Genomic DNA, 118,981 nt, shown 5'->3' on the forward strand with positions numbered 1-118,981 from the left:
ACAGATTGCAAGAACTGAAAGCTTTTAACCAGATCAGATTAAAGAAAACCCAGCAGTGCAAACCTGAGCAAGGCTTCAGGAGAGTTTATGTAAGAGCACCCAGGGCCAAGAACCAGGCAGGGCTTTGCCAAAAAGAGGAACAGACAAAAGTGCTGAAAATAAACACAGAGCATAAATCAAATCTACCCCTACAAAGGGTTGGATGCAATCTGCTAATTTCTGCAGGAAGAGTCTATTTTTGGAGCAAATGAGATACAAGAAGTGGGTAAAAATGAGAATAAAAATGGTGTGTAATTGTCATGTGAATGGCACGGTCCTGGCAGCCTCAGGAGTAAGAGCAGATCCTGCACACAGCCCAACTTCTGGATTTGCCCTGACACCGTATTTTAACTCAAAATCAGGTCAACTTTTTTCAGAAATGCTTATGCTCCTTGACAAGCTTTAGATATGCTCTGAACTTGTACACATGACTTAACAAAAAATGTCATTTTTTTTCCCCCAATAATAGCTTGCCATTTTAGTCAAAGTGTCAGAAAAAATAGAAAAGCCTTGTGAATACAACATTGGAGCTTGCAGTGGCACATTCCTCACATTTCTCATGCAAGGGACTGCTTCAAGACACCTTAAAAATATCAGTACAGCTTGGTTTTTAAGAAGTTCTAAGAAGTCTAAACTCAGTGTCACCCTTGCAGTACCAGTTATACACAGATTTTTGTTAATAATATCACATTAAAACATGAGAACTCCCCATGCAGTCACTATAATGGGGTAAAAGCTGTCCCAAACCAAGAAAAACCCAACATTTTCCCATTTTCTCTGTTAAGGATGTGCTAACAAGAAATCCTCCCAAACACAGATGTTCCAGGGAGCAACGTGGGCCTGACAGAGCTGAGATCTGGTGACAGTGCTGGCAGCTGCACTTGCCACTCCTGCCTTCGCTTGGGCAGATCTGGATGAATCATGTCCCCAGCATGTGACTGGAGATGACTTTTCCTGCAGCAGCATGCAGGACTGAAACCACACTGAGCTTTGGAAGGAGGCTCTGAACTGTGCCAGCTCCTCCGTGGGTGAAAAGCAGCATTTCAAGAGGTTCTATTAATAAAAGCCTTGCCCTCCCTGAGCCTCCAGGACTGTGCCAAAGCAGCATTAAAAGATTTAAATCTATTACTGAGAGATGTCCCATTTCCTCCTGCCACCAAATAGCAAGTGACAACGAGCTCTGTAATCCCCCAAGGTTTTACACAGCAGCAGAGCCAGAGGGAGGGAAGGATTCTTCCCAGGAATATTCATTTGGTTTTAATTTAACAATCTGCAACATTTAATTGTAAAGTTAAAAAAGGACAAATTTAATCGCTGGGCTTTATCTGGGGATTCCAGGTTGGATATTAATGGCTGTGGGAAGGATCAGGGAATCACAGAATTGGAATGGTTTGGGTTGGAAGGGACTCTAAAGATCATTTATTTCCAATAAATGACACCTTCCCCTATCCCAGATTGCTCCAAGCTCAGGCCTTGGACACCTCCAGGGATCCAGGGGCAGCCACAGCTGCTCTGGGCACCCTGTGCCAGGGCCTCCCTCCCTCACAGGGGGGAATTTCTTCCCAAAATCCCATCCAGCCCTGCCCTCTGCCAGTGGGAGCCATTCCCTGTGTCCTGTCACCCCAGGCCCTTGTCTGTCTCTCTCCATCTCTCTTGTTGCCCCTTCAGGCACTGGGACCCCAAAAGTTCCCTTTTCCAGGCTGCAGGACCCCAGTTCTCTCAGCCTTTCCTCACAGGATGCTCCATCCCTCAGCTCATCCTGCTGCCCCCTCTGGCCTCGCTGCTGGCACAGCCTATGTCAGGTGAGACAAAAGATGACTTTCTCAGCTGGGTTACCTAATCCTGGATTTAATACAACCAAAGTCAGCTCTCACTGCTGGGTTTCAGGCGTGAGAGCTGATTTAAATATCCTTTAAAAGTGGATTCTAAATGTTCTCTCTGCCCCACGCATTGTCAGCAGAGCTCACACTCTGGCTCCAGAGCGTTGCACAGAACATCAGAACCAGATGTTTGTCATTTCCTCTTGCACAGCCCAGCCTTTATCTCATCCCCTCCCCTCTCCACCCTGCCCTGCCACGCCACCAGCTCCGTGTTTCCGCCCAGGCCACCGGGCTTTACTTTCAGGAAATGTCAGCACATTGACCTTTAAAAGATAATAGCTGCTGTCACTGCAGGGATGTGCGCTCAGACACAGCTCAATGGGTTCATTGAGGGCGAGGAAACGATCATTAATTATGCCAGCAGCAGCAAGCTACAATGTTAAGTTTCTTAAATGCAAATGTATCCTAGGAAATTACCCCCGCTTGATTTGCCTCCTCCTCCTCCTCCTCTCACCACCCCCAGGCATGAATCAGGAGCAGAGCGATGGAAACCCCCAGGGACATGCAGATGTATAATAATATTGAGTTTTGTTTTGCTCTCACTTACAAAAATGAGAACTATTATAATAATTGGAGTATTTTCTTTGGGAATATGATGCCTTAATGAAGTACTCTAACAAGTTATTGAGAAAATAAAAACTTACATGTGGAAACATCTTTATGGCATCACAATTAACGCGCAGGAAATCCAGAGGGGAGTGAATTCACTCTGTGGTGTTCTCTGTAACATGGAAATGCTTGTGTCAGAGACAGAGAAAATGTATTGGATAGGTGGGTTCATCTAAATTTTACTATATAAAAGATGAAACTTTTTACCCCTTGGGCTCTTGACTTGTGGAAACCTCCACCTTGCAGCCTGTGCAGAATTAAACACCATCTCCTTTTAAAACAGACTCTGTCTGTTTAGAGAGCTCCCAAAATCAGTAACCCCACCAAGCCACTGCCCGTGGTCCAGAGTACCTCACCTGGTACAGCTGTGTTAGTCACAGGATAATTAAAGTTAGAAAAGACTTCCAAGACCATCAAGTCCATCCTGTGGCCAATCACCAAACCCCATTGCGAAGAGCTGTGCCTACTTGGTTGTTGGACACTTCCAGCCATGATGACTCCACCACTTCCCTGGTCAGCCCCTTCCAATGCTTCACCACTCTTTCAGTGAAGAGATTTTTCCTGGTGTCAGCCCTGCCCCTGCCCTGGCCCAGCCTGGGGCCGTTCTCTCTGCTCCTGTCCCTGTTCCTGGAGCACAGCCCGATCCCCAGGCTGTTCCCTCCTGGCAGGAGCTGTGCAGAGCCCCCTGAGCCTCCTTTTCTCCAGGCTGAGCCCCCTCACAGCTCCCTCAGCCCCTCCAGGGGCTCCAGGCCCTTCCCAGCTCCATTCCCTGCCCTGGACCCGCTCCAGCCCCTCAGGGTCTGGCTCGGCGTGAGGGGCCCAGAACTGACCCCAGTGTTTGTGGTGCCTCAGCAGCGCCAGCACACAGAGAAAATGTCTGTTCCCTTATCCAACAGATAACTTCTGAGGGCCGCAGCGGCCCAAGCGCAGCCCATGCCCTCGCTGTCCCCAGCCGCGGCCTGGCTGCCATGCAGGGGAGCGGCCCCACAGCGCGGACCCTTCTCTCCCCGGAACGTCTCTCTCGCGCCCGACCCGTCGCGGCGGCCCCGCTATGGAGGCGCACATCCCCTCCTCCGATTGGCTGCGGCGTTGCGGCGCGGGCGGCGATTGGCCGGCGGGGCGGGGGCGCGCGCGGTTCCCCGGGCGACGGGCGGGCCCCGGCGCCGCCATGGCGAGCGTGCACGACAGCCTGTACTTCAACCCGATGCTGACGAACGGCGTCGTGCACGCCAACGTGTTCGGCGTCCGCGACTGGGTCACCCCGCACAAGATGGCCCTGCTGGTGCTGCTCAGCGAGCTGGGCCGCGCCGGCCCGCAGCTCGGCCTGCTGGAGCGCCGCCGCCTCAACCGCCTGCTGCTGCCGCTGCTGCAGGTCGGGCCCGGGCCGGGGCTGGGGCTGGGCCGGGGGGAGGGCGGCCCCGCTGTGTCGCGGCCTGTCGCGACATGTCGCTGTCCTCCGCAGGGTCCCGATATGGCGCTGTCGCGGCTGCGCAAGGCCATCGAGGAGTGCTGCCCGCACCTGGCCGGCTCCGTCCACATCAGGTGCGGGCCCGGGCGGGCGGGGCGTGGCGGGGCCGCCGGGATCCCCCGCGCTGTTCGTGTCCCTCCGAGCGTAGGAGGTGCCCCGGAACCTGCAAATGTCCGGCTCTGAAAGCACCGGCTGGGCCAAAACTCTGCTTGGACAGCTTTCGTGCTTGTCATAGCCAAGTTCTGAAAGGCACCGACATCGAAGTGATCACATTTAAAGTTTCTGTGGGACAGAAGATCTGTTGTCACATCAAATAACTCACTAAACAGCAAACTCACAATTCCAAAAATGCAAGCAGTACAAAAATTTAAAATTTTTGAAAGCATTTCAAATTTCAATTTTAAATTAAAAAAAAAAAGTTCCTATTTGTTTTAAGAATAACCATCTCATCTAATTATTCTCATAACAAAGGGCTATTTAAAAAGGAAAAAAAGCCCAAATATTATTATTATTAGGCTTACCACTATTTAATATTATATTATTATTAGGCTTACCACTATTATTATTATTATTATTATTATTATTATTATTATTATTATTACTACCACTATTTAATATGATCTTATCTCAGTATAAAACCTCCTGGGGTCCAAAAAATTAGTTATCACTTGTTTGTGTTTACTCATTTATGCAGGAAGCAGGGGAATATTTTTGATGTCTATGTTAATACCCTAGAACATGTAATTTTTCCCCTGTTGTCTGCATTAATACCCTAAAAAATGACACTTTCTTCCCCTGTGTAGGTTAAAACTTATGGCAGAAGGAGAACTGAAAGACATGGAACAATTTTTTGATGATCTTTCAGATTCATTCTCAGGGACAGAGCCAGAAGTTCATAAAACAAGTGTAGTAGGTAAATAATCGTTATCCATAATATTTAAATAATAAATAATCGTTATCCATATTTTTGCTGTGATATCTGTCATTGATGTCACTCCCTCAGGGCACAGCTTTGTTTTTCTGGGGAGGTTTTAAACTGCAGAATGTCATTTTTCTCTTGCTCAGATGTTGCCTATTAACTGATAGTTTTGCACATTGTGAGCTTGTTACTGATTTTAACAATTTATCACTTATCTTTAGTGAGATTTGATGATACACTGAGTTGTATCATCGAGATGAGACTCAGTAATTTCTGCTTACTTTCTCATTGATTTCTGTTTGATGAGGAACTGAGGATGTTGTTGAAGCTGCTGGCCATGAATTTGTGTCCTGGCTGCTCACAGCAGGATTTCCCTCTCCAGGTCTGTTCCTGCGCCACATGATCCTGGCATACAACAAACTTTCCTTCAGCCAGGTCTACAAACTCTACACAGCACTGCAGCAGTACTTCCAGAAGGATGAGAAAAAGGATGGAGCTGATGAGAATGACATGGAGCTGACAAATCCAGAGGAGCTGGATGGGAAAATGGAGAAAGAAGAACTTGATGGGCCTTTAAGGTGATCAATTCGTGTTAAAGCCTTTTCAACCTTTTAAGAAAATGAATCTTTGATTTGTTTAAAGTCTCCTGCAGCCGGGCTGAGCTTTGTGGCCGCTCGTTTCCTTGGTGCCACCGTGTGGTGACATTTGTCAGTGGCTCGGGGAGGTGGCGCTGCCCCATCCTCATCCTGCCCTGGGGAACACAGCCCAAAGGCAGCTGCTGCCCACAATTTCCCTCTGCTGGGTGACTCCTCTGTTGGAGAGGTCACTTCTGCTGCCAGCAAGGAAAGATTGCTCAATAAGAAGTTAGGTTGAATGGTTTTGTGTTGCTTTTCACCATTCTCCAAATAAAAGAACTCGTCTCTATTTACCTGAGAAAGGAGAAGCAAACACTGAGAGTTTTCACCTGCTGAAAAGATGCTCCATTGTAAGAATAATTTGATGTGTCCATGTATTTAAAATGTACTTTGCAAAGTGTATTTGTATAAACTTGTGCAGGAGTTGGTGAGTCAGACAGCAGCTTTGGGGTCTGGCTGTGTGCTGGGCTTGCTGCCTTTCCACACAGTAAATTACAGAACAGCTGTTTCCAGCTGTTCCAGCTGTGATGGATGTGGCCAAAATGCCAGTTAATCTCCTTGGGACTCTCTTCAGAAGACAGAAAACAAAGCAGAGCCATTTGAATATGTCAGCCCCAAATCTTCTCTGCTGTATTTCTTTAGGGTTTTTAGGGTATATTTAGGGTAATGTTGCTGTAAACCACAGTCTGTGCAGGTTGAAGCTAAACTGTGTGAAATCATTTGGATTGCTGACTTTGATGGAGTAGATTTTATTCTTTATTAAGTTTTCTCAGTGTTCTTTCATGCTTTGAGCTGTAATATCTCAGAAATCTTTCTAAAGCAGAAGTGTGGGGTGTGTGATGAAATGTGTTCCTGTGCTGTCTTTCCTTGCCCTGTTTCTAACCAGAGTGTTTCTTACCAGGGAAGAAGAGATAGCCTGCAGTGGGCCTCTTTCCCAGAAACAAGCAGAGTATTTTCTTTCTCAGCAGGTATGTTAATTCTCATTAAAGTGGAGGAAATGTTCCATAACACCAATTTCACCTTGAATTTTACCCACAGTGTCAGCTAAGATGTTTTCTGTGCTCTGATAGAGCTTTGTTGATATCCTGCTTGTTGTTGCTCAGTGTGAGCACTTGGGGCTATGAGTGTTTCATGCAGACATGTCACCATATGCTGATATTTGGTTCTCACAAGGTCCTTCTGCTCTGCTTGCCTCACATTTCTGTGAAATGTGCAGATTTGTTGGTTATTCCAGCTGGTAAATAAAAAAGGGAACAGAAATACACATGGACACAAATGTCAGTAATTCAATAGTCAGTAATGCTGATTTTAGTAGCTACATTTTTGTGATTTTTAAAATTAATTGAACTGCTTGCCAAAGCAAACTGGATTTATCAATTTCTTTTCCTGAGGGTTTTTATTTCTATGAGAAGATACATGCAATTCCAGTGAGCAATGTGTGGCAATAGTTCTTCAGAGGGAAACTTAACCAGAATTCTTTAAATGCCTTTAAACAGTCCTTTGAATAAGGTTTTATTTGACTTGGTCTCTGTGATCTCTGGAAATTGAACACTATAATGTAATATAGAACTGCCACTGTCATAATAGACAGAGCTGCTACAAAATCTTCTTTAATGTCCTCTCCAACCTGACAATCCTGCACCATAATATATTTTCATAACCCTCCTTGTAGAGTTACATTTCTTACTTGTGCTGTTCAAATTTTATCCCAGGCTTCTTTGCTAAAGAATGATGAGACAAAGGCTCTTGCTCCAGCATCTTTACAGAAGGAATTGAACAACTTGTTAAAATTTAATCCAGACTTTGCTGAAGCAGTAAGTATCTTTTTCTTCATCCAGAATGGTTGTAAAAGGATTTCTTATCTCAAGGATAGGATTATTTGGAAGTAATTTATTCTCTATTGAAATATAAGTAGATGATAAAACTGGGAGCAAGTTGCATGTAAATGTTTAGTAATTCAGACTAAAACTCCTGAAGGTACAGGAACCTTAATTAAGCAAAGTACTTCTCCTTCATGCACAGATATAAACCTCTTAATTTTGGTGGCACTGAGTGCATTCTTGTTCAACTAAATCTAAAACTTACATAATTTGCCCACATTTTCCTAAGTAAGTTCAGGCTTCATTTTCCTGTAGTTTAAAAATCATTACTAAGTGCAATATCTGTTAATTTGGCTGGTAGTTGTTCACTTTGCTTCTGGTCCTTAATAGCAATTTATACTGAAAGCCACAGAGAGCTCATGCTGAGGGGCCAGACCCGTGGTGTGAGCTCTTGCTTTGTCCCTCAACAGCTTCTTCTTGAGCAACTTCCAAAGTTCAGCTCCTTCCTGCCTTGCTTTCTGGCTCTGCCTCCCAGCAGCCCTGGGCTGAGCAGAAAGATTTTCCTTGCTGCTGTTGGGAAGGGTATCCTTGAGAGGGCTGCCATAGTCCCTGCCTGGACTTCACAGCATAAAGGATTACCCTGCCCAATGCCAAAGAGGAAATACAGAATTTTAGCATCTCCTTTCTATCTGCACAGCATTTGGAAGCAGTGCTGATGTTGTATCTTCCTGAGTGCAGGCACTGTGGGAGTGCTGCCTCCATTCCCACTGTCACATAAATACAGAAATTCCATCTCTTCAGAGATCTCAGACTCTCTGGGATCTTTCTGACAGATCTTGTAATCTTCACCATTTGGCAGATCCTGTTAGGGCAAACAGCCAATATTGTCCAAGAAATTATCCAGTTTAATCCAGAAATTCTGCCCAGGTAGTATCAGCATTGCAACTTCTGATCAGTATTTCACAATTACATGTTTTGGACAGAAACACCCAGTAATCACAAACAAATCCTCTGGTTTGGTATCTGTACATTTAAAACTGATTTTGTTTCCCTTTTCCAGCATTATTTAAGCTACTTAAACAGCATCAGGGTGCAGGATGTCTTCAGTTCCACACACAGCCTGCTGCACTACTTTGACCGGCTGATCCTCACGGGGGCCGAGAGCAAAAGCAACGGGGACGAGGGCTACGGGCGCAGCCTGCGCTACGCCGCGCTCAACCTGGCGGCGCTGCACTGCCGCTTCGGCCACTAGTACGGAATCACTGACCCACCCCGGGCATGGCAGGGGCTGAGAGACCTCCCCTCCTTCTAAAAACCCTGCAGGGGATCTCTCTCACTTGGCAGCAGCTGTGGTTGGGTTGGGATCCTCTTGCGATCTTGGTTTGTTTGGGTTTGTTTTTGTTTTGGTGTTTGTTTGGTTTCCATAATAACTGAGCCGTCTAAGAGTTGATATTTGTCTGTGTCCTGGGTATTTTAAGTGTTCAATTACATTTCCATGACCTCAGAAGGGTCAGTGGACATAATTGCCTATTTTCATCCATATTTTCAAGAAAGTGTGGTTGGTTTTCTGCAAGTCAACACAAAGCTGATGATCTGGCAAAAGAATAATTAAAACAAAAAAGCCATCCGAGCTTTTAAAATTTTAAATGCCACATGGGTTGGGGTTTATTTTGTTGATAAAGCTAGCCTACCCATCTTCATTTATGGTTTGCATTTATTGATTGCTGCCTGGAGGCATGATGTGAAAGGACTGGAGAGGGGAAGGACACTGCAAAGTTGAGAGTAACAATTTCCACACAGGCAGATTCTAAATGTTGCCCCTGTTCAAACAATAACTTGCCACCGTGGCCTGTACAGGGTTTGAAAGGCCATGTAGGGGTTACAGCTGCATTTTGGTTTGCAGATGCTGTCAGACTTTCTGTCCTGAAAACCAGAATGCACTGCTGAGTGCTGGGAGGAAAACACAGGCTGTGAAATCAGAGATCTGAGTGCATGATGCATAATTCAGATCAATATTCCTCTGGATCAGGACGCTGTATCTTAAGCACTGCAGGAACAGTAATTGTTCTCCCTCTGTCTGTCTGTCTGTCTGTCATAGCCAGCAGGCTGAACTGGCCCTTCAGGAAGCCATCAGGATTGCCCAGGAGTCCAATGACCACGTGTGCCTGCAGCACTGCCTGGTAAGAGCTCTGTGCCAATGGGCCTGGAGCTGTCGTGCTCAGGGAGCTGCTGCAGAGCTCCTCTCACAGCAGCACCTCCCCAGAGCATCTGACTGCCCAGCAGTGGGCTGGCATCACTCCTGGCACACAGGGCAAGGATCATGGCATGGTTTGTTGCAGCTCAGGGTTAATTCCTTAAGCAGGAATTGTTATCCCAGTGGAGATCTCAGTAATGAGCTCAAAGTTGAGCCTTAGATGATGTAAAAAGAAGAAGTATTTCAGAAGCTGCCTCCTTTCTGTCTGTTGAATTCTCAGAGCCACCTTTAGAGCAAGCAAAGTGGGAGGGAAGGACTTAGATTTCTCTATTTTTTTTTCCCTGTAATTAACATTATAATGAGTTGACATCAATGGTATCAAACTCCTGAGGTGCTGCATTCCACAGTTCCCTGTATTTTTGTGCATCACTGAACCTCCAGGTTGGCTGGTGCCACACCAGCATCCCAGCCTGGATGCACTTCTGATATGTTTTGCTGTGCAGCATTTAGCAGAAGTTTCCTTAGAATCAATCCTCAAGTATTTTGCATTTCCAGTGACTTTTTGTGCATTCTCTAACAGCAAGCCAAGTTCAAAGTGGTGCAGCCATCAGTTATTTGCAATGAGAATTTGATCTTTTTCTTTGCTAGAGTTGGTTGTACATCCTGGAGCAGAAGATATTTGACAGCTGTGTTCTGCTGGAGCACTCTGTGAACAAATCCTTACATTTTGGATTGCCAGTGAGTCCATTTCATCAATCCTTAACTTTATTCTGGGACAAAACCGTGTGGCAATGGGCGTGTGTGTAATCAGAGTTTGGGGTTTTGTGGCTTGTCTGTTCAAAATATGGGATTGGATTTAAACAAACATGTTTTAACACTCCAAAATCTACCTGTTTCTATGACTTTTATGCTTCCTATTAACAAGCCAGAGTTCAGTTGCTTTAATGCCAGAGCATTATTGCAAGGTTCACTGGTTTTCCTTCTAACTTGCTTGATTTTCAGGCAGAAAATCTCTCTGTGGCTACTGGCCCAGACACATTTAGTTACAATCTGGTGCTCAGGGGAGGTTCTTAGGGCTCCACCTTCCCTGAAGCTCAGTGCTGATGCCTCTGGCAGGGCTTTGAGCACATGTTTATTTGTACAGCTCTGAAATCTTGCAGGACAGCCCTCCTCTTTGATAGATCTGTTGTCTGTTAATGTTTAGTTCTGTCTTCCCCAAATCCACAATTCCTTTGTTAAGAGAATTGTTCTAAAATGGACTAAAACTGCTGGGAGATAGGAGCAGCCATGGCCTCTGTGGGGAAGGGAAGGAAAGCAAAGGCTCTGTTTTCACAGCAGTTCTGGAGAAATCCAGGTACTGCTCCTGTCCTCCTCCATAAGATTTCTGTGTGGGGGAGTGGAAATTACCTTTCACATCCAACAAAATGACATTCACATATGTGTGGGTGTGCATAAGTGAGTATTTAAAGAAATGCCTGGAGCAGTGTTCCTTTGTCTGTGCTGTCTTTTTGGAATTCTTTTTTAGTAGTTTAGAACTCAGCTCCAGTGTAATTTGCCAGCCTGGGGTACTCTGTTTTCTTCCATCACTGTAGGTATGTTGTTTTTTTTCCTTCTTCCCAGTATCTTGCTTCCTTGGGAATCCAGTCCTTGGTTCAGCAAAGAGCTTTTGCAGGAAAGGCTGCCAACAAACTAATGGATGCCTTAAAAGATTCTGATGTGTTGCATTGGAAGCACAGCCTGTCAGAGCTCATAGACATCAGCATAGCACAGAAAACAGCCATTTGGAGACTGTATGGCCGCAGGTATTGGCTCTCTTTGGAACTCCTGGATTAGCTGCTGCACTTGTTGGCACATAATGCATTTCTATAGGTGTAACAAGTGCCTGTGTCTCTCCAGTGCACTAAAATAAAGCAATCAGACTCAATAAAGCAATCAGATTCAGTACAGGCTGAGTGCAATTATTTCCATTCTGTTGTGTTCCTTTAAAACTCATACTGAAGAAGAGATGGAGTTTCCATTTAGTAGTGGCAAATAGATCATAAATTGTTCCTGTGCCCCCACTTTCAGCATCTCTGTGCTTTGGCTGTGTGCAGCTTTCAGTCTGTAGTACTTGCTGTGCCTGCACAGTGCAGAGTCTCTGGACAGAAGTTATTTTACAAGTTTTCCTTTTCCCCAGGCCCCTGGCTTAACCAGACAATGTAGACTATTGTCATAATAAACCCATAGATTAAAAATGGCTGTTGTTTGCTGCTTGAAAACTAACAGATATTTCTCTTGCACAAGCACCATGGCACTTCAGCAAGCCCAGACCTTGCTGAGCATGAACAGTCTGGAGGCTGTGAACGTGGGCGTTCAGCAGAACAACACCGAGTCCTTTGCCGTGGTGTTGTGTCACCTGGCAGAGCTGCACGCCGAGCAGGTGAGCTCCAGGCCTGCTTGCACCAGGTGCCATTTGCTGAGAGCGCCTGTGGGTGGTGCTGACAGAGGGTGCAAGACTCGACTTGTGGTTTTTGCTGCCTTTAACGCCCTTTAACTCTGCGGGCAGAGACAATGCAGGGTGTTTGCTTGGCAAATCCCTTCCCCGAGGGTTGTGCTGAAAGGGAGGGGAGCAGGGTGCATTAATCAGTGTCCTTGTGTGTTCCAGGGGTACTTTGCAGCTGCTTCTGAAATACTGAAACACCTGAAGGAGAGATTCCCTCCCAACAGTCAGCATGCACAGGTAGAATACTTGCATTCAGCCTGTAAGTTGTGTCACCATTGTACAGTAGGATGTGAATCCCACTGCTCCTGACTTTTCCTCTGGATGCCTTGGGCTGTACATTTTCCCATTTCCCTGGGTTCATCCTCATGGGAAGCTGTGCAGCAGCAGCTTTTTTACAAAAGCAAGGAAAAGCTGCCTGTGTTGTTTTCAGACTGGTGAGACATTTCTCTCACCACAACCTCCTAAGATGAAGCTGTTCAAGTACAAATTTCATTAACAGAGGAATATACATCTGCTTCATGAGCACATAGAGCAATTAAAGGCTCTGCATTGATTTGAAGCTTCAAAGTTCTGTTTAATTAGTGCTGCTTATTTTGATATATTACAATCCAGAAATAACTGAGATAATAGACCAATAACCTGATTTAGTGTGACTCTGGGAAACATTGCCACAGGAGTCTATAAGATAGTATTTACATTGAAGTGCTTGAGATCTCATTAGATGTAGTGTGAGCCTTCTCTTTTCACTACAAAACAAGTCTACTTGCCTACAAGTCTCAAATCATTAGTAATGATTTAAAAGAGCCTTTTCACATAAAATGCAGTCAAGTAGGTGAGCTTCAATATTGAAACATTAATCCAGACCTGAGCATTTCTGTTGAGGACAGTAATTCAGTAAATCCAATAATTGGACAGTGGAGTTAGTGTCTGGAGATAAATACCCCTGGGGGGAAATAAAAAGTAAATTCTAATTTAGGATTGGAAAATGAGCAGGCACAACTTCTAAAGCTTGTTTCTGGATGTTCTTTGTTTAGCTTTGGATGCTGTTTGATCAGAAAATACAGTTTGAGCGAGCCATGAACGATGGCAGATACCATGTAGCAGATTCTCTTGTAGCAGGAATTACAGCACTAAATAGCATTGAAGGTGTATACAGGTAAGAAATCGTGGGTCTTTCTGTACTTGCAGGTTTCTTCCATGCAGATCATGAAAAATTAGCACAATGATCACTGACAGTCACATGTGCTTACATTTTTTCCCTTTCCAGAACTAGTTAAGGTTATGTGGTCTAACCTATAGGGCTGTTCCCTTAGAGCATGTCCTGCAATAATAATTTGTAGTTTTTTTCTCTGGGCATTTTAAGAACTGGAATAGCTGAAGTTGGTTTTATTCTAGGGCTGTGAATCTGTCATGGTAAGGTCTTCAAAATCTGCTTTAGTCAAACCTGAGCACAAGGCAGATTTTTATGTCAAATAGCTGAGGAGGGAGCTCAGGCCTTGAGTGAATTCCTCTGTGGCCTGGTTTCTACATCTCCAAAATGGAACAATGTGATTTTTTTTTCCACTCACCTTAACGTGGTCTTGTTCCTAAATGAGAATGACATGTTAAAAATAGTTACAGTTAAAACTTGGTATTTGGTGAATATGAAAACCAACGTAGTGTTCAAAGAATTTCTTGTCGATTTTCAAAGGCAAAACACCTAAAAGCAGCCAGTGCCAATCAGCCAGAAGAGCAGTATTCAAGCTGTGGGACCTGATGCTTGTCCTTCTGGAATTGGACTGATCATGAATTCCCTGATCTTTAAATACTCTGCTCAGTCTCTGGTTCAGGGCATTTGTACCCATCCCCTGCTGCTGTGCATTTGGTCCTGACTTCCCTGCTCTCCACTTTCCTGGTGCTCCATATCCTTGTTAGCTCAGGCCAATTTTAGCTGCTTTACCTCATACCTGTTTTTCTCACAGATAATCACTTATGCTCTCTAGCTTGCATGTCCTCCCACTTCTGCTGCCTGTTTGGCCTTTGGTTTTGGCAATCCCTGGTTTCTATCTAAAGCTGTTTTATGAGTTTGATCCTTTCTGCCTGGGAGTTGTCCAGTTGGCACCAGGGAGATCTGTTTTTCCTCCTGTCTGTGTGTGCAGCATGTGTACACTTTGTCAGGCTGCCAGTCTGCAGTTACAAGAAACACAGGTCACAAAATAGAGACCTGTTTCACTGTGTTCTGAAGAGCAGAATTCTATACAAAGTACAAAAATACAGTGATGTTTTCTTTCTACCATGACAGAAAAGCCATTGTATTGAAAGCCCAAAATCAAATGTCAGAGGCACACAAACTTCTGCAGAAATTGTTGATCCACTGCCAGAAAATCAAGAACACCGAGATGGTGATTAGGTAAGAATGTTTCATTTGCAGAGTATTAAAGCCACTTTGCAGTGATTAGAATCACCCATTTCAATTTGTCTGTGTTCAGACTTCACTAGTCTTCAGATTACCTGCTGTGATTCTGAGATTACAGAGTCATTTCAATTATTAATCACAATATGGAGGAATCCTCAAAATATTGTGTCATTTAAACCTAGTTATTTTTAATATGTAAACTAAAAGGTGGTAAAGTTAAAGTTCCATGAAGGTTCCTGGAAGAAGGAAACACTGCATCTAAAATAAATAGGAAATGTGTGTATGTGTGTTTGTGTAGTTTTACCTTGGTGTAAATCTTGAGAGAGCTGTTTATCTTTATTTAAAGATATTTAAATAAAGATATTGTATATTACATATTACATATTACGTATTATATATTATATATTATATATTATATATTATATATTATATATTATATATTATATGTTATATGTTATATATGATATATTATATATTGTATATTATATATTATATACTATATATTATATATGTTATTTAATCTTTTATATGCCTGTGGCATCTCCTCTTAAGGGTGTAATTCAAATGTATTGTATATGTAGCAGTGTAATTTGTAATAAAACCAATACCCTTGTGGATGGAATAATTCCCTGGGAACAAGGGGACATTTTCACCCAGAGTGAAGTCTGTAAGTGCTGCTCCCTGTTTGCCAGGGTGCTGCTGTGCATGGCAGAGCTGTACTGGAGGTCCTCGTGCCACACCATCGCGCTGCCCGTGCTGCTGCAGGCTCTGGCCCTGGCTCGCGAGTACAGCCTGCAGTACTTGGCCTCTGAAACCGTGCTCAACTTGGCTTTCTCCCAGGTAGGGCTGATTTGTGTTTTCACAGGGCTGCAGGGCAGCATTTATTCTGGGGATCTGGATGCTGTTTTTACTCCTGTGAGATTTAAGAACACAGCCTTGTTGGAATTAAATTATTGATTGTGAAGAAGCAAACTCTGGATGTAAAAGCTTTCGAGGAAGTTAATAAACTTGAGTTTCATGTGTATCACTAAAATTTATACTTATTGGGTATAATTAAGCAGTATACATTTCCCCTGTCTTAATGTCTTCAGTTATCTTTTCATGCTGGTATCTTGGCTTTCTAGCAGCACAGGTTGGCTTGTATATTAAAATTAATGCTGGTAATGAGTTCAGTTATATTGCCTATTCTGAGAGGCATGGCTGTCAGCACTGAGTGGAGAAGGCTTTCCCAATCATTTCTACTCACAAGTTTTGATTTAAAAGAAGATTGTCGGGAAAAAGTTGGAAAAAAAAGATGCATGTTACATCATGTTACTAGAAACAGACATGGCTTGTGTTGGTGTTCCCTGAAGAAGCTGCTCTTATCAGTGGATTCCAGTGTGAGACCAACAAGGATTTCTCTTTCAGCTGATCCTTGGCATTCCTGAACAAGCCCTGAATATCCTGCACATGGCAATAGAACCTGTCTTGGCCCACGGAGCTGTCCTGGACAAAGGCTGTGCCATGTTCCTGGTGGCCAAATGTCAGGTGGCTTCTGCAGCTTCCTACACTCCACAAAAGAAGATTGAAGGTAGTGTGAAGAGTAATTCTCTCTGAAACTGCTCACAAGTGCAAACCAGTGTCTGTACTGGAATCCCGCTACACCAGAGTGTGTTACCTGGTTATTGTATACAAAATTCATTTGGAATTAGTTGTTGCACAGATGTTTATAATGGAACATTGTTTATCTGCATACTTTCACACACATATTTTGCAGCAAAGGCTGAATAATGGAAAGTAGCTGAGAGACCACGTTGCTAAGACACAAATGGTTTTGCAAAGCTGAGGAATTTGTAATTGGCCTCCTTAGACTTGAGCTGCCTTGGAGATATTACTGTGATATTTGCTTAAATATGAATGTCCCCCTTTTTCCCACAGCTTTGGAATCTGCTATCTTGAATCTAAATGAAGCCAAGAGTTACTTTGCCAAAGTGGACTGCAAAGAGCAGCTCAGAGACGTTCTCTACTTCCAAGCGCGGCTGTTGCACACCCTGGGCAGGAACCAGGAAAGGAACAAATGTGCCATGTTGTTCCGTCAGCTGCACCAGGAGCTGCCAGCACACGGTGTCCCCTTGATCAATGCCTTCAAGTGATGCATTTAAAGATGAGATTTGTTTGTTTTCCTGTTCTGGTTTTGTTTGTTTGTTTTCTTTTTTTATGAACACCTTTTTATTGTATTCAGTCATCCGGGTTTCTGAATAACTGCCAATAAATCATGGTCTGGTCTTGAACAAATTTGTGTTTTGTAACACAAATGTCATTTTCCACCCGTTTCACTTTTATTCTCTACTTGAAACTAAGAAATTAGCAGGGAAAAAAGAGCAAAGACCCTCTTGACTGTGTTGTAAGCACACTGCGGGGAGCAGTGCAGTCACGAAGTAGTGTTCTGTTCTTAGGAGTGACATTTCCCAAATCAATGCAGGCTTTATGAACACAGGAGTACAAAAAATAGTGGAAAATGTAGGCAAAGCTCCTTTGTGCTCTTTTTAAGTGGTATGGAAGGGGGAGTCTAATTTAAAAAGTGTCCTTGCTTTTAACCTGTCTGCAGTTGCTGTTTACGCTGCAGAAACAGATGGTGCTGCCAGAAAGGGAAAAAACAGGGTTCAGTCAGAAAGGTGTAACAGTGCAAAGTCCTGGCACTGTTGTTCATATGTCCTTGTGCAGAGGGGGGATGAGGAGGGTGAGGAGTGGGAAACAACAGCCCCAGCTCAACTGAAATGTTTTATTGTGTGTGTTCTCCCCTCAGCACTGTGTGTCATTCACCTGCTCTACTTTTATGGGTGAATAGATGAAGATCACAACTGAAGTATCTGGAGGGGCCAAGAAATCTGGAGAGGGACTTTGGGCAAGGGCCTGGAGTGGATTGGATTCCCAGGGTTGGATGGGGAATACCACCCTGTGAGGGTGGGGAGGGAGGCCCTGGCACAGGGTGCCCAGAGCAGCTGTGGCTGTCTCATCCTTGAAGTGTCTAAGGCCAGATTGGACAGGGCTTGGGATAGTAGCAGGTGTCCCTGCCCATTGGTGGACTTTGAGATCCCTTCTATCCCAAACCATTCTGTAACTGAGTATGTGATGCTCATTTTGGAAGAAAATTTCATTTTGACTGTCGTGTGCAATTTGAGGGCAGACAAGATTGCACTCCTGTGAGTGTAAACCTTTGGTGGGTGCCACTCACCTGGTGACTACAGAAAAGCTGAGCATCATTAAAGCCCCGGAGCTACCCTGCTTGGAAGCAGCAGATTTAACTGTGGCATTGCCACCCCAGACCCAAACCTGGTTCTGCTGGAGCTGGACAAGGTAAGGAGGAAGAGAGAAGCACTAGGGTGTGGTTGAGACAAGCATAGCCCGGTGTTAGTTTACACATTCCATTAATTAGTGCTGCATCGGGGCTGTTGGCAGATCATCAGGGCCTTGATTTTAAAACGAGGTTTCCAACAGCAAAGGGAAATTTAGCTTTGTGGAACCCTGGTGATGCCTCATTCCCGCTCTGCTGTGTTTTAACCAACATCGAGGAGTTTAATCCTTAAAATGTTCGGAGCACCTACTGCGTTCCGGTAAGTAACCTGATTTTTAGAGCGGCTTTCAAGATTCTGGTCAGAAATACAATGTTTATCGACAAAGCTGGCATGGAGGCCTGGCTCTGCTCTGGGGAGCTCTACAGTGTCAAAGTGGTGCCCACAAACGAGCCTTGAAGCAAAATGAGGAAGAGGGTTTGGCCAGCTGTGGCATTTGCATCTGCTCAAGGCTGAAGCTGTTGCTTCATGTAAAGAAAACCGGGGGTGAGCTTGGTGCAGAAATGGTGCTGGATGGAAATAAAAACAAACCCCAAATACCGGACAAAGCAAGGGGTATGTTTGCTGAGGGCCGGTGTCAGCCGGGTGTTAAAGGCCGTGCAGATAGCAGATTCCAAAGCCTTGCCCGTGAGCTCTGTCTCAGCGCTACAGAGCGGTAACTTGTGTGGGAACTCTTTGGTGGTGGCCTCTGTGACATTTCCAAACAACTGCTTTCCAAACCGCCCCTTTGGGTGATGCTTCGGGCAATCGCTGGGTGCGGGGGAACTGGCGCGGGTAACCCGTTTGTCCCCAGCCGACCTGCCGCTGGCAGCGCAGGGTTTGCAGGGGGCCGGGGCAGGCAGCGGCGCCGGGGCACGCCGGGGTTCGGGTCCCTCCGAGGCGGCCGCGGGGAGCCCGCAGCGGGGTCGGCGGCAGCGGGACCGGCCGGGGTTCCGCGCTGCATCCCGCGGGGAGGTGACGCGCCGCCCGGGGGGGAATAAAACACTGGGGGAAAATTTGTAAATAAACAAAGGAACAAAACACACCGCAACAGCGGCTTACGGGGGCGGGCGGGCAGGATGCGGCTGCCCGGGGGGAAACCTGCCCTTCCCCGGGGCGGAGCGGGGCCTCCCTCTCTCCCTCCCTCCTTCCATCACTCCCTCCCTCCTTCCCTCCCTCCTTCCCGCTGCCGCCGCCGGAGCGGAACCGAAAGCGAAGGCGGCGCCGGGCAGCGGCGCTCCGGCCCAGCGCGGCGGGGGCTGCGGGGGCTGCGGGGTCCCGGGGTCGCTCCCCGCCAGGTCGGTGCTGCGGGAACGGGCGGGGAGGCCGGGCGGGCCCGGCAGGGGATGCGCCCGCGGTGGCGGAGACAAAGCCGCGCCCGGAGGGAGCGGGCGGGCGGGCGGGGGCGACCGAGGCGGGGATGGAGCGGGGCTGGGGCTGCGCTGCGGGCGGCGAACGGCATCGCCCCCGGACGGGGCTCTCTGGCGGCCTGTGCGGACACCCCCGCGCTGCGGGCTCGCTGCTGTCATTTCCCCATCCCGCCCCTGGCCGCCGGGCCCCGCGCACATCCCGGCCCCACACGTGCCGCGGGACCGGCGGGCGGCGGCGCCCCGGGGATCGGCCATGGGACCGGGTGGCCACACCGCGTGTCCCTCAGACCCCACGGGGCTCCTGTCCGAGGGTTGAGGGCCGGGATCGGGGGTGCCGCACAAAGATAGGCCATGGGGCTGGGAAAGGAGGGGTTTTTAAGGTCAAGGGACGAGTGAGAGGGGATGGAGCTGGCGGAGCGACTGTGCACAGGGCACGGGGCTCATCAGAAGCCACAGGTTGGGTTGCTGCGAGTGGCAGAGCGTGGTTCGGAGGTGGATGCAGCCCTGCAGCCACGTGCACGGCACAGAGCATCAGGAGCATGAAGGGAACAGTCGAGACCAAGAGCAAAGTGAGATGACCACGGGAAGCTGGTGTGATGGAGCTGTGGGCTGACTGCAATGCTGCGGGGGCAGAAACCACCCCGGGGGACAGGAGCAGGTTGTCCTCAGGGCCAGGGGGACCGTGCTGGGGAGAGGATGTGTGGCAGCTGTGGGCGCCAGAGCTGCCTTCAATAGCTCACACCCACAGACACAGCCCCTCCCCTGAGGCAGAGACAAACCCCAAAAGCCCGTAAGCCCATACCTGAGTGTGCTGTGAGGGCGGGCTGTTCCAGGGAGGTAATTTGGAGGAGCCTTTGCTTTTCAACTCTGCCTTAATGTCTTTTAAGTGGTGTTCACAAAGTGGAGAGCTGCTCCTGTTTCTTCTTCCATGGTGGGCTGGAGCTGATGTTTCCAGGAAAGCTGGGAGTTGCTTGGCAGTGCTGGACAAGGTGATGGAGGTGCCCTGAGCTTATCCTGCTCCATGCTCAACACCATCTCTGGAGCTTAGGCTCTTTTGGGATGCTCATTATATATTGTTTCAGCAGTATTAGGCAGTATCCTCAAAATTATAAAAAAAGATGTTTTTGTTATTCCTATTGAAACCTGCTGCTGGGTGTTGTGACACCACAATGTTACCAGCCTGGCTTTGCATTTTTTTCCCCCAATTCTTTCCACTCTGTGTTGGCTGAGCCAGGCAGTGCAGGAGGCTCTTCCATTCATCCTGGGGATGATGAAAAGCTTTGCTGCTTGGGCACAGGGACCTGTCCTAGATGGGGCATGGGCACCTGTTTCCAGTATCTCATAAATTTGGGTGTCCTCTGACTTCTAGAAAAGCTGCTGAGAGATTTTTTTTCCATTAAAAGTCAGGTAGGGCATGCATATGGTCTTTGTATACTACAGTGACTAATATATTTCTGGCAAGGTCTGTGCTCACCCGTAGGAAGGGAAACTGTGATCGATGCCCCTGTTGCTGCAGATGACACCACTCTTGGCACGGGCACTTCCACCGCTGACCGTGACCGGGGAAAGCAAAATAGCCACTGGACTGTGCCCAGGGAGACCAATAACTGCCCCAGGCTGGCCCTGCTTGGCTTTTAACCAACCTCCAGCAGTAGCAGGGGAGGATCTCTGCGAGTAAAATCAGCCTTGGTTTCGGTGTTTTGAGTTCACTTTTGTTCTAAACAGCTGAAGTTGGGATTTGTGAGGTGACCCCCATGGAAGGATGGATGGAGGAGTCACTGCTGAGCTGCCATCAAGTCTTATTTCCCTGGAAGGGCCTGATCCTCACACTGTGTCTGGCCTTGCCACAGTGACAGGTGTGGCGAAGGCAAGTGTGCAGCCCCTGCAGCTGGGCAGAGAAACAGCTCCGGGGAGGGAAGGGCAGGCAGATGCATCCCTCTGCTCTGACTGAAATCCCTGCAGGCAGTGCTGGCTGCCAGGTGTCACCCTCTGCACTCGCCTGGAATGGGTCAGCGTGTTCCCCTCCCGAGGTGGCTGCATCCAGCCCAGGCAGGGCCCAGGAGCTCTCAGCAGAGCTGGGGCTGCCCAGGGGCTGTGAAAATCCCTCACCGTCGTGGGGGCTGAGGGCCGTGAAAATCCCTCACCCTTGCGGGGGCCGGTTCCACTCCCATTCGCTTCCGCTCAAGCCACGTGGACGCTGAGCGAGAGGGAGAGCTGCTGCCAGGGTTTCACAGATCTCTTTTCATTTTAATATCCCTCTCCTTGCTGAATTAGATGCGAGACTGATTGCTTCGATAATCCTGCTGCAGCCGCTATGGGTTATATATGGATTGCAGCCAAAAGCTGTGCCGATAAATCATTCCTATACACCAGGCTGTTATATTTCCTGAGGATTTTGTGGGCATGTGCTGCTCCCTTTTACATAAGGATCTGCTGGAGTTCAGACCAGAATCTGCTGATTTTCCCCAGGCAAGGGCTCGGATGGGTTGGTGAAGCCAAAGCCCCCAGGCTGTATTTTCTCTCTTTTGGGATTACTGCCCTCCTTTCAGCTATTTTACTTTTCTCTCTGACTGGGAATACAGCTCTTCTCCACCTCCTCCTCCTCCTCCTCATGTGCATATTAAGGATAACAGAGCTGTGTTCAATAGTATGACCCCACTTCTGGGTTTCTCTCAGGCGAGGCATCATCTCGGCAATTTCTTAAAACCCCCATCCTCTGACCCTTTGCACACATGCACAGGGAAAAGCCCTCTGATTTCCCACTTCAGACAATGTTACAATGGGGCTTGGATGACTTTTAGTTTATAGAGCCTGGGGAAGCCTGCTTGAATTAATCAGACTTGATATGTTTATCCTGGTCAAGCCAATTAACTCCCGCCAGCCAGGACAGCTCAGCTCTCAAGTGTGACTGAGGCTTCATAACTCAATTTTGCTCAAGCCTGGCAAAGTTTATCAGGAACCCTTGGAAATCGGGATGCAGGCGATGCTCTGGGGGCAGGATGGGATGCCCAGCCGTGCTGTGGCACCGCTGAGGACTGGTGTTGCTACCAGTGATGTTCTGGGGTGGTTTCATCCCAAGGCTGCCCTGATGAGCTGCCTTTTTTGGTGCGGCCGCAGAGCACGGTGAGGGTAGAGGGCACAGCATTCCGGATCAGCGCCGGCTTCAGGGCAGCTATTTATATGTGCCCACTGGAGGGGTGCCCAAAGCAGGCCAGGCAAATGGCCTCGAGATGCATCCCTGTGAATTCAGGATGAATGGGGGGGCTGCCTGTTTGTTTTAATCCATTTGGGAGTGCAGTAAAACACGCTGCCGAGGGCTGCCAGCAGCACTGCAGGGGGAATTTGACTTGGCTGGTGGCTCCTGGCTCTCTCATCCAGCAAAGCCCTGTCCAGGAGTGGATTCAGCCCCACGAAACTCAGTGTTTCTGGAATAGTTTGTCCTTGTTGCTGTTCGTTGGCTTATTTATAGCCTCCCCATCCCTGTGCTTCTCCGTGCCTCGGAGCAGCGAGCGGTGCCGCGTTGGCTTCAGCTCCAGGCCGATCCCACTTGGGCACAAAAGCTCTGGTTTATAGATCAGTGTTGAAAACAGCAATTAGGCCATTGTGAAGCCTCGAGGACGGGGGAGACGATTTGATTTCTGTACTTGACCCATAATTTCTGCTGGGCTGATTCAGAGTGGTTGTGCTGCGGGTGCAGCACGGAAACTTCAATGGAGATGAGTGGAGCTAATTTTAACCGGCCGCCTCGTCGAGGTGTGGGAACCAGGCAGAAAAACGCCTCAAACCCTGTTCCTGCTCCTGGGCTGGTTGGTTCAGGATATTTTTTTTCACTTCCTTCTGTGGCAACTTGTTAACCTAGAAATTAAAAACAGCACCAGTGTTGGGGCAGGGAAAAGCAATGGTTTACAGCCAACCAACCACTGAACAGCCCCAGGTGCTGTGGAGTGCCTGGCATGTGTGAATTAACATAATTTTTTCCTCTTTTTAAATTTTTTTAATTATCACTTAATTATTTGATGATTTAATTTTTTTTTTTTTTGTTGCTAACAGTTTTCTCATTTATCTCAAGGTTTGGGTACCTGAGTTCTGCACAAAAAGCCACAGGGCAAGGAGCAGAAATCACCAGCAATGATGGACTGTGGGAGGAAGCAGTGAGCCAGGGGGCTGGTCCTGCACCCCATGCTTGGTAAGTGGGTCCTTTTGTCCCTGAACTGCTTTGTCTGGGGGGACTTGGCAGAGATGTGAACAGTAAAGTAGAGAACTCGGTGGTATTTATGCCGATATAGCGCAGTTCTTTATCCTGCCCCTTTAAAATAACCCCTTTGGAGTATTTCCATAATGGAGATGATGGAGTTTTTACTCCCTGGAGGTGTTTAGTTAAAAAGGGTGGAAGGACCAGAGGTGGCAGCCTTGGGGTTGAGGCTGGCTCTAGCCTGGGGTCTGTCCCATGGCAGGGTGACTGTGCATCCTTGTACCATCCTGCACTGCTGCCCTTGGCTTCACCATTCCCTATGGAAAGAATAAATCAATCTGTAGCACAATGACCAGCAGGAAATCTTGCTTTCCAGAGAGTCTGGCTGACTCTATCCTGTGTTTGCAGGCACATCTCCCCAGCACAGCATGGCCAGGATGAGGCCATCGGTCCCTCCACGCCGCCACGTGTCCCCAGCAGCTCGCCCGCCCCACAGCCCCTGTGCAGCGCCGGAGGCTGCGGCCGCCGAGCCCCCGCGGCCCTGCGGGACCCCCCGGCGCTGAGCCCCGGCAGGAGCAGCATGGCCTCGCTCATCGTGGTCACTGAGCACGAGGCCGCGGGCAGCGCGAGCGAGGAGGAGATGGACGTGCCCGGCACCGAGGCCTTTGGGGACGGCCGCAAGCTGCACCTCTCCGGCCGCAAGCTGTCCCTGCAGGAGCGGCCGCAGCCCGTCCGCTCGCCCGGGCACGGCGACGGCGCCAAGGAACGCTTCATCTACCCCTCCCTCCCCTACTCCCCCGTGACCTCCCCGCACTCCTCCCCACGGCTGCCGCGGCGGCCAACCGTGGAGTCCAACCGTGTGTCCATCACAGGATTGCAGGTGAGGGGGATGAACGTTACAGGTGAGGGGATGAACGTTACAGGTGAGGAGAATGAGTGTTAGAATGAGGGGGATGAATGTTGCAGATGAGGGGGATGAATGCTGCTCCTGCAGTTCTCCTGCCCCGTCTGCCTGGATTTTCCCACAGTGGCATTTCTTCTCGCTTGTTTTTTTTGGGTATATACCCCCACAGGCCATCTGCAGGTGTGGGCAGGGGGGCCAGGGATATCCTGGGCCATGGGGATAGCCCTCAGGGAGGTGACAGCCCAACTCACCGGTTTTTGTGCCTTTGGCTGATGCTGCAGCTCTCACAGCTGTGTTTGATGGAAGCCAGGAGTGTAGCACAAGTTTCTTTACTCCTTAAAAATAAAAAAACAGAGAAGTTCACTGAGATCTAAAGAGCAAACAGGCCTGCCTCCCCCTAGCCTGACAGAAAACAGGCAGCAAGTGGCTGCTTTGCCCAGAAAAAATAAAATTACTGGCGCCAGGTCGCCAGCATTAAACCCCTCAGGGCTCTCCCTGTCCCTCCTCTGGTTCCACATGAGTGGACAGGACAGGATCCCTGCCCAGCCATTAATGTTTGCAATTAGCCCTCTATAAACACACCAAAGTGTGCCTTGGTGGGTGGTTTTGTGGCTCATGAATCAAAACTGCCCTACGGGAGTGCTTGAGCAGAGCAGGACAGGGTGTGATTTTGCAGAGAAAGTTTTGCAGGAGATTTAAAAGGACAAGAGCAAATGTGAGCAGTTTTGTGGCTCATGCCAAACTTCCCTGCTCTCTCCCCACAGGACTGTGTGCAGCTCAACCAGTACAAGCTGAAGGATGAGATTGGGAAGGTGAATATTGGGTTTGGGGTGGGATGAAGGGTTTTGGGTTGGGAGGGTGTCAGGCTTGCTTTCACTTTCCAGTCATGGGAGTGCTCCAGAATAGGAGCAAGTCCAGCCACTCACCACGGCAGCTCTTTGTTGCTCGCTGTTCTGAGTGTGCCAATTGAATTGTATATTTTTAAAATAATTACTAATTTTCCCCCTTCCCCCTCCCTCCCACACAATGGGGCATATAAAGCTTTTCTTTGCTGTCAGTGTGATGTCAGACTGTACACCCCCTGCTCATCCCAGATCTCCCACCAGCTCTGTAATCCCTGTGGGGTGGGTTTGTGGAGGAGCCTGGGTTGGTGATGTGGGTTTTCTGGATTGTCCCTAATTGTGCCCCATGGCTGTGCCCTTCTCCAGGGCTCTTATGGTGTGGTGAAGCTGGCCTACAACGAGGATGATAACACCTACTATGTGAGTAGCACACAACCCCAGAGCCTGCAGCAGGGCAGGTGGGAGGGGGATGGATCCCCTCTGCTGACCCCCTGCCCCATCCCACCAGCCACACTTTATCCTTGGCTTGCCCAAATTCCACATTTGTTCCCCTTTTCCAGGCAATGAAGGTTCTCTCAAAAAAGAAGCTGATGAGACAGGCGGGTTTTCCCCGTAAGTGGCAGGAAGCCTTTTGGCTGGGGCTGTTTTGGGGATCCTGGGGATTGTTCCCATCTGGACCCATCTTTGCCTTTCCTCAGGCCGGCCGCCGCCCCGCGGGGCCAAGGCTGCTCCCGAGGGCTGCCTGCAGCCCAGAGGGCCCATCGAGCAGGTCTACCAGGAGATTGCCATCCTCAAGAAGCTGGACCACCCCAACGTGGTGAAGCTGGTGGAGGTGAGTGCTGGCCCCTCTCCAAAACTCATCCTTGAGCGTGAGGGAGCCTGAATGCTGCAGGGATGGGCTGGGTGAAGGGGAGTGACCCCAGAAGGGAGCAAGGGCAGGTCCTGCCTTTGGAAGAATTTTGTGTTTTCCTTGATTTAGAAGGTTTTTTATTCTCACCTCCCAAAAGATTTTTTCTTCCCTTCTCAGAAAGGGAAATTATTTCTTCTGTGGAGGAAACAAGTGCTGAGACAGGTTTTGGGGAAGAACTGGTGTTTTTGTGAGTTCAACAGTGCAGCTGCCTTGCCCTACACCCACTGCCTGTATGAAACAGTCCAAAAATCAAGAATTAAGGATGTGCAGGCTGGAGTTTATTTGGCTCATGAGTCAGATGATGCTTCCTGTGTGTTTTAAATATTTGCTTCCTTGAAGTACAGCTACATCTCTGTCCTCTTTTTTTCCCTACTCTTGTGGGTAGAAGCTCAGAGATGAGCAGACCGTGCTGATGGTGCAGATGGTGCAGAACTGAGATGGCTGCTAAATAAAATATCACAATGCTTAATTTGCAAGGCTTTCTTGGCACTGTTTAATTGCTTTTTTGCTTCTTTTGGCAGGTCCTGGATGACCCCAGTGAGGATCACCTGTACATGGGTAACTGCCCACTGCTCTGGGGTGTCAGAGGGATGGGGCAGAAGGTTCCCATTGTGTTTTGGAGCAGCTCTGTGTGCAGGGCTGGGTCTCTCCTCCACTGTGGGTATAGCCTGATGTGCTGGAGGAGGAAATGAGAGGCAGTCTGGGTTGTGAACAGAGATAAGAGGGCTTTATAGCACTTTATTGGCATTAATTCGACACCAGGGCATGCTTTGCCATGAGAGGCACCAGCATTGATGTTCTCAGCTTTGAAGCTGGAATGACAGAAAGCAGTTCTATTTCTCTGGCTTTGGGAAAAGGCACGAGTTAATTATCCAAGGTACCAATGAGCCACATCCCAACCTACCTGGCAGACTGCAGTTGTTGCTTCAGGTAATTCACAACTTTTGAAGAAGGCTTGTTTTTCTATCATTTATGTTCAGCCTGTACTAGTGGAGGAGCATGTGATGCCTTCATGGCCAAGCACTGAGGTTTGCCCAGGGTGTGGGCACAGCCTTTTTGGTGGCAAACGGAGGGGTTTTGTGTGCCATGGAGGGCACTTCATGATGCTGAAGCTGCAGCACTGAGAAGACAGTTGGCAGCATCCCCTTAACTGAAAACGGGAGCAACCCAAATGCCACGTGCCTTGCATAAGACAGCATCTCCTTTTTAAAAATAACATATTATTTTTAGAATTTTTGTCATTAAAATAATTGCTTTTGTCCTGAGGCTGTGCTCAGAAGAGCCATACCCTGTAAGCAATCTGTAATCACCTTCTCTTTTGTGTTGCAGTGTTTGAGCTGGTGAAGCAGGGGTGAGTACTGAATTCCAGATTTAATCCTACTAACACTTGAACATCCAGTGGGTCTGTGGGTGGCAGAGCTTGGCCACCCAAGGTGGGAATGGGGTGCAGAGGTGATGAGGAGGTTCATGGCTGGGGCTTGAGGCTTGAGTAGCATTTCCCTGGCCTGGTTACAGCTGAGTACACCCTGTGTACTGTGTGCCTGTGTCTGGAGTTGTGTGCTGTCACCAGCCAGTGACAAAGCCTCCAAGCCCTGTTTCAGCACATCCAGGTGGGGAATGAACTCCGTTCTCTGTTGCCTTCACAGCCCTGTGATGGAAATCCCAACCTTGAAACCTCTCAGTGAGGACCAGGCTCGGTTCTACTTCCAGGATCTGATCAAGGGCATTGAATACTGTAAGTGTCTCTGCAGAAAGGATGGGATTTCTTATTTTGGGTTTTTTTCTGAACACCTGGAGCTGGCCTTTCTGCTGCTGTACGGTGCCATTTCTGGTGGCTCATGCTCTAAAGGAGTTTTTAAAGCTGGGCTGGTTGTGGTGTTAGCTGAAAGAGCCACATGGAGCCTCCGTGGCTCCTTTGCTGCAAACCAGGGCTGCTGCTGCACAGTCATTGTCCCTCTGCTGCAGTGCACTATCAGAAGATAATCCATCGGGATATTAAACCTTCCAACCTCCTCGTGGGGGAAGATGGGCACGTCAAGATCGCCGACTTCGGAGTGAGCAACGAGTTCAAGGGAGCTGATGCCCTCTTAACCAACACAGTGGGCACTCCTGCCTTCATGGCTCCAGAAACCCTCTCAGAAACCAGGAAAATCTTCTCTGGAAAGGTATTTAATAGCAATTTGAATGGTCTTGGGCTGGCCTTGCACAAACACATCTTGTTGTAGATCTAACTGTCCTTTCTTCACTCTGCAGGCTTTGGATGTGTGGGCCATGGGGATCACGCTGTACTGCTTCGTGTTTGGGCAGGTAATGAGATGGATTTTCTGGTGCTGTTGGTGTTTGGGGGGTTGGTTTGTGCCTCCTCCCATGTTCCAGGTAAGCAGTGGGACTGGCACCTTGTGTCCCTGAGCTGAGTGGAGATGAGGATGTGTGGATGGAAATGGAAAACCTTTACCTGTCCCTGGGATGGGTGCAGCCAAAAGGGTTGGGTTTCTTTTCTTCCCCAGTGGAAAAAATTCTAGTTTTGGGCAATTTTTTTAGGAAAGGAGTTCTTTTGGTAATTGGTAATTTTTGGTTAAATGTTTTTTTCATCGAGTTTAAAAGTAGACATTGATATAATTGGAAATCTTCTGGAATTTCCCTGTAACTGGATCTTTGCCCTCCTTCATACCCTTTGAGATCCTGATGCTCCTCTGGCTGCCCCACTGCTGCCACTTAAGAGAAGTTGTTGCTTTCCTCATTGCTCTTTTTCTTTGTGGTAGTGCCCTTTTATGGATGAAAGGATCTTGAGTTTACACAATAAAATCAAGACCCAAACGTTGGAGTTCCCAGACCAGTAAGTACTCAAAAACAAAAACAACCCATCCATCCTTTTTTTACAGCTCATTTGAGTTGTTTCTCAAGCACTGCCTGGGTAGGGCTGGCCCTGCTCTTCTGTGGTTTTGCAAAATTCAGGCTTTGAGTTGGTGTCTCCCTGAACTGTAAATGTGGGATCACACTTCACATTGCCTCAAAAGGGAATATTTTGCTTTCTCTGGGGGTTTGGAGAGGAGAGGGTGTACAAGAACCCAGAGCTGCCTCCTTATTGGGGCTGGAGTCCAGCCCCTCTGCCCAGAAGGTCCATAGCTGGCACTGGGGTGAAGAACAGAGGCAGCACCCATCCCCTTCACCACCTCATCTCTCCCTTCCTCCTTCCACAGGCCAGAAATTACGGACTTCTTGAAGGATTTGATTACACGGATGTTGGATAAAAATCCTGAATCTAGGATCTCGGTCCCAGAAATCAAGGTACTGACCCAGCTTCCTGGTGCTGGCTGTGCCTTCACTTCTGTTGGGTTCTCCTTGCTCGGCTTTTTTTGGGAGTCAGTTTGATTGCGCCAGGCTAGGTCCTCCCCCTGTGCCCAGGGCCCCTGGGCAGGTAAGTCCCAGCTCCTTCCCCTGCTCCGGGACCTGCTCAGCTTTGGGACCTTTGGTGCCTATAGGAGTGGCAGGCAAAAGGAAATCCCCTGAGCACAGTATTTCCTCTGCTACCAGGAAAGTACTGTGCAACAGCCTTTCGCAGGAGATTTCTGGTCCTTCGCCCCTGCGGGAGCCTGGAAGGGGCGAGAAGCTGAGAGAATGGAGAGCAAGGTAGGGGGAAAGGATTGCGGGGGAATTCTGGAACCTTTTGTGCTCCTCCTGCAGCTGACCAAGGCACCAGGTGTGTCGGCCAGGAAAACAGGGGTTCTGCCTGCAGGCATGGATTAATCAGCTCCAGGACGAGGGCTCGGTGGGTCTCCCATCACTGCTGCTCATATGTGTGGACTGGAATAAACCTCTCCTGCCTCCTGGTGCTGTCTCATCCATAAGATGAGAGTGAAGATAGGTCTCCTTCCCTAAAGCCCAGAGATGCCCAGTGTTGTAGGTCACCCAGGTTATGGCTTGGTTGTGTAGCTGGCTCTGGATGAGCCACACCACGGCAGTTTCTGCTCCAGGTTGTGCAGTTCCTGCTGGCACCCAGGTGAGCTGGCTCACCAGTGACATGGCACAGCCCTGCCCTGCTCCCTGGCATTTCAGGAGCACATAGGGGCCATAGCTTGGACAAGGAGATGCGTTTGCCAGGCTTGTGTTGTTGTTTGAGTTATGAAAAAAGGGAAATCGTTCCTGACAGGCTGTGTTATTAATTGAAGTTGCACCCTTGGGTCACCAAGAACGGAGCGGAGCTGCTGCCCACGGAGGATGAGAACTGCACCCTCGTTGAGGTGACAGAGGAAGAAGTGGAGAATTCAGTAAAGCACATCCCCAGCCTGGCCACCGTGGTGAGTACAAAGGAGCTGATGGCCTGTGGATGCACAGTGGGGTGGCCCTGGGCAGCTGGAGCTCACTGCTGAAGGGCAAAAGCATAGGGCAGGATTAGAGCAAAGACCTTCCCTCTCTTGGAAACAAGTGCTGCAAGACACTTGGGTGTCTCAGGGTCTCAGCAGCTCACTGGACATGGCCATACCCCACAGTGCAGGGAAATATTTTAGAGCAGTTTCAAAGATAACTGTCAGTGGGTTGATGGTCTCCATGCTTGAGCCGGCTGCCTAAATATCACTGTATTTGCTCAGGCCAAAACAGCATCTGGTCCAGAACCTGCCTGTGGCCAGGAGCAGATGTTTTGGCCAGGCACAAGGAGCTCCTGCCCTGTTCTGCCTGTCCAGCCAGAGGGGCTGTGGGAGGTTCCTGGGATGGAGATTTTATCTGGGCCACGATGTGCATCAGCCCCCGCCTGGAGCTATTCTTGGTGACTTCATCTCATCTCTTTTCAAGCTCATATTTTTATTCTCTGCAACCCACTGTGGTGGTGAGAACCACATTGTAACCCTGTCCTGTGTAGAAAGTGAAATCCTTTGTGGTTTTGGATCTAATGATTTCTTTGGGTGCCGCCAGCCCTTGTGTTAGGAGAGAGCGAGCGACCATTCACAGTTCCTGGCCTGGTGTTATCTGCCTGTAGGAACCCAGACTGGGATTTTTTGAAGAACAGGTTTCCCTTTGAAGCCCCTTTTCCATCTCATGGCTGTGCCCACATCTGGCCTCATTTCTGGAGCTCTCTCCCTTTTGGATGCCCTGCAGAAATCTCACTGACCACAGCTGTGTGAACATGCAAATGCACCTTGTGCTGCTCAGGCTGAAAAAGCAGATGTTGTCTAAAGAGATCACCACTGATGAGGGGTTTGCCCCCTTTTTTCTGTTCAGAGGGGACTTGATCAGTGGGCTCAGTGCTCCCAGCCCTGTTGAAATCCAGGTGTGTTCAGCACAGCTCAAGGCAAATCAGATTTTACTGCACTTCTTTGACTCTTAGATAACACACTGCCTCCAGGCAAATGTGGTATTTTCAAATTTGCATTTGATCTTCAGAATTACCCTCTGGTGCTGATCTTTGTGCAACCAAGTGCAGCCGTTGACGCTCCAGTATGAGATGCACTCACGTGGCTTTGACACTTAGAACACCCTCGCCTTCAGACACAGAACAGCTCCCTGTGCGCCCTGGTGAGCAGATAAACGAGGCACAGAGCGATGAGAAGCAACATCAAATGAAGTCAGGGCTCTCAGGGATGTCCCTGCTGAGGCAGGGTTCAGTGCTGCTCACCTTGATGTCTGCTCCCACCAGCACAACAAGCTGGGGGATGCCAGGGAAGAATCCTGACACATCTCTGTTCCCACCGGTCTCTGATTGGTAACTTTGTGTTTTGCAGCCAAAGCTGGACAAATGGCCAGCTTTCAGTTTGGTTTCAGGTGAACATTAAGGTAAAGTTGTACCAGTTCCTTCCCTTCTCCCTTTCCAGTGAATTATTTTGCCAGGTAATAATGGAGGACTGGGAATTTACAGGTACTGGATGCAGCAATCAGTAAAATCTACTTCTGGAGAGGAAAGAAACCTCCCAGACTTGGCTTTGCTCTCCTTTCCAGCCTCTTACACCTGGTGTGGCTCTCACCTGCAAGGGTTTCAGATGAGGATACAGCCCCCGTATTAAGCAGCTGGAGACTTGCAAAGATGCTTCCTTCTGATTTCTGTTGATAGAGAACTTTGACTTGTTTTCACTAGTTTTTTTAATTACTTGGGCATGCAAGTTGGATGTTCCTGTTGCTCTTGAATGAAGGGAAAGCACCCCAATGAACTGCATTCTGGTTTTGCAGATCCTGGTTAAAACCATGATCCGGAAGCGATCCTTTGGGAACCCGTTTGAGGGGAGCAAGAGGGAGGAGAGGCCATTGTCTTCCTCTGGGAACCTGCTGCCGTAAGTGTCACCCCCTCACCTCGGCCCCAAAAGACCCCAAAAGCAGCTTTTTTCTGATCCTCTGAGGGAGAAATTAAATAGTTGGGTTTTGAAACATAAGGGCCATGACGGCAACATTCACACCCCACCTGTCTGATCTGTAACTGCTTTATGGGATTTTTGTGACATGGAATGCTGTTCTGATGGGATGAGAAATATCTTTTTATGGCACTTCCAGTCTGTTACATGGGGAGAGATGACACATGCTCAGTGTCCCAAAGATCCCATGGCAGGGAAGGGGCAGAACTGGTGTCTCATGGCCTCCTTTCCCTTCTTCTGAGTCACTCAGCAACTGTTTTATTTCCTTTGAAAACAGGAAACAAGGCAGTGAAGATAACCTGAAATGCAACGACTTGCCCAACGTGGGAGAGGAGGAACTTCTTTCTTGAACGTGGACTTTACGGTTCTGCTGAGCAGCTCAATCCAGGGCACGGCACCAAGCGTGCGCTGGGGACGAGGTGACCAGAGCCCAGAGCAAACACAGCATGACATGGCGCTATCTCAGTACAATGCTGGATGTAGAGCTCACATAGCAGCATGTTATCACACCTTATCAGACATCTGATTATTTGCCATAAACGTGGAGCATCTCCGAGCACTTGGACTGCTGACTTCTGGTGGGAGAGGCGCTGGCGGACAGCGGAGAGGTGAGCGGTGGTGGTGAGCAGCAACAGGGCTTTGCAAAACAAAACCCACAGCAGCCAAAGGAAAGTGCATTTGGAACTGCTTTGAGCTGGTTTTAATGCCAAATAATTTGCAGGGACTGATGCCAGCGTCCCAGGGGCACGACGCCCATGGCGTGGCTGTGGGCACGTGCAGAAGGGTGAAACTTTTGCCAAGTGGCATACACAGCAGTAAAACCAAGCACACGTGTGCACTTTGAGAGTTCACGACCTACCAGGAATGTTGTTGCATCTATTTCTTGTAGTTCTGGTTTGTTTTTAATTGACACCTTTTTAACTGCATGGGAACAAAGCAAAAACCCACCTGTTCAGCTTTTCAAAGAATGCCTACCTTTGTGAGCCAAGTTGTATGAAACAGCATCTTCAGGACGTTCAAAAAGTGAGGTTAATTACCTCCTCAGGTAATTAACACCTTTCCAGAGGCCTTGGTGTGACCAGGACTTGGTAAGTTAGGTATTCAGTGTATGAAAGGAAAAGGTATTTAAGGGCTTAAGTTCAGTTTGAACTATTTTTGCTGCAGACATATGAGTGAAAGGTGGTGGTTAGAATGTTTTAAACAACAGAAGAAGCACTAACAGTTTGTTTCTAAATATTTTACTTGATCTAGGTAGATATACTATAAAATATAAAATTCAGGGTAAAATCCTTCACTTCCATGTACATTACATGGTTTACTACAATTAAAAATAATACAACTTATGCTGGTTTTTAAGTATAGACTTAGGGCTTGCTTAGAATTTAAGATCTTAATGATTAGCTAGTAATTTTCAAAGAAACATTTGTTTTCCAAACTCTTAATCTGGATTCTGGGGCCAATGCTATGTATTTTTTGCAAGTTTGTTACCAGTAATTTGTGAATGCCTGTGGATCAGAGGCTTGTTAGTAAATTAAGTGTATATCTAGTTAATGGATTGTTTCTTACCAAGAGCTCTTTCACCTTCAGTCAGATTACTCTGATTATTTGTGGTGCTTGTACAAAATAATAATCTGCCATGTGGTGGGAGAGACTCTGGCATCCAGACTCACTTTCCCAAGTTCTCTGTGCTTGGACAAAGCTGGAGAATGAGGAGCCAGGGTTTGCCTGAGCAAAGGGGTCACGGTAAGTACAGTTGCTTTGTGGCTGGAGCATGGGGCTAGGGGGAAAAAGGTCTGATTTTTTTCCTTTCTCAGTCTGATGTGGTTGTGTGACCTTGAAAGAGGCATTTGATGTACCTGACAGAGAAGGAGGATTTGAGTCTCCCAAGCTTGTGAGGGACTGTTAAGGTGTAATTCTTTGCCCTCAGGAAGAAGGCACTAGGACACTGCCAAGTGTCTTGATTAATGGTAAAGTCTCTGCCTGTTAACCCTGGCCTTGGATGCCCTGCCTTTAGAAAGTGACCATTCCCTTGTCTTCCTTTATTTTATCCTGGACAGCACAAGTAGCAGCGTGCCAGGGTCCTTGGCCCCGCTGCAGTCAGACTTGGCCTAGTAATTCCTGGTTAAGACTGGTTTTTGTTAGAGCCAGGACAGCATTAGCAAGGGTGCAGATGCCTACCCAAACTGTCCCTTACACCTTTTGATCACCTGAAGCGATGTTCCCCCTAAACTGCAATTTATTATGGAAGCATTGTGCTGCTGGCCTCTTTCCAAAGCCAGTGAGGACAGTTGGTGGTTTAGGAGCAATACTATGGAGTTTGGAGCCATAAGACATGCACTGTTTTCCTCCCATTTCAGTCCGAGGCTATGCCAAAGCCCTGCAGCTTCAGCTATGGGAAAACCAAACAGGTAACTTGGGGGCCAGCACTATTGCAGCTGCCTGCTCCCCCTACACAGGACTTTTCATTGTGGAAATGTGTGTGAGTGGGCAGCCTGGTTCTCTAACCCTGCAAATGGACTTGATCTGCCAAAAAATTGTAAAAAGCTAGGGGATCCAATTCTTTTTAGGTAGTGCATAGTTCTGTGTGTGGTGTGTTTGCTAGAGGTGTGTTGTAGAGATCTCTGTGCTGCCCATTCCTGGTTGTGATTTGTCAGGTGAGACAGTTTACATTGACCCAACAGGTCTGCCAGGTTTAACACAGCTTCTCAACAGCTGTACCAGCTCCCCAGAGCCCAGCCAGTCTCTGGGCCTCAGATACTAACACTGCTCAGTGTCTGCCTGCCTGCATGGCCTTGGTTCTAAAGGATGCTAAACTCAGCACTTCCCCAAGGTGCTCTCCAAACTGAGTGTCCCTCAGTGCAGGCTCTGCAGGGGCTGCAGCCAAATGCACATTTGGAAAGAAATGCAATATGGATTTTTCTGGTTGGTCAGCTCTGTTGAAAGCTTAAAGCGTGGCCGTGTGAGGGAGATCTCTCTAAATGCATGACCTGTTAGAGAAGCTGTACTGTGTATATAAACCTGCTCAGTTCCCCAGCTGCTGTTCCTTAGTAGTAATGCTGGCTTTCTCCTTATAGTGAAGTGAACATTTTGCTTGTGCCTTGGAACTGGGCGATAGCTTGATTTCCCCAACTCCCTTCCTTCCAAGCAAGCCCGGTGCTGACTGTGGGCTTATTGCTGGGTACTAAGCCTTTCTGGCTCTGAAAGCACACAGGAAAGTGCTGAGGGGAAACCAGGCCTCTTATCTGAGTAGTTTTCCATGGTGGTCCCCTCTTACCTATCAGGCAATTGATCTGTTTCTTTTCTAAGGTCCTGAACTATTCCTGATTTTTATACTGTTTGTTTAATGACCAAGGCTTGTGTTTCACTCCTACCCCTTTATTATGCATTTAACTTTATCAGGTGTATCAAGTTTAAATACTGTGTATTTACCACTTTTAAATTATATTACCTAAGAAGAAAGAATAAACCAACAACTAAGTGTTTTTCCACACAGGTGTTCAAGCTTCACTGTACAAGTTGAAATAAATGACATGCAACCAAACCTAGAGTTAATTGATCAAGTGGAACCATTATTCTGTTTGAGTGGTCTTTATCAAGCTGTGAGAGTGTGGTTGTTGGAAGGGAAATCTGAAAGCACTCTCCTATGTTAGTGAAGTCTGGTGCTCTACCATTACTGGGGACCTCTGGCTATGATGGGACCACAGCAGCTCAAGCACTGTATAATCCAAACTGAGCGTTCACATGCACAGACTGGGGTGCCCTTGGAAGGGCACTCTGAGCTGGGACACAACTTAGTGCTCAGCAGCAGCAGGCACATAAAGAATAAAACAAAATGGTAATGCTGTGGTTTACCCACTGTGCTGCTGGAGAAAGGCAGCCAGGATGCTGGGGGTATGGAATAGATCCTAGGGCTCAGTAACACCAGAAAAGGTTCAGAGAAAGGGAGGACCTGGACTTAGTGAGTCAGTGTGATCACTAGAGGTGCTCAAAGCCAGGTGAATATAAAAGCCAACAAATCCCCTTCAATCAAATTGTGTAAACTGTGTTAAATGCAGCAGCCCAGACACACAGTTGGTGTGGCAAGCAGTTGGTACCAGCACTCAGATAAAGACCCTAAGATCTTGGGCTCTGACTTACAAGTCTTTTCCCTTGGAGAGGGTTTAAGGCACCAGACAATGGACAAGGTGTCAGGAGAATCAGGCAGAGCAGCTGTAGTTGCAGCAACACTTCTGCTGAGAGAATGAAGAGGCAAAACCCACAGAGCTCTGGCTTTGATAGCCCTCCACTAACACTTGGTATGTGGGGAGAAATGAACAATCAAAACCCAGCCTGCAGAACTTCAAGAGGGCTGAGAGAAGGTAGTATTTTATTAAAGTAAATTTTAAAGTAATAGCATAAAAATTAGACAAAACAGAAGAAAAGTTCTGTAACCAGTAAGCCATTTATCACAGCACAATGGAACCAGACTCAATGCTTTATCTTGGTCTGTGGCCACTGGAGCTTGAAGACCCCAGTGAAATAGTAGGTACTGGCTCAGCTAATGTTCACAATCCTTCAGGGAAAGAAAAGTGACAACAGCAAGGAGCTGCTGCCCCAAGGTTAGGCTCCTCCTGGAAATGGCAATGGCAATGATCAATCTAAGGAAGAATCTGTGCCTTTTGTCCTGTGCCCTCTGCTATCAGTGAGCTCAGGGACAGAAGGACTGGCAAAATGATGATGCCAGAACTGTCTCTGTCCCAGGCTCAGCCAGTGCAGAGGTCTGGCATAAAGTACAGTTTTCCCTCTGTGTTTAGTGCAAATAACCTGGAAAGACAGCAGACAAGGAGCAGACCCAGTTCTTATCCTTGGGACTGGCTCCCAAGCAGTAAAGAGTAGTGAAGATTGTCCCTTTCTCAGTCTGGTTCCCCACTTCCAGCAGGGAGGGGGTGGTCTCATGGCAGGGTCAAGAAATGTTCCCAGCAGCAGTTTAGAGCAGCAGTTGGTCCTGCAGCACCAGGAGCTCAGGAGTCTGTTCCATATGTCTCACCAACTCCCTGCAAGGATCAGAGATTACAGTTCTCTACCAGAAGCTCTTCTTTCTTCCCTTTCCAATCACATAAAATCCTTTGCCCAGGAAAGCTACTTCCTGTTACTCAGACTTTACTCTTCTAGTGGCACGAGGTGTTTTGATTGAGAAATCTGCCCTCTGCAGCCACAGTTCCCACCAAGCACAGGCCTGCAGGGCCGAGCTCTGTCCTCAGCACCAGTCAAGCAACCAACTAAATCCTACTGACCAAAGAGATCATTTGATCCCTGGAGGGAGCTGTAACTGTGTCTGTCAGCACACTGGTCTCAGAAAATACCAACCCATTGAATGATTTTTCTCACAACTGCAGGAACCCTGAAAGCCAAGAAGGAAAGATTTGATGGGAACAGGGCTGTTCCCTACAGCTCTTAGAAGGAAAATGCCAATGACTGCAACCCAAAAAGGAAGTGCAGTAGGAGCATGACAAGTTCTTGAACATATATTTTCCTCTCCAAGACTGGTTACCCAGGAAACATGACAATATTTGTTTCTAGTGTTCTTCCCTGCAGCAGCTTTGAGTTAAAAATTAGCTTCTCTGATGAAGACAAAGTTTCCCTAGAACTGTGCTTCCAAATCCCCATTTGATGTGGACTTTCTACATCCTGTTTCAGAATCTCTGTGGAGTCAGAGGAGGAAGCAATTCTGCCTTTCCCCTGCCTTCCTTGATGCTTACCAGTTCATAATCCTCCACATATTTGTACTTCTTCTCCCGGTAGAAGTATCTCTTCTTCATGCAATACAGAACAACAATGTCACACAGCACTGTTGCCTAGTGGAGATTGAAAGAGTTTAAGACAGGGATCCTCACAACTGAGGCACTAATCCAGAACAGAGTCCCAGTGCAGACAGTGTCACTTACCACACCAAACAGCGCTAAGCCAGAGCCAATGTTAATCATGGTAGGAATGACATCAAATTTTCCTGCCTAGAAGACAGTTACAAGCCTGAGCATGCTTTTCAGCATTTCTGAAAGTTCTGAAAGTTCTCAGTTCACTACCAGACCTCCAGGAACTGTCACCCTACCTTTCCAAACACTATGATATCAAAGCGGATGCCATAAGCTTTGACAAGTGTCCGTGATTCAGTGCCATCACTATTCCTGTAGTATTTTGCAAACCTGCAGAAAAGACAGGTCAGAGCTTAACTGGAAATTCTGAGGTTGCTTATGTGATCATGCAACATCCAGGTGTGTTCCCCATCCCAAGAGGATGGGCTGAACATTGGTACTTCCAGTTGCAAGCCCGAGCGATGGAGATTTCATGCTGGCAAGCTCATATAGGAGAAAAACCCAAAGCAGGTGAATTCAAGACAACAGTGAGCACCATAAAATGAGGAAACTTGCAAGGCATAGGAAGGGGAGAAAGCAGCTTTAGCAGGGGAGCAGAAGGACTGACAGAACAAAGTCAGCTACACGAGAGAGGCAGGCAGGGGCTGCAGGGGACCAGGCGGCCACGAGAGGGCAGGGCCGGGAGCACTGCGCGGCTCGGCCCGGCACACAAAGGCTGCTCCGCGTTCCACACTGGGTGACAAACCACAAGGAAAAGGGATGAGAACAAATAAGTGAGATCAGACTTACTCTGCCACGTGGTTGACTAAGCCAGGAGGAAGCAGAGAAGAGGGTGGAAGAGAAAAGGAAGGAACGGTAAGGGGCTGTACCAGAGTCTGGAATTAGCAAGAGCATTTCAGATCTGGCTGTGATATCCTCCAGACGGTCCAGACACCCCGATACCTGCCGGCCCAGCACCTCCCAAACACACATTTGTGCTCTGCACAGCTCCTCAGCAAATTCATCCAAGTTCTACCCAAAGATCCTCTGTCCTAAGTGAGATTTTGTGATTCTACAAATAACAGCCCTGAGCTGTGTTTCCTCACAAGCAGGAATCTTGCAAGCACCTTGGCAAGGTGGCTAATCCTTATTTAATATTACAGTCTGAGTCTGGATGCAACCAGCTGCCAGCTCTGTGCTGGTGTTTCATTTGAAGTGCTGGACTTAGCTGTACTGGCCAGAATGTGGATGTGGTGGTGTATGCCAGGATACTCCTGGTGCAGATATGGTCTTCAGCTGACAGACACTTTTACAGGTGAGTTTTTCCCCCAGGCAGAGTGAAGGACATGCTTCAGTCTCCCAACCCCACCTCAGTCCCCTCAAATTCTGCCCTATCAGCACACCCTGAGATAGTCAGTTGTCCCATTGCCACCCCATTGATCAAACAGCCACCAAAAAGCTGATAGAAACATGACTTGGGCACTCTGACACCATCAGTGAAGCTTCAGTGACCTCCCCCCTCTGCTATGGTTTGCACACAGTGAGGATCCCACCTGCTCTGTCTTACAGCATCTAAAAAGCTCTCCAGGTTTTCTTCTCTTGCTCTCCAAGCACCATCAAAAACCCCAAGCTCCCACAAGTGCCAGTGGCAGATGGAGCTGAGGCACCAGGTGCCCTCCACAGCCACCTTACCTGAAGTTGTAGCCGGGTGAGACGGTGTGGGCAGAGTCCTTGTTGTCGAGGCGTCTGAAGGAATATTTTGGCACACAGTGGGAAGCGGCTCTGTCCAGGTTGCAGTCCCAGTTGATCTGCAGTGCCATCACTCCACCCTGCCAAGTGGAGGAGAGGAGGTGATGGGCAGCCCAAAGTGCACGGCCAGCCCAGCACCAGGCTCTCTGCTGAGCAGGTCCTGATTTACTGGCTCTAATCCCAGGCTCAGTCCAACAATTTTCTGCTGCTACAGATCCTTGTACATAACCCCACCCAAACAAAGCAAGGGCAATTATTGGTTAAGAAAAATGCACTCCAGTCCCTCTGGCCAGAGCACTCTCCATCCTGCAGCTCACCTGTGTTCTGTGGCTCATGCCACGAGGCAGAGGAGACAACCCCCCACCACTCCTTTTTAAAAACAGCTGAAGCTCAGGAGAAGGGTCTGCCAAATACCTCCACAGCCATTTCCTGGAAGTCCTGCCCTGCAGCTTCAACTATTTTCCCTAAACGGAAGATGGGGCAGAAGGGATCAGTCTGGGCATCATAGACGCAGTTCTTGAGGTAGGTGGAGTTGATAGTGGGGAGGATGTTTCGCCTACAGGAGAACAGAAAGAGAAGAGTTGTTGCATCCCCTTTACTGCCCAGGAGACCAGACAGTGTGATCACCCTCTCCCTATTTACTTGCTGAAGTTGAACTTGCGGTACCAAATGTTGTTCTTCACCAGAAGGGTGAAGTTCTCAGCTTCTCGCAGGAACGCTGGCCTACAAAACAAAAGGGAAACATAGACAGGACTCTGCAGAGTTCTTGGTGCTCATCTCCTCAGCTTTTCCCAAGAGCATGTCAGTGGCAGAAGCATCAGCTGTGTACCACGAGCCTGCTCTCAGGAGGGGCACTGTGGAGTAGGAAGATAGAGCACTCACTTGGGTATGTGATAGTCATCCTCCACAGGGCACCACGCAAAGACTTCACAGGTCTTGATGCTGTTGTTGTACGGAACACACTCCCCAGTCTGGATGCCTGGAAAGACATGCATGGAGGTACTACTGAGCAAAACCAGGCAGTATTTGACCTGTGACACTCCATATGGTGAAAGCAATTTTCCGAGAGGTGAAGTGCCACTAGCAAACCCCACATTATCTTCCATTGCAAGTGTAATTTCAGAGAAAAAAGCATTAGATGCTTTTCCTGAGTCAAATCTTCATCCATGTGAAATACTGCTTCAGGGACTGAAGGCCATGAAAAAGCTTCACACTATTTGCTAACTCACCAAAGCCCACATCTACTCAACATCCACCCAACACAGTCTAAGTTCATTTGGTCTAAGTCCACCAGAAGAAAAATCTGAGCTTCTGCTTCAGTTCTCTTACATGTGAGAGAAAGAGAACAAGGAGACTGAAGTGAAATGGTGCTTCCTTCACAGCAGGGAAGGCACAGCACAGAGGCACCACAGCCCAGACTGAAAGGAGCTTTTGCAGCAGGTTTCTTACCACTGCTGTGGGTGCTGACATATCCTGGAACACAGTTGTTCTTCACCTCACACTTTGTTTGATCATCTGGGAGCTGGAGAGGAACAATAGTTACAGAAAACTGTGAGAACCCTCTCCCCCACACTCCCACCCACACAAGGCAGGATTAAAGCAGGTTCTGCACCTACCTCCGGGCAGCGGCCTTGGCTCTGGTTCAGTGTGAGGATCACATTGGTCATGACAAACACAGTGTTCTCACCCTGAGCATGCAAAACAAGAAGGAAACTTAGGAGTGACAGTCTGCAAAGAGCATCCAAGGCACTGCAGCAAACATCTTTGTTGTCAGAGCCCAGGTGGCCCAGCAGAGGGGACTTGCCCTGGACACTGCTGGTGCAGCACTAAAGGAGCAGAATCCTATGTGTATCGCCTGGTGCTGCTGTGTTTAGCCACAGGAAGGACTGTGGCACTGGCAGCTCCTTCTGTCCTCCCACTCGGCCCAAAGTTCCTCATTCACATTATGAAAACAGAGCTCACAGCTCCTCAGGGGAGTTGTGAGGCAGGTGCAGAAATAGAGCTCCAGTGGCAAGTCAGAGCCAACTCCCACTCTTTCTTTTTGCAATCTACCAGTCAGGAATTTGCCCGGTCCTGTTCCTTCAGGAAGCACTATTCTCATTACTTTACTTTCACTACTTTCACATCTGTATGACTCCACATCTGTCATCTGCTTCCGCTCTGCTGATACGCAAATATGACCACTCAGCCAAAATCTGGCTAAATCTGTCTTTTTTTATGCACCACATGTCATGCACACAGAGGGACCCACGACCAGCAGCTTGGCTGTGCCTGCCCAGCCCGAAGGCCACCACATGTGGCCCACACAGCACAGATTCCCAGAGATACAGGCAATCAGTAACTACAGCAATGCTTCCTGTTCAGTTCTGCATCAGGTGACCTGCAGGCTGTTCCTGTGGCTTCTGCCAACACCTTAACTTGGGGTTGTTTGCTTTAGAAAGCATTAAGAAAGATGACAGGTCGTTATTGTTGCAGATTCTTCCTGATGCCAGCAAAGTCCTCCTCTGGCAGGACTGGTGCTGTTGCAAGTCTTTGTGGGCACCATGGACAGTGGGATCAGGGCACCCTCAGAGAAGGGAAGGCTCAAGAAGAACTTAGAGCCCATTTGAGTACCCAAAGAGGGCTTATAAAAAGGAGGGAGGGGGACTTTTTACACAGTCAGATAGCATAGGGGGAACAGTTTTAAACTAAAACAGAAGAGATTTAGATTAGATATTAGGAATTCTTCCTTGTGAGGATGGAGAGGCCCTGGCACAGGTTGTGAGAAGCTGTGGCTACCCCTGGATTCCTGGAAGTGTCCAAGGCCAGGTTGGGCAGGGCGTGGAGTAATGTGGGATAGCGGCCCTGCCCACAGCAGAAGAGTGGAACAAGATTATCTTGGTTGCTTCCAAACCCAAACCATTCTACAATTCTACACAAGCACACACATAGACACTTTTCTTGTCATAAGCTTCCCCAGGGCACGTGCTCAGCATGATCTGCAACAAAGCAAAGCTGCTCCAGCTCTCAACGGACTTTTGCAAAGCAGTAGCTGCTTGTTAGAAAACCTTCTTTCTGCATGTGAAAGTGGTTAATACCTGAGGAGGGATGACATAATCTGCTACATCCCAGATCCTGGCCCCCAGGGTGGATGTGTTTGTCAGTGTTACACCCTTGACCTTCGTGGTTACAGAACTGACCACAGAGTCTGTTTCCTGGTAACCCTTTTCCCACAGAAAAACCCACCTGAAAGAGAAGGATTGCAAGAAACGATAAATAAACACCGTTAATAAGTTCAGGTTGGAATTTCTCCTTTTTCCATATTACCTGAAAGGGCCATTCCAAACAGTTTCACAGCTTTTCCTTACAAGAGGGTCACAAGATTGGCAATCTCCTGTCTGATTTTTGGGGTGATATTTTTTACTTTCAGACTGATTTGCAAGGTCTAATTTACTTTTGACAATCACCTCCTGAGATGGTCCCACTCCTGAGGGGCCCTTGGGCTATTCGCTTAAAAGTTGGACCTGATCCTTGTGGGGTCCTTTCCAACTCGGAATATTCTGCGATTCTGTCCACAATCCCAGTTAAGGCCGCTCGGTGAGCTCCGGGCCCCCCTCAGCCCGCGCTGCCCTCACAGGATCGGTCCCTGAGGGTCCCTGAGGGAGGGGCGGCTCCCGCCTCAGCCGCGGGGCTCCCAGCGCGGAGCCGCCCGCTGCCCCTCAGGGCGGCCCGGACCCCGCCGCCCTCCGCCCGCTCACCCGATCACATAGGCGAGGATGCCGAGCTGCACGGCGCGGTTGATGAGCCCCACTTTGCGGCTCCGGATCAGCACGATGCGCGGGGTGTCGTACTCGAAGAGGAAGCTGTGGAGAGCCCCGCACAGCGCCATGGCGGCGGCCGGGACGGGAAGGCGGCCGGGACGGAGCCGTCCCGGGCCGGGCCGCGGCTGCCGCAGCCCCACAGCGCCCCGAGCCGCCCGCCGGGCGCTCCCGCAGCCCCGGGGCCCGGAGCAAACTGCCCGAGGCCAGCGGAGGCAGCGGCAGCGGCAGCCGTGGACTTTACACGGCTGTTTTCACAGAATCACAGAACCCATTAGATTGGAAAATCCCTCTGAGATCATAGAGGCCAGCCTGTGACGGAACACCACGTTGTCAAATAGAGCAGAGCACCGAGCGCCACGCCACACTCTACTTAAACACTTCCAGGCTCGGTGACTCCAACATCTCCCTGGGCAGCACGTTGCAATATTTAATCACTTTCTGGGAATAAATTCTTCCTAATTCTTCCTAATGTCCAACCTAAACCTATCCTGGCACAGCTTAAATTAGTGCAAGGACCAAGCAACTGCCTACAAAAGAGAGCAGAGCATAATGAAGACTGTCCCCTTTCCCTCCACAGCGACCAAATTCTTTATTTATCCTCTTGCAGAATTAATTTTTGCTATAAAAGCAAAGTTCATGTATCCTCTACCTTGTTCTGAGATACCCAACACAGTCCTTATTGTAGAAACATCACTATAACCCTCATAAGAGCAGGTAAATCATCAGGAAGAGATGAACAGACAATGTGGCAGTGGGAATTTCAGGCACTACAAAACTATCAAGACCCTTTAGTTCGGCTATATATTAGTAATTAGTGAAAATGCTTATTTTTTTACAAAACCAGCCAAAACAGAAAAGACCAAAAGAAGTGGGGAAATTATAGGAATATGAGTGAATATTCAGTGTAAGTTTCAAAAGGAGAATTGGTTCATATGCTAGAACAGAAATACATAAATGCCCACAGTAGTGTTTTCCCACTCTAGATATATAAGATGCTGCCATATGAATATTAACACAATTACTGCATTTTTCAATTACAGATATAAATACAAGTGGCATAATCTGCCAGCAATATATCTTAAAATGTATGTGGGAAATGGAAATGGCAAACTGCTGGGTTAGCTCAGAAAGAACAAAGTTTTGTTGAAAGGAGTACAGAACACACCTTTACAAGCCTTCTCACCTTGTTTCTACAAAAATAGAACATGTCTAAATAGAATAAAAATAGAGAATAGAAAAGGTGTTGGAGCACAGATTAATTTACCCTGAATTTGCTGCTCCTTGGATGTACTCTGGCCTTACACATCATAGCACAAAGCTACTCACACAAGTTCAGGGGAGGAGGTAGAGGAGGCAAGGCCTGCTTGAAGCTAAGAGCAAACAGGAGGGCAAAGCCTCACATTTTAATTCCAATAAATAAGAAAGAAATGCCTGAAAATATTACACATAAATGGTAAAAGTACTTTTCATTGTAATTCCTTGGTTCAAGCTAAAAAGAGCAATACAAAGAGAACCCACTGGGCTTTTCAGAAAATGCTTGGTGTCACTGGAATTGTCTAAAATGAGCGTGTTTGATCTGGCTGGACCATGAGGTCTTCAATGGCGAGTTATGAAACTCATTCAGTGGCCTCTTTCCAGAGCCTAGCAATCCAGGGCTGCAGAAAGCTGACAAGGCTGGGGCAGAAAAATGCTCAGCACATTTTTTTAGGTGATACATCTTTTGGGCTTCCTCCCTTCAGGGTCACACTTTGAGGTGACTTCTGGCTTTCTTCAGGGTGCATGCAATCAGCAGCAGGTGCTGAAACCAATTCAGGTTGTGATGTGCTGCCCTTTTTTCCTTCAGCAAGAGCTGCTCATGGTGCTTCTGAGTTGGTTGGCATTTGCCACAGCAGCAGCACTTTTGGCAGTCTGGGGAAGAGGCTCCTTGTCTCAGGGTTAGCCTCAGCTCAGATTCTTCATTCTGATGGTTCTCATGGGACTCACCAGTACACATCAGCTCAGATTCTTCATTCTCATGGTTCTCATTGGGCTGGCTGGTGCAGCAGCTTGCCAGCAGCACAACATTTCACAGGATGGCTCTGCAACAATTCCCAACATAAATCAAAGCAAACAGCATTTGCTGCTTCATCCAACCACCGAGAGGATTTTTGGCAGGGATCCTCCCCATCGGGTTCTGCACTTGACACAGCACAATGGGGATAATGATGATGGATCAGCAGGTCTGGAGGAGGATTGTTTTTGTGTGTTGCCATCACCCACCCCGGCGAAGCCGAATCGACACCTCACGAGTTGTTTCAACACCGACGCACTCCCGCGGGCACGCGCCCACCACAGCAAAGCAGCAATTTTTAGGTGACTCAAGAAAATACATCCTCTGGTCATAGAGTGCCCAGGCTCTGATTGCTTTAAAATCATGTTATTCTAGACCAGCTCTGAACTCCTGAGCACACTTCAGCATTCTGGACATCAGCATCTTCCATTCTCGGATCAGTACAGTGTCAAGAACCATGGCAGCCTTAACCAACTTCCAGTTTCTTATTCTATCAAAACCCTGACTTGCCTGGTGCACAGCTCACATCAGCTCATGGATCAATAGGCAGTCATGGAGCATGGAGCAAAGACAGCCTTTAAATCTGACAATAAAAAGCTGGCAGTGCAGACAAAAATCATTATATTAGACTGAAAGACCTTCTACACCACACAAAGACACCAATATCCAAGCTCTGATAACAACACCCATATGCCTTCTGTCTCAGACATGCTGGCAGGACTCAAAGTGCTGTATTGTTCTTGTCTGGTATACTTGACTGATCTCTAAGCCCTGTTCACTTTCATTTAAATAAATAATTTGAATAGGAATTTGCTTAGCTGAAGGGTCAGTTCCAGGAGTGGCAGATACTCACAGATCCCTCTGTCATTGCTATTCAAAGTTTGTTCTACAGTTGGTTGCCTGTTCAAGTACCAAAAGAGGAAATTTGGAGAGGAGATGTCTGGTGTAAAAGTCAGCAGCTCAGCCTTCTGCTTGCTACCCGCTCCAGGTATTCTGAAGATAGAGACGCCTAAAGAAAAATTCATTTTCCTCCTTTCTTTTTGGGCTCAGTCCCTGCTGCTCTGCTTTGCCATCTTGATGCCAACAAACCAGTGCAGAGCAAGCTTTTAATTGATTCCACTCTCTCCTGCACATCCTACTGCAAGCTAAGTTTGGGAGACTCTGAGTGGTTTAATCAGAGTTCCTGAGATCATTTGCTTCCCATTCACCAGTATATGATTTGTATTCTCTGAAGGCAGTGACTCACTCCATACACCACACTGTGACATGTTCTTCTATCTTCTTGCTTGCACAGACATGAAATGTCCTTTTATTCTGTGTTCAGTGGTTCCAGAGATATTTTTATGGGCCAGCTTTTAGCCTGCAGGTCAGTCAGGGTTTATTTGAGAGTTTTACCTAACTCCTTCCAGGATCAGAGGTTTCTTGTGGCCCTCAGGGTAGAGGTTATTTCCCATTTGCTCTTGGTGCTATAGACAGAAGCCTCCTCTGCAGCAGCTTTGTGCTCAGAGCTGACCTGTTCAGAGTTGTCTTATCTCTGTCCAGAACCTGTGTTACATCTGCTCACTTTGTAAACATATTAAATTTTTTGTTTGTAGCTTCCAGATATATGTGCCCCTAAGTGGGATCTGGGAATTGAGATGAATTCTTTACTCTTTGGATATTGCCACCAGCAAAATTTTACCTGTGTGAACAAAACCCTTTCACCTTACTTGAATCACACATCTGTTGTGCTATAGTGATTTTACTCTAATATAAACCAGGCAGCTGAATAAGCAATTCTATTGACCAGTGCATGGGAGAAATGGTTTTGCTGAGAGGCTGTTCCCAAGCTTTCCTTATTTCCCTTGGTTCCTGGAGGACTAACAAGACAAAAAAAATGTAGAAACTTTCCATTTGTCACTCAGGCAGATACAGTCCTGAATGCACAGTCTTTTTGAGTAAAGAGTGCCAATTTATACAGTTTTTTCAGAGCACTACTACTTACTCTTCAGAAGGCATTGAGGAATGTTTGCACTTACATGGTGTAATTAAATTTTGGGAAGTGAATGTTGTGCTTATTGGCACAGTGAAATCTTCAGAACTCCTGAGAACCACAGGCCAAAAAAGAAACATCAAATGAACAAACTTCTTTTACTTAAATACATCAATGTTATGCCACTACACTATTACCTGGGAAGCTGTCAGTGGGAGGAATATGTTGCTAAGAATAACAGGGAGTTAGGTGGCCTATGAGAGTAAGAAAGATAAGGGTGATTTTCTTAGTTTTGGGTATCAATTGCTCTCTCTTTATTGCACTTATTTGTATGGGCCAAGCCTAAGCCAAGTCTCTAATTACAGCTGAAATATGAACAAGAGCCTTCTGATATAAATCTTGCTATAGAACAGCAGTGAGAATTTCCACATTTGACAGGTGCTGATCCCTGCCCCATGAATTTGCAGTTTCACTGCTGGTCCCCACAGCCGTGTGCTCACTTTCACCAGAGCTGCACAGCTACTACAGGGGTAAGATCAGGAGTATTTGAATTCCATCAAGACAGCCATTCCAAGGGGGAAACCCAATCTCCCAAGCAGTCATTCTTGTAAAGGACAGTGCTCCTAAGCAGGAAATCTTTTTCCTGTCATTGCATTTTGAGCAATGCCTTGCACCAGAGATGTGTGATGACAAACAGCACATTAGCTGGATGATGTGCAGCTTCCATGAGGGACTTCTCATGTCTTCTAAACCAAGTTAATGAATGAGATTTAATTACAAAACAAATCAACCTTTGTGGATGCTACCTGAGCAGGAAAGTCACTGAATAGTTTCACTGTATAACACTCAAGACATTAATTATGTGTGTTAATTTTTAAAGAACTAAAAATTAATGAACCTATAATGGAAAACTGTTGGTCATCATCCACTGGGGAGCATCTGGAACCTGAGCCAAAGCTCTTCTGAAAAAGATGTTACAAAAACCAGTCCTTCAGCCAGCTAATCCAGCAACAGTGCCCTGCCTCGGGCAGAAAGGAACAATCCAAAATAAAAGAACCTTCTTGCCAACATGCAATTGTTCAGCTCCTGCCACGACAGGAAGGAAAAAGGAGGCCTCCTGTGTAGTTAATAAGATTTACCTTCCAAAGGAATCTGGTCCATGAAGACAATCCTGGGTGTAACCAAAGTCCCACATTGCTACCTCAGTATCTCAGCCACATGGCACAGCTTCGTGGGCTCTGGCCTTGGTATTGTTCTGGTAGAAAATAAACACTCAGATTTGCTTTTTAGTGATTCCTCCATTTTTTCTTCTTGCCAATGGAACTTGTGAAGGAACTTTATACATCAGAGGTTTGGACCAAACCTCTCATCCATTATTTTTGGTGGCTGTAGTGACCAACTCCTGGCATGTCAGAGAAGGGTTAGGGAACAAGGCAGAATGTGCAATGTAATTGAAAGCAAAACTCCCTCAGTACCATCGCAGAAGGAGCCTACAGAGGGTGACATTTCAAAATGACTGGCAGTCACTGAAACTTTGTAACAAGCCCTTAGGATTTCATTAACTCAGGAAGCTCGTGCATATCTTTCCCGGATGCTGTATGAACAATTACAGCCTTCCTGTTGTTGGAGAAAGCCTTTTGCAGACCATAACTCTGTCCACATGAGAAGGGAATGGAATTTGCTCCCAAGTGCTGAAAAACCTGTGCAGAAGGAGCTGTAGGAGGCATTGTGGGCACTAGAGGGGACCTGGCAGTGGAAAACCTGCTCTGTTTCTGCAGAAAACCCCAAATTGGGGAGAAGATGAGATATAAATGTAGAAACTTATATGTATCTTATGTTTTATACATATGGGCTTCTAAATGATCTAATGAAAGTGCTAATTGACCTAGTTTCTTATGCATATATTTCAAAGCTGGCTGAGAGGAACTAAAATTCATTACAATTCACTTCTTTAGAATATCAATTCCATCATTTCAGTTGAAATAAAATAGTTTCTAATATTTTTTTTTTATTCTTTGGCTGCTGAAGACTAGAAATAGAACATTTTTATCTTGGACATTGTACAGTCATGGGGTTATAACAAAAGATGGCTACCAGGCCCTTCCATCCTGCTCTGGGTCACAGCAGCATTGTTCCATGGAGTCTTTCTCCCAGAGTTTTGTTATCTCACTGAGATTGGCAGCATTGAGGTTTTCATGATCTGTGTGGGCAGGATGAAGAGATTGTTCTTTGGTCTGAGGAGGATCCCTAAACATCAGCCTGCAGCACAAAGCACAGACAACCAATCCACCCCACAGGGAAGTGAAATGAACCTCAATGTGATAAATGAACCCACAGAGAACTTCCACATTTTCTTTGCAGAAGAGAACCCCACATTAGGAAACTTTTTCTTATTATTTCAGTCCCTGATTAAAGCTGTCTTACGTGGATGCATTTTTCCTTGACATCTGAATTAATGAGCCAAATGTCTCCAGTGAATTGAAGATGAGCCTGTGACACCTAAAGCTGTTTCTATGGCAGCTGCATGGTGGCACGAACTGGAGGCTGTGACTTCCCTGCAGGATCATACAGCAGGGCAGCTGGGTACAAGTCGATTATTTGGGAATTATACTGAGTGTTAACAGTGTGGCTGTGAAGGAGAGAGCTGTTTTACATACATGAGGTCTATAGCTGCCTAGGCAGAGGGAGCACCTTAACACTTCCTGATGTTGTCAATGTATCTTTCTTTCAACACACACACACAAAAGTAGATATGTCTTTCACTCTGGGAGGTTTTCCATGGATTCCACAGGGAACCCCTGACTTCACAGGTTTTTAACAGTTGCATTATAATTCACACATCGTCCTGTTTGAATTCTTGTAAAGAAACAAGCTCTTGCTCAAGGGTTTTTTGTTACTTAAAGACAGTTTCAACCTGTCCTCCTGAAACATAAGATAGGGAGCTTGACATTTCAGATTGTTGCAGCTTTCTATAGGAGGAAGCTGCAGAAGGAACTACCCAAACCATGGTCCTGCCACACCTCATCAATCCTTATTTAGCCCTTTGCTTGGGTCAACAGTGCTTGTCATTGTTTGGGCTGAGGGTGAAGTAATTTCCTTTACAATTTTATATGAAGTTTCATATCTGGGTCTGGTGATAGATTGAGAAATCAAGTGTTTCAGCTGGAAGTTTAGTTCAACAACATGAGCCAATTAAACAAGGATGTAAAAGTGGGCAGAAATCTGAATTCTGAATATTGAACTGATATAAACTGAAGACTTGCCTGCATTGGCACAGTGTATTCTGCTGTAACCCAGATCCTGTTGCTTTTGTGGGCCACTTCCTTCACACTGGTACTTACTGAGCTGCTAACATCATCCTCTCCTGTCAGAGTCTGTGAGAAGTGGCTAGACAACTGTCTGGACAAAACAGAAAAGACAAATAAGCCCCTAAGAATAAAACATGACAGCTTCTTTGTACCATTCTTGAACAAAATGCTCTCCAAGATAAAAGTCAGATGGTCATTTTCTCATTTTCAAGTAGGTGAGAAAATTTTTGAATGAGACACATCAGCTGGATCAAACTCTGCCTTGGTTTCACTTTCACACCTTTTGGCTTTGAATTGATGCACACAAGGAGAGAATTTCTATTTTCCCATCCTAAATGACACAGACAATGTGGGGTGACATCCTGACCCTTCAGATGCCATTTGGGAAACAGCATTTATCTGCAACAGGCCTTGATGTCATCCAAAAACTTTCCCCCATGCTGTGCTGTGTGCACCTAGACTCTGACTTTTTTCTGTCACAAATGATAGTGTCCTGTCCATGTTGTTTTTCTGTAAAAGAGCTTTAAAAACATAGGCTTTGATTTTTCAGAGTGACTATTTTTGTGCCCCATGCTGATTGTTTCAAAAACCTTGGCCTAACATTTTTACTTTCTCATGAGTTGAATGTGTTAAGGAGGAAGGACACCTCTGTTCCAAAGCTGACAGGAATGTCACCCAGCTCATCTAACTCATAAAAGCACTGTCAAGTTTGAAAAAACTATTGTATGTTCAGAAGATACTTTCTACATTACATAAAAGTGATATAAAAGGCTTGCTTTGAAAAACAACCCACAAGCACTTGCACCAATTCAGGTTAACAACAGACTTTTCTGGGTGGAGATAAAATAGAATCTGAAGAACAAAAATACAAAGCAACTGATCAATGTTCCTTTATTTATATCCTCTGTTTTGACAGCATTTCAGCCTTTTCCTCCTGGAGAACAGTGCTTTGGGATAACAATGTTGTTGGAAAGTGGCAGTGGGAACCCAGCTCTGAGCAGCAGAAGGTGGGCACAGAACCTCAGTAAGGCCACTTGGATTTCCTGCAGATTTGATCCTTGGTGTGATTGGGATCAGTGTGCGCAATGTCCTGGCCTGCTGCCCTCCCAGGAGAATGAAACCAACCCCACCAACCTCAGCAGACTTTGTTCAGCAAACTTATCACTGAGAACAGCCCTTGCTTGGCAGCACAGAGCAAAACTTGCCCTTTAGAGGCAATCAATTATGGCACATTCCTAAAACATCTTATTGTTCTTGGAATCTGCTGCAAGGGGAGACCATTTCATCTGACCTTGAACAGGAGGCTCTAAAGAGCAGGCTCTAATCTCAGAAACACTGAGGTAAACCTGACACCAATCAGTGGAGCTATTTTGGATTTTCAGACAAGAAAAACCAAGCAGCATGGCAAGAAACAAAACCGTGAGTGTTTCCTAGAGAAAGCTGAGTTAACTCTGCCCAACCAACCCCTCCTTGTTAAATAACATCCAATGCCACACTCTCACTTTGGAGGATCCACAATCCACCCTCCAAGGTGGTCTAACACCACGTCAATGGTCTTGCTGCTGCTGTGGCATCATCTCTCCTCAGGACTACCAGACATTGCCAGTAACACTCTTCTGGGCAGAACACACAGCACCCACTCCACAGGGCTGGCAGTGCCAGGCAAGGCACAGGGCAGGGGTGTTCTGGGGTTCTGGGGTCATCAATGGCCTCCAGCTTCTTATCCCATATTGCTTGGGACACCATTCTACCTGGTTTTGGACTGGTTTGCATGAGGTGCTGGGACCAAAGTGAGTGATGAAGTCACGGCTCCTCTCAGCAGAGCCATTGGTGGCACATACCTTGTCACACAAAGCTGCAGCTGCCCAGCCTGTTCTGAGCCAGCTGTGTGCATCTGGCCCAGGGGCAGGAGAGGTGTGAGGCCACACTGACACTGACACAGGAGCTGGGGCTGGAAACCTGCAGAGCTCTCAAGGTCCAGCCTCCAAATCGCAGGCTCAGAGTCTGAAAGACACAAGTTTGGATAAGAATCCATTAGACCCAGATTTAAAGGATCAGGATCCTCTCTCATGCAACACAATACTCTCATAAAAGCACAAAATATACAAACCCTACAACACAGATCTAATGTTGTTCTTCCAGTCCTTTAGTACTTTAAATCACTTACAAATGTAGACATGACAAAACATTCAGAACCAGACAGACTTCTTGGCTGCTGCTATTGTCTTAAATGCCTCAGCTCACAGGAACAAGCCACATTCTGTACAAACAGGCTGAATTTTTAAAGATGTCTGTGATCACTCCTTAGGCTTTAGCTGACCACAGTACAGCTGCAAGTGGGAACCAGAAACAGGCTGGGGATGCATTTAGGTACTAGAATAGCCATAAAGAAATTAATTTTTAATATAACACAGTCAGGCCTATGTGTACACACAGCACAATATTTATAATAACAGAAACAAACAAAGCGGAGGGCTCAGATTGCTTGAGCAAGGCAGAAGTATTGTCTCATTTTCCTAAAAGCTCTTGTCTTCACACTAACATGTTCCATCTGGCTGGGGTCTGACCTCAGCAGCCCGGCCGGGCCGTTCATGCTCCTGTCCGTGCTGTTCCCATATAAGGGGATGTCTCTTCGGGGAGCCGGATTCTCATTCGCTCAGGTTGGTCCCTCTCAGATTTGCTGCTCTCTGCGGCCGAGCTCTGTCACAACTTTGCTCGGCAGCATCGGCACAGCAGTGGCTGCAGAGGGAGGAGAAGGGCAGGAGGGAGCAGTGAAGCTGTGCCTGCAGATCCAGAGAGCTCTGGATTGTTGATTTCCATCCTCCTTCCTCCACAAGTCACCTCTGCAGGATGTCTTTGCAATAAGCAGCTTCCACAAGACTTTCCCAAGCTAAATAAAAGACAAATTCTATCCAGAGAACTGGATGGAACTGTAGAGCTGAACTCTTAGAGCAACTCTCACATCAAACTTTCCTTCAAAATCTGTATCATTCTCCATGCAAATTAATTTGGAAAATATCCCCAGAATTATACAGTAAGTAAACTGGAACACTGGCCCTCGAGTCTGTAAGACTTGATTCAGACAGCACATCACCCAAACTGAGATAACTTAAGACAAGTTAAGCATAAACAAATCTCAGCTGCTTCCTGTAATATTTACCCAAGGCTGCACTGGGAGTTTATAATCTCTATCTGTGAAGATTCTCTTGTGATAAAGAGGTCAAGGCACTGAGCTAAGCCTTGATTGTTTTCTTTCAGGCAGTAATTGTGAATATTCAGATTCTGTAAATGCCAAGCAGCAGGGACAGCCAGAGGGCTGCATGCATGGAGAGCACAAACCTGGTGCAAGAAAGGATCATGACAACATAAAACTTTAAGGGTGATGAGATCTCTCTCACTTTCCCCAAGTTGGGAAGTCCCACAGAACTGGGCTCCAATGTGTGATTTTGCTCCTGCCTCCAATCACTTGAGCTTTCAAACACAACAAGGTCAGCCAGTCCAGTTCTAACAAGGTCTGGTCATAGAGTCTCCTTTCCCAGAGTCAGAACAGACTTCATGGGTTTCCATCTCACCATCTCTTTTTCTTCTTATCTTGGCATTATCATCTAAAGTTTTCATCCTTCCTCTTCTTTAATGTAAGAGACACGAGAAGAGGGGAATGTTCCTTTCCTCCTGGGAAGGTGAGAGGATTGGAATGGTCTCAATAGAAAGTAAAACCTCAGAGCAGCACCCAGCCCAGATCCCCCTCCACCCTGACCACAACTGCCTTCCCCTCAGCACTGAGGAAGAAAGGATGAGGATCAGTGTTTACAGAAACAGAGTTTCTCCAGGATTAAGTGATGGGGAACTCACAGGCACCTCCATCAGAAATACTATTCTCATCTGCCCTCTCTGTGTTCTACATGCTCAAAATACTCATCGGAGAAAACAGTAACTGATACCAGGAAAGCATGACAAAGGAAAGCAGATCTCTTCTGGGAACTTGTAGGTAAATACGATTCCTAAAGGTCAGTATATGGACTGAAAGCACAAAGGGAACATGATCTGGTTTTAAAGTTCAAATCCAGGAGTCAGGAGACTTGGATTATGTTCCTGGCTCTAGCACAGCTCTCATGCCCAACCACAAGGCACCCGTCCATCCCTTCTGTCACTTCATTTAACCAGTTAAGAGCTCAGACATTGATCAGTGTCATTTCCCAGCCTTCCTGTGAAGACCAATAAATGTTATGAAATTATTGCATTAAGCATTTTCAGTTTCTCAGAAGGAAAAGAGGAGCTAATCTAAGTTAGTCGCAGTGCTTAGAATTGCAAAGTATTACATTTATGGTTGCTACTTACAGAGTCAAATTCTGCAGTGATTTACAACCTGTGCATTTCAATTGGCACCAATTTAACATGACTCACTGCATATTTTAATCCATCATCTGGGGACTCACATGGGATTCTAAGACTATCCAAGAACCTAATTGAAATAGCAGAGAGGCTCCAAAATCCAACTATTTCAGGCCTAAGCATGGCTTTTGAAGGATCTGCGAGAACAAACTCGCAGACTGAGAGATTCCATGAGCAAGTTTGACTTTAATTTATAGTCTGGTTTGGACTGTTTGGTGTTTTTGAAGCTGCTGTCCTTGTTTCAGATTTATGCATTACGTATTTATTGCTGCTTTGAGGCACGCTGACAACTGATGCTCAGCCTCGAGGACATAAATTTGCCATTTTCCCCAGATGAGGCCTGGGCCCAGGACTGGCTGTTCCTGTTCCACACGGATCCTCTGCACACCTTTCCATCTCCAAGGAATTAAGTAACCATTCACCTGACACGTACATCAGCCACACTTGACATCCCTTTGTGCTGTCAAAGGCTGCCAGAAATCTTAATTGGGTAACTGCAGCAATCTGTTTGTACATCTCCTACACATGCGACAACAACCTCCCTCAGAAGGAGCCGCAGAGCCAAGTTTATCCTCCAGAGGCTGAATCTCGGACCTATTTCTGCCACTGCTCGCACTCGTTCCGTGAAGGAGCCCCACGAGAGCCCTGCCCTGTGCCCCAGCGCCCTCAGCCGCAATTCCCGGGCCGTTCGCGGCGGGAAGGGGACGGGACGGGGCTGCGGGGCGCAGCGGGAAGGACTGACCGGGGCACGCTGTGGGGACAACGGGAGGGCTCCCAGTGCGGCGAGATCCGCGCTGCCACAGCCGGCTGTGAGGGCAGCGATCCGCGGTCCGCCAGAAGAGCCCGGTGCCGGTCGCTGTCCCGGTGCCGAGTCGCTGTCCCCATACCGTTGCGGGTCCCCTCACAGCTCGGCCGCGCCCCTCACGGCCAGACCACGCCCCCGTGGCTCGGCACCACCCCTCCACCCTGAGCCACGCCCCCTCAGTGCAAGACCACGCCCACCCGCCTAGCGGGCCCCGGCCCGGTTCGCGCCGCTCGGCGGTAACGCCGGAAGTGACGCCGCGCCCGTGTCCTGGCAACCGTCCCCGCGGTAACGGCGCGCGCGAGGCTCCGGTCGAGGCCTCCCCGCCAGGGCCCGGCCCGGGCCCCGATCCCGCAGCCCAGGCCCGGGCCCCGATCCCGCAGCCCCGCCCGGGCCCCGATCCCGCAGCCCAGGCCCGGGCCCCCATCCCGCAGCCCCGCCAGGGCCCGGCCCGAGCCCCGATCCCGGCACCGAGGGGCGGCCGGACCCGGTGACCGTCCCCCCGGCATCTGCTGTGTGCCCTCTGCAGAGGCTTTCCCGGGCCGCAGCTATGGGTGACCAAATGCAGGTCATTGTTGAGAAGCTCAATCAGGAGCCCTTCAGGAAGAACTACAATTTGATCTCGTTTGACTCCCTGGAGCCGCTGCAGCTGCTGCAGCTGCTCAGCGATGTTCTGGGGGAGATTGACCCCAAGGTAAGGAGCGCACTCAGGCTGCTCACACCTCCTGAGGGGGCCTGACACTGGAATTTGCTTTTATTTAGGTCTGGCTCAGTATAATCCTGCAGTGTTTGTCTCACCAAAAGAAGCTTGTATGAATTTTCCAGGAAATAAATGTGCCTGGCAAGAATCCTTCCTGCCTGTACGTCTGAGTGCTCTTGGCAAAGCAGCAAATGCAGCCTGGGGCAGGGCGGCAGCATCCCTGCTCCCCAGAGGCTGATGGCGATGTTTTTCCTGTGAAATGAAAGATCTTGGATGTTTTTCCTGTGAAATTAAAGCCCTTGGTTCATACTGACAATCGTGTTCAGTCAAAGTCAGGCTGTGTCCTGCACCCAGGGCAGGAGCTGTTAAAGAACTGAACCTCCTGACTGTGCTGGTGCAATGGAAATTAAATCCCAGTCCTGGGAGGCTGCCAAAAGTGTGTGTGAGATCAGAAGGGACCATTCACACACCTGGGGAGTGGGTACCTGTGCCAGGATATCCGACTTCCAGGGTGGATGTGGTCAGTGTGACTGCACAGATGAGGTCTCACGAGCAGGGAGAAGAGATTCCTGGAGTAAATTCACAGGAAAATCCATTAGAAGGGAATTGAAGTTTGGTGATTTAAGTGATGTTCTGTAAAGAGCATCTCACTATTATCTGGTATATTAAAAAAGTCAATTCTTTCGGTGTTGCCAGATAACTAACATCACTTGGACAAACAAGTTTATAAAAAAAATAATAATATAATTGATGGTAGGAAATAATATAGCGTTATCCTAAAAATTAGTAATTAATTATTAAATCGATTGTTTTATAATAGTTACAATAATTTTTACTGTATGAATAATAATAAAAAAGAATAATTACTTATTTACTTTTAAAACCCGTTCAGCATGCTGTGGACATCAGAGAAGAGCTGCCAGAACAAACAGCTAAAAGAATGCTGAATCTGCTTGGAATCCTCAAGTACAAACCTCCAGGGACTGTGTCTGACCTGTGAGTACCTTTTTGCCTACAAATCACGTTAAAATATCTATTTTGGGTTATATGGTACTGACCTTTAGTTCAGGTGAGCACAGCTCCAGTGTCCCCATGGATGTTGGGATGGTGTGGCTCCAGCTGGGTGCTGTCCCCGGGGATGTTTTGGGGTTCCATGTGGGCGTTGTTCCCGTGTCCCCGGGGGTGTTTTGGGGTCCCAGCTGTGGCTCCAGGTGGGCACTGTTCCCGAGGATGTTTTGGGGTTCCATGTGGGCGTTGTTCCCGTGTCCCCGGGGGTGTTTTGGAGTCCCAGGTGTGGCTCCAGGTGGGCGCTGCCTGCAGTGGCGGCTCGGGCCGGCAGAGGGCGCCTCTCGGCCCTGCCCGGCCCCGGTCCCGGTCCCGTTTCACCTGTGCCAGGTGATCCCAAATCCCCCTCGCTGTGCCGGCATCCCCCAAAGCTGTCGCAGGAAACGAGGAGCTGTCACTGCTGGCTTTATCCTTGTAGTGTTTTACGGCGTTTTTATCTGACTCAAGGCAGAAGAATCGGGAGCCTGAACTGCAGACTTCCAGCTCAGAATGGGTTGGGTTGGAGGGACTTTAAAGATCACCTGTTCCAACCCCTGCCATGTCAGGGACACCTTTCACTATCTCACGTTGCTCAGAGCTCCATCCAGCCTGGCCTTGAACACTTCCATGGATGGGACAGCCACAGCTTCTCTGGGCACCTTGTGCCAGGGCCTCAGCACCCTCACAGGGAAGAATTGCTTCCTAATTTAAAGCCCATTGTCACTGTGAGGACATTCCCATTGTCCTGGTAAAAAGTTCCTCTCCATCTCTATTTTGTGCTCCCTTCAGGTTCTGGAATGTCAAAATCCCTCAGCCTTCTCTTTTCCAGGCTAATCAAACCCAAGCTTCATCATGAGCATTTTCTCTTCTAACAGCATTACAAAAATCATTAGGCAAGTGGAGAAGGAATGTCAAAACATTGCAGATTTTTTGTTCCAAGCCAGCATTCTTTTGTTTGAGATTTACTGGCATTTTCTCCTGGTTGGTTCCATACAGGAGTGCATTTCGCCAGGGGCTGGTTACTGGAAGCAAAGCTGTAATTCATCCTGTCTTGCACTGGCTTCTTCAGAGGACCAATGAGCTCAGGACCAGAGCTTACCTGGCACGTTTCTTGGTGAAGCTGGAGGTGCCAGCAGAGTTCCTGCAGGATGATACTGTGGCTGACTTCAACAAACAGGTACCATTCCTCATCAGTGCCAACGTTGCACCTTGATTAAAGTGCCAGTGGGAGGAGGGAAAAATGAATCAGGGAGTTAATGCTGGCATACATGTCCAAGTGAGTTATGTTAAAAGCTTGTTGGAATCAAGGATAAGCAAAAATTCATAATAAAAAGTTGATGTCTTGACCACTTTTCTTCCAATAACCCTGAAATTATGTATTAATAAGGAGCATTGAATTAAAAGGCCTTAAGCCCATTAAGCACTAGGTGCCAAATAATGTTCAGAGCCATTTTGGCGTAGACAGACTTTTAGTTCTTAATTTTTGAGCAGGTTTGAGGGTTTTTTTCTATGAAATATGACCTGGATATTTTTAACTTTATAAAATTACCACTTCAAATAAGTCCAGGAAATGTTATGACCAAAAGTCGATGTCTCCTAATTGTCCATTGATTGTATTTGTAGCCATGATAGTCCTGTGATAGTATTTGATACCCAATATTTGTATGAGCCTTACCCCACTTCTGCTTTAACCATTTATTTTTTTGTCAATAAAGAAAAGATTCCTTTTTCTCTGTGCTGACATTCCTATTTATTATGTTCCCACTTCTTTTGTGAGCATTAAATGTTGATTTTAGATAGTCAGACTGGGTGGGTTTGAAATGTAAAACTGGAAGTGAACCAAAGTTTTGGGTTTATTATCTGAGGTACATATTTACTTATTTTTTCCCAGTTTTCTGTGCCTTTTGTTCTGCTAAACCACAGTGGGTTTGAGTGTTTGTAAGAGGTAACCTGATCTGTTAACTCTGCACCAGCAAAGCTGAACACTCTCACTGAGACTTGACTAAGCCTTTTATTTTTTTGTTACCTCTAACAATATTGGATTTATACCTTGAAATAACTCAGCAGAAGTAGCAGGGAGAGAAAGGAATGCAGATTGTATGTTTTGTTCAGAATGTCACAGTGTTAATGTGTATAAATATCCACCTCCATAATTTCCATGACGTAAGATGTGTTCCTTTTTGGGATTACAGTAATAGAACCAGCTCATTAAACTAATACTCTGCTGATTAATTCAAAACAGGAGCTGGGGTAATAGAATGCCTTACTGCACTATAACATGACAGTGCAAATATTTAGATACTAATGAATTAAACAATTAGCCTGAATTATTTAGGTACAGTCTTGCAATGGTGTCTTTTAAGGGAAATTTCAAAAAGGAGAGTTCAGACACCTTTTAACACAGTTAAGTTTTGTGGGTGTGTAGAATCAAACTAAAATGAACTCTTGTAAATTACTTATAGAAGATACTCAGCCAACCTTCCCAGCTGTGTTGTGATTTAGACATTGGATTGCCTGCACTGTATAATTTAAGAAATAAGCAACTTCAGCATTAATCTCATTGTTCAGGCTTCAGTGATTTGCTCCCAGGTGCCAGAGATCTCTTTCCATGTTGGACGCTGGGTGGTTTTTTGGTCATTTGAGTGTGTCCCTTATTTCAGGTGCATGTGGAGCACCCAAAGGGAAAAGTGAGAACTTTATTTTTTGTTATGATCCATCAAACTCTGCTCTGTCTTGTTTGAATCCTGCCATTAGCCTTGAAATTTCATGTTCCAATGGGGAAAAGTCTCATGGAATTCCTCTTTTGACAGAGATAGAGACACACAAAGGAAAACTCTTGGACACCATCAGTGGGAGTGCAGTTGCTCAGAGACCACCTGCTCATTTTCATTCTTGTTAAAGGATTTCCAGAGTGCACAAGGAGCATAATGGAAGCCAGTTGGGTTTTACTCCTGCATTTTCTAACTGGTTCCTCCTCATCCAGCCTGTGCATTCCTTGTCACACCATTATTTGCCACTTAATCCAGCTCTTTGTGATTTTATCTTCTCCTTAGCCATTTTATTGCTATTTTTTTGAATTCCTTCCAGCTTGTCAGTGTGTGCTTGCTACTGAAACAACCAGAACAGAGCAGAGTGCTCTGGCTGCTGCTTCCCCAGGGTTTTACAGAATGGAGGTGCTGCTCTGATGCCTTTGTTTGAACTGGCCTTTGCTGTTGCCATTTGGTATTCACCTTTCATATCAACTGCTCTTTCCAGGAAGTAAAAAATGACTTGATACTCTCCTTTTAGATTTCCCCATCTCATTGAAGGGCTGTTTCTGTGGAGATAATCTTTCCTTCCACCACAGCTCGCGTTTCTCCGAGTTGAATCTAAATTTATTTCCTCTCCATATTTCTAAACTCTTGCTGTCCCCTGTTATTTCTCTACCCACACAGACTTTCACACTGCCTCTCAGTTTAAGATTCCTGGTGGGCAAAGTACTGGTGTGGAAGTAGCACACTGTCTCCTTGTCTCTGAGTGCTGAGCTGCATCTATCAATCTCTGGGATGCTGTGAGGGTTATGCAACGTGGCACAGCCACTTCTCACGTGTGCACTCAGCTCTGCTCTTGGGCCACTCTGGAAACTCAAGCCCCATTGCTTCCTTCAGAAGTGTTGTTAGAGCAAACACTTCCTTTTGGGGCTGATTTATATGTGGGATACACAGATGTATAGTAAGAGAGAGTAATTTGTTAATTTGTGCCTCTTGGGTGACATTTTCCTGTTTTGCAAATACATTGTGTATTACAGAAGGTGAAAATACTGAGGAAATTGTGAGGTTCTGATTGTCTCTTCTAATGGAAGATAATGCACTGTAATGTATTTCTGCTTTACAAGTTGACAGGCTTTTGCAATGAGAAAATGCCTTTTTATCTTATTTTCACCATATTTCTATGTCTACATTTACTGTCTTAGTAGTAAAACAGTGTGTTGATCTGAAAATTCTTAGACACAGAGCTCATTCTGCACAATTTCCATTTCATTTCACAGTATGAAGAACTCATGGAAGCATTTAAAAACCTACATAAGGAGCACGAGCAGCTGAAAATATCTGGTTTATCCACTGCAGAAATAAGAAGGGTAAACAAACTCCACAATTTTTTCTTTAGTTGGTGTTTTGCATGTCAGTTCCATGTTTGTTGGCTTTGTGGACAGTGTGGAAGCTGTAGAGGCCAGAGCTGGTGGGCACTGCAGCTGCCTCTGGAGCTGCTCTCTGTTGGCAAACACAAAGTCCTCGCTCTGTTTAGAGCTGAGATTTCTGAGCAGATTGGGGAATGAGGCTGCCAAGACTCTGTGCAGCATGATTTCCAAATATTGGAACTCCATTTCCTCTGAATGCAGACTGATACAAAGCCTTTGCTTTCCTGATAGCAGCTAATAATTCCAGAGGGTGTTGAATGAATTATGAGCTTAAGTCAACAGAAATGATGAACCCACGTGGCTCAAGTGTTAAGCAGAGATATTTGCTCTGTTTCAGCACAATAATTAAGCTTGTGTACAACTTTCCAGTGGACACACAGAGAAGCCAAGCAAATGTTGAGATAAGGCCTACATGTGGAGAATTCATTTTCCTTTCTCTCATAACTACCGATCTGCAGAGCCCTGCTGTTGCAAAATAGGACTAAAGGAGAATAATAATAATCAGATCCATGTTTCAGCACTAGAAAATGTTTCTTTTAAGACAGTTTTAATACAAGAAGTGGCAGCAGACATCTCTCATAAGCAACTTCATGCAAATTGGTCTGCCAGGAATTGGGTAATGCTGATGACATTAAGAACATATGTCAGACTGCATCAGATGTTGAATTCATACTGATTCGTTCCTTGGTGGTTTCTGTTTGTTTGTTTTTATTTTAGAGAAATCCACCTGCTTTTATTTTAAATGTTCACTGTAATACTCAAGGATGCAGATGAAGAATGTTAGCATAAAGAGAGTGGGAACTGTGGGGGAAGTAAGAGAGAAGAGAGATTGGAATCCTGGATCTTTGATCATAGATCAATAAAATTACAGCCGCCTCCGTGTATTCAGGGAAGAATTCTGATTTTCATATTAATTTGAAGAGAACTTAGTCCAATCCAATATACATGGGGAATAAATTAATTTTTTTTTTCCTGCTTTTTAGGACATCAGTGCAATGGAAGAGGAGAAAGATCAACTGGCCAAAAGAGTCGAGCGTCTCAAGAAGAGGGTAATAAGAGAAGTAACACTCCTACATTTCAGTGTCATAATCCTTGGCCTGCAACTCCCATTTTGGAATGCAAACAGGGATTAAGATAAACACACTGTATGTCTAGGAAGGAATCAAGTAACTAATTGACCTACAGGGAATCTCCCCAGGCGCTGATCCAGAGCTTTTAAGAATCTCGAGTCCAGTCCTTTGCTGTCATTTCTGAGTAGTAACGTGTATGGAAGGGAAGTGCTAAGTGGGCTTGTGAGACATCTGATCTCTTTAATGTATTTCTCAGCTATCTGACAGCAACATGCACTATTTATCCACTTGCTGTAGGTGGAGACAGTACAAAATCATCAACGGATGCTTGAAATAGCAAGACAGCTTCGCTTAGAGAAAGAGAGAGAAGAATCTCTGGCTCAACAGAAACAAGAACAGAAAAGTCAGGTACTGGCATAACAACACACCTGGTAAAGAGTTGTTGATGTTTGTTTGGGAATTGTGCATTTTAAAAATACATCAGGAACAGCAGTAGATGGGAGAGTTTCTCCCAGCCCCAGAAAATAAAATTCCATTTAAAAGATCTGTGTACATTTTAAGGGAAGAGGCTTGATCCTGCAAGTTTTGAACACCACAGTGAAGGTACTTGGCTGCCTCAGCTCCCACTGACATCATGCTTTAGCATTCCCAGGAAATGTTCCATGACTTACTGCTGGAGCACCCAAAGGGAACTCTTCACATTTATGATAGTGAGCAAATGTTTCCTTGGTTTGATTTCTATCTCTGATCTGCACGAAGGTTGCAGGGGCTCAGCAACACAGCAAGTACCTTGTATTTTCCTGGGTGGGGGCAGTATGTATTCAGGAGCAACCTTGGGATTTAGCCCCTGAATTTGGGAAAAATGATGTCCTGAGAAGCCCTGGGAGCAGCTGACATCCAAGAGTGGGCTTTATTCTGTCCTGTGTTGTCTAAACAAGATACTTCTATAGAGTCCAGTGCCATTTTGTTACACTGACTCACCAAAGTCTGTAGCCTGAAATCTGAGAGCTTTTCCTATTAAAATGGGAAAAGCTTTCAGATTTCTGATATTGCAGCCTTTGTCTGGATGTGGGATCAGTGGGAATCAGTGGCCTCTCAAGCTGTTGGGTCTTTGCTGGAGCCTGAGTAAGATCACCACTAAAATGAATGTGATGTCCAGTTAATTCCAGTTCTTACTGCACATCTCTCTAAGTCACAGAAATGCAAATCAGCTGGGACTTGTTTGGCAGGAAGCTTTCCAGACTGCTCCTGGGATGGACAGTGGATTGCTGTGACAACTCAGCTGCATTGCAGGATAAGCAGAATTATCTGCTGCAATCCTGATTCCTGCTGCCTCTTGTTGTTGTTGTAATGCTCAAGCCACTCATATTTTTGGTTGAAAAATGTTGGATGAATTTCTGCCATCAGAGAAAATATCACTTGGGAGAACAAGAACACTCTTCTCAATTAACAGGAGGGAATATCAAGTAAACCCAGGCCAAGTGTTGAAAATCTGGTCTGGCACGTTTCCCTTGTGAAATAGAAAATCACCAGGCATTAAAGCTGGCGTGGTTTGTGTTTGGGGCTCTGTGGGTTGAGTTGTTTGCACGTGGATTTCCAAGGCATGACCCTGTGTGTGTCCAATTGTCTCTCCAAAGTTGTTCCACACGGAGCAGAGGCTGCAGAGAGCCCAGGTGCAGCTGAAGGAGATGCAGCACATGGTGGCAGATTCCAAACCAGAAAGTGAGTAGGGCTTTTCCTGTTCCATCTGAGGTTAGTGTGGTGCATAACATGACATAGAAAGGTGTATAAAATACTTCCAAAATGATAGAATCTGACTACTTCTCCATTTCAACTTAGTAAACCAAGTTATTGTCCTGCTCTTTCAAGAACATTTACTATTTCAGTTGCATCACACAACTGCTTTGCCAGCTCTTCTGAGTTAAAGGATTTTTCTCATTCACCACCTCATAGCATTGTTATTACTTTATAATTTTACTTTGATTTTTTAATGATTCTCATCTGCCACTCAACCACAAGTGGAACTAAAGGAGTGTCTGAACCATCTCACAGGGACTTGCAGTGGATTTTATAACTGTTCCTTTTTTGCAGTAGCTATCAGAGAGTTTATACAGCAAAGCTGTGTCAACAATTCTATTTCAGTTCCTGGGTTTTTTTAAGGCCAATGGAAACTCGATGGGTTCAGTTCACAGAAGCAAAGGTAACATAATAAAAAGCCAGTAAATATGTCATTTAATCATTGAGATGAAAATAAAGTTAACATATTTAATTTCCTTATCTCGAGTCCTGCTTGCAGGGGAAAAAAACAAAAAGTATTTAGATGTTCCCAATCAAAGCTTGGAGTCATTACTTAAGAAAACTTGTGTTGAAATTTTGCCCAAACAAAGACCTCAGGACTCAACTTTGTAATTGCTTTCCCCAGTTACAAAGGCACTGCCTGTAGCAGCAATTACAGAATGCCAACTGTGGGGTTTTTTTAATAATTGAAATTAGGTGACCACAGTGCACTGAATAGGTTCCATTTATTTTAAAAGCTTTGTTGGTCTACGAGGTAGCACAATTTATTTCATTTTGAAGATTCTCTTTGGCTGCAGTTTGGTACCTCAGCTGCCTGCTGGTATCAGCCCTGTCTGCTGACAGGGCAGCAGCTGGATGTTCACTGGCAGTCAGATCCTTCCCTTTAAAGGAAACTTCCTGCATTTTTAATGTTCAGGTGTTTTTACTTCCTAAACAAGATAAAATGTTCAGAGTTGTTGCTAACAAGCAGAAGCTTTGTTATTTGTCTTATGGATTTGATTACTTCACTTTATAATTAATTTTATATTTAAAGAAATGTAAAGGAACTCTAAGGAAATGCAACTAGCAGATATTCATGAGTGTTATTAGCATGCAATTAGCATCAGCCTGCTTGAGCTGTGCCAGGAGAATATGCCTTGTGGTTGGTAGGATTTTAACTCTTAGAAACATCATATTTAGAGGGCTTTGTATTGTGTCATTAATTGTTATGATGCTACAAAACAGCTGGAAGTGATGCTGCTGCTCCACAGAACACTCCTGCCCTGCTTGTTCATTCCAGTCCTTCCCTGTTCATTAACTTCAGCCTTTCCCTGTTTAATAACTTCTGTGCTACTCAGGATATTGTTTAACTAGAGAAGGATTTGCTGCTGGTAGCACTAAGTAACATGAGTTTTCATATTCTGGGGGTTTTTTTTGTGGTGTTTGTTGTACTGAATATGAATAGTATTTTTATTGACACTGGGCTCTGGTCTGAATTATCACAACCCAGCTCACTCCTCCTCTGCAAGATTGACATAATTCTGCTCTGCTGCACAAACAGAAATTGATAACATGAAGAAACAAATCAAATCACTAAATTCTTGGTCCCTGTCCATTTCATAGGACATTGCTGGTTACTTTATTGGCAGATATAGGAAGAAGTGAATGAGTAGCTTGAAAATATTGATTAAAAGAATGTGGTTAAATGATCTGTTGATGAACAGTAAAATGGGTCATTTATAAACTTCATCAAGTTAATAAGTAGAAAGAGATTTAGAACACTGAGAACTTCAAAGATACTTGTCAAAGAGGAATTGCTTTGTACAGATGCCTATTTTATTTCATTCTTGATGAAAATGAGAAATTTAGGAACCTATTACTTAAATATTCCATTTGGTATAAAAAATTAATATTTTTCTCTTCCATACAATTATCTTTTCCTAAAATTCCAAGTTTAAATGATCTCCTCCAGCACTGCAGACATTACAATTAAAAGTAATAGAAGTATTTGGTAAGGGAGACTGGCTTAGGTGGGACTTTATTTCATCTTCAAATGATTTTATTTATTATAAAGTCACTGTCAATCGATGCAAGGTCGTGGTAAAGCACTTTTAAGATAATTTGATATCGGTGATGAGAATACAAGTCTGGTTGGTGAGATTGATGGGTTTGCTGCAGTTGATTTTTTTATGGTCATTAACTCTTCTACCCCATTTTGAACAAACAAGGCAGCAGAAATTCAATGTGGTCTCTGTTAAAAGGATTAAAATTAGTTTAATGGAAGGTTTGGAGAAATAGAATGGATGTTTGGCTTTTTTTTTTGTTTGGTATTTACACCAGATTCCTGAAAGAAGAAAGCAAATGATCACTGGTGGAATAGAAATAAGGAAATGGCTGAATGATGAGGAGACCCCTGATTCCAAGTGACCACAGTGACTTGGGAAGCCAAGCTCGTGCCAACAGTGTTTATTTTAAGGAGTAGCCAGATTCCAGGCTATTCCTCCAGGAATAATGTACATGCAATGCATTTCTGGCATGTGGGGCTCTTTGGAAGAAGTGTCTGAGAAGAATTTGTGGGTCAGGAATGGGAATGGGAGATGTGGAGCTCCCACTGCCATGGATGAGGTGCCTTCCCTGCTTTCCTTTCTGGGAGAAAATGCCACAGCAGAGTTTCTGTGCCTCTGGGTCTGGCTCTGGCACATCCAGCCCTGCAGCCCCTGCTCATTAATTCAACATCCAGGAGAGCACTGAAGGGTCAGAGAGGTTTCAAAGAGCTCTAATAATAATAATTATAAACATGAAAAGCGGAACTTGGAATCACAAATTCAGGAAGCTTTTGGTTTTTCAAGGATATATGGAAGGGATGATTGATCTGCCAGTGTTTGCAGGCCCCTGCTGAAGAGAGGGAAAGTGGAAGTGGTGTTCCTGTGGAGGAAATCATTTCAGCCCTGTCTTTGTGGCTGCAGAAAGGGAAGGGAAGGATTTGATGCTGGAAGTTTGTTCTAGACTTGGTCATGGCCTTCCCATGTGGTATTAAACCAGTTGTTGGCAGAGAGTCATGAAATGAGCGTCCCTCTCTCTTCTCCCCTCCTTTAAAAACTGAATTCCTGTTGCAGATGGTTCTGGTCCAGGATGCCCAGTTGGCAGCCTGTAGTGGGATTCTGAGCACAAAGTTAATCAAGATTTAGCTCCATTAACAGAATTGTGCAGAGAAAATTGCATCTCTGCTACATGACTGAGCAAGCACGAGTAAACTCTTTCTCCCATCCCTCTCTTTAAAATAATAATAATAAAAAAATTTGAATGGAAAACATGAGGAGTGCTCTGAATAGCTCTCCACATGTAAATATGTGGTTGGCAGGAGCTTGCTAAAATAACCTGAGGGCACAGAGCCAGATTTCTGTGCTGCTTGCGTGTGTAGATTTTGTAACCATAAGTCAATGTTGAAACATTAAAAACAGAATTTATATGTGTAATGGAAAGATCTGAAGTATGCTGGCCTTTTTTCCTCTCTAGCCTGGGAATTTCAAAAGAATGCTTTTCACTGAAAGAAAGCCCAAAGCAGGAGCTGTGCTGTGTTTTGGTTTTTAAGGTTCTGTTAAGCAGCAGAAGTAGCTCTTAGGTAGTTACTGCTCCATGTGTTGAGTTGTACAGGAGGAAAAATATATCCAGGGTATTCAGGAAAGCAATGATATTACTCATGAGGGATGCTGACATCATGTCTTTCCCCATCAAGAAATCAAGTTTTAACTGGTTATGTTGCTCCATGAGGAGTCAGCAGAACACAGAACACTCAGGGGGTAACAGGACTGGGTAGCAGCTCTAAGGTTATTTGAGAAATAAATCAGATTGTGATCAAGGTTATACCCCATGAACTCAAAAGGTCTCTGCTCTTATCAAAGCTCTTGTTCTTTGCTAAGTTTCTTGTCATATCTACAACAAATCATTTAAGCATGTACATTTTTAGCAGAAAACTGGAGTAGCACAAGAAATGAAGTGTAGGTTATTTATGCAGGTTTCTTTGCTGCTAAAAACCTCAAGAAATAGATTTAATTAAAATATTAATATTTCATATCAGAAGAATGTAATTGATATCAGATTGATTTCCACACCACAGATCTTGGTGATAAATACCAGACTGGGAGGGTGCTCCAGCCAGTTCTGAGGTGACAATTCAGCTCACAGGGGGTGTGGGAACAGCTTTGCTGCATTTACATTTGGGGGATTTCTAGTGAGACATTAGGATGTGGTCCCTCCTGCCCAGCTCTGTCATGGCTGAGGAAGGTTGGAATTTAATTCTTCTGGAGGAATGGGAAATCTCTCCCAGGAAATCCCAGTGTGTGCCCAGGGTGCAGCTGCAGTGCCAAGTGCACCATGGCAGAGGAACTCCACTCTCCCACCCAGAACCAGTCTGGGGCTGTTTGGTTTGATAAATGGCCCCTCCACCAAGGGGAAAAGCTCCTGTGGATGCTTTCCATAAACACAGAAATCAACAAACTGGGAAAGAGGAACTCCCACTCAGTTTTAGTTTCATTGGCAGCACTGCTTTCCCCAGGGCCTGGTTTTTCTCCCAGTTCTCGAGTTTTTCTCAAGAGCTGATGGCTTATTTCCCTTCTGGCAGCTCTCCTGGCAGAGTGGGCTGGGAGCAGGGCTCAGGAGGATCTCTCAGGACACTGATTTAGAGGTAAATAGCAGCAGAAAAACGGGGGCCCCTTTTCCTGGGCTCTTTCAGTTTGTTCTGACCTTTCCCTTTGGCAGTCAGGCTTGTTAGCCTGAGAACCAAAAGCTGTTTTCATCCACATCCTTTCCCATCTCTGTTTCAGCAGCATCAGCTGCACTTTTATATCTCTGTGCTCAACTCCTCTCTGCTTGTGCAGTAAATGAAAGAGATGGAGATTGTGAACTTCTTGTTTTCCTTGGCATTTCATCACAATTCCATCTTCTCCCTAATAAGGAGAGAACAAAAATCCCAACCATAACAAGTTGTTTGAAAACAAAAAAGAACCCTGCATCACCTGGATCATGAAAAATACTCTGAAATACCCATTCCCACTCTGATCTGACATGCAGCTTCTGAATGTTGTAGTCCTTGGACAGGAGTTGTAGTTCTTGTAGTCCTTGTCTCTGAGGAATTATTCACTGCACTGCCTGTTGTCAGTGGAGACTGTGCAGTGTCATTTAAATGGATGTTTCCTTTTATTCTGTTGCATTTTTCTATCTGTGAATTGTTCTTATCATGAGTTTATTTATAAATGATCTGTTAAGGAGCCTGAATTACTCTGCCTAGAAAGAGCCAAGTCCTCCAGAGCCTGGTAAGGTGCAGGTGCATCAGGCTGGTCCAGCAGAGCTCATAAATGGGATTTTCTATTGGATCGGTATTTTCTGCATTCTCAGTCCATGAACTGTCCTGAGATTCAATATTTGTTCTTTCAAGAAGAATTCTTTACAGGGAGGCAATCTGTGTTTCAGCAATGGAAAGGACCCTTAAAGTAGGCATACATTAGACTTTGCTCATTTTAAGGCCCTTTTAAATGCCAGAGAGAGAAAAAGTTTTATTTTAGCATGAATCTCTAAGGATATAATAAATCTATCAACAAGCTAGGCCAAATGAAGATTTTTCTACAGATAAAGGTTCAATGGCTGTTTATATCAGCAGTGTGTGTTGAATTCTGTATCTGACTCAGCTGGAGTTTCCTGTGAGATGGGGTTTTCTTGTTATTAATGAGAAGAATCTCTCAAGGAGCTGATAGTTACATGTTCAAGATAGAGGTGCATAATAAATCCTCTTATATTGTTTAAGATCCAGATTAAAAATTTAAATCAAGTAACTCCCCCTTTCTCTGAGCACTGAAGACTCAAATGTTATGCTGGTATTGTAATCAGCTGCTAAATACTTTAATGTGTTGGGGAAATCAAACTTAATTATCTGCTACATTGCTTTTATAGACACTCACTGATTTAATTTGTTTTTAAGGTTTAATGAAGAAACTAGAAGAGGAGATAAATTTCAATTCCTACCTGGTAAATGAAAAAATACCCAGAGAGATGGAAAGTAAAAAGACTTCAGTGTATTTCTTACAGAAGTTGGTTGCAGAGCCAGCCATGACTCAAGCTGATCTCACTGCCCTGGAAAGTGAGGTGAGGCACCAAGGTCACTCTGATTTGTGTTCTGTAGCATGCTCTGGGCTGCCTGGACTCTGCAGTGCTCTTATCCCTGCTCATATCCCAGAGAAAATGTTTCATTCCCAAAGCGGCCTCCCCTCAGCTGTAAAACCAAAGGTGTCTCAATCCCTAAGTGCAAACTCTCTGATAAGGTGTTTTTAAATACTCACAAAAGAGACAGGAGTAAACCAACCCCAAACCAAACCCCAAACCCAAACAAATCCTCAGGTGCTGTTGAGGAAATTGTGTTAATTCAGCACTCAAGGGCTGATTTTCCTTCTCTTCAGATTTCCCTTGTTTGAAATTCTCCCTGCCATCAAGGGGTTTATCCCAACACTCCCTGAGGGATGAGTCCTCCCAAGGTGATGCCTCAATCCCTGTGCAATGGCTCAGAACTCCTCAGTGTTTGGAAGAGCCTTGCATTGTTTGGTTTGGTTTTTAAGAACAAAGAAAATTTAGGCATCAAATACTTGATTTACCTTTCATAAGTTAAAAGCAAATAGTCTCAGAAAAACCCTTATTTGTCAGATATATCCAGAATGTGCAGAGGGGTTTGTTGCCACACAAATACATTTATATATTAACTCAATGAAGTTTTCCTATTTGCATAATCCTAAATAAAAGATTAAATATGAAATATAATGTCCTAGAAGAATTTAGAGGAATGCTAATTATTAGTATTTTTATTGATGATAATGATGAAGATTTACACCAATGTTAGAGGGAAGAAGAGCAGGTTCTTACCAGCTGGTGTTTGATACCCCTGGGATTTCCAGCTCAGGCTTTGCCATGAAATGGAGATAATGAGGAAACAGAGGATCCATCTTAAGGGATGACAGCATTAATAAATGGCAGATTAGGGCTGAAATAATAAACCAGCTCTGTGATTCAGCCTCTGCTTTCCTAGATTAGTTCGTCTAATCAAAACAATATTTGTGGCTGCAGTTATGTCTTTCAGGCATGCTTGAAACCCTGTTTTTTTGCACATTTCTTTTCCAAGAGTGTTGTTGGGTTTATCATAATACTTTAAAAAGCTTCAAGTTTTGCCCTCTTTCTCCATGATGTAACCTTTGATTTGTTATATTTTGGAAGTATCTTCTTCTTGAAAGATAATAAAAACATGTCATACACTTGGCTGTAGTCACAGCATGGCCTTAGGCAGCTTTTCTTTTCCTTAAGTAGGCTTTTTATTATCTCAGTGCCTTAAAAAGGAGCTGAAGTGCACCAAGCATGTTTCCATCATGCATTTTATAATATAAAACCCAGGAATTTATTCACAGAAGGGAATTCTTATGCCATTTTCAAATTCAAGCCTGTTCTACCACTAATAGAATAGAATTCACAGGAGAGTTGGTTTTTTTTTCTGCAGGTGCTGGAGTATTTTTAGTCCTATTGAGCAATGTATTTGAGATTCTCAGTTTTCCAAGCACATGGATGTTGCTCCCAAAACTTGCAGGTGATGCCCAGCCCTGTCCCTGTGTTCTGGTTTCACTCCCTGGGATGGCAGCAATGCTCACACTGCTCCCTCAGCAGCAGCAGGGAATTAAAAGAAAGTTGCTGTGACTGTTTATTCCATGGCTGCTGGGAGTCCCTGAGCACTGGGAAAGCTGGAATCTGCACTCTGCTGTGGCTGAGAGCTCCAGAAAGTGGAGCTGGAGTGAAGCTCAGCAGTTTGGGACTCAGGACAACCAAGTGCATCTTGTGGTGGGAGGAGAAGGCACCACAGGCCTGGAATATGATGGTCTGTGACTCTGCAAAGTGTTGATTAAATCTTTATCACTTAACCTTCATTTGCTTCCCTTTGAACTTCTGTTAAATGGTTGAATGAAAGGGAATTTTAGTTCATGTCAATAAAATTAAATTTTTCACTCAGTGTGTGGCAATTTCTTTTTTCTGTACCAACTCACTGCATTTTCCCTCCACATGCACCAATTTACTTCATTTTCAGGGCCAACATCATGGTTCTGCCTTATCATAAAGGCACAGAACTGGAAATGCAAAAACAGCCTCTTCCTGGCCAATACTTAATGACTCACAGAGCTTTTTGGGTCTGTTTCTCTGTTTTAAAAAAAGGAACTGGCTGGATTGTAAATCTGGGTTGCAAAGCACTTAATTCTTGGAGAAGACAAAGACGCCAAGCTCTGTTTCCTTAGTTTTCCTCTCTGTCTTGCAGATAGAGGAAGTCACTGCACAAATGAATCAGCTGATTGAGAAAAGGATCATCACCTATGAGCCCACGGACAGTAAATTCTCCATGTATCGCCAGCAGGTAAGGAGGAACAAAATGTGGTTTAAGCAGGAGAAAAAAATCAGTCTCTGATTGGTTTCCATGCTGATTTTTTCCTGTGGTTTATCTGGCATCATCAGTAGAAGTACATAATAATGGAGGTCAGAAGGAAAATAAAGAGTGTTGAACATTTGTATGTTCAGGGCTGAGTCAAAGGTTGCTTTTAGTCGTGCCAGTGAAGGTTTTTACTGCTGTCCTTGCAGCACAGCAGTTCTGGAAGGGGCATTTTGGGAAAGTTCCAGCTGTGGATGGATTCTTAGGAGGCAGCATGGGGCTGCCTGCTGCAGCTCTGTCCCTCCCTTCCTTAGGTCTCACCAAATGCCATTTTTCTCCTTTGCATCTCTTAAGAGGGAATTCTTTGATTTCTCATCCTGAGGCTGTAAAATAATCTTGCTGTAAAATAGGCTGTCTGGTCCAGTCTTAGTAAATTCCCACGTTGTAAAAAGGATTGATGAACTCAGAGATTCTCAGAGCTTACCCAGGAACCTGAGTGATTCCTTCTCCAGGCTACCTGCACCACTGCTAATTTTATGGAAGATCTTCAGTGCAAAGCTTATGGTGATGGCTTGAAAAATCAAAAGGCTTAAGTAAAATGTAGCAGTAGGAGGGAAAAAATATGGATATGTTCTGCAGTTCAGTCACAAATGCTAAGTGAAATTCTGATTTATTTTGGATGAGATGCTCTTCCTGAGAAAATCCTGCTCTGGAATGTGCTGGACCAAGGAGGGTCCACCTCAGGAGCTGCTGGGAGCTCAGAGCCTGGGGAGCTCTTTGCTTTCTTCTGCCAGGGCCTGGCTTCTGTTCCACAAAATAATCAGCTCTGTTGTCCCCTGGTTTGTCACTACAGACACCTTGTGCAGCAGAGCTGAGCTCCCACCCCAGCACAATTCTGTTGGAGATTTATTTAGGGAGAAAGCTGGTCCTCTCAGCTGAGTGTGAGAAAGCTGCTGTGTTTTGGCTTCATTTTTTTGTAAGTTTTCCCTTTCACATGAAGAAATGAGCCATGCCTCAAATTCCTGTACCTGCATCTAAATGAATGTGTTGTGTTATTTTAGAGGATTTTTCAACAAGATACAGAAAAATGCCCTTTTTAAAAATCCTTGTACTAATGTATACTTATGTCAACAAATCTGTTCTGGTCAAAACTCAGGTACTATTAAATATTCAGTGTTGTATAAGACATTATTTTTAAGTGTTTTATCTTCTAGACTAAGAAAAAAAATTAATCTGTAATCTACACTATTTCTGTACTTTATTGCTTTATTCATCATCTTTTAGCTATTTGCCAAGATTTAGTGGCTCAGTTCTGCTTTAGTGTAACATATTTCTGTAGGTTGGAGTAGGTTGGAGTTATAAAAATCTGTATTATGACATTTGTGAAATCTTGGATAACTTTCCAGTTAAGCCATGTTGGTGTATCTTACATATGCACCAAGAGGGACTAAGCAGAAGAAAGGGAGCAGCTAAAATGCCTGACTTTTTCCTCAATGAAAACGAAAAAATGAGGTGAAGAAATGTAAATCTAAAATGTAAAATACATCAGCCTGAGTCTGGGCAAAAAGGCTGTGCTGGAAACCTCATCCATTCTGGAGAAAGTTGAGATGCTGCAACCAACTTCAGTGAGGTTGTGGTTTAACCTGCTGTATATAATTTATACATTTTATCTAAAAATCATTTTTCGCCTGATTAAACAAGGCAATTTTCACATTAATGATCTTGCAGGCTTCTATAATTTCCCGGAAAAAAGAAGCCAAGGCAGAAGAGCTTCAGGCTGCCAAGGAGGAGATGTCCAGCCTGGAGAAGCAGGTGGAGCAGAAGAACAGCCAGGCCCACGGGCTGGGAGGCTCTGAAGTCCTGACTGAGGATGAGGTAGGGATTTGTAGCTATTTTCAAATGATCAATTTCTCTTTTTCACATTGTGCCTAATCCATTGCAAGGTGTACAAGGACTCAGTGCTACGCTGGATTAATATTCCAAATAATGGAAATATCATCACAGTGGTGTGATGGTGAATAACTAACCAGAAAGGTCAATATGATGATAAATAATGTAAAAACCTGTGTGATTATAAAGCATAATAGCAGTGATTATCAGAGATGCAATTATTCCTATGGTATTTATTACCCACAAAAGTTTTTACTTAAAACCCAAATTTCCCAGACCCTGCTGAGGTTCAGCTGTGACACCACTTTGGCTGGCCCAGGCACAGTGAGATTGGCAGCTGTACTTCTCAAAGCAGCTTCTTCTGCTTCAAAGAATAATGAGCTGCAGTTGGTACTGGTTTGCCAGCAGAATAAATTGACTTTTCTTCAGCCAGTAATTTTTTCCCAGTTGGGAACAATCCTGCTAAGGGAACTTAGAGGCAGAGTCACTAAACTAAAGAGAATTTTATCTGCATCATTCTCTGGGTTAATATCATTCTCCCATGTATTGTCTTTGCACTTCCATCATTTAGCCAGAAGCACACACTCTTTGCTTGCCTGTTCTTTGTTTTTTTGCTTTTTTTACATACTACTAAATACAGGGAACGCCCTTTTCAGAAGGAACTCCCTTCCTAATCCCATAGGACGTGGCTGCTCCACAAAATCAGTTCCTTTTAAAGGAGTCTGAAAGTGTGGATGAAGAGTTCAGGTGGGAGGAATGGCACAGGGATGTGGAAAATGAAGATGTTGGTTTCTCTTCCCATCACACACTGTTCCTTTCCCTTGGTAGCAATAATAAGGAACCCACTGCATTGGATTTCTCTCAACTCCAAGGTTTTCAGCTCCAGTGGGCACATTGCTGGAGTCTTTGACAAGTTTTTAAGCAAAAATTAAAGCAGAAAGCTGACAATTTGTGTTTTGTGACATATGATGGAAAGAAGTGTTTAATTAATCAACAAGAATGTATTACCAAGACAGCAGCATATGTTTTACATTATCTGCACAGGCACTGTAAGGTAAGGAATAATTGTGCCTATTCTTCAAGAGACAAGAAACTGATCCATAGAAATTTGAGAACTGGGTAGGAAGGAAACCTCACAACATTGTGAAAGGCTTAGTAATGAAAAACTCAACTGTCAGACAAGGAAGTGGCTCAAGACAGAAAAAGGACAAGATCTGTTTTGGACATGGCCTGCATTCCTTTTGTTCAAATATGTTCTGCTTTTGATTTTTAAAATATTTTCAAGTCTTCATTTTGCAGAGAGGAAAAATGAGCGATTTGGAAAAAAACACTGGCTTAAAATCAAAAGTGTTTGTCTTTTCATAAGAAGCATTTCCTGGTTTGTAAAGTATTTTCTGCAAGGAAATGTGTACTGGCAAGGAAGTCAATATATAAATCCATGTCCTGTTCATGTTTATTACTTCCTTAGGTGAAGTGCAGTGTTACTCACAGGCACCAGTGCAAAGCAGTAGAAAGGGTGTTTCCTGTGCATAAAGACTAGGAAAAGAATTGAATTCTTGATGGTTTTTGGTCACTTCTGTTTCAAAGGTCATGGTTTCCTCATCTGCAAGGTGGAGACAGTGATGTTGAATTCTTTGCTAATGCCTGCTGCCAGCATTGCTGCACAGGGCCCTGGTGCTGTGGGTTCTGCATCTCCTCCCAGTCCATGGCAATGCACAGAGCCAGTCCTGCCTCACAGGGCTGTGAGGAGCCAGGGCTGAGGTGAGACAGGACTGCCAGGGAAGAGGGGATGAAGCAGAAGCGCCATGAGCAGGTTCTCCCTCCCCAGTGAAAGTCTGGGCTCCTCACTCCCAGCCCACTCCTGCTGCAGGTTTGTTTCTGGCATGTTCTGCTTCAGGATTTGTATTTTCTGGTTCAGTGCTCCAGCTTTGAGGCAACAGCAGAGGAAATGTTGATTAATGTGGTGGTGAGTCAGTGCTGCAGTTCATGGGGACGGGAGGAGTTTGTCCATTCAACCTTCACTTCACACTGACAGCAAAGAGCTTCCTTGCACTTTCCTCTTCCATTTAGTTCCTCCATTTTTAAAAAGGCAGAAAGAGGGAGTTTTACCAAATAGCTTTGCTGTATTAAGTTTAAATGGATTTTTAAAATCCTATCAAAGTGCTACAGTTAAACCAAAGCATTGTTTTTCTCCTATACCCAGCATTTCTTTGTCTCACTTTGCTCTGTCCTGTTACATCCCACGGCACTCTCAAGACTTGGCAATGGAACAATCAGCACCTTCCTAACTCATGCTCCTAAAGCAGCATCTGGATCTCCAGCTGAGGTGGTTTTAGCCTTCCCTTCACCAAAAGGTCAGGCCTGGCTTAGGTTTTTAGGTGCTGCTGTTTTGCTTTCTTCCACAGTCATGGAGAGCATTGCACTGGCTGTGAGAGGTTTTACACCTGGATGGAACTCAGCAGAAACAGCAGGGAGTAACCAATTCACTTACATCAAACACAAAAAAGCAGGAATAAATTGTCTTTGTGGATTATGAAGTCTTTTTAAGTACTTCAATCAAAGTGCAGTGAGCAGGGGGCACAGTTGGCAGCTCCTCACTGCAGCTGTCAAATCCTGAAAATTAGGGAATCACATGTTGACACTTGGAATGCTGGATGGTTCAATTACAAGTGATCCTAGGTAAAGCTGGGCTATTTTTAGCCCTTTACACAACCCATTGTACTTTGCAGAGTTCAGCACAGGGCCCCAAGAATGCTGAGTTTCCCAAGGATTCAGAGTTGTCTCAGAGCTGTGCTGAGCTGCAGCAGTGGGAATTAATCTGGTTTTCAGAACAGGGCAGGGGAGCTCCCCTCACTTTGTTCCCAGCTGTGGGAGGTTTGCACATGCATTTACTAAAGGAGTTTGATCTTTTTCCATACAAATGCTCATCCATGCCTACCTGCCCCTGGGAAAACAAGACAAATGTTTCCATTTGCAAATAGAGAAAGTAGCCTCAGACCAAAGATCTTGCTCCTTTTCCTCAAGAACTGTTGATCCACCTGAATCTGCCAAATTTTTGCTGTGGAAGTTCCTTCCCTGTCACCTGAACCAAACACATGCGGAGATTCAGGGAATCTCCCAGAGCTGAGCACTCCCTCAGCACCCCCTGCCATGGAGAAATCCTGGATCTCACTGACCTGTGAATCTTCTCTGAGCACTGAAAAGGGGTTTTCATGATAAATATTTGAATTGATTCAAAGTATTAGCAATGGCTGCTTTAATACTGCTTGCCTGACCAGGAGCAAGCACTCCTGGAAAATGCCAAGGAAGAGTTTTCCTGGCTGAGCTGTGCCATGAGCAGCCTGTAGGGCACTTTCATTATTAGACTGAGCTTCTACTGCTCTTATCTTTTAGCTCATCCTTCTATGTCTGAGTTATTAACTCTGTCCAACACTGCCTGTACTAGCTTGAATTTAGAGCCTCTTAGTAAACAAATATGGAAAACCTGTCATGTTCAGGAACTTTTCCTAACTGAATTTTAATACTTTGGACAGTCTGTATCCCATTAATTAGTCTAGTTAGAAATTAAAACATCTGTTCCTCAGTTCTTAATGAAAACAGATACAGTCAGCTAAGATTTTCTGCTGTATGAATGCAGAAAATACTATTTTAAAAGACTTGACTCCAAAGTGAGGGATTTATCTGGGATTTGTTCTTTGGAGAAAACAAGCTTTATCCATTTTCTCCTTTAATGATAATCTTGGAATAAGAACCTTGTGAAAACTTCTCCTGGGGCAAGTGTGAGGTTAAAGAAGATGAGGTGAGGAGCTTGTAGTGAAAAGCCAAGGCTGCAAAGGGGAGCTGGGCTCTGGTCCTGAGCACAGAGGGCACCAGGATGTCCTTTCCTGCAGGGGATGACCTGCCAGGCTCTGGATGCTCCTGGATGCCCATTTCTACATCCCTGACTGGATTTTTCTTTAGAACTGTTATGGGAATTCCTTCACTAAGTGTGGAGAGACTGAATCTGGTGATACCAACCTCTTCCAGATTCCAATAAATGGAGAAGCATAAAGGAGGTGCATTGCTGGATTCTTCCAATAAAAATGGAGCATAACCCAGGAAATCTGCCCAGGGATGGTGCATGCCTGTGTTCTATGAGAAATTAAAGTCCTGTTTTCATTCACTGTGTTCCATAATCTGCATTCCAGGCTTGTTATGTTGCAGTCACCCATAAAAATAGCCAATGGAAAAGGCAGAGTCTTTGCTTGCTTTCCCTTGGATGGTTTTTGTGTCTCCAGGGGCTCTGACTGGGCTGACACAGGCTCCAGGCTGGTTTGCTTCCCCTGCTCCCTTAGTGCCAGCACTTGGTTCTCATCCAGTCATTTCATTCAATGGCTTGGGAAAGAAAAGCTGCTGGTGGCCATGGCCTTGACTGGAACATCACCCATGGGCAGATCCATGGGAATTCCAGGATGAGTCTGCTGAGCTTGGACACAGGGAGCAGCTGCCTCGGTCTGTGGGAAAATGCTGCTGCTCAGGAGTGGATTCCTTTGGGTACTGCACTTGAAAGTGATGTGGCCAAACAATGTTATTTCTCTGTGAACTAGTCCAATTATTGAAAAGAGCTTTCATCACAGTAAAATGCAGTGTTTTGTGGCATTGATTTCTCATGTACACATGAGGTGTATAAAGCCTCAGGAGCAATGCTCACACAGATGAAGACATTGGTATTTTATATGTTCTTTTCATTTTTGGAAACCTGTGGAATAACTCCCAGCTTTTAGGCTGAATAAGCCTGATTTTCCTGTAGGATCCCTACAAGCTGCTGATTTAAGTAGAGTCAAATCTAAGAACTCCAGCTCAGAACTTGGCCCTGGATCTGAAGGAGCCTTCAGTCAGTGAGATTTTGAGGAGCTAATCTGTGCTGCCCTAGGAGTAAATCAGGTCTTTGAACATTTTGCCAAATTATTGATTGATTTTCTACACAGTTGATCACTTTCCTACTGTTGTTTATATCTGTTTTACCTTGTTTGCTGCAACAAAAGCTGTGTGAAAGTGAAGTTTGCTTTAAAAAGCCAGAGGTGGTGCTGACATGCACCTCCTAAAAGGAACAGATTTCAGTTGTCACTGTGAGCAACTTGTAGTTCATTTGGGATGAAATTTGTATTATATCCTAAGTTAATCAACTAATAATAGAACAGTGGTGGAATTGGTTCGTTAATCAACAAGATCCTTTGACTTCCATTGTAAAATACTTTATGCTGTGAATATTGAATATGCAAATACCCTACCTCCCACTCGAGCTATTTTCAAGACCTTAAAAGTGAAGAGAATTATAGTTTGCTTTTCATCCTGGGATGCACTGACAGAAGATCATTCAGATTTGATAGCTCTGTGTGGTCACATATTAAGTTTAATCCTTTACCTCATTCTTTATTATATTCCACTGGTCAAATGAAATGTCCCAAGGATCAAGACAGATGGCTGTGCTTCCCTTAGATTTTCCTCAGCTGGTTGGAGAGATTGTATTTATACTTCTGTAATCACTTGAAAATCACAGAAAGCTTGGTATTGTCTAAGCAATTAAAGGGAAAAAAAAGTCTTTTGTATAAATGAAGAGGATGTGATTGAATTTGCTATGAAAAGGAATAAATTTGGTGCTACTGTATTAAATGTGCCAGGGGCTCAGGTGACCTTGTGTATCCTTGTCCTGGGTAGTAGCAGGATGTAGGATGTTATCCCAAAGCCTCACAGAGGCCAATCTGCATAGAGCACATTGAGTAATTTGTGGGTTTGTTCTTTCACCAAAAACGTTTATAGCTTTTGGCTTTAAAAATAGTTCTGGAGCGTAGCAAGAGAGAGGCAGCTTTGGCCTAGATATTGCACAGGATGGCAGATGAACAGGGTTGATTTCATTGTGGGCAGTTTGCCCAGGACACTTTTTATAGAACATACAGTTACTCTGGGGGTTCTTAGCCTTTGGTCACATTGGGGGTTTGGGTTAATTCTGTAGAAGGGAGAGGGATAATTTCACAAAAAGAAAAATTAATGTAAATTTTGAAATTTAAGCAATTTTATATTTGAATTTCAAGCCTGTATCAGTGGGAGTGGGATTAATTTTCCTCCTGGGGCTGCCTGGTCTGTGCTCCCTGCACACACTGAACACCTCCTCATCCAGGAGCATTCTGAAGCCTGTTCTTACATCATTTACTCTCATAAATTTTATTTGCTTTGCATCTCTGGATCTGAATGCATTTTTTGAGCTGTGACTGGCATTTACCTTGTAGATGTAAAATCCAACAATAAGAGCTGAGACTGCATAACAGATGGAAAACATTAAAGCACAGAAAAATCTTACCTGTTTGTTTCAGCCCCTGTGTTTGTGTTACAAATTGAACACGCACAGGTCCAGGTGTGAATTAGCTAAAGCTGTTGAACTGTAAGGATTTTTATTATTTTACTCAGTTTTTAATAAAAATATAAATTCTCCATTGCTTTAGATTTTGAGTGAAATAGATACTGCATTTCTCTGTTTCTATGTAAGGACTCTGCTTTTATTGTCCTGGGTTTGAAAACTTAGCCAGCAATATCATCCAGGTCTGCAGGAGTCAAGGAAAGAGAACAACAAGTTTTAACTACTGAGAACATTTAAAAAGGAATCTTTTCCCATGTCCTCTTTCCTTCCAATTTAGCTGCTGGCTATTACCATGTTTTGGTCTGCAGGCCTGGGACTCTGTTACAAGTGCAAATTACTGTTGCATTAAGTTTTTATTATCCATGACTCCCATAACGTTTTGCAAGGAGTATTTACTTTTCCAGCTGTCAAATGGTGGCGAGCAGAAGGGAGTGATCTCAGGCCTGCAAACGAGTGAGCTGGGACAGAAAGCAGAGGAGCTGCTTTCCTTGATCTGCCTCAGTGAACGAACGCAGAGCTGAGAATAAATAGACCCTGGGCACCCTGAACTCCAGCCCTCTGTTCCAACCAGTGCATTTGGGTGTGCAGGACACAGAGGATAACTGTATTTATGCTGTGCTGAGGCCCTGTTGCTGTCTCTCCCCCAGTTCAAGCAGTACGTGAGCAGGCTCCGCAGCAAGAACACGCTCTACAAGAGGCGGCGGCAGGAGGTGGCGGAAATCACGGCCGAGTACGGGATCCTGCAGAGGACCGAGGAGCTCCTGCGGCAGCGCCACCAGGCCACGCAGCAGCAGCTGGTACCCTCCTGCCCTGGGAACGGCCTGAGCATCCCAGGGACCCTGCTGGGTGTTGTGTGTCACCCTGAGCTGCTCCCCTGCCCTGGGAACGGCCTGAGCATCCCAGGGACCCTGCTGGGTGTTGTGTGTCACCTTGTGATGATCCCTTGCCCTCCCTGGAACAGCCTGAGCATCCCAGGGATCCTGCTGGGTGTTGTGTGTCACCCCCAGCTCCTGCTGCTCCCCTCCTTCCCTGCCCTGGAACAGCCTGAGCATCCCAGGATGCTGCTGCCATTATTCTAATGTGTATCACCCCCAGCTCCTGCTGCCCTCACTGAAGGAGCCTTTGGGGTAGAAAAGGGATTTTTGGCTCTTGACTCTGAGGCTGTTGTACTTTGTGTCCATCAGGACTGGTCTGCAGCTTTTTTTCAGACTGAGAGGCCTGGCCCTGCTTTTTAAAGTGGATGGTAAATCTGTACAAGTGCTGCTTAGGGCAAGGCTGGATGCTTAAATTACTTTTTGGTATCCATAGATGTAGTGAGGGCTTAGAGAATGGCCAGCAGCAAATAGGATCTAAGTTACCGCTGTAAAATATATAGGAATGGTATTTAAAGAAAGAGCAGGCAAGAAAGAAACATTCTAACCCCAGAATATTTAGAAGAAAATGTCTTTAAATTTAAAACTGGATGGATCTTCCTTAAGCCAGAAGGATTTCTGCTCTGGATAACTGTAAGCATCCCAAATGCAGGAACACTCTGTGGTATTTTCTTCCAATCCCTGTTACCAAATTCTTGTTACCAAAATACTTTACAAAATAATTTGCTGCATCTTCTTGATCAAGCAGACAGATTTTACACATGAACTTCAGAGCCTGACCTCCAGCCCATTTTGCTCTGTGGAAACTCTCTGTTCACTGAGCATTGGATGACCAAATCTTGTGTTTACAGAGGGGTTTTATTGTCCTGCTGTTCATGCACGAGATAAAATCTACTTTTCTGGAAGCTAGGTTAACTATAATAAATTGATTAATAAAATAAATTAATTATAGTACTTACCCATTCCACTTCTTCACAATATTTGGCTCCAAGAAGGAATTTGCTGTTTCTTGGTTAGTGGACTCACATGCAGCATTGATTGTTTGTGTCTGCAGCAAGCAATTGAGGAGAAGAAAGGAATCTCTGGATACAGCTACACCCAGGAGGAGCTGGAAAGAGTCTCTGCAGTGAAGAGTGAAATGGATGAAGTGAAAGGCCAGACTTTAGATAACATGTCTGAAATGGTGATTTTTGTCTTAAACTATTGCATTTCCTCAGTTTGAGTGTCTGGTTCCTCAGCATATAAAACCCAATTTAATGTTTTTGTTTGGGTTTATAAATTTCTTTAATCTGTGTTTATATAAAATATAAATATTTATAACAAAAACATCTGCAAAGATAATCTTGACGAAGTTTACTAAAAAGTGCATTTATTTTCTTTAAAGTCTTGCAAATAAATCCTTCTTTTCTCTCCTTCAGAAACTTTAGGGATATCAAATCTTCTTGTCTTTGATTTTTTCACTTTTTTTTGTAATTTCAGAAGTAGTTTCATATTTGTTCTTATTTGACACATTATTTGAAAGAGACGAATGGTTTGAATCTGTAATGGAGGCTTTTTCTAAAATGTTTGTAAATCACTGGAGTTAAGCATTTGTTGAAAAGATACTTAATATGCTTAAAGAGCTAAATAGCTTGTCTTTTTCTTTATAGCCTGATTTTCAATTGCCCTTAGAACTGTCATGTTTTAATTTACCTGCCCACATAGCCATAGAAGCAAGAAAGAACTTGAATTTCTAATTTAAAAATATTATAAGAGAGCAAAAAGCAAAATAGCATCTTTTTAACTCATTAGGGCACTTCTGAAATACAATGGTGTAACTAAAATAGAATTTCTCTCAACAGAAAGGTGGATGCAATTTGAATTTTCAGTCTAAATATATCAAAGTGACTCAGTTTTAGCATTTTCAAGCTTTATTTAACCTATGCAAGTGTATTTGTTTTCTTAAGGATTTCTTCCTTTCTCTGAGCCCCTCTGTGCATCCCCTTCATCTCCCCTGCTCCTTCAGCTCTTTGGTGTCTGCCCCAGGGCAGTGCCCTGGACTCTCTGGGATGTCCTCAGTTGGAACAGGGGGAGCAGAATTTGCCTCATTTGTGGGAATGACCCCACTGCCAGATGAGCTTTTCTCCTTTCTTAATTAGGCCTGAACTTCAGTTGGATAATTAAGGTTTCATCTCACATTTTTTCTCTCTGTATTTTGGTTTACTTCCCTTTCTTTTCACATTCCTAATTAGACAAATGCACAATTAGGGTTACAGAGTTAATGAATATTATTTTTTCCCTTTCTCAGGTGAAGAAGCTGAATGCCATGGTGGCAGAGAAGAAGGCAAGCCTTGCTCCTGTCATCAAAGAGCTGAGGCAGCTGCGCCAGACCTGCCAGGTTTGTGGAAACACTCCTTTCTTTCTGTGTAAACCGAGTCAAACCCACAAATAAATCCAATTTGCAGATCTCTGAAGGGCTCTACAAGGACATGATCAACTCTGAGGGAAAGCTGGAAATAGCAGAATGTGTCAACAGCGTTTGCAGCAAGCAACGTGCTAAAGGTTGGGATTTGTAAAAGCTGACAGTGCAGGCACAGAATTCAGTCCTTTATAGCAATTTAAAAAATTACTACATCAGGGAAAAATGTGAAAAGTCATAGTTCAAACCCAAAGCAAAGCTAGTTTCAGATTAGTTGCAAAGCTATTTCTGGATTTCAGCACTGGTGATCCCAACCAATGCTGTTTTTCTGAGTGGATTGCAGATAACTTCTCATCCAAATGTTGGCTGCATTGATCTAATTTCTGCTTTAGTCTGTGGCTCTGACAAATTTGTCCATTTGTTCTCAAAATTTTATAGAGAGCTGGGCAAAAAAAGTCTTTTGGGTGTACAGCTGCCATAAGTTGGCTCATTACCATGGAATTAAATAAATTGATGTATTTATCTATCAGTGAAATTTCCAAAATCCTACTTTTAATGGTTCCATTCAAAGTGTCAGCAGATGAAATCCAGCAAAGAGGTTGATTGTGTAGAAGTGGAAATCTGGCTTTTCATAGGGAACACTTACAGTGATCCTTTCTTAATGTCTATTTTAATATTTATTTGTTCTTTCTTGCAAACACAGCTTTGTTACCCTGGCAGGGAACAGAGGGAATTTCCTTCTCTCTGATCCCCAGGATGGGGGGGGCTGGTGGCTTCCCTGTGTAACCAGAGCAAGGGTCACACTGCAGGAGCTGCTGTGTGAGGGGCCTGAGTGTCACCTGCCAGCCAAAGGAAGATTTCACTTTGTTTTGCTTTTTCACCAAGGAATTAACTCAGGAATGTGAAGAGAAGAAGATGCAGTATGACAGCTGTGCGGCCGGGCTGGAGACCAATCGCTCTGCGCTGGAGCAGGTGAGGGGGGCTGGCTCTGCCTGCTGGCCCCTGCACTGCACTGATGCTGGGCTGCAGTGCTGCCCTGCCTCCCCAGCATGAGCAAAGCACAAATCAGTGAGGCAGGGTGACCCCAGGCCATGCCTGCAGTCACACAGCTCCTGAGCAGCAGCACGTGGGCTCGGGGTGCAGCTCTGATCAGCAAGGATGTGTCTGCCAGAAATGCTGCTGCCCTGCACAGTGTCTGTCCATAAAATAAAGATTAATTGATCAAGACAAATCTTTATATGTAGTTAGCAGTTTCACGGCATTAGCAGCAAATTCAGTGGATAATTAATGACTGAAACTGGTGGTGAGGAGACTTCATTAAGTGGGACTGTCTTGAATTCCTGCTTTGTCTCACTCCATCACTCCTGTGAATTTTGACTGATCTTGGTTTCTCAAGGCCTTGCCCTCAGAAGAATATACTGCCAGGTAAACAGGGAGTTTAAAGTGTGGGTGGATATACAGACAGTTATTTCCCTGCTCTAAAAGTTCCTTATCATACCAGACGGACCTGGTGTGAAATGGACCTTCCAAAGGAACTATTTTACAACAGCAGCCAAGGCTTTTCTTCTTGGCAGACAACTCAGTCATTTTCTACCAGGTGGTGACAATCACAGCCACTGACTGGGCTGGACAGGAGTTGAACTGTAGAATTCAGTTTTCCAGCTGATGGTCTGGAAATCTCACAGTGACAGAGCTCTGGAATTGCAAAGCTGTGCAGCCTGGAATGTGTACAGGAATTCCATTGGGATCATGAGGCTTTTGGGGAATGGACCCTTCAGAGATGGGAGCAACCCACTATGTCCATACTCCTCCATATAATTATTGATTGGTGATTAACATACTGTTGGCATGTCTGTAGCTTCTAACATGCACTTTGCAGATGTGTTCTAGGAAATGCTTGTTCACAGCTGTGCCTGGCACTTCAGATGTGCTGAGGAACAGGAGTCTTGGCAGCACTGCTGAAGTGTCTGTTACAAGTCAGGCATTAATAAAAACTTGTTAACAGCCATTTTGCATCTCTGACTGTGACTGAAACTGCACATCTAAAACTACTCAGTTGTCTTTCACTCTAAAAGAGACTTGAGAGAAGCCGAAATTTTATCAATATTTGAGAAATTATTAATTCAGGATTATTGCTATTATTATTACTATTATTATTACTAACTCTCATGGTCTATATGACAACACAGGGCATCTCCTGAGAGCTTGCAGTCACCATGTGCTTTGGAATCTTTCTCTTTTCCCACAGGAAGTGAAAGGGCTCCTTGAGGAGTGTGCCCAGGAAGAGAGCAACTACCGTTACATTAACTGCATGAAAAGGGTGAGAGCACAAACTGTTCACTGGGAGATGAAATGTCAATTATAACATACACCCCCATGTATGTGTCTGATGGTGTGTTCCTTCCCAGAGCCTGGAGGTGCAGCTGCAGCGTGCCAAGGAGGAGATGAAGGCCTACGTGTCCCCAGAGCCGCAGGAGCGGCGCAGGGCGGTTCGGTGAGCGCGGCAGGGCTCGATTCTGTCCCCCTGCAGGATTCTGTCCCCTCAGGGTGACCTGAAGGAGATTCACAAGCTGAGGATGAAGTCAGGAATTTTCTCATTGGCATTTGGGCTGGAGGAGTTCACCTGATAAATTTAGAAACTCTATAATAATCTAAAAATAAGCATCTCGGATTCCAGCCTATACTGCTGTGAACGTACAAGTTCTGTCAGACATAGCAGGAGATTTGTCCCTCCCACTGGAGATTCTCAGCCCAGGCCAGGCTTTAACTGGCAGCCCCACACCCTGAGGATGGTTCTGCACCATCCATGAACCTCCATCCTTACCCTCAGTTTCACTGACTCCAGTGAAAAGCCACTTCCTTCATCCCATGACTCCTTTCAGGACCCCTTGCCTTTGACTGGCAGCAAGAGAAACAGGAAATACTATAAATTGAGCTGCTGATTATTTTTGGTGTAGTTTTCTATTTTAAATAGAAATTTTTCCTGCCAAAGATGGAAATGTTTTCTGAGAATGAGATATTTTAGATTCATTATCTGTGCTAAGTCTAAATGTTACCATGTCATAGAGATTTTTTACACTTAACTAAGTGTAACTTAACTAAATATTTTTGTGAAAGTATCCTGCTGAAGATTTTGTGTATGTTCCATCTTCTAATACAACGTAAAAGCTGAAACAAAATTCAGGCAACGGTCAACAAACTGTTTCAAAATTAAGCATCAGGAAAATCCAAAACATGTGTAATTTCCAGTTGGTAAAAGTGTCAAAATACCCTAATATCAAAATAATTAGCTTTTCAGAGTTTCAGAATATTGCATGAAATAGAAATTCTGTTTTCCAGAAAAGTAAATCTTTGATCCTTGTTGACAACAAAATAATCCAGTTGGTGTCAGTAGTTTTACCAGTGGTCTTTGCTTCCCACCACAGTACTTCCCAGTCATGAAAACATTTATCAAAACAGTTCTAAAATTCATGTTTGCTCAGTTTTATGACCATTGATAGGGAAATGTGTCAGACAGTGAGAAAACTCCAGGGATTCTCTCAGGAGAATCCATCAGACCCTTTCCACTGGTACCAGTGGAGCTGCAGCTCCATGGTCTGGAAGAGGAGGCAGAGATCACCAGGAAGGGAAGGACCAGAGTAAGATCCATCACAGAGACCTTCTGCAAGGATGGGAGGCATGGGAGTGCTCAAACACTGGGTAGTAAAGAGTGTAGCAAAGTAAGAGTAAGCAAAGAATCAAAACTACAAACATTGGGGAGAGAGAAGGACAAGGAGAGAAAAGGTGATGGAGGCTGAGAGGGCTCTTGCTCCATCTCAAAAAATAATGAAAGGCTGTAGGAAATAAACATTTATCTAATGAAAGAAAGATGAAACAGCACAATTGAGCAGAAGGCTGAACAGATAAAATTTTAGTGATAATGTGAATATTCATGGGGATGAGGATGAGGCAGCAGGGTCAGACAGTGGGGAGTGGGAGCTCAGGTTGTTTCACTCCAGCTCAAATCCTGGGGATTGGACATGCAGGATGTGGGGATTGGACATGCAGGATGTGGGATTGACACAGAGCACCATCAGAGCCCAGTGCTGGGATGGAGCAGGAGCCCAGCCCTGCAATGCCAGGTATGGGCAGGGAATGTGAGCAGGCTGTCACCCCTCTGTGTTGTCCCTGTTTCTCTGCCCCACTGTGGAAATGATCCTCCCACAGGGACCAGCCAGCCCCGACCTTGCTAAGAGGTCACAGAGCTGTCTCATTTCAGTGAGTTACAGCAAAGTTCAATGGAGAAATCTGAGCAAAATATAAAATGAGATGATGACATTTTTCTCTAGACATCCCTTTAGAACCTGAATGTATTTTTCAGCAAGTGCTGGAATGTAAACGGAGTAAAAATGAACCATAAATAGAATTGCACTTTCCTAACAACGTATTGAACAAAAAATGTCTTAATTCAGACCCTCTTTATTCAATATAAACTCTCTGTTCCGTGGAGTCACTTGTTAGGAATGTGAAAAGTTAATTTTCTTTTCTAAAAATAAAAAGTTGTAGGGTTTTAACAAAGTTATTAAGTTACATTCTTTCCAGTCATCATTATAAATAGTAAAGAAAAACTTAGTAGGAAAGACAGAAAATCTTCTGATGATTACTTTGAAAACTCTACTTGAAAAAAAAAAAAAAAAAAAGAGGGTGTTCTGGAGGCCAAATGTGTGAGAACATGTGCTGTGTGCCAGGGCAAAGAACAGCTTCAGCCAGGATTGCTGGGATCAGTGGGACAGCACCTGGAGCGGCCTCAGCACAGCTCTGATCTCTTCTGGCTGGAATTGTCCAAGAGCAGGAGATCCTGAAGTGATCCAGCTCCAGGACCAGCTGGCCCAGGCCCAAGTGCTCCAGTGAAAGTCCTGCAGTACTTGGGAGAAAGGGAAGGAGTAAGGGAACACAGAGCTTGGGGTCCACACAGCTGCTCTCACTCCTGGAAACCCTCAGGCTCTGGCATCGTGAGGGGGAACATTTCTTTCTGGAAATCAGGATTTCTCTACTCAGAGGTCATCTACCCTGAGCACTTTGGAAAGCTCTTTAAATGAGCTGGGTTATTTGGAATTCCATTAGCTGATTCTCACACCAGAAAAATGTAACAATTACACACAAAATAGAATTGATTTTTTTTTTCCAAATGGCTCAGTGCACAGGTTTTTTTCTATTGTCACATCTCAGAAAAGCTAAAGATAAGTGCCTGTGCTGTCTGTGGACAGTGCTGTTGTGGTTTGCATATTTTACTGCCAGGGGTCATGTGTCAGGTATGGCAGAGAGATGAGGCCACCTGGTACAGACAGAGGTGGCCAGCCAGGGCTTTCCATGCTGCAAATCAGCATTAACACTTCTCAGCCTGTACTCAGGCCCTAAATGTGAGGGCTGTCCTGGGAGAGGAACGTGCACATTGCCACTGCACTCAGTGGCCTGGTCAGGCTGGGCTGAAAGGCCATTCCCCCTCATTCCTGGCCATTGCCCCTCATCCCAACCCTGCATTCACAGCAGTCAAGGGCTCTGGGCCTGTGAATTCTGATACCTGTACGAGTGAGGCTGTGGCTCCCCTCAGGATGTCTCCAGGATAAATTAATTACAAAATGATCAGGATCTCATCTGCATGGCCTCACTGTTGCCCTCGAGCTGGAAGGAGCAGTGATCATGCCTGCTTCAAAAATGTAAGAGACCTCAGCCAGGATCACTTTTCCCAGCTGCACAGCTGAGATAAGGAGATCTGATCCTTCATATCAAGGATTCATTTTGCCCAATGACAAAAAGGTTTCTTTGTGTTTCCTCTTCTGTCTCATTTATGACCCTCCCAACACTTCCATTATTTTCCATGTTTGCATCATTATTCTGTCCTGTTACACAGAACCAAATCATGAGAAAATCTTTTTATGTTTCCTTTAGAGAACAGTATACACGAATAATCCTTGAACAAGAAAACCTTGGGAAGGTAAGAATGAGGCTTTTACCTTGTACAGCCATTGTACAGTTTGTATTTTTGTGGGGCTGTGGTCAGTCTTTTATAAAAAGCATTGTGCAGCCTACAAAGAAAATTCCATCACTGCTGGCATTGGTAATTAATACCCTGGAAGAGGATCCTGCTCCCTCCTCAGGGCTTGATTTCCTGCAGGGAATAGCATGGGCTGCTGTAAGGGATAGCAAACAGCTCAATGTGACAGCACATTCCCTGAAAACCATTTGGATAAGACCCTGAACAGGGCATAAGGAACTGTGCCAGCTCAGATTTTCTGTTGTATATAAAGCAACCTGTTGAAGACAATAAATTGTGAGCCTGTCACCCTTATCACTGCTGCTAAAGGCCAGGGGATCAGCAGTGTCAGACAAAAGCAGTTGTCCAGTTTTAATCTTGTCTGAAGCTCAGATCAGCAGGGACGAGGCTGGGCTTAGCAAGTCACACCAAACAGCTTTTATTAATTTCCTTTTCTTACTCAGTCTGAGTGATTTTTACAGGTCTGGGCTGCCTCTCTCAATAATCAGGAGGGGGTTTAATTGTAAAACATTGATTTCATGTTAGAGTATCTTGGTGTGAATCCATTGCAGGTTGTACCTTGATACTGCAGGGGCTCTGCATGGAAATGATGTCGGATTTTTAGCATAAGTTCTCAAGTAGATAAGACTTAGACAGTTAAAAACCATGGAAATAGTTGTCAATCCATACAGAGATCTAAGTCCCAGGTGTTAATGCCTTTAGCACTTGCAGGGAGTGTTATCAGTGTGAACAAAACAATATTTCCATAGCATATAAAAATCTCTGTCACTCCAAGCTGCTTATGTGAGCAACTTTTGTGGTGTAGAGCTGTTGCAGAAAACTGATATTTCTGTATTTTTAACAGAAACTACGAGAGAAACAGAAAGTTGTCCGGGAAAGTCACGGGCCGAATATGAAGCAAATGAAAATGTGGCAGGACTTTGAGAAATTAATGGAATGTAAGAGAGAATGTTTTCTGAAACAACAAAATCAAGCTGCCATTGGTCAGATCATTCAGGAAGGAGGTAAAGATAGGCTTGTGTTATGAATTCTTCCTCCTGATACTCACATGAAGTAGGAGGACTCTTGTTAAATACTGTTGCTTTCATCAATTCTACAGTTTTTGTACATGGTTGGGTTTTGGTGCATAAACAGAGAGAGCAAAGAGCCCCTCTGGAAGCTTTTGCTCTGTGTCTCAGTGCCCATGTGCCATGGCTGGAAGCTTTGGGAGGGCTGCACTGGGCTGAACCTGCTCGTAAATCTGTGTTTTAGGAGGCCAGGAATGGCATCTGCAGTGAGATCAAAGGGAAACAAATCCTCTGCAGGGTCACAGAAAACTCATGTAATTGCTCTGCCTCTCATTCTCTATCGATAAGGTTACATTTCTGCAAGGCCTGAGAGTCTTGATGTTGTATAATTGTGGCCCTCCTGGCTTGGCCCTGCTGTCCCCATTGTCCTTACCCAGGCAGTGTGGCAGCAGGAGCTGCTGGCCTGGCCCCAGCACTGCTGCCCATTCTTTCCTTGCACGGTTGAGCTCAGCTGATTGCCTGCAGAACAATCACTTGGATTCTGAGCTTTTTCCATTATCTTTTGCTGCTGTTGTTTTTAACAGAAGTTTTTTCCTTCCACATTTACCTCCTCTGTATTTTCTGAGAGTGAAAATGTAAAGGGAGCTCGGCTGAAGCTTTCCCCAGAGAGGAGTTTGGAGCTGTTTTGTCTGCACAGTGCAATTCCAAAGGGATTACACACACACAGAGGGTCATCCAGGGCTGGAGGTTATCCATGGATGCAGATATGGCCCAGGGGTTCTTGCATCTGGCCTGGAGTGCAGCCCTGAGCTGGGAGCCTCAGGCAGCTGTCCCTGCCCTCAGAGGTGGCACAGGGATGGAGGTGAGGACTGAGTGTCCCTCACACGTCACCATTGCAGAGGAGCAGCTCCTGGCCCTGTCACAGATCAGCAGCACAGAGATAATTCTGTGGGACAGAGCTCCTGCTGCTCTCCTTTGGCTTGCTGGATTCCTAGATAGGTTGGTGGGGTTTTTTATAGTTTTTCCTGCTTGAAGTAGAGTGTCTTTTTTCAGGATATAAAAAAAGTAATTTTGCTTTCTTTGATACCTAACTATGAGATCTTCTGCTGGTTTCTATATCCAGAGAGTATGGTAATTATATATAGAGTTCCTGGTTCGCCTTGCATTAAATATATTTGTTAACAGGACTAAAATAAAAACTGGCAAAACTACATTTTGACTGTATGATATTCTTCTTTTTTACATTTTTTGGGTGAAAGAAGGAAACTGTTGGTGGCTGGGTCACAGGAACAATGGGGTTATTTAATGACATTTATTTGAGAAGCTTCCAAAGGGCTCAGGGTGTGAGGAGTGGGATCCACAGATCCCAGGACATCCTCATGCCAGCCCTCCCACGCTGCCAAATAGCTGGAGATAGTTTTTCCCAACAGCTGCACACTGACCCCACTGTCCCAGGCCAGGGAGAGGAGCAGGGTGCCCTGGCACAGGGGGGAAGGAAGGCACAGGCACAGGTGGAGCTGTGCCACCACCCCCTGCCTCCAGGAGCTGATTGCTGCAGGATTCAGTGAGGCAGGGCAGGAATCTCTGCAGGGAAAGCTCAGGAAAGGCCAGGCTGTGTGGGTGGGCACTGCCATCTCCAGGGACACCTGGGGGCTTTGTGCCATCATCCCCTGCCCAGGTGCAGAGCTGCAGGAGCCATGGCAGAGCCATCCCTGGACTGCTGAAGGCTTGACAGCAACAGGAAAATAACACAGACTAGGAGATGTGAGACACTCTGAAAACGTGGGATAATCACCAAAAATGGACATTTAGGTTACTCAGGGATCAGCCTGTGGTTCAGAGTCACTGACAGGGCAGGGAGAAAGGAGATTTCATAGACTGGAAGTCAAAACTTTTACCCAAACCTTAGAAATCCTATTTGACTGGACCATTTACACAAAGATGTATGACAGGGATTAGCCTGCTGCCCAGGGAAAAGCAATGCCTTGGAAATTCACAGCAGTGATGTGGAGTAGGACTGAGAACAATCATTTGCTGGTTTTCTGTTCAGTTACCCTAAAAATAGTTCATCTTTCTTCCTTATAAAAACAGTTTATTGCTAGTTACTCAAAGATGACGTGATTGTTGTTCTGATCTGATTAGTGCTCTGTCATTTGTGCTGCACCAAGAAAGGGCACACATTATACACTGCAGCAGCAGCAAAATGACTTTCTGAGATGAAGCAAAAAATCATAATAACTGTTATCAAAGGAAAATTGGAACAACTCAAACACTATTTTTAGCTTTTTATACAAGTGGACATTTAATAAATGCAGCTTTAATGGATTCTGTTCACTGGCTTTTCCATCTAGTTCAGGATTTGATGGCAGCATTCAAAAATCTTAGAATTTCACAGTTTTATCTTCCTATCTTGCGACAAAAAAAGCTAACTTCTCAGTTTTTTACTTTGTTATTACTAATAGCCTGGCTGGTTAATAAGATTAAACATTCTAAAAGGCAAAATACTTGCATTTCTATTGGAAAGGTCCAAATAAATCAAAAATTTAGGTAAATTCGAGGCAGCAGCACTTACCAGATTTGTCCCAGCTGGAAGACCAATCCAAGCAGTCACATGAGCAGCAGGTCACTTTGGTTCCAAAGGCTTCTCCTTATCCCTGTCCAGAACTGGATGAGGCATCCATCCCAGCTATAAAACTACTGCAATATTCTGCAGCTTTGGGGGATTTAGTGATGTTGATTTCAGCTGTCCTTGGAGCTACAGCGAGATCCACATGGACCTGAGAGATGAAATAGTTCCAGACATCAGAAACTGGCATGGGAAAGCAGCACATCCACTGTTTTTTAGTAGCAGTCATTTACCATCTGGGTATCAGATAATCTGGTTTACATTAGAGGTACCATCTTATTTCCACTTGAACTATAATAACTAAAATGGATGTTATAAAACTTCCTTTGCTACCCAAACCTAGGATTGCTTATTTTCATCTCTTTACTCTCATGGAGATTACTCCTGAGGATGCCACATGCATAGAGGTGCCCACAGCCATGAAGGGTTTTGTGTTTAATTATCCCAGTTTGCAGAGCTTTCTTGACAAGACTTCCCTGCAGTTGATGCTGCTCTCAATTGCAGAACAGGCTGCAGCAGAGGTGGCAGCAGTGCCTGGAGATGCCCGTGGATCATGTACTATGGAATCAATGTACTGCTCATGGGATCATGTTCTGCCTATGGATCAGGTACTGCCCATGGATCATGTTCTGCCCATGGGATCAATGTTCTGCCCATGGAATCAATGTGGGATCTGGCTCAGGAGCTGGAGGTCATGGATCATGTTCTGCCCATGGATCATGTACTGCCCATGGAATCAATGTGGGATCTGGCTCAGGAGCTGGAGGTCATGGATCATGTTCTGCCCATGGGATCAATGTTCTGCCCATGGAATCAATGTGGGATCTGGCTCAGGAGCTGCAGGTGCAGCTCAGAGCTGGGATCAGTGTTGTGTGTCTGCCCAGAGGCAGCAGGAGCTCACTCCCTGTGCCTGTCCCACTGTGGATGCAGAGCCCATGGATCCCCTCTGGCAGTGCTTGGCCAGCCCGGAGCCAGCTCCTCCAGGGTGGCAGATGGTGACTGACTGAGCTCTGTCACCTCAAGTGTCCCCTTGCGGAAAGGCTGTGACACGGCGTGGGACCCTCCTCCATCGCCCTGGCCGGGACAGGGGCAGCTCTGGGTTGGTTCTGTCCGGCCCTGTTTGCTCAGAGCCCATTCAAAGGCAAATCCCAGCAGTGCCCGGGTTATCGCTCCCGGCAGGAGGTTCCCGCCCCGGGAACGCCGTTAACCCTTCATCTGCCTGGCTGCAGGGCACTGCAACGGGACTGACACCCCCGGCCTGCCAGCGCTCCAGTAAGGAAGTGTCACACGAATCAACAACTTTATCACAAGGTCCCACCTGTCTGGCACCACCCACGGGGGGAGTTGTTTCCTAACAATCAGAATCTGACCTATTTCCAGCTCGTTTAAAGAGTTCTTTAAATTCTCTCTGAATTTAAAGCGGGCTCTCCAAACTCCCGAGGCAATCCGTGTTATTCCAAGGGCAGTGGGTGAAAAGGGCATTTTTCACACTGATTCCCTGATTCCTGTGGTGTCATCCTGGGTGAGCAGCTCTGGGGACTTGGAGAGGGAGCAAACATGTCCCAAATAATCAGCAGGAACCGGGAGACAAACCTGACTTTCACAAGCCCTGACTTCAGTGGGAGTTTTGCCAAAACAAGGTCTGCTGGATTTAGCTCTGTTCTTCATCCTGACAGAACAAGCAGGAATTAAAGGGCCCATCATCAGATTTATGGCACACTGAAAATGAAAATAACAGTAATTATCTAAAATAACGCCTTTCAGCCAACACAAATCAATGTCCCATTGGACATGTTCTAATTTATAACAAAAATTAAATGTTTGTGGAAGATTTTCTCAGCACAAACAATTGAAATAACAAGTCTTGAGCAAAGTGGTTTGATTTTTCGTAGACATTTACGAGAGGCTGCTGCACAAATCCAGTGCTGAAATATTGAGTGTTTATCATTTGACTAAAACTGTGTTCTCTCCCTTGTATTTGAAGCCATTATTTATATTTATTATTAAAAAGTGTATTTTTGCCTCTTTTTTTGCCATTCCATTCTGCATAGTAATGAAAAAACTCAATTTTTGCTAATTAGGATACACACATCCAGTATTTGTTGAAAGCCAGGAGCTGGAGTTTTTTTCCTCCAAATGGATCTACTCAAGCCAATGTCTATTTTCCTGCTTCAGTTCAGTCTCTTAATACACAGTGAGATGTCATTTTTAAGCTTCTGAATTTTATTGCAACTGCTCAAGTTCTAAACCCACTCATTTATACAATAAGCACTTAATTAACTCTTCTCTTGAAATAGGATAAAGCCCAAACCTGCACTTTCTGCTAATACCAGAAAAATGCAGTTGACAGGAATATGGGGAATGGGATCTTACCAGCTATCAAAGAGAAATTCCTTTCTCTCTCCCTACTTATTTTTCCTGGAATGGAATAGAAATTTTGCTTTGCTCTTTGGGAGCAACAACAACAAAACCATAAAGATTTACATCACACACAAATAATGACCAAGTAAGGGAAATAATGAGGGAACCAATCTCCCAATTTCTTTATACATTTTACAACTGGTTCATACTGAAAAAAACCCTAAAACCCATTAAGATTCTCTGCAGGTAAAATTTGGGGATGTTTGGTTTTTTGAAACTGGATTATTCTTTTTCAAACAGCAGTTGAAATTCTAAGGTTATAAAGTATTAATAATTCAGCAGTTTATTTGGTTTACACTACCACAGCATTTTCTGGTGAGTAAACCAGGGTTCAGGCATTTCTTTGCAGTTATTATAGAAGTTTTACAGCCATTAGTGAAGAATTACCAAGAGCAAAAATGGCTGATTAATTACTTTGGGATTCTAAAAATGGAAACATTTAAAATTAAAATCACATTAAAATCGTACATTTTGCTTATCAGCTGCTATTTAAATGATGCAGTGCCCTAAAGCAGCTTTCTGTGGAGTGCAGCATTAAAACCTTGGAGGTTTTATAAAGTATTTATACAACAGTGTCCCCATCTCCCTCATGGTGTGTTGGAGCCTGCCGTGTTTTTATAGCGCGTTAAAAAGCAAACAGAACTATCAGAGCACGGAAAGTCACCCACAGACAACCTGTTCCACAAATATTTCACACTGATGCTGCATCTTCTGGCCCAAAGGGTTTCTGTCCTTGGTTTTCCCTTCTGTGGGCTCAGGGAGCAGTGAGGGAGGCAGCTCATGCTCCTGGGGCGGCGAGGGCAATGGGCAGTGCCAGGGATGGGGCAGTGCCAGGGGCTGGGCAGTGCCAGCACCATCCTGACATTAAATCTCCTCCAGGAAAATCTCCCACAGCTCCTGACCAGGCTCCAACAGTGGCTCACTCGCAGGGGGCTCTTGCTGTGGTGTTACTGCTCCTTTTGTGGGTTTTATTTACTATGCTGCACTTCAATATTTCTATGGGAAATGCAGCACTTTAAACTCTCACACCATGAAGGTTCTTTTCTGCTTCTTGGTTTAATTGAAGGCTGATCATAAAACACAAAGAGAGGGAAAGAGGGAACTCATATACTGGAAAAAACACTATAAATATTTTCCTGGGGTCATGGACACAACCTTGTATCACTTCACCCAGTGTTGTGGAAAGAATTAGACAACCCTTTCATGAAATATCTAAAAGGTGTTTACAATTCAATCCCAAATTAATGTGGCTTTTTCTTTAAAGAAAACATCCCCTAATTCTTAATTCTGTTATCAAATTTATTTCCAGCCTTTGAGGGGATTCACTTGCCGGTGACTTGGCAGTGTCAGACAAATGTTTGACTTTTATTCTGACACTTGTTGAAGAATTTGATTGAAACTATATATGTCTAGATAACACCCAACAAAGTGCCCCTCTTGCGTTTGTTTCGAGATATTTTTGGAAACAACAGAGGCGACCTTGGACAGAGCTGCTTTTCCAATTTAGGAATTCATTTGGTCTAAGAGAGTAAAATTATACTCTTTAATCCTTTCGTGTACCCACAAACAAGACAGTTTAATTTTATGCTACTGCAGAATTGTTTTTCTGAACCTTCTTGGCATTGTTGATCTGTTTAGGATAAGAATTAGTTTGGGTAATCAACAGCTACTTTCAAACGTACACATAAATAGTTTCTGATGTATCACATGGCCCTTAAAAATATTGTGTAATCCAGAATCTCAGCAGCCCTTTATGTAATACCTTTGCTCCTCTAGAACCAGCGCCAATAAAAGGTGTTTGCCTTTGTCTTTGCTTAGAAAAATGGGATTTCAAGGCAGAGCTCACAGAGACCTGATGTAAAATCTAAATGGGGACTAGAAGGGGCTGACACCTGTCCCCTCCAGCACAAAGGGTGTTTGTCAGGCTCCCAGTGGAAAAGCCAAGGTCTGGAGCCAGGTCCTCTCTCCCCCATTTGTTCTCTCCTGACTTGGGTTGCCAGCTGTGCAATTGTCTCTGCAGGGTTTTATTGCATCTAATCACTTAGGATGTGCTAAATAGCTTGCACTTAATTTTCTATACAATCAATATATTTTAATTCATTTGTATTGCTCTGCTCCAGACCTCCTGCACTCAGGGACAAAATGGGATTAGCTTGTGGCAATGATAATGCAGTTTCCCTGCTGGAAGTAGGGACAGAGTAAATGCTCCCGTCATTTATCCTGTACAAGATTTGCTCCCTTCAATATCAATGTTGTCCAGCGTTACCTAATGATCAAATCCAAGGAGTAACATGGAAACTAAATCTAGACATGCCAGTGGGATTTATCTGGGATAAGTGGCATATGCTTGGGAGTGTATTGTTTATATTAATTTGATCACAGTCCGTGTCAATGCACACTTTTATAGCTCTGTTACACTCTGCTCTGACTGATGGCTCAAGGTCTAACTCCAGAATATCCAGTTCCCTGATTTTATGGCATTGTCATGTAAAGTATTTCTGGACAGCTTAAGAGAAACTACTCTGATCCTGTGAATCCGTGTGACTACATTGGCACATCCACAAATCGGGTTAAAATGAACTATTTGGTGGACCAACTCCATCACAGAATCTCAAAATAATTGACAAGTCATAGTGAATTCTGTTGGCCATGCAGCCAGATCAAAAATTAATGTAATCTTCTGGATGAACAAACCCCCTCTGGAATGGAACAGAAGCAAAAGCAGGAATCCAGTCCCTGTCTCTGGGCTGTGCTCTCAGGGCATGCCCAGGATTCCCAACCTGATGTCCCTGTGAAACCTCCTCAGGCTGATCCTGAATATTGTTGCTCAGGCCCCCAAGCCCCCATCCAGCCCCAGGTTTGGGTTGCTGGAACACAAAGGAATTTGTGTTCTCCAACGTCACCGAATTTCCCAGCGCACGAGTCAGTGTCCTCGCTTGGAGTATCCTCAGCTGACCCTGCCACTGCCTGAAAAGCAATTCAGGAGTGAAATCTCTGAACATTTGAGATGTGAGAATTCATTGAAAAGTGTAATGGAAAGGTCAGGACAGATAAAAAATAAACAAACATGATACAGACAGAGATAAAGGCAATTCCTGAAGGAGCTTTTAATTACATTGCAACGAGGAATTTCAAACATAAAAAGCATCACAACTCCTTCATGGAGCTAATGGAGTCAACAAAATGAAATGTGAGATTTTTCTCCTACCCTGAGATTTTTTTGTAACGCCAGAGAGATAAGATCAGGAGAAGCCCAGTGTGCATGTATGCACACAAGGTTGGGTCTCACTTAGAAACCAAAATACAACCTGGAATTTGTGAGCTTGTTCTTTATACATTTCAGTTGTTAACAAGTGTCTACTTTGTCCTGTAGCTGAAATATTAATTGTATAACCTGACACTGAAATAACTGGGAATTCTATTTTTTCTTAGAGGAAATGAAGCTATTTTTAATATTGTATTATATTGTTGGAATATTGTTCAATGTTGCTTTCAAAAACTGCAAAGATGCATAAATGTGAAAGAGCTGCCAGAGAAAAACTGGCTGGCTTGGAGCATGGTAAGGGATGGGAGAGTTTGGGTTTCTGGTTTATTGCCCCAGGCAGCTCTGGACAAAGCTGCTGCTTCTGCTTGTCTGTCTCCTCCTCACTGTGCTGGAATTGGCTGGATTAGCCCTCAAATAGAAGAGCAGATTTATCTCTAAGCACTAAGTCTTACTTTTACATATGAGAGCAACTCCAGGGTAACCTCAGTTAATGAATAACCCAGTCAATGGTGAAAACTCCTATTTAGTCTGATAAATTTGGCCTTAAACAAAAACTTTTGTTGATACAAGCACATACAACAGGGGAATAAAAACATTTTCCCCCATGAGAATTTCAGTGTCGAGAGAAAGAAAGATAATTAAATATTCGTATCATTTCATGAAAAAAAGAGTTATGTTTAAAAAAACCCCACAACTTTTGAATACAAAGTCAAAATTTTCATGAGAAAATTTAGACTTTTGGGGGAAAAAAACCCAAATTCAGGTTCTTTAGTCAATACAAAAAATTTAAACCAATTCAAAATGCTTTGATGGAGATGTTCTCCTTATACCATGTACAGCCTTTACTGAGTAGCTCATTTGGAATCAGATGAACTCCTCATTACAGGCTCAGTAATGTTTCCAGCATCATATCCCACAAGGAGGGACATGAATACTGGACTTTCATAATAAAGGAAATTTCTTTGATACAGCAGCTGCATCAGAGCCAATTTCACCTGCAAACACACAGTGCTAATGCAATTTATCTTTATTTGAAACAATCCATATGGGTACATCCAGTTTTTATAAAAGGGTACGCAATAGAGAGGTTTGCAATGTTGTGGCTTCCCTGGTGCATAAATATTGAATCCCCAAACACAACATTAGCTAATTAAGTTGGGGGCAATTATTGGCTGGAGGAAAAGAAATCATTAAGTGAGCATGGGCTAGGCCTGCCCTCTCACTGCACTTTCTGTGGTTGCTCCTGAATGCAAGGAGGATCCTGGGTTTCCAGGAGATTAACCCCAGCAATAATCCACGCCTAATCTAAATCTAAAAGGAAGCCAAAATAAAAATTGGATGGAGCTTCTTAATTTGCAGGGTGCTGCACAGACTGTGTGGAACTTCAGCCAAAGCTCATTCAAAACAAGAATCCCTCCAGTAAAATGGTGGTGAGGACTCTGCTTCCAGCTGAAGCTGTTCCTTGGCACACACCAACACATTCCATGAACAGCCAGGAAAACCCAGGAGAAGAGGTGGGACTGCTCTGTGGCACCTCAGCCTAAACCAGCTGGAATTATGGTGACAATATTTTTTTCAGTGGTGCTGGCACAACTCTGTGGGACTGCACAGTCAGGCTTATCACAATCTCTTGGTGAAAGATGATTATTAACTCAGTTGTTCAGTTTATGGCCACAAAACAACTGAGAGCACAACTGAAGGGGTGGAGAGCTGCAGGGGAGGAGTGGGGAGAAAGGGACATGAAGAACAAGGGCTGAAGCTTCCTAAACTATCCTCTCCCTCAAAAAAATATATTTCTGCAGAGCTGCACCTCTGGCTGCAGTCCCTGTTGTCCTCAATGTGCTTCAGGGACAGTATGAAGACAAATTAGAAAAATAACAACTGTTTTATTAAAAAGCTCCCAAGCCAAGGTGAAATCTTCCCTTCATCAAAACCTGCTCCCCTAATGGATGTTGAGTGATCACAAAGTTAAACAGCAGAAAACAAGACAGACTTTTATCACTTAAGAAATGCCTACCAGGCAATCAGTGCTGGGAAGGCAGGAAATTAATACTCATAACTTCTGGTTACTCTGGCAGCAGGGTCGTGCTCCTCTCCTTCGTGTGAGCCTCAGAAAATGAAATACGAAGGTACAGAATAATCACCTGGGCTTTTGCTTTTCCAGGGAATGCTTTTCCCTGCATCACCTCATTGTCCTCCCCTCTGAGAATGTATGCATCTGTTAAAGTGGAACATATAGTTCTGGAAATGTGTCGCCTACACGATGGATAAATCAGACTGAGCCTCTTTCCTGATGTAATGTCTTGGACAGATCCCTCCTGAGCTCCTCCACAGCAATTTGGAACAAACAAAGACAAATCAGACTGCCCTAATTAGTGCACCCCATCATTTACACTGATTTCATGGCTTTTATTTAACGCCACAATAACTCCCAGACACACTGGACATGTTCTGTGTATTGATAGGTAATATGAGGTAAAATACAAGAACAGGGAGATTTTAAAAATACTTATGCAAGAAACTGTGGAAAATATCAAAATACTGCAATCCAGTTGTGGGCTATTATGTAATTCAAGTAGACAATATTTTTCAATCTCTTAAGCAATGAAAATTTAAAATATGCAATAAACTCTACATTGCCATGTGTCTTGTTTATGGTCAGTTTAAGGATTGCAGACTGTGTCAGTCTGGTTTGGGCTTTGCCTTTGCCAAATTGAGAGAGAAGCTGTAAAGGAAACATTCCTAACAGTATTTTTCTGAGTAAATGCTTTCATCCTGACCTTTATTAAAAACACACATAACTAATGCAAATGTAATAATAACATGCCTCATTGCCAGCAGTTTGTGCAATATCATTAAGATATGCATGAAATGCCATATAAAATCAAGATGTCTGCTTCCAGGAATTGTTAGACTCTCCTTAGGATTAGCAGGAAGACAATTTCTAGGGGAATAATTCACTCCTGCTCTCAGCATAACCCCTGTGCAGGGATGAACTAACCTCTTTTGAGTCAATCAAGTCACACCTACCTGGGATAAAAGAGTGCGACCCAAATAATCCATAATTAGATCCTCAGCTGCCAGCACTATCAATCTCCTGAGGCCTGGGGTGGCCTGAGCTGCCCTCGTTCTCCAGCTGCATTTCAGGCAACAGGATTCATTCTTGAAAGAAAAGAGAAAATTTTCAGGCACGTGGAATACTAAAATCATGTTGTTGGACATTCATTGTCTTGAAGTATCTTAATTTGTTGCCATTAATATCTAATCAGGAGCCAGGTGATGACCTTGCCAAGCAGAACAGCAATTATGTTATTGCTCATGCAACTGGGGGCTGCTTGATGCCTTTTATTACACCTTGAAGGGAAATTCAGATGCTGCTCAAACAGATTTGAGATCTTCAAACAGGTTTAAGATCTTCATATCAGGTTCAATCTGCCAAAATCACTACCCAAAAGTTCAGCTGCACACACCCTGTACACAAATTCATTTTTAGAAAGCCAAAAAACTGGATCAATACTGAAATTATAAAAGAATTTATTTTCCTATTATTCTCATATATTGGGTGTTTAATATCTCTTACCTTTCAAGAACATGATATTCTTGGGATAATTCAAATTGATACTCTTTGTTTCCAGTACTATTTTTTCAGTGGTCATTACATAAATGTAGTGGTTACATGTGGCTTTGAAATCCCACAATGATATAATTAAAACAAAAATAAATATTTCTATTTTAGCAGCTTATGATGTAATTAAATGAAAAATGTTGCATGCAAAGATTTTAATTTTATATAGAATCCCTTATTCACAGCACAACCCTTATGTCACTTGAATCTGTTTGAAAAAGAAAATCTTACTGGTATCAGGTACAAATTAAACTCATTCCTTCCCAAAACCATCTGGATTAAATCCTCTCAAGCACTAACACACCGAGGCACACAGAATCCTTCCAAAGGATCAGAAGGCCCTCACACAAACTGCAGGGATTTTTTCCTCATTTCTATGGCATATGTTGTATCAGAAAATCACAGTTAAAAGAAATTTCATGCTCAAAATGGAAATCTTTTCTCACATGTACCGCAGCCAGAAATTCCTGTGATGGCAGAATTAAATTCGGCGTTGTTCTCAAATGGTAAGGAAGCTACAATATGGAACAATTACCTTTTTTTTTACTCCTAACTACAGAAATTGTTACTTTCTCTGAACATTTATAATCATCTTAAAGACTCATCAGTAGCTGTCAAAGAAGCCCATTGTCTCTGCCCAGAATTTCTTTTGAATTTTTTACAGGAATTTGCATATGTGCTGATCTAGAAGAAATAATTAATCCCTTTTTTTATGTAAAATGGAATGAGTGCAGCAGATGGGAAGTGATATTCACTTACAAACACATGCAAGCAGCATCTTAACCTCAGCTGAGATTGTTTTTGCCACAACGCAGAAAGGTGGACTGCTACCAGGGGGCCACAACAAGCACATAAATTCAATTCCAGACTGGTCAGACTGGAGAGAGAACAATTTTGATGATTTCAGTGTCTATCTTCTGCCAATATTTTTATTTTCTTTCTCTAAAAATACCCCTAGAGGAAAAAATCTCACTGCATGTAACTTCTTTCTGTTGAGTCATTTGGTTTGTTTATGAAGCCTATGTAGAGGTGCAGTTTTCCAAAACGCCTCCTGCATGCAGAATAACTCCCCTCTGAACAGACTCTACCTGAGCATCAGGGAAACAAATAAACCTGTAGCTGAGGACATTTCAAGGACAAGAAAAATGACTGTTGAGAGGAGAATTATCTGATTTGCTTCGTGTTTATTTTTACTTATCTCCAGTAATCTGCTCTCCAACAGAAGATGCTTATTTGCAGAGAGAAAACTGTCTCCTTCCTGGACTGATGCCCAACTGGAGCAATGGTGCCACTAAGGACAAGAAACACACTCTGAGCATGGATTGACTCATGTAACAGTGACCAGTGCTAGAGAAGCAATGGTTTGTGTCATATATGTCACCTAGTTGAGGATAAATTCCTCATTTCTTCCCATCACGCTTCTTCCCCACTAGGCTAAATCTGCCTTCCACCCTGGAGGTGCATATTCCCAAGTAAAATATTCTACATGTAAAATTTTAGAATTAATTATTCCCAAAGAACTCGTGTAGGGAAGCTCTAAGGTACAGCTCTGTTAATTTATTTTACACATGCTTGCTGCCAAGTCAGGGGGTTTTACAATTTCACAAGAAGTCTTCCTTTGAGGAACTGCTTAGAAAAACTTGTTCAGTCCTGGTGTCCGTGATAAAGGAACAATTCCAGGTTACCAGCTGAAGTAAACCTGACTGCAGCAGCCTGGTGGGTGCGCAGGTGAAGAAGCAGAAAAGACCTGTTAAATTTTTTGCTGCAACTGAATCACCAAGAAAAGTGAAAAAGGGAAAAAAATTAAGGCTCAGCCTTTCCATCTGCTTAAGGCTCAACCCTTATTTTTAGTTTATTTCTCATGCAGTGACTTTGTCTTGCAAACTCTTTCATGCGAGGCATTAACTAAGGCTGAGTTACTGGTGTGCCAGTGATGGTATCCAGTAGTTACTGAATATAAACCTGGTGTTTGTGTGCTCTGAGCCTTTGCCTCAGTAATATCTTTAAATATAATAGTCTCTGCCTGTTGGCTTGTTTTCTCATAGGGAGGGTGACAGAACATTTTGTGTTCTCTTATCTTCAATAGCAATGAAACAGGAGGAGCCCCACAATGCGAAACCAAATCTACTGCTATTAATACAACATCCCAGCCACAGAGAAGAGATTTGTTTATTTACCAAAGCTAGAGATGCCTCTCTCTGACCTTTCTTGTGCTTGTGTGCTTTAGCTGGGAATAGATTCCTCAGAACTGGGCGCTCTTTTAAAAATATACAGTAAAAAACATACACACAACACCCCCGAAGCAGAGCCCAGGCTGCAGCCCAAACTGCATGAAGTGACACACAGCTTTGGGGAGTTGCAATAAGCCTAACTAGGGCACAGTCCAAATTCAGTTTGGATTCTCTGCTAGAGCTCAGAGATCAGTCAGCTCTGCAAAGCCCACTCGCCTTCCTCGCTGCCACTCAGCGACACGTTCTGACTATAACCATACATGGGCCCGTTTCTGTCTGAGGCCCAGCAGGTCCCTGCAGCCCTAGAAACCTGCCAGGATGGATCTTCTCCTTCTCTGCATCATTAAAAACTGCTTCACACCAGAAGGTACTTGGTTTAAAAAACCCCAAACAAACCAGAGATTCTTTTCCTGGAACTCACCCTGCTTTACCTGGGCTTTAAAGCAGTGAGAATCATCACATACACAAACCAAACATTTTTTTAATGATCTTTTTCACAGTTGGTTGTGTTCAGTGACTGCCTGGACAACTTAAAATAGTATCTGGAAGAGTTAAATCTTGCATTAGCATTAGGGATTCAACCTGGTTTAACCTCACAGACTCAGGATTTTTTTGTTAAGCTGGTGCATCTCTGGTATAGCAAGAGCCTGGAGCTCTCCACAGCTCCCTTTGGTGATCCTTGCTGGACAGCCTTGCACTGAAGTTCCTCAGCTTTCTGCTCCTCAGAGCAGCAGCCTTGCACCACAGCTGCCAAAAAGGAGTGTGGGTTGGCTCTTTAGCCCCTGGGTTCTCCAGCTCAGCACATTGATTCAACTTACCCCTAATTTTGGTACCCGCTCCATTACTGGTATTTTCATCTAAGCTGACTAATAATGACTTACAGAAGCAAATCTGGGAGTAGGAACAGGAAACAAGGGAAGGAACTGGCCCTACATGTCCTGATTGAAAATAATCATTAAACCATTTATAAAAGGGAAACAACAGTAATGTCATGTCCTCCTCCAAGAGCTATGACAGAAGGCAGCACCCAGGCCCTTGGTTTGACAGTGTCAGTCACCTGTAGAATTAGAAATAGGAGGCAAGAGACCAAAACGTGGACTGTCTTTTCTCTATAACCACTGGGAAAACTATCTATACATAAAATCTTCCAAATATTATTCTTAACCATACATCAGTCTAGAAGGCCAAAAACCTGTCTTTCATTACTCCAGAAACTACTTCACACTTCTGAAGGAACTGGTTTAGGAGTGATGCATCCCCTCATGCTCTGACCAACTTCACACTTCATTTTTTATCCAAATCTCAGTAACAGCCTTTGGGGACCTTGTCTGTATTCCTTCCTACTCAAGTCTGTTCCATCTGCCTGATCCCCTTGGTGACTTTGTAATACTTCTTTTGTGTCACCACAGCTCCTGCTGCCTCCCAGTCAAACTTCCCACACTGATCTGCACTCCTGCTTTTGCATCTCCACTGGCTGCATCTGCAGGCACATGAACAGGGGCTTGTTTGTGTGCACCACATTTACTGTGACCACTCTCACAATTCAGGTTCAGGCACAGAACTCTGCACACACAGCAAAGCTCTTTTCCATGGGAAAATGTCAAAAAGCAGGAATGAGGGGAAAGTTCTGTGAGGAACCTGTGGGAAGGGTCCCCTCACCCTGCCTGATTCACAGCTGGGGCTTCTCCCTGGCAGCTGACACTGCTGATGTGAGAGGTTAGGCAAGAGTGGGAGCAGATTCCTGTGGGGCTTCACCAGCCAAATTCCTATCTAGCAAAGGTTGCTACAGCAACCTCTGAGCCTCCTGACATACAGAAATTATTGTAATGGTGCTGAAATGCCTCCCCACTGCTCTGAGACAGGATAAGGATAATCCTTGCCTTTGATACACAATGGTTGCCCACTGCCACCGTTCAGCTCTGTGCAAGCACCAGGTTTCCTGAACTTGCCAGGAGCTCATGGCTACTTTTCCCTTTCCCTCATTTACATGCAAACACAGAAATAATAAACCTAAACATCAGACAACAAGAACTACAGTTCCAACACCTTTTTTTCCCATGGAGACCGTAAGAGAAAAACCAAATCATGTGGCAGAAGTTAATATACTGCTGAGTGGGCTGAACAGAATTTAGCAACCTGTACAAAGCCAAAATATGTATTTTCCAGAGTAGAGTTTGTGGTTTTCAAAAAACACATAGATGGAACGAAGCATAAACAAAGCAAAGAGGACAATACCCTCAGAGCTTCTCAATGACTCAATGTCAGCAGGTTTTTGGCTGCCCCCAGCCTGTGCTTGTTTTCCTCTGGCATCTGTCCCGCTCACAGGTCGTTCAGTCCACTGGACTATGTAATAAATACCAGACAGAGATGATGCTTTAGACAGAACAGGAACACTTGTGACTGAAACAGGTCCTGAATCTAGAATGGGGTGGCCTGAGGACAATGGGGACATAGAAACAGCAAGTGGTGTATGCTGTAAGTGGAAAAATTTTCACAGAACTTCTCCCCTTTCCCTCCTTTTCACTTTTCAGCAACCCAGTTTGGTCTAGGAGCCAAAAATGAAAACAGCAGAATCACTGATCTGAAGTAGTACCTGTGCTTACCTGAAATAACTGATGACATTTTAAATGATTTCTTTAAAAACAAGAGTCATAACTTTTGTACAGATGCCCAGCTTTAACCTGAGCATTACATTTTGGCCACAACAAAAAAGACTCAATTTCTCTGGGTATAAATCCAGTCAAATCCATGCAGTTACCTCCTGGCTGAATTTGGCCTAACATGCCTAAAACCCCCTTGGGATGGTTCCATTCCAAGCACTGCACTAATCCAATCTCCTGCAGCTGCTGAATGCTGTGATATTTGGTGTCAGCACACGGCATCTGAGACTTTTTGACACAAGCTTGGTGCCATTAATAGAGTATTTAATTGCTTTTTCACTTTTCACCAGGTCTGTGAGCTTTTGGATTAGCACTGAAAAGCTTCAGAACAAACCCTTCTTTCAGTGTGACAAAATATCTTGCTCAAGTCAGAGAAAATTTCTCTTTTTTACTTCTCTCAGTTTAGTGTCTACTGTGAAGATGATTTTCAGAGATCAAGAAAAACATATAATGTTTAAAAGAAAACATTTGTTAACTTAGGATTTCCTGGATATTTCTGCTTTCTTATTTATACTACGTCCTGGACCTTGTGAAATCACTGTTTAACTTTCAGTATTATTTATGGAAGCAAGCCTGTTGCTGTTTCCAGATCTCACAGAGAACTTTCAGTTTGCAGTTTCAGTACCAGGTGTATAGTCCTGGTTTAAATTAATCAAGTAAAGAAGCAATGTAAAATGAGTATTTAACCCTCTCACACCCTGGCTGGGTCTCCACAGGCAGGATGTTTTTTTACCTCTAAGCTCTCTCATTGGAGTCAGGGTTCTGAGTCCTCAACCCTCCTCTTCTATGACAATTTGGAATTTGGGAATGCACAGCCTTTTCAGAGGTAAGCACTAGTTTTGGAGCTTTTCTGTAGTGCACACAGAGAGATTTGAAATATTGCCCCTTGGTTATACATATAAAGTTCCAAAGCATGGAAAGAGATTCGAGGAAATGAACAAATTTTATGAGGCTTTGCATGCTGTCACTATTGATCAAAACTCTTCAATCCACAGCAGAAAGAGGCAGACAAGGCATAATGATTCAGTGCACTGGATGTGTGATAAATCATTATCAACTTGTGCTGTCAGTGGGACTGCTCTGACTTAACAGCCACGAGGGAGAAAATCAGCTTCAAGTGGGACCCTCCTGAGCACATGGCCCAGGATTTGCAGGCTGCAGCACCATGTGCTGCCCCTCACAGCTGCACAAACTGAGGGCAAAGAGATTTAAAATGTGAGCAAATCAGAAATCCACATTCTACATTCATTTGCATGGGCAGAAGTGACCGTGCACACAGGAAATCCACGTGGCTGCTCCAAGCAGGGCTGGAAATGGTTGCACAATAAGGATATAAAGAAAATTATGACAGCAATAATAAGTAACTCATTTAAAACTCTCCTCAGGTGCTGCCTTCTCTTGCTGACACCTGTAGCTTTGTGTCACATGGCAAAAGACACACGGGATCACTGCTCAGGCTCCAGCATTGGGGAAATCCTCTCAGGAGGCTCCTGGGATCACACAGAGGCTGCAGCCTGATGCTGGTAAAAGGATGGAATATTGTTGTTTTCCAATTCTGCTGTTTTTCTTTTAAACCTGGGGAAATGTATCCCTAAGTCTTTATTTAAAAGAGGAAATATTAGGACTTCAAAATCAAGCATGGAGTGAAATTAGAAAATTTCAGTGTTAGAAAAAGAAGCCAGGAATCTTGTAATTAAAGATTCCTTCAGGGCATATGCATGGAAAGGCAACCTTTATTCTGGCATTTTCTAACTTCGGTGTACTTGCAAATTATGCATATTTTGGCAAAGATTTTGTATCTGTAAAATGTATATATTATATATAGAACTGAATTAATCTCTGATATATTTTTGCCTCATAAATACAGTTTCCTGTTTCCATGCTAGCATCTACAGCATTAACATATTCACATGCCAGTTGCTGGATTTATTCTTGATAATCCAAAGGCTAAGACTGGACGTGCTCAGCCTCTCCAAATTTCAGTCTTATCTAGCATTTTTTCTGAGTCACCCAGATAAATTATCTCTATGTCCTGGTAAAGTGACTTCTCTTGTCCAGGGGCTCTGGAGAGCTCCAATTTTTTTTTCCACATCTGACACACGATTATGAGTTCAAATGCTAGACTGATGAACAGAATTTCTCTTCTTTTTCACTGATTTAATTTTTGAGACTGTGTAATGTTGTACCAAGAGTTTCTAAATAAAAGTAGTTTTAAAAACACTACATTAGCAAGAGTGTGGCAAATTTATTTCAGTGTGCAACAAGCCACATAAAGAAAAAGCAACACAATGAATCTGAAAATAATCTTTCTGTAGAATTGGAAAAGTGGAAGGAAGGCTGGAGAAGGAGAGACACTAATTCATCTTCTTGCAAATCATATAAGAATGTGACATATTCATTTGTACTTGAACAGAGTATTTCATTCTCCAGGAAAAAAAATCTATAAATTTTTTCCCATAAATTAAATAAATGAGCTAACAAATTATAAAAGAAAAAAAGAACATATTTAATTTCTATTGCACTGAAATATTGAATTATACACATGGTTCATTCTCATTCATGTCCTTCTGTAATATAAATGTTCTGCAAAAGCAGCAAAACTGCTCTTTGCTGCTGCCTTCGAGTGGAAGTTTCTCTGTGTATTATGCAAACATTTGAGTCCCATTTAATTCAGTGAGAACTGAGGCACTCAGAGCCAGGCACTGAGGGCTCTGTTGGACCAGGAGCTGAGCACAGAGCCTTCAGTATTGCACCTGCACAGCCACCCCATGGCCCTCTGCCCTCTCTGCTGCCTGGGGACACTCAGGGACAAGAGGCAGGCAGAGCACCAAGCAGCTCTGAGAGGCTCAGAGATCTGATGTGCCAGAACACAAACCACACCGGGCTCAGGAAATGCTGACTGCCTCCAGGGAGGGGTTAATGAAGGATAAGTGTGTACATTTGCTGTTTGGTGCTCAAATAGCACTTCCTTATGACAGTATGCATTACTTAATCTGCAAAGGTCAATGGATTGCTCTTTAGTTCCTTCCAAATGCCTGTGCAATGAACTTTGTCATTTTTCATAGACATTTCTCAGCAAAGAACTGGTGGTACAGGTTTGAGGCCTAAAATGCCTCTTCAGCAGCAAACAGCTCTCACTGCACTGGATTTCCACACTCCCCACACAGCTTTAGAACTGTCAGAGTCACCAAGCAGAGACTCCCCTGTAGCCTCACTCTCAATTTGCACAGAACCTTGCACAAGCTAACCAATAAGAAGTACAAGTATTAATTTCCTTTTAATCCTCTTGTAATATAAATGATCAGCCAAGGTATTGAATGTGTGACACAAGTGCAAAGAGATGTAGGAATACTGAGATGATGTTATCAACCTGCAGTGTGGCTGTAGTTAACAGCAGCTGGGACGAACATCTTACTCTGCATTAGATCACTTTAAAAAAGAAGTGGAAATATTGCAGGTCAACAGCTTCTCCAAACTGCAGAAATGCCCAGAGAATGGGATGAATGAGCACAGCCCTAATCCTGGGAGCTAAAGCACACAGCTGCTGCTCCCCTTTCCCCTGGTGGTGCTCCACTGGAAGCAGGCATGCTGCTGTGGACAGCAGACCCCAGGTTTGGGATATATTCTGACCCAGGGTGGATGCCTGGAATAGCACTGGAAATCTCCCTGCAGCACCAGGACAGCAGGGTTTAACTTAGCAGGTACTGGAATGCACAAGCACAGCACAGAGACAAGACTGGGGAATTAGGCTGCTGGCAAGTAGCAGCTGAAAGCTGATTGAACACAACAGATTGGGCTTTCAGAGTGGACAGATAGGGAGCAGCTATTTCAATGGAGTATTAACAGTTTTGCTCTTAATTATTTCCAAACCTTCCAGCTAATGCAAACTCAGCATGGCATGTATTTTGGCCTCAATTAATTATTTGTTGTTTCTGTGTGAATCCAGCTAAAAGAAGGCTGAGTGGTTTGTTGAGAATTTCTGCCTCTCTGAAATCATTCTCTTAAGTGCTTGGCTTACTTCTGCAAGCAGCTGTCATGTAAGTAACTGAATCTATGCCTCACAAAAATGGCCACTTTCTCCATTTCAAGTGGAATTTCTTTCTGAAATGACACTGCCCTGCAAGCCAACAAATGGTTCACCATGGCAGGTGGAAGGCCATGGAAGTCCAGAGCTAAATGTGGAAACTCTATGCCTTCAGAAAAGGGAGATTCCTGTCTTGCCTATCTTGCATCTTTTTGGTCTGGGAGGAGCTGACATTGAGGCATTCCTATGTCTGGAACAGCTTTTTCTAGAATTTTCTGGAAGTATTTATTGGGAAATTTTCCCTCAGATCCTTGCACAGTTAGTCATGTGAAAGCCACAACAGCTGGTTTACACATCAAAAAAATAAACAATTACTAATAAAAATGTCAAACCTCTCCTAAGCATCTCTGAAATAAGAAAATTATCTTCCTAAATATGTTTGAACAAACTGCTTTAATGCAGCTATTTCCAAAAGAGGTCTCTTTTCATATCTGTACTTTCTATACACCCTCCTTAATCCACATTTTATATAAAATACCTGAGATCTCTCATCAATACTAATCCAATATGGATCCAGACACACAATAGCACTTGTGACAGATGGGACAGAATGTCCTACATGACATTTATTCAGCTTGTGAGAGGACAGACATATAAAGCTTATGGCAGCATAAAGTAAAAAAGGTTCATGGAGCCAACACATGGTCCAGTGTACGGAGTGTGACTGACACAAAGCCAACCCAGCCCAAAATCTGACACATCTTTTCACTGTCATGGTGAATTTATAGCCTGAGATTTTTATAGTCTCTTCCTCAAAAAAAAAACCAAAAAACCAAACTACCCAATCCAAAGCCCCCTTCAATTTCTGCTTTTTATTTCATTGCCCTGAGGAGAAGGAGAACATCCTCTCATGGAATTGACGTGAGAATGAGTTTAACTGAGCCTCTTTCCCAATCAGAATAATTGAATTGATGCTGCTTTGAGCCAAAACAGTAAAAAAAATAAACTACTGGTACTGCTTTGGTGTATAATGGCTTTCAGGCCTCTTGTTTGGATGATTCAGAAGGAATCAAAATGTACAGAAAGAGTAACAAAACCCAGTCCTGTGTCAGCCAGGATCAAACAAAAGGACAACTGGCAAGTCATGGTTTCCAGCGGCAACCACAGTTTTTCAAGCAAAAATTGTTAATGGATAGGAGATTAGGGGTTTGATTAAAAAAAATGGGACATCACACTTAGTAGGAGCTGAGATGAGCTGCATACATCCCATGCCACATGGAAAGATCTCTTTCCCATCAGCCAAAATGTCTGTACAGAAAGAAACATAAAAGCAACAGAAGCTGTTCATGGCTGCAGCACATCACAGCTATAAAGTGTCCCCAATTCCAGTATTTTGAAGCCTTAATAGGTATCACAAAAACACCCAAAAATTGTCTCAACATATCAGAACACTGAATGCTCACAGTTTTCTTATGGAAGATGAGCATCCCCAGGCTTTGAAGGAATACCTGCCAGATTCCCATGGCTTGGTGATTGGACATTTTTTTTCCAAGTGGTGCTTGCCTTTAAAAGTCAGTTTAATCAGAGGAGATCTCCCAGCTTTGCAGAGCCCCAGGGAATTCTGCACACCAAATATGAATTAGTAATTTCACTTATCCCTCCCCACAGTTGTCATAAACAGGTGCTGCATGAACACAGGCCAGAAACAATTCATGTCTTCACCATTCTCAAGGAAATTTTCATTTGTCTTTCTTCTCAGCTTTCTTCTGTGACATTTGAAATGAGCAGACTCTTGTATCTGCAAGGTAATCAAGTTCACATTTGGGAATGGTACATGAACTCTACACAGTGCCCCGAGGCCCAGGCCTGAAGGAATTCCAAGAGTGCAGGGATGGAAAATGCACAGACAGGAATAGGAGGTGGTTTAACCCAGCAGGCAGCCAAACACACACAGCCCCTCACTCTGCAGCAGACACTGGCAGGAAAATTAAATTAACTCTGTCCCAGGCAGCACCAGGACAGAGGAGCACGGTGAGAGAAGGAAAGGGCATTTTTAGACTGGGGAGGCACAGGTAAATGTAAATTATGTGAATTGGAACAACAGTGCTCCTCCCTCCCTTTGCACGGGCACAAAGAGCTCCACCAGTGCTGTTCCAGTTCAGTGCTGCCACAGCTCCCCGTGTGAAGGCAGCAGCAGCCAGGAGAGCAGTACCAGGAATGCTGGTTGTGTTCCTCCAGTGCTGCAGAATTTCTGCTGCCACACCTGAATTATTCCTGGAGTACCTGGTGCTGCTCCTCCCCCTCCTGCACGGCTGGCTGAAGCTCCAACCTGGCCCTAATTGTGCAGCAAGTCTCAACAAGAGCAGCAAACAGTCCCCAGCATTCCTGGCACCGCAGCACACGGCAGCAGGAATTGTCTGTTAGCACTTGCCATCCACAAGAGACAGAATGTGTTTTCCAGTTAGGAATTGTGGATAAGAGCTGTGAACCCCAGACAGAAAGTTTGTACTGCACCTTCCATTTCAGCTATAGAGTCTTGATTTGCAGTCAGATAAGGCAGGACAATGCCTGATAATGCTTTTGTTTTCTCTTTCAACCCAAGCTTCTTTTCACTACTCCATTGAAGGCAACATTATCCAAACGTGTCCAAAAAGCAGTGTGGTGCTGCATGTTCTTCACATTTCCAGCAAGGAAATTAGATTATTTAATATTTCATTTTATTTAATCATCCTCTGATATATTTATCTCTATAAATTTATATGTGTGTATTTATCACTATATAGTAACTGAATTTTGTTACTAAATGCCTTTAGTAGGGCAGAAACACAAAGTGCTTACCCACACAAACCAGTGTTAGAATTAGAACTGTATTTCTTAAAATTTTAATCCATTGTTGGTTAAGAAAAAAGTCAGAATCTTCATCTACAATGCACTTGGATTCTAAACACTGTCTTGCCCAGTTCAAAGATCCTGTGTTATGTCTCCAGCTGGCTTTTCCTTAGAGCTGTACAGCTGGAGCACAGAAGTGTTCTGAAATGTCCCAACTGAATTTCAAATGAATATCAGAAATAGGCAAGGATATACATGATACATGCAGAATATGTGTCTAGGGAAATCACAGAAGATCTAGTTTCCACTAGTTGGTTATACATAAATTATTTAGGCAGTAAGCCTGTTGATTAGCTGCAGGCAAAGATATCTATTTTAGGTGTACTTATGGTCAGGATTAACTCATGAAACTTGGATGGCATCTCCCATAAAATGGCTAAAATTGTTTCAGCAACCTCCTGCAAAAATTAGATGGTCTCTTCTTTATCACTTTTTATATTTTTTAAAATGATTTTTTACTTTTCCTTAACAAATAGGACACTATTTTTGAAAATCATGTGACAAATGTCTTACAAAAGCACACTAGAAACTATTTAGGGTGACAGGAGAAGAAAGAGGACTGGGAGCCAGGAGACCATTTCTATTTCTAGTTCTGCCATAGACTCTGTGACTGTGACTTTGAACCTCAGCTCCGTTTTTGTGAAATGGGGATGACAATCGTGCTCTCTCAGGGATACTTTATAACATAATTTTCATTTCTTTAAGGTTTATAAAATGCTTGAGACCCTTGATTAGAAGCTGCAAATGCAAATAATTAATCAAGTAACAGTAAACACAGTATCAGCACTACTATGATCATTGCTAATAATAATAATAATGTTTGTTAATGTTATTAATATCAAATTATAAGCTCACTAGCAGTGTTCTGACAAAAAGCCCAACCTGCACAGAGCAGGAAAATCTCTGTAGCTCACTTCTAGGAACAAGAATGCTGCCAGCAGAGTTTCAATATGGGACTAGAAAAGAATTCTTTAAGTTCTCCATCTGAGCAATTGTAGGAGGTAAAAATGAATATATTTTCAATAATGCTTTGTGACATGGGAGTAGAAGCAGCTTTAAGAGCTTAACAGTATTTTTAAAATATGACTCAGGGGAGGTTTTCTTTTTCTAACAGAACTGGGGGGGGGAAACCACCCAGGAGTTAAACAATCTTTTAGAAACCCAAAACCTTGAAATAGAACAAGAATTGTAGGTCAGGATAATTTGAGTTCATATGCAACATCATTGGGATATAATAAATCTATGCATAAAAAAGCAGAAAAAAGCAGATGTCTTCTATTGGAAGCATTGAGTTCTGACAGATAAACTGAAAGAATTTCTGTTCTGGGAGCGACCAAAACCTGCCACAGGTAATTTGGGAGCTTAAACCCCTTTGAAAACCTGTCATTTCTGTGAAATACCCAGATAGATTGTATTAAGTGGTAGAAATGAGGTGAGGAAATGGAAGCAGAGGAGATCAATATAACATTTATTCCACTAAAGAAAAACATGTTCAGGTTTGGTTAGAGTCACATTAATAGAGGATGAAGGCAGTCCAGCAGGTTTGTTTCCTCCTGAACAGCCCATGTTAGGAAGCATTTGTGAGAACCTTAGAAAGGTAGGGAAAGGTGACAGACACACTGTGATTGTACTCACTAATCCTACCACAGAAATATTGCCTTTTAAAAAACAAAACCCATGTGGATTGTGGGTTACACAGATTTCTGAGGGCTCAGACTGGAAGACTTTAACTGGTAAACCAAAAAGAGGATTTGGTTTCAAGGCCTCATTTTGTCTTATTTCATGACAGAGAGAAAAAAAATCACCTCAAAAGAATTTTATATTAAACAGAATTTTGGAAATTCTATATAATATACCCCATAACCAATAGAGGAGCTGCTTTAATGGCATACAAGAATTTTATCAGTGTCTGAAAGCTGAAGTGTGCTACTTCACTGTATTACTAATAACTACCTATGAGTTTGGAGGAAATCCCCCACCAGAAACGCAGAAACTTCAGCTTGTGTCATAGCACAAAGTGTCAGAAGTCTAAGGAAAGTGGAGTCATGTGCCATTAGTCTCAAACAATGCCTGAAAATGGAGTCATCTCCATGAGTAAGAAAAGCGGCTCAGTCTGACATTATTGCTACTCACCTACATGGGGTGCACCTACTTGTCTTCCTTTCAATCTTGAAAAGTCAGAGTGTGTGACTTCTCCCTGTGATTCAGCAGACACATGGAATGGCAGAAGCCATGGGGGAACTGTTCATGGCACCGTGCAAGAACTCTGGAAAAAGGGAAATATTTATTGTTCTACAAACACCTTCATTAATGCCTCTGAAAGGGTCAAGAGATTAAAAAAATTGAAGTTTTAAAACCGAGTAATTCAGATTCACTTAAACCAGAGCCTTATGCCACCAGTAAAGTAATTCAATTTTCTATTGCACTATTGGGTGCACTCTCAGTTAGAAGTTCTGCAGGTGAGTATTACACAACATGATCACAGCCATGACACCCTCACCTTGTTACAGGCAGAAATCACAGGGCAGTTCTGGAACACCCTACAAACAACAAATCACCATTTCCCAAACTTTGTGCTTGGCCATGCAGCCCCCTGGAAGTTCCCAGCCCCATCTGCAGAGGGCAAAACTCAGATCCTGAAGACTACAAAAGTACAAAATGCAAAAGTAAAAAACTGCAAAAGTAAAAAAATGGCAGCAAGCTGCCAAATTAATCAGAATTAGACCATAATTATATGGAAAAATCAGGTCAGGATGAGATAAGAATTCAAATCATGTGGGCACCAACCAGTGCTTTATTTCTAAAGTTGCTGTGCATTTTTTAAAATAACAGTCCAGCTGATTTCTTTTCCAGGGAACTGACTCACCATCAAAATAAGGAGAAATTATTTTTTCAGATATGTGTGATGGATGTTGATTCTGATAAAATGTTTCTCCCTCCCATACACCTAAATCTCCCACTGACACCAGTATGGGACACACAGATTTTTCCAAGCAGGGAATGGAGATTTTTGTGGCAAATACTCAAATGGAGAAGAACCAAATGAGTATGAATAAGATACAGAAATAAAATAAGAAATGCAGCAAGCCAAAGTGTGATCTCTCATGGTTACTGTCACTGAGATCAGACTCTGTCTCGCTGCCTCTTTACACTTCCAAGGCAGCAAGGAGCTGCTTTGTGCAGGAACACAGATCCAGTTCCAGAAATCTCCCAGCAGCAACAC

General features: G+C 44.5%; 4 protein-coding genes and 1 long non-coding RNA gene across 7 annotated transcripts; 4 read left to right on the forward strand and 1 right to left on the reverse strand.

The window, feature by feature from the left end:
• Window positions 1-3,685: 3,685 nt before the first annotated feature.
• ANAPC5 (anaphase promoting complex subunit 5) lies at window positions 3,686-16,709 on the forward strand. The gene is made up of 17 exons (XM_054288863.1): window positions 3,686-3,900; window positions 3,991-4,070; window positions 4,800-4,909; window positions 5,298-5,493; window positions 6,452-6,518; window positions 7,263-7,364; window positions 8,431-8,621; window positions 9,469-9,550; window positions 10,213-10,302; window positions 11,185-11,366; window positions 11,848-11,983; window positions 12,209-12,283; window positions 13,081-13,202; window positions 14,328-14,435; window positions 15,134-15,281; window positions 15,849-16,011; window positions 16,359-16,709. The coding sequence occupies exons 1-17, from the start codon at window positions 3,697-3,699 to the stop codon at window positions 16,571-16,573; spliced, it is 2,271 nt and encodes a 756-aa protein (XP_054144838.1). The 5' UTR covers window positions 3,686-3,696; the 3' UTR covers window positions 16,574-16,709.
• Window positions 16,710-18,911: 2,202 nt separating this feature from the next.
• LOC128945069 (uncharacterized) lies at window positions 18,912-23,879 on the forward strand. Its single transcript, XR_008483848.1, has 3 exons — window positions 18,912-19,050; window positions 23,192-23,308; window positions 23,723-23,879. It is a non-coding gene; the product is annotated as an uncharacterized LOC128945069 (long non-coding RNA).
• Window positions 23,880-23,882: 3 nt separating this feature from the next.
• On the forward strand, window positions 23,883-35,874 carry CAMKK2 (calcium/calmodulin dependent protein kinase kinase 2). The gene is made up of 16 exons (XM_054288647.1): window positions 23,883-24,194; window positions 24,983-25,030; window positions 25,427-25,480; window positions 25,621-25,672; window positions 25,759-25,892; window positions 26,492-26,528; window positions 27,300-27,321; window positions 27,617-27,705; window positions 27,936-28,135; window positions 28,224-28,277; window positions 28,733-28,806; window positions 29,171-29,258; window positions 29,505-29,600; window positions 30,140-30,268; window positions 32,130-32,230; window positions 32,586-35,874. The coding sequence occupies exons 1-16, from the start codon at window positions 23,895-23,897 to the stop codon at window positions 32,656-32,658; spliced, it is 1,551 nt and encodes a 516-aa protein (XP_054144622.1). The 5' UTR covers window positions 23,883-23,894; the 3' UTR covers window positions 32,659-35,874.
• Window positions 35,875-36,662: 788 nt separating this feature from the next.
• Window positions 36,663-43,794, reverse strand: P2RX4 (purinergic receptor P2X 4). Of its 2 annotated transcripts, XM_054288708.1 has the most exons (12): window positions 43,626-43,794; window positions 42,966-43,113; window positions 41,505-41,576; window positions 41,338-41,410; window positions 40,771-40,867; window positions 40,531-40,611; window positions 40,303-40,444; window positions 39,832-39,968; window positions 38,397-38,490; window positions 38,233-38,298; window positions 38,047-38,142; window positions 36,663-37,341 (listed from the first exon to the last, which is right to left on the reverse strand). In XM_054288708.1, exons 1-12 carry the CDS (start codon window positions 43,754-43,756, stop codon window positions 37,309-37,311), a joined length of 1,170 nt encoding a protein of 389 aa, XP_054144683.1. In that variant the 5' UTR covers window positions 43,757-43,794; the 3' UTR covers window positions 36,663-37,308. The 2 variants fall into 2 exon arrangements, with proteins under 2 accessions (XP_054144683.1, XP_054144682.1); XM_054288707.1 differs by lacking the exon at window positions 36,663-37,341 and having other exon boundaries at window positions 37,909-38,142.
• A 12,844-nt stretch (window positions 43,795-56,638) lies between these two features.
• Window positions 56,639-93,215, forward strand: IFT81 (intraflagellar transport 81). 2 transcript variants are annotated; one of them, XM_054288824.1, is made up of 18 exons: window positions 56,639-56,906; window positions 57,805-57,908; window positions 58,953-59,133; window positions 61,984-62,073; window positions 63,117-63,182; window positions 63,501-63,611; window positions 64,841-64,925; window positions 70,954-71,117; window positions 73,315-73,410; window positions 75,151-75,297; window positions 82,354-82,503; window positions 83,633-83,761; window positions 84,866-84,955; window positions 85,862-85,948; window positions 87,225-87,296; window positions 87,385-87,470; window positions 90,905-90,950; window positions 91,855-93,215. In XM_054288824.1, exons 1-18 carry the CDS (start codon window positions 56,763-56,765, stop codon window positions 92,035-92,037), a joined length of 2,031 nt encoding a protein of 676 aa, XP_054144799.1. In that variant the 5' UTR covers window positions 56,639-56,762; the 3' UTR covers window positions 92,038-93,215. The 2 variants fall into 2 exon arrangements, with proteins under 2 accessions (XP_054144799.1, XP_054144800.1); XM_054288825.1 differs by lacking the exon at window positions 82,354-82,503.
• The last annotated feature ends 25,766 nt before the right edge of the window (window positions 93,216-118,981 follow it).

This window comes from Melozone crissalis, unplaced genomic scaffold, assembly GCF_028551555.1.
Source record: "Melozone crissalis strain CALT ecotype California unplaced genomic scaffold, PUWL_Pcris_2 ptg000063l_1, whole genome shotgun sequence".
NCBI lineage: Eukaryota > Metazoa > Chordata > Aves > Passeriformes > Passerellidae > Melozone > Melozone crissalis.

Coding starts and splice junctions, on each gene's coding strand:
- CAMKK2 (XM_054288647.1), top strand. CDS start 23,895: ATGGCCTCGCTCATCGTGGTCACTGAGCACGAGGCCGCGGGCAGCGCG. Junction 27,322..27,616: donor TTTGAGCTGGTGAAGCAGGG/GTGAGTACTGAA, acceptor TTGCCTTCACAG/CCCTGTGATGGAAATCCCAA. Junction 28,136..28,223: donor GGAAAATCTTCTCTGGAAAG/GTATTTAATAGC, acceptor TTCACTCTGCAG/GCTTTGGATGTGTGGGCCAT.
- IFT81 (XM_054288824.1), top strand. CDS start 56,763: ATGGGTGACCAAATGCAGGTCATTGTTGAGAAGCTCAATCAGGAGCCC. Junction 83,762..84,865: donor TAGATAACATGTCTGAAATG/GTGATTTTTGTC, acceptor TCCCTTTCTCAG/GTGAAGAAGCTGAATGCCAT. Junction 90,951..91,854: donor AACAAGAAAACCTTGGGAAG/GTAAGAATGAGG, acceptor TATTTTTAACAG/AAACTACGAGAGAAACAGAA.
- P2RX4 (XM_054288707.1), bottom strand. CDS start 43,756: ATGGCGCTGTGCGGGGCTCTCCACAGCTTCCTCTTCGAGTACGACACC. Junction 43,114..43,625: donor ATCCTCGCCTATGTGATCGG/GTGAGCGGGCGG, acceptor CTTCTCTTTCAG/GTGGGTTTTTCTGTGGGAAA. Junction 40,612..40,770: donor GATGACTATCACATACCCAA/GTGAGTGCTCTA, acceptor TTTGTTTTGTAG/GCCAGCGTTCCTGCGAGAAG.
- ANAPC5 (XM_054288863.1), top strand. CDS start 3,697: ATGGCGAGCGTGCACGACAGCCTGTACTTCAACCCGATGCTGACGAAC. Junction 8,622..9,468: donor CACTGCCGCTTCGGCCACTA/GTACGGAATCAC, acceptor TGTCTGTCATAG/CCAGCAGGCTGAACTGGCCC. Junction 16,012..16,358: donor TCCACAAAAGAAGATTGAAG/GTAGTGTGAAGA, acceptor TTTTTCCCACAG/CTTTGGAATCTGCTATCTTG.